This window comes from Aquarana catesbeiana, linkage group LG03, assembly GCF_042186555.1.
Source record: "Aquarana catesbeiana isolate 2022-GZ linkage group LG03, ASM4218655v1, whole genome shotgun sequence".
In the NCBI taxonomy this organism is placed as follows: Eukaryota; Metazoa; Chordata; class Amphibia; order Anura; family Ranidae; genus Aquarana; species Aquarana catesbeiana.
In genome coordinates, this window is record NC_133326.1 from 650,821,396 (window position 1) to 650,965,574 (window position 144,179).

At 45.3% G+C, this 144,179-nt stretch overlaps 3 protein-coding genes across 3 annotated transcripts; 2 read left to right on the forward strand and 1 right to left on the reverse strand.

Annotated features, from left to right (window-relative positions):
* The first annotated feature begins 20,160 nt into the window (after positions 1–20,160).
* Positions 20,161–99,369, forward strand: LOC141133334 (tetratricopeptide repeat protein 39A-like). Its single transcript, XM_073622641.1, has 18 exons — positions 20,161–20,263; positions 31,232–31,333; positions 32,337–32,468; positions 45,643–45,698; positions 47,830–47,897; positions 50,961–51,025; positions 55,652–55,751; positions 60,703–60,768; positions 70,326–70,434; positions 71,297–71,364; positions 73,760–73,819; positions 73,907–74,068; positions 74,743–74,834; positions 74,909–75,029; positions 77,338–77,449; positions 85,014–85,128; positions 85,221–85,337; positions 96,724–99,369. Exons 1-18 carry the CDS (start codon positions 20,235–20,237, stop codon positions 96,842–96,844), a joined length of 1,695 nt encoding a protein of 564 aa, XP_073478742.1. The 5' UTR covers positions 20,161–20,234; the 3' UTR covers positions 96,845–99,369.
* Positions 99,370–107,749: 8,380 nt separating this feature from the next.
* GADD45GIP1 (GADD45G interacting protein 1) lies at positions 107,750–111,428 on the reverse strand. Its single transcript, XM_073622642.1, has 2 exons — positions 111,025–111,428; positions 107,750–108,347 (listed from the first exon to the last, which is right to left on the reverse strand). The coding sequence occupies exons 1-2, from the start codon at positions 111,369–111,371 to the stop codon at positions 108,026–108,028; spliced, it is 669 nt and encodes a 222-aa protein (XP_073478743.1). The 5' UTR covers positions 111,372–111,428; the 3' UTR covers positions 107,750–108,025.
* A 9,591-nt stretch (positions 111,429–121,019) lies between these two features.
* Positions 121,020–124,673, forward strand: LOC141134051 (DAN domain family member 5-like). Its single transcript, XM_073623640.1, has 2 exons — positions 121,020–121,726; positions 124,401–124,673. Exons 1-2 carry the CDS (start codon positions 121,358–121,360, stop codon positions 124,671–124,673), a joined length of 642 nt encoding a protein of 213 aa, XP_073479741.1. The 5' UTR covers positions 121,020–121,357.
* Positions 124,674–144,179: the final 19,506 nt, after the last annotated feature.

The following is a 144,179-nucleotide window of genomic DNA, read 5'->3' on the forward strand; positions in this document are numbered from 1 at the left end:
GAGCAGAGGACGGTGTCAGTAGAGCAGAGGATGGTGTCAGTAGAGCAGAGGACGGTGTCAGTAGAGCAGAGGATGGTGTCAGTAGAGCAGTGGATGGTGTCAGTAAGGCAGTGGATAGCGTCAGTAGAGCAGAGGACAGGTGTCAGTAAGGCAGTGGACGTAGGGTGACCACATTTCCAAGCTGCCATTCAGGGACACACCCCCCCCCCCCGGCACCCGCCCCAAAAAGATGGTTTTTGATAAAGTTTTTTTTGCAAAATGTTTGGAAAAAAAAAGCAAATAGTGGTAACCATTTCAATCAGATGGTATGGGCTAGCAGAACGGAGGGGGACACGGAGGAAGAACGGAGGGGGACAGCAGCAGAACAGAGCGGGACAGCAGAACGGAGGGTGACATGGAGGAAGAACGGAGGGTGACACGGAGGAAAACTGGAGGGGGACGGCAGAACGGAGGGGGACAGCAGAACAGAGGAGGACAGCAGCAGAACGGAGGGGGACACTGAGGAAGAACGGAGGGGGACAGCAGGACGGAGGGGGGCAGCAGAACGGAGGGGGGCATAGAGGAAGAACGGAGGGGGACAGCAGGACGGAGGGGAACATGGAGGAAGAACGGAGGGGGACAGCAGGACGGAGGGGAACATGGAGGAAGAACGGAGGGGGACAGCAGGACGGAGGGGGACATGGAGGAAGAACGGAGGGGGACAGCAGGATGGAGGGGGACAGCAGCAGAACGGAGTGGGACACAGAGGAAAACTGGAGGGGGACAGCAGCAGAATGGAGGGGGAGTGGGGGGACAGCAGCAGAACGGAGGGGGAGTGGGGGACAGCAGCAGAATGGAGGGGGAGCATGCTCACTGTACCAAAGAAGTGTAACACTAACCTGAAAGTTTATCAATGGCATGCAGCAAACTCACGGACCTCGTGGGTGGGAGGGAGGACTCGGACGAGGCTCCGCTCAGGACAGAAGTTGAACTGTGAAGAAGTTGGGCAGCTCAGAGTTGGGCTGCGCTGCTGGCAATGTGCTGCTGCAGCGGCTGCTGGAGTAGTCGGCGGCAGCCCTGGGACGGCGGCACTGACTGGGCACAGGCATTATGTGTGTCTCTCTCTGGTGTCAGTGTGGTGTCTGTGGCTGCCTGGCTGGCGGCTGCTCTCTCTATCTCTCGGAGGTGCGCTACTCAGCCGTAGGGTGCGGGTGCCCACTACACTGACTGCCCACGTGACGGTGTCAGCTGACAGCACTGGTTGCTAGACGCGGGACGGCCCTAGCCTAGCAACCAGTTAGGCATATGATGTGTGTGTTACACAGTGTATAATGCTTATAAGGGTGGCGGCGGTGTGTAAATGTTTATATGGGTGACGGAGTCAGACTGGAGCCTGGCGGTGTGTTTTTTTTTTTTTTCATTCCGGGACACTGTATTGTCCCGGAATGAAGGTGCCCGGGACACGGGACAAAAATCAGAATTAAGGGACAATCCCGGGCAATCCGGGACACGTGGGCACCCTAAGTGGACGGCGTCAGCAGAGCAGAGGACGGTGTCAGTAGGGCAGTGGACAGTGTCAGTAGAGCAGAGGACAGGTGTCAGTAGAGCAGTGGATGGTGTCAGTAAGGCAGTGGATAGCGTCAGTAGAGCAGAGGACAGGTGTCAGTAAGGCAGTGGACGGCGTCAGCAGAGCAGAGGACGGTGTCAGTAGGGCAGTGGACAGTGTCAGTAGAGCAGAGGACAGGTGTCAGTAGGGCAGTGGACGGTGTCAGTAGAGCAGTGGATGGTGTCAGTAGAGCAGTGGACGGTGTCAGTAGAGCAGAGGACAGGTGTCAGTAGAGCAGAGGACAGGTGTCAGTAAGGCAGTGGACGGCGTCAGTAGAGAAGAGGACAGGTGTCAGTAGGGCAGTGGACGTTGTCAGTAGAGCAGAGGACAGGTGTCAGTAGGGCAGTGGACAGTATCAGTAGAGCAGAGGACACGTGTCAGTAGAGCAGTGGATGGTGTCAGTAGAGAAGAGGACAGGTGTCAGTAGGGCAGTGGACGGTGTCAGTAGAGAAGAGGACAGGTGTCAGTAGGGGGGAAGGGCGTTATCTACAATAGCCCGAAAACGTTCATTATGTATGCCTGATTTTATGGATGTCATGGTGATGTCCTTTTAAAAATTTCAAAATAAATACGGTTTGTGCAGCAATCCCCTGTTTTTGGATTTTTATATATATATATATATTCAAGGGCCATGCCCTTGAAAATGCAGTCGGACTGGCACGATTTCTTCAACTCGGATGCACCACTAGAGCTTAGTCACCCCGGATTGTCACAAACAATATATATATATACACATATAATTTTTTTACATCTTTTAACCGCTTGCTGACCAGCTGCCGCAGTTATACTGTGGCAGGTTGGCTCAGGCGGCGTGAATCGCCCTAGGTGTACGTCGGGCTCGTACATGGCGTTCTCTGGGCGTGTGCGCCCATTGGCCAGTGGGGAAGCCAATCAGCGGGTCCGGTGGGCTCAATGTCCGCCGGCCGCCCACGATCATTCCCTGCAGAGACAGAACGGAGATCTGCCTGTGTAAACAAGGCAGATCGCCGTTCTGACAGGGGATCACACAGAGATCCTGTCTTTCTGCTATGCAGGAAGACGGATCTGTGTGTTGTCCCAAGCAGCCCATCCCCCCACACAGTTAGAAACACACTGAGGGAACACAGTTAAACCTTTGATCGCTCTGATGTTAACCCCTTCCTGCCAGTGTCAGTGCCATAACAGTGCATATTTTTAGCACTGATCACTGTAATAATGTCACTGGTTCCCAAAAAAGTGTCAAAAATGGCAGTTAGGTGTCCGACCTGTCCCCTGCAATGTCGCAGCCCCGCTAAAAATCGCTGCTCACTGCCATTACTAGTAAAAAAATAAAAAAATAAATAAAATTCCCATAAATCTATCCCCTATTTTGTAGACGCTATAATTTTTGCGCAAACCAATAAATATACGCTTATTGTTTTTTTTTTTACCAAAAATATAGCAGAGAACATATTGGCCTAAATTGATGAAGAAATTAGATTTTTGAAATATTTTAATTGGGTGTGTTTTATAGCAGAAAGTAAAAAATATTGTTTTTTTTTTCAAAATTGTCGGTCTTTTTTTGTTTATAGCGAAAAAAATAAAAACCGCAGGGGTGATCAAATACCACCAAAAGAAAGCTCTATTGGGCAAGGCCTTCACAAAAAGACCCCCAGTTGAGCCACACATGTGCAAGAGAATCCCAATTCAGTTGGAAGATCCGTCCACCAGGCATTGACAGATTGGTGTTGGTTTTGGGTCGTAAAGGGATTTTGTTTACAGATAACTACTTTCTTTTTTCATACTTTTTTTTTAATGTAGCACAGCCCCCTAGAAGACTGCTTAGAATTACCTGCTCATCTGCATGGCCATGACCTGGTGAACATTCCAACCCACCTGACACTCTGGGTTCAGACATCCTTGTATCACTGTAGAGTAATAATCAGACAACTCTTCGTGTTTAGGTTCTATGAATATTTTACTTTAACCAATAAAGGGAAACGTTACCACAAAGAGGAGGTAATAGATCTGCTGAGTTCTAGACGACAGCGCAAACTCAGCAAAATATTTCCTCCAAAAGGCACAAGACAAATATTACAATGACAGAGTTTAGGGGTCGAGAGTGGGTAATGTAGAAAGTGCAGGGGTCAGGTGTATGTAATGTACATCATGGAAGGGTCATATGTGTTTAATGTAAAGAATGCACGGGTGAGTTATATGTTATGTGCATAGTGCAGGGTTCATGTGTGTGTAATAAAAAGAGTGCAGAGGTAAGGTATATGTAACGTACACAATGCAGGGTTTGATGTGTGTATGTGTGATGTACAGAGTGCAGGGTCAGGTGTGCATAATGTGAAGAGGGCAAGGGTCGGGTCTATGTAATGTACTATGCAATGTATAGAGTTCAACTGTAGCTGTGTGTAATGTAGAGAGTGCAGGGGTCAGGTGTATATAATGTACATCATGGAAGGGTCAGATGTGTGTAATATAAAGAATGCATGGGTGAGTTATATGTTATATGCATCGTGCAGGGTTCACATGTGTGTAATAGAAAGAGTGCAGAGGTAAGGTATATGTAACGTACACAATGCAGGGTTCAGATGTGTGTGTGACATACAGAGTGCAGGGTCAGGTGTATGTAATGTACATAGCGCAGGGGTCAGATGTACATAATGTGAAGAGAGCAAGGGTCGGGTCTATGTAATGTACTATGAAGTGTATAGAGTGCAACTGTAGCTGTGTGTCATGTATAGAGTGCAGGGGTCAGGAGTCGGTAACCCACTGAGTGCAGGGTCGGGTGTATGTAATGTACAAAGTTCAAAGAAATATATATACAGTCTAGCACACAGCACCCCTTATTAATTGTTATTTTTTAGCAATACACAAAATGTAAAGTGAGGGCACAGGAGAAAAATCTAAATCAATTCAACATTTGGTGTGACTACCCTTTGGCTTCAAACCAGCATAAATTCTTACACTTGCATACTTTGTACACTTGCACAAAGTCAGGGATTTTATAGGCTTGGAGTCAGGTGTACAATTAACCAATTATACCAAGCAGGTGCTAATGATCATCAATTTCATATGTAGGTTGAAACACAGTCATACACCATGGCAAGACTGAGCACAGCAACAAGACACAAGGTAGTTACACTGCATCAGTAAGGTCTCTGCCAGGCAAAGATTTCAAAGCAGACTGGGATTTCAAGATGTGGTGTTCAAGCTCTTTTGAAGAAGCACAAAGAAACGGTCAATGTTGAGGACCGTAATAGCAGGGGTTGGCCAAGGAAACTTAATGCAGCAGATGAAAGACACATCATGTTTACTTCCCTTTTACATCGGAAGATGTCCAACAATGCCATCAACCCAGACCTGGTGGAAACCAGTGGGACCCTGGTACACCCATCTACTGTCCAAAGAAGTCTGGCCAGAATGGGCCTTCATGGATGAATTGTGGCTGAAAAATCTCTGATGTAGAAACAAGGCTAAGCGACTCACCTTTGCACGAAAACATCTGAACTGGGATGCATAAAAATGGCAGCAGGTTCTCTGAACTGATGAGTCAAAATGTGACATTTTTGGCTGTAGCAGGAGACAGTTTGTTTGTCGATGGGCTGGAGAGCGATACAATAATGAGTGTCTGCAAGTGACTGTGAAGCATGGTGGAGGTTCCTTGCAAGTTTGGGGCTGCATTTCTGCAAATGGAGTTGGAGATTTGGTCAGGATCAATGGTGTCCTCAATGGTGAGAAATTCCATACCATCAGGGAGGCATGTGATTGGCCCCAAATTTATTCTGCAGCAGGACAACAACCCCAAACATACAGCCAATGTCATTGCGCCTGGGGCGCGTAATGCTTCTGCGACCGCTGTATCCACCAGACACAGAGGATTGCGGCTCCTGATACCCGGCTGCTTTGAGCAGCCTGGGGATCGTGTGATCACTATGCGATCACATGATCACAATGCCAACAAAGCTGTTATGAATAAATGTCTTCCTGTACAATGATGCTGTGATTGGCCCACAGCTATCACATGGTATCTGAGCCAATCACAGCACCCTGTACCATGTGATTAGCTGTAGCCAATCACAGATCACTAGTAATCACAGCTGTTATGAATTTAACCAATTCATGACAGTTCAAAACATCGCTGTTAGGCCCCTTTCACACATGCGGACAGTATGTCCGTATTTCATCCATCCGTTTTCGGATGAAATACGGACATACATGCATCCCTATGGGATAGCGGGTGTCAGCGGATGTACATCCACTAACACCCGATGTCGTCCGCCTCTGCTCTCATCCGATTCTGCGGACGGAAGAAAATCCTATTTTTCTATCCGTCTGCAGAGCGGATCGGAGGAACACGGACAGACGGTCCGTGTTCCTCCGATCCCCCATAGGGGAGAGCGGAGATCTGACAGGGCGGTCCCTGCACAGTGTGCGGGTCCCGCCCTGTCATCTGCGGATAAACACGGGGCGGATCAACACGGATCCCGTGTGAAAGGGGCCTTACAGTCATCATCATTGTGACAGCAATCAAAGTGTAAACAAATAATAAAATCTCTGATCACTTACCCAGAGTAGTACAGTGTCACTGAACTACTCTGATGAAAGTATGTAAAAAAATAAAGTTAACTACTTAAGGACCAGGCCTATTTTTCAAACTTGTTGTTTACAAGTTAAAATCTTCTTTTTTTTTTTGCTAGAAAATTACTTTGAACCCACAAACATTATATGCATATTTTTTCAGACACCATAGAGCATAAAATAGAGGTGATTGCAATACTTTATGTCACACCATATTTGAGCAGTGGTCTTACAAACGCAATTTTTTCAGAAAAAATACACTTCTTTGAATAAAAGAAAAAAAAGGAGCGTTTGATTCGCTTTCTTGGGACTACCTCCAATATGTCCTATCGTGGATCCAAGCCCTCTACTCCTCACCGTCAGCATCCGTAAAATATGCAGGCTTCTTATCCGACTCATTTCCTATATTTCGGGGGAACTAGGCAGGGCTGCCCCCTGTCCCCATCGCTTTTTATCTTGGCGCTGGAGCCATTGGCGGTGGCAATCAGGGCCAACGTTGACATTTCGGGAGTCCCTTATGCTGGAGCCCAGTATAAGACCAATTTTTTTGCAGATGATGAGCTTCTGATTCTGTCAAACCCACTCATCTCCCTTCCCAACCTGCAACTTGTGTTAGACCGATTTTCAGCCATCTCCGGCCTTCAAATGAACTCTCCCAAGACCACAGCACTGAACGTCAACCTCCCTATGGATGTGGTGCAGCGTCTTCAAAAACATTTCCTGTATGGTTGGGCATCTCACTCTTCTGTTCTCAGCCAACTACTACCCCTTGTTGCGTACCTTAACCACCCTCATGCATTCATGGCAATTTCCCCCCTATTTGTGGATAGGTAGGATCTCTGCAGCTAAAATGATGATCCTGCCTGTTCTCTACTACTTTTGCACTCTGCCAGTTAGTGTGCCCTTTTTCTTTCTTAGACTTTTGCTGGAAAATGGTGGCCAAATGCTCATTTAATACAAATACCCTAGAAGCAGCATATAAGGTCCTATTCCGATGGTACTGGGTCCTGGCCCGCACAGCTCAGGCCTTCCCAGGAAGTACTGATAGATGCTTCCGCAATTGTGGGCAGCGGGGTGATGTCATACACACCTGGTGGTCCTGCCCAAGACTGGTGGGGTTCTGGTCTAGGGTTGTGGCTTACTGCAGACACTTTTCCATCTAGGTCCGAAGGGACGCTAAGCTAGCCCTATTACATTGTCCAATACCTGGTTTGTTCGCCCAACAGCAGAAGCTGGCCACATACCTCTTTATAGTGGCTAAACGAACTATAGCTCAAGCCTGGAAGACCCAAAAAGTAGCTTTCCAAGGGGTGAGGACACGCATGACTTGTGAATGACTCACACACCAAATTTCTTAAAATTTGGGAACCATGGATCTCTTATGAGTTCCCCACACTTCAAACATTCTGTTTGGGCCTTGTCTGACTCCCTTATGTGAGGCTCTAATGTCCGAGTTCTCCCGTTCCCTCCCCCCCCCTCCTATCTATGACCCCTTCTCTCTGCCTTTTTGCTCTTCTCTCTTTCTTTCTGGTTTCTCACTATTCTGACTCCTACCGTTGCCTCCTATGGAGGGGGGTTGCTGGAGAAGAGCCTCCCCTTCGGCGACGAATTTGGGGACATGGCATTTTATGCAGTAGTCATTTTTTATACCATCCCCTATTTTCACTATGTCATAGGATAATTGTGAACGATATTGATCATTGGTAATTTTTACACGTCTCTAGCCCCTGCATGGGCGATCAACGAGCTTGTTATAATTCTCTTGTTTACCCAAAAAACTCAATAAACATATTGAAACAGAATAAAAAAAAACAGAAAAACGGTAAAGTTATCCCAATTTTTTTTATTGTTAAAGATGATGTTACACCGAGTAAATTGATACCCAACATGTCATGCTTCAAAATTGCGCCCGCTCGTTGAATAGCATACTAGCCCATTATGTGCCAATTATCTGCAAAAGAATCCAGCGATGTCCCCTGTGTAGGCAGCACCCATCTTCTGGCCCCTCTTCCTTCCGGGCTGCGGACTCAGGCTCTGTGATTCGCCGGAGCTGCGCGACGTCACTCCTGCGCATGCGCACGGAGCCGCGATTAAAGGCACAGGCTAGGGAAGAAACGGCACTTAGTTTCGTTTCTTCCCCGCGCATGTGCTGTTGAAATTTTCGGCAGACTACAAGTGAAATATCTCCTAAATGGCGCACGTTTAGGAGATATTTCCACTACCTACAGGTAAGCCTTTTTCTAAGCTTACTTATAGGTAGAAGTCCAAAAAGTGGGTTTACAACCACTTTAAGGTCATTGAGCAGAAGTGACATTTAACCACCATGCCTCTTACCAAATACCTTGGATTGTCTGCTTTCCAAAAAAAGGGTCATTTGGGGAGTATCTGTACTGTCCTGCATTTTAGGGCCTCAAGAAATGAGATAGGCAGTCAGTACACAGAACTGATGAATTTTCAGATATATATATATATATATATATATATATATATATATATATATATATATATATATATATATACCATGGTTTGTAAGTTTGTGGAGGCTATAACTTTCACACAAACCAATTAATATACACTTTCTTTTTTTTTTTTTTTACCAAAGACATTTAGCAGAATACACTTTGACCTACATTTATGAAGAAATTTGTTTTTTTAAATCTTTTAATTGGATGTGTTTTATAACAGAAAGTAGAAAATATTGTTTTTTTTTTTTTTTTTTTTTTTTTTTACAATTATTTAAAGCGGAGTTCCACACAAAAATGGAACTTCCGCTTTTCGGAACCTTCCCCCCCTCCGGTGTCACATTTGGCACCTTTCAGGGGGGTGCAGATACCTGTCTAAGACAGGTATTTGCACCCACTTCCGGCATAGACTCCCATGGGAGTCTATGCCTCTTCCCGTCCCTTCGCGCTGTCTCCTGGGAAACACACAGCTCCCAGGAGAGAGCGGGGACCAGTTACGATGCGCAGCGCGACTCGCGCATGCGCAGTAGGGAACCGGGAAGTGAAGCCGCAACGCTTCACTTCCTGATTCCCTCACCCAGGATGGCGGCGGCAGCTGCCGAGAACCGAGCGGGTTCTCGCCGTCGCCTGCCGACATCGCTGGACTCTGGGACAGGTAAGTACCCATTTATTAAAAGTCAGCAGCTGCAGTATTTGTAGCTGCTGGCTTTTAATATTTTTTTTTTTTTTTGGCGGTTTAGGTGGACTCCCTCTTTAACCACTTTAATACCGGGCACTTTCACCCCTTTCCTTCCCAGGCCAATTTTCAGCTTTCAGCGCTCTCACAGTTTCAATGAGAATTGCGCGACACTGTACCCAGATGAAATTTTTATCATTTTGCTCACACAAATAGAGCTTTATTTTGGTGGTATTTATTCACGACCCCGTTATTTATTTTTTGCGATATAGGCAAAAAAATGGCGAAAATTTAAAAAAAAAACAATATTTTCTACTTTCCATTTTAAAAGAAATCCAATAAAATCTAATTTTGTCATAAATTTAAGCCAAAATGTATTTTGCTACATGTCTTTGGTAAAGAAAAATCCCATTAAGTGTATATTAATTGGTTTATGTGATCACGGACATATGTACGCAGATGATCATTGGGACAGATGATTTTACCAGGACATATGTGGGGGACAGGTGTTTTTACTGTGTGGGGACATGTGTGTGGTGACACTGTTGTGGGGACATTGTGTGGGGACATGTGTGGGGACACTGGGCCGGTGATCAGTGTGTAAAAAGCTGTAAAAAACTCATATTCACTGATCTCCAGTCGGCTGCAACGATCCGCTCTCCCTCTACTCACTGACATCTTCCGTGTGAGGAGAAGAGAGCTGATCGCCTAGCAACCGGCTCTCTATTTACGTCACATGATGGCTGTCATTGGACACAGCCATCATGTGATCAGGAGATCCAGTCACAGAGCCCTCCTGCCGATCTGAGATGCGCTGTGTCCGGGTGACACGCGCGCATCGGAATCGCGCCGCTGCACAGGCACGCGCGATCCCTCTCCTTCTGAACGACATTCCTGAGGAAGTGCCCACCCGGCCGTATATGTGCAGTGGCTGGGTGGGGGGTGGATAATAAAAATAAAAAACCCAATGGTGATCAAATACCACCAAAAGAAAGCTATATTTGTCTGAAAAGATGGTATACATTTCATTTGGGTACAGTGTTGCATGACTGAGCAATTTCCAGTTAAAGTAGCACAGTGCAGAATAGCAAAAAATGGCCTGGTCATGAAGGGGGTAAAACCTTCCAGGGGTTAGAATATTTGAAAAGGTTGAGACGGGGACCACGGGACCATCTATTGCAACACATTAAAATCCGATGGAATAGACATTTAATGACTTAGAGACAGAGGTTTACAACCATATTCCCTCAGACCCTCCAAAGGGTTGACTTTACATCTTAAGAGTGGAATATTTGCTTGTCATGCCTCATTTACTTGTATCTAGAAAGTCTGTCTATGACACGGTATGTTGTGTTACCTCACCCGGTGCCAATGTTCCTCTTTCATGTAATTGAGGATGCTGTGTTTCGTGCTTTCATGTCTCTTTCAATAAAAAATTTGAAAAAAAATAACCTTGCGGAGGTCAAGTGGTTACAAACTTTCTTCAACATAAAGAAGAACAAGGAGTCCAACAAGTGATGGTTTGGCCACCACAGAGCCCTGATCTCAACATCTGTCTGGAATTACATTAGGAGACAGAAGGATTTGAGGCAGCCTACATCTGCCGATCTGTGGTTAGTTCTCCAAGATGTATGGAACAACCTACCTGCCGAGATCCTTCAAAAACTGTGTGCAAAGTGTACCTAGAAGAACTGATACTGTTTTGAAGTCAAAGGGTGATCACACCAAATATTTATTTGATTTGCATTTCTCCCCTGTTCATTTACTTTCCATTTTGTTAATTCATAAAAATAAACCATTAACACTTCTATTTCTGAAAGCATTCTTCATTTACAGCAGTTTTTCACACCAGTCTGAGACGTTTGCACAGTAGTGTATACTCGGTATCAATATACAGTATGGAGAGATCCCTATAATGCCTTTGCTTGCTCTGTATAGTAACATTATATATATATATATATAGATAGATAGATAGATAGATAGATAGATAGATAGATAGATAGATAGATAGATAGATAGATAGATAGATAGATATAGATATATAGATATAGATCTATAGATCTATAGATATATATATATATATATATATATATATCTATATATATATAGGTATATCTATATCTATATATATATAGATATATATAGATATATATATCTATATATATCTATATATATATATACACATGGATGGGAATAGGTGCAGGAACTCCCCCCTTCTGAGTCACCTTTCGCTCTGAGCACCGTCCCTTTCAGAGAATACAGAACCAAGTAACATTTTGTGCTACTCAGTAATTTTTATGGAATTTGTTAATAACAGGAAAGTTAGTAAAACAGATCTCTTGCAATGACTAACAATAGACCCCCCAGCAACAATAGATCCCCCACACAATAGACTTCCCCCCATTAACAATGGACCCCTAACAACATGCCACCCCAGCAACAATAGATCCCTAGCAGAAATAACAGATCTCTCAGCAGCCAGCAACAATAGACCTCTTGCTCAACAGTAGATCCCGCCCAGAAACAACTGACCCCCCCCCCAGCAAGATAAGACCCCCCACCAGCAACAGCAGACTAAGCCAACATTCACATCGGGCCCTTTTGACGTGTCAAATTGCCGGCTTTTGCCGGCAATTACATCATCTGAATTGGTGCGACGTCGACTTTGTGGCGCCAAACCAATTCCCAAAAGTAGTTCCTGTACTACTTTTGGTGACTTTGGGGGCGATTTGAATAGACATCTGTGCACGAACCCGCACAGATGTCTTTCAAATCGCCCCCGAAGTCAGACTGCATTGCCGGTTTGAACTTGCACAATTTCAAACCTGCCCTCAATGTGAACCTGTGCTAACCCAATAAAAACAGACCCCCACACAAAAATAGATCCCCACCAGCGACAATATATCCCCCAGCAGCCAGCATCAATAGACCCTCCAGCACACCCCAGCACCCCTTGCCATTGCATCTATTCAGTGCTGGCGGTGCCGAACTGCATTCCCCACGTTCCTGCTGAAAAAAAGCCCTGTTTTATATATATATATATATATAAATATATATATATATATATATATATATATATATATATATATATATATATATATATACAGTATCTCACAAAAGTGAGTACACCCCTCACATTTTTGTAAATAATTATTATTTCTATTCACGTTACAACACTGAAGAAATGACACTTTGCTACAATGTAAAGTAGTGAGTGTACAGCTTGTATAACAGTGTAAATTTGCTGTCCCCTCAAAATAACTCAACACACAGCCATTAATGTCTAAACCGCTGGCAACAAAAGTGAGTACACCCCTAAGTGAAAATGTCCAAATTGGGCCCAATTAGCCATTTTCCCTCCCCGGTGTCATGTGACTCATATGTGTTACAAGGTCTCAGGTGTGAATGGGGAGCAGGTGTATTAAATTTGGTGTTATCGCTCTCACTCTCTCATACTGGTCACTGGAAGTTCAACATGGCACCTCATGGCAAAGAACTCTCTGAGGATCTGAAAAAAAAGAATTGTTGCTCTACATAAAGATGGCCTAGGTTATAAGAAGATTGCCAAGACCCTGAAACTGAGCTGCAGCATGGTGGCCAAGACCATACAGCGGTTTAACAGGACAGGTTCCACTCAGAACAGACCTCGCCATGGTCGACCAAAGAAGTTGAGGTCACGTGCTCAGCAATCATATCCAGAGGTTGTCTTTGGGAAATAGATGTATGAGTGCTGCCAGCATTGCTGCAGAGGTTGAAAGGGTGGGGGGTCAGCCTGTCAGTGCTCAGACCATACACCGCACACTTCATCAAATTGGTCTGCATGGCTGTCATCCCAGAAGGAAGCCTCTTCTAAAGATGATGCACAAGAAAGCCCGCAAACAGTTTGCTGAAGACAAGCAGACTAAGGATATGGATTACTGGAACCATGTCCTGTGGTCTGATGAGACCAAGATAAACATATTTGGTTCAGATGGTGTCAAGCGTGTGTGATGGCAACCAGGTGAGGAGTACAAAGACAAGTGTGTCTTGCCTACAGTCAAGCATGGTGGTGGGAGTGTCATGGTTTGGGGCTGCATGAGTGCTGCCGGCACTGGAGAGCTACAGTTCATTGAGGGAACCATGAATGTCAACATGTACTGTGACATACTGAAGCAGAGCATAATCCCCTCCCTTCAGAGACTGGGCCGCAGGGAAGTATTCCAACATAATGACCCCCAAACACACCTTCAAGATGACCACTGCCTTTCTAAAGAAGCTGAGGGTAAGTCCCCTTTCACACGGGGCGGGTCCGCCAGATCAGTGGGAGATCGCTCCATTGATCTCCGCTGAGCCTACTGATGGCAGGTCCGTCTCTGCTCACTGAGCAGGAAGGGACCTGTCAGAGCCTCGCTGATCTCTATGGGGACAGCATGTCCATTTTCATCAGATCTAATCCTATTCGATAGGATGAATGGCAGATGTATCGCCATACATCTGTCTTGAGCCAATCGGATGGCAGAAGGGTGTCAGCAGACACACTTCCGCCATCTCCACTGATATCCACCTGCCCATATCGTGTCAATATGGTGATGGACTGGCCAAGCATGTCTCCAGACCTAAACCCTATTGAGCATCCTCAAATGGAAGGTGGAGGAGCGCAAGTTCTCTAACATCCAATCCAATCTTAGATGGCGACACATGAGGGCTATCCAATTAAATTCCAAGGGGTTACAGGCATTTAATCTTCTGCTAATATAACCTTTCTCCTTTCTCTTCTATTTTTGATTGTGTAAATTATATATAATCATAACACATAACTGTGAGAAGATGTATCATCATTGATATATGGAGTTGTGGGTGCTAATCTCAATGTAGTTAGCATGCTTTGACTATTTGAATAGATTATACATATATGATTAATTACTGCCATTTGTATAACTTTGTGTATGTTTGTATACATACCTTGTATTTATCATGGTTTATTCTATTGCTTATTCCTCTCTTTTTCTTTTCCCTCCTCTTTTTCCTGTATATATATATATATATATATATATATATATATATATATACAATTGTTGTGCTGAATTTATTTGTGTTTTTGTGAACATGTTGGCTGCTACTACTCAACTTGGCCATTAGATGGTGCTTCGCGCGTGGCTGGGTTTGCGCCTTGCTTCGTGCATGCTGGCAGGTGGGCTCCTCCTGTGCATGGCTCATGAGGTATGGAGGTCTTTGTGACCCCCACCTATGGCTTTGTGCAGGATCGAGCTCACGTATGTCCCCATCTAGCTGCATTGCATTGCACTGATGGGGACCTCTTCTTCTGCCGGTGACGCCACGTGCCCTTGCTTCAGGGAGACACTCTGAGTTCCTATTTCAGCTGCTCCTCCTTGCAGCTGATTATAATGGAACTACCAGCAACACATTACTAGTTTGCCTGACTGGTTTTCACACAGCTTTATACTATTTAAGATGCATGCTTACATCCACCGTTCTCTCAGTCTGAGGACTACTGCCTGACTGTCTGCACCATATTTTTTCCATCTGCTGTGAAAGGTAATACTTACTTTATTTTTGATTGGCACAGTGGTGTAGTGGATAGCACTTTCGCCTAGCAGTAAGAAGGGTCCCTGGTTCGAATCCCAACCACGACACTACCTGCCTGGTGTTTGCATGTTCTCCCTGTGCCTGCGTGGGTTTCCTCCGGGTACTCCGGTTTCCTCCCACACTCCAAAGACATGCTGGTAGGTTAATTGGATCCTCTCTAAATTGTCCCTAGTATGTATGAATGTGAGTTAGGGACCTTAGATTGTAAGCTCCTTGAGGGTAGGGACTGATGTGAATGTACAAAATATATATGTAAAGCGCTGCGTAAATTGATGGCGCTATATAAGTACCTGAAATAAATAAATCAAGCAATTCAGGATACATTATGCCTGCCTTGCTGAGTGATCATAGCATGATGTTTTCACTAAACATCATAATATTATACCTAATTGTAATAACTTAATCTGAGGTCTTTCTTCTATGACTTTTCAGATAAATGTGCTCTGCTGGGTATATACCAGGGAGTCTCTTGCATGTGCAAAGCACTTGGTTTCCTCCTGTCTGCGCAGCTGCACATCGCCAGGTCCTTGTTTGAGTTTTTTCCAGCCAACGTGGTGTACATGTCATGTTATCCTTTTTGTTTTTCCTATGTTGTCTTCATGAAATCCATATGTAAGTATCTTGACTCAAAATAATATGCAAAACATTTATATGATGTTAAGTATTGTTACACATATTATGTGTTATATTTGTGTTGCAGACAAAGATAAAGTCACCCCCAAGTCAATCTCCCCTGATGAAGGAAAATATGTACCAATAAAGATTTCCGAAACATGATGGGATACATGCTATATTCATGGACTGACCTCAGTTGAACTTTGGCAGTACCTTAACTATTTGCCTTGGGTTTGATATAATTTATGATATAAATGCATATTCATGTATTATGAATTCCATTGGTGTACTTTGTATACATATTTTTTAATGATTGTTGTCTGTTGGCAATATTTACTGTTATGTATTTAATAAAAGTGGTACATAGTTGCCTTTAATATATCTCTATACTCATATACTTTCTTCTGCCTAAAAAGTCCAAGGGGGCGGCTCTTCATGCACTAGTTGCATTACTCCCAAGATCTCTAACATCCACCAGCTCCGTGATGTCATCATGGAGGAGTGGAAGAGGACTCCAGTGTCAACCTGTGAAGCTCTGGTGAACTCCATGCCCAAGAGGTTTAAGGCAGTGCTGGAAAATAATGGTGGCCACCATAGGCGCGCGCACGGGGTGTGCCGGGTGTGCCTGGGCACACCCTAATCACCCCGTGCTGTGTCCAGAGATTTGCCCCAAAATGCTGCATCCAAGAGAGTGTGTGGCCCGCGCTGCCTGCGAAACGGTTTCACAGGCAGCAGAGCGTGAGAATTGCCAGAGCTGTTCAGTGTATGAAACTATCAGATAATGACACTGCATGCAGGGAGAGACACCAGCTGTCAAAATGTTGGGGTGATGTCGGGGGTGGGCGGGACAGAACGGCCATCAAACACCAGCCAATGGGATGGGGTCTGGGCGGGCCGCTACATTTATGTGGCCCCGCCCCCTCTCTGAAGCAGCTCAAACATTGGCTTGTGTTTATAGCGCCTGGTCCCGCCCACTCCCGACATCGTGGCTGAGTTGTAAGTCATCACAACTCAGCCGCGATGTCGGGGGTGGGCGGGACCAAGCGCCAACACCAGCCAATAATTGGGCTGCTTCAGAGAGGGGGCGGAGCCAGAGAAATGTAGCGGCCCGCCCAGACGCATCCTATTGGCTGGTGTTTGGTAACTGTTCAGTCCCGCCCACCACCAGCATCACCGCTGACTTTTAACAGCTGGTGTCTCTCCCTGCATGCAATGTCATTATCTGACAGTTTCATACACTGAACAGCTCTGGCAATTCTCACGATCTCCTGAATGTGAAACTCCCCCTCTCTCCTATCTGTGCCACCCAATGCTGCCAATCAGTGCCAACCAATGCTGCCTATCAGTGCCAACCAATGCTGTCAATCAGTGCCAACCAATGCTGCCAATCAGTGCCAACCAATGCTGCCAATCAGTGCCAACCAATGCTACCTCTCAGTGCCAACCAGTACTGCCTATCTGTGCCAGTGCTGCTTATCAGTGCCAACCAATTCTGCCTATCAGTGGCAACCATTGTAAACCAGTACTGCCTATCAGTGCCAACCAATGCTGTAAATCAGTGCCAACCAATGCTGCCTATCAGTGCTGCCTATCAGTACCCATAAGTGCTGCCCATCAGTGCTGCCTATCAGTGCCAATCAGTGCTGACAATTAGTGCCCATCAGTGCTGCCAGTCAGTGCTCATCAGTGCTGCCAATCAGTGCCAACCAATGCTGCCTATCAGTGCCAACAAATGCTGCCAATCAGTGCCAACCAATGCTGCCTATCAGTGCCAACCAGTACTGCCTATCCGTGCCAGTGCTGCTTATCAGTGCCAACCAATGCTGCCTATCAGTGCCAACCAATGCTGTAAATCAGTGCCAGCCAATGCTGCCTATCAGTGCTGCATATTAGTGCCCATCGGTGCTGCCTATCAGTGCCAATCAGTGCCCATAAGTGCTGCCCATCAGTGCTGCCAATCAGTGCACATCAGTGCTGCATATCAGTGCCCATCAGTGCTGCATATCAGTGCCCATCAGTGCTGCATATCAGTGCCCATCAGTGCTGCCTATCAGTGCCAACAATTAGTGCCCATCAGTGCTGCCTATCAGTGCCACCTACCAGTGCCCATCTGTGCTGCCAGTCAGTGCCCATCAGTGCTGCCTATCAGTGCAGCCTATCAGTGCCCATCAGTGCTTCCAATCAGTGCTGCCTATCAGTGCCAATCAGTGTCCATCAGTGCTGCCAATCAGTGCTGTGAATCAGAGCCTATCAGTGCCCATAAGTGCTACCAATAAGAGCCCATCAGTGATGCATATAAGTGCCCATCAGTGCCACCTATCAGTGCCAATCAGTGCCCATTAGTGCCAATCAGTGCTGCCTATCAGTGCCACCTATCAGTGCACATCAGTGCTACCAATTAGTGCCCATCAACGCTGCCAATCAGTGCAGCCTATTAGTGCCCATCAGTGCTGCCTATCAGTGCCCATCAGTGCTGCCTTAGCAGGGATGGTGGAAACCCCTCTACAGATAATTGCAATACAAATTACCTTCGAGTGCAACAACTTTTTAGTTGGGAGGTTCACACCATTATAGCACTTTGGATTTTTTATTTTTTAGAGTGTTACACTTAATTGTATATGTTTTAGTTACAGTTATAATGTGAATTCTTGCACTTGAAGTTAATTTCCCACCACCCCTGCTAAGTCCATGTCTTTATGGACCTTGCTTTGTGCACTGGTGCGCAGTCATGTTGGAAGGGGTCATCCCCAAACTGTTCCCTCAAAGTTGAGAGCATGAAATTGTCCAAAATGTCTTGGTATGCTGACGCCTTAAGAGTTCCCTTTACTGGAACTAAGGGGCCAAGCCCAACCCCTGAAAAACAACCCCACACCATAATCCCCCCTCCACCAAATGATTTGGACCAGTGCACAAAGCAAGGTCCATAAAGACATGTATAAGCGAGTTTGGGGTGGAGGAACTTGACTGGCCTGCACAGAGTCCTGACCTCAACCCGATAGAACACCTTTGGGATGAATTTGAGTGGAGACTGTGAGCCAGGCCTTCTTGTCCAACATCAGCGCCTGACCTCACAAATGCCCTTCTGGAAGAATGATCAAACATTCCCATAGACACACTCCTAAACCTTGTGGACAGCCTTCCCAGAAGAGTTGAAGCTGTTATAGCTGCAAAGGGTGGGCCAACTCAATATTGAACCCTACGGACTAAGATGGCATTAAAGTTCATATGCGTGTAAAGGCAGGCGTCCCAATACTTTTGACAATATATATATATGTATGTGTGCTTGAGCTTTCGGGTGCACACCCTAATGCAATAGGCTGCGCACGCCTATGGTGGCCACACAAAATATTAACACTTTGGGCACAATTTGGACATTTTCACTTAGGGGTGTACTCACTTTTGTTGGCAGCAGTTTAGACATTAACCGCTTGCCGACCAGCTGCCATCATTATACTGCGGCAGGTCGGCATGGCTGCGCGAATCGGTGTACGTTGGCTTTAAGAGCTCTAGGGGTTGCACGCATGACCACGCAATTGTCAGTTAAAGCGACACAGTGCCGTATTGCAAAAAACAGACTGGTCATTAAAGGGGGTAAATCCTTCCGGTTCTTTAAAGAGGTTAATGGCTGTGTGTTGAGTTATTTTGAGGGGACAGCAAATTTACACTGTTATACAAGCTGTACACTCACTACTTTATATATATATATATATATATATATATATATATATATATATATATATATATATATATAATTAGTATTTTTCAAATAGTTTGCGCACATTTATATTCCGTATATATATATATATATATATATATATATATATATATATATATATATATATATATATATATATAAATCTTTTTGAAGAATATATATATATGTATATGTTCTATACAACTTTTTGAAGAATATATATAAATATCTATCTATCTATATATATATCTATATAGATATATATATATAAAAACTTAGTTTAGAAAAGTGCAGAAACTCTTTGAAGAATATATATATATATATATATATATATATATATATATATATATATATTCTTCAAAAAGTTTCTGCACTTTTCTAAACTAAGTTTTATATATATATATATATATATATATATATATATATATATATATATATATATATATATATATATAATTTATATGTGTATATATATAAATCTTTTTGAAGAATATATATGTATATATTCTATACAACTTTTTGAAGAATATATATATATAGATATATCTATATATATAGATATATCTATATATATATATAGATATATATATCTATATATATATCTATATAAATCTATATATATATCTATATATATAGATATATATATAGATATATATCTATATATATAGATATATATATAGATATGTGCGGAATATAAATGTGTGGAAACTATTTGAAAAATACTAATACTATGTGTGTGTGTGTTATAATTTATATAGTTTTATTAAATATATATTATATACATATACTTATATATTTGTTATACTTCCTCGCTGCTCACCTATAGTACTATAGTACACTCTCATTATACTGTACATATACAGTTAAGCACAGGACAGAGCCGCACACACCTGGCTGTGTATGCTGTACTGGAGGGCGTGGCCGCCTCCTACCTGTTCTCTCCACGTGTCAGTGGGCGTGTTCTCCAGAAATAACAATGCTGTTCTTTGCATATGGGCGTGGCCAGCAGCGTCCCCTCTCCAGGACAGGTGTCGGTGGGCGTGGTCTGGCAGTCGGTGTAGGAGCAGCATGAGCAAGGTGTCGGGCCCCGGGGAGAGGTAAGGGGGATGTCTGGGGGGGGCGGCAATCACTTCCCTCTATCTGCCATACTGGTGTGGAGCTGCTCTAGTAGGGGGTCACACAGTGAGATGGAAACCCAGGGGCCACACCAGGATCAGGTGACAACGTTTCAGCAAAAGCAATCAGCAGGATCATTACATCCTTCCACTAAGACAGGCAGAGGAACAGGTTCTTTGCATTGCCCTTTCCCCCCTTTTCTTCTTATACTCACCTTCCATTTACTGCATTCAGTAAAGCTGTCCCAACCCCCCCCCCCCCCCCCCCCCAGTGTAATGTCCATTGTAATAAATACACTGATATCAGTGAAATAATACAATGTGCATTTGTTACATGTCTGCATTGAAGCCTGCAGAGGATTGCGACTGTGATCAAGGCATGGCAAGTGCAGTGTCCAGGTCCCCGCATTACTGACCCCCAGCACCGCGTCCGTATGGTGGTACAGGTCTTCCATCATGGGGCTGGAGGAAGCGAACCATACACTACAAGTACAGTGATGTCACAGCACGTGTGACAGCACTGTGAGTCCCTCTACCACGGTGCCAGATGGCACTTGCAGTCTATCCTCCAAACCCAGTGAATGGGCGGAGCCACGCACAGCTGCACTAAATTCAAATAGGATCAGGCAATATCTACTATGTGCGTTTGCGTTCACTTTTTATATGTGCATGTATCGAGGGGCATGGGGCTTTTAGAATATTTTAAATTTAGGGCCAGTTCACACCACATGAAGTCCCAGTTTTTTTTTTTGTTTTTTTTTCCTGCATCAAAAGACGCATGGAGAATAGGTTATATGGTTTCAAATGGCATAGTTTATACCAGTGCGGTCAGTTCCAGGAAAAAAAAAAGTAGAACATGCTGCATTTTTCCTGCACTGGAACGCAATAAAACACATAAAAAAAGGCACTGGAACGCATTAAAAATGCACCGGACCCCAGCACAGTGGGGAAAAAAAAAAATCTGGAATGCATCCGTAAATGCATCAAAAACACATTAAAAACCAACAGATGTGGAGTGCGTTTTTGTGGTGTGTGAACCAGCCCTTAATTCACTGAAATGTAATTTTGAAAACGTATATTTTTTTTTTTTTGTCTATTTGTACATAGTTACCTTGGTCCAGCTTGGACCAATGTAATTACAGATGTGCCATTCTGTACCTGTCCACCTCATCCAACCTTGCCATTCTCTGAATGGAGCCTGTGCCAAGCAAAGGAGCGACCTCTCGTGTTCACAATGCGGCAGGGCAGAATGGGACCCGGAAGCTAGTGGCATCACTTTAGTAGCGGTACCAACTACAGTGATCTCCAGCTTTCAGAGGGATCCCACAGGTATGGTATATACATATGTTACATTGGACCAATGTAACTATGGAAAATTTGCCATACCTCAACTTCAGCTTTAACATAATTGCTATCACAAGGCTGATTGGGCTGAACGCCGTGCAGGTGACAGGTTCTCTTTAAGACTGGGTTCACGTATGTGCGAATTGGATGCCGATTCCCCTGCATCCAATTTGCATGACATGCGACTGTGACCGGCTCTCAATGGAGCCATTTTACACATGTCCGGGGCAGTTGCGGTTCCGTGTTCCAAAAGGATCCTCTGTGTGTTTGGGTCTGGTTCAGGTACAGATTCAGTAAAAAATTTAGACCTGAACAGGAACGCACCGGACCACATGCTGGGAACCGCAGCCGCACATATGTGAACCCAGCCTTAGAAGCCATTAGGGGATTATTAGACCTTTTAAAATCACCTTTGACCCCTGTTAAAGCTGATCAAGCGTAGACTGTGCTGGATCAGCTTTTTCTTTGGCCAGCTTTGAACCCGGGAGTGCTCAGAGCTGAGCGCTTTTGGGTTCATTCCAAACCGGGGCGATCAGCGAGTTGACTTTTGCTGGTGTCCCTCCACTCTCCATCCGGACACCTGCCATGGAAGTCCTGCGCCCCCAGGAGGGACAGGTGGGCTCCTGGCACATGGTGTTAACCTATAGCTGCCCCAATCACTTCTATGTGAAAGTTTGACAGCTCGCTGTAAACATGTAAACAAACCCCCAGCTGCTGTAGTGGCCGATGGTTTGTGTCCATGCTGGTTCTGCCACTGACGTCATAGTTACGTCAGTGGTAGCAAAGGGGTTAAACAAGACTAGCTCCCGGCATTTTGTTGTGGTGATTGGCTGCTCATACCACCAGCATTGGCGGTAGGGGGAGTCAAATGTGCCCCTATACCTGTAATGATTGGGTGCTTCCCCTGTGGCAGGGGAGCAAACAATAAGTCAGTAAAAGCAGCGTGGAGTTGGGCCTTAAAGTGGAAATAAACCCATCGACTTGATCATTTCCTGAAACGCCTACGTCCAATGCCATAAATGATCACGTTCACAGTTGCTTGTGCGCTCAACCAAACTGTTCAGCTATAAAATGGCTGGTGTCATAACTAATCACACTGGCTGCACCATGCAGATCAGAGTTGAAGATGCCAGCTTCCTGTGATGTAAAGGATAAAAGTTGGTTTAGTTCCGCTTTAATTTTGAGCTGCCGCATATCCATGTCGATATTTTATTCTGCAGGTGCGTCCAATTGGTATCTCCGAAGCAGTGACGAGTTGTCACCGTCAAGTTCCAACGACTCAAAGCCAGTAGGTGGGGCTCCTAATAATGTCATCACTGCCCGCCAATCAGAATGAGCACTTAACCACTTCAGCCCTGGAAGATTTACACCCCTTCATGACCAGGTCATTTTTTGTGATACGGCACCGCGTTGTTTAAACTGACAATTGCGTGGTCGTGTGACACTGTACCCAAATATATTTGCTTATTCCCCACAAATATAGCTTTCTTTTGGTGGTATTTGATCACCTCTGCGGTTTTTATTTTTTGCACAATAAACAAAAAAAGACCGACAATTTAGAAAAAAAAAAAAAAATCTAATTTCAGATCTTCCCACCCCTTCTCCAAACGCTGAAATCAAATTTTGGGTTCATGTGGGCAGACATGGCTCTGAAATACCTAGGGACGTAAATCCCTGCTAACCTGTCTTGCACGTTTGAACTAAATCCCCCCCCCCCCTACTGACCTCCTAAAGATGTGCATCCTACCGAAATATCTTTACCTCTTTCAAGCTCTGACAATTGATACCGTCTCACTTTTTTAAACCATTCCCTTTTTCTGAAGTTTATATCGTATCCCCCGTGAACTCTCACTACCCAAACAATGTGGGGGGCCTTTGCAGTCCCGGATGTGTTGAAATACTATCAAGCTACTCATCTCAGTAGATTTATCGATTGGCGCCATCACTGTGCAGCCAAACTTTGGGTGCAGTTTGAGCAAGCTCAAACGAATATACCACTGCTGGGAGCCCCATGGTGTTATAACGCTATACCACGTACGTTAAAGTTGCATCCCATGATGGGACCCACCTTACGTATCTGTTCGCACTTTTTCTCACTAGCATCCCTATCCACACAAGATTCTTCCCTATTCCCAGTGTTGGGGGACCCCCAGTTTCTACCAGGATTACAAATACAGGCATTCCGGAACTTACACCAAACCGGTCTTCACCAAGCATCTTACTTTCTGCTGGACGGCAGATGGCCTTCCATTGCATCCTTGATGGCACCTACAGGCCTCTTTCGCCTTACCTTCTGGAACGCTCTTCATTTACGTTACTATCTACTTTCCCTACCAAACCCTAGAGGCTTCAGCTGCAATTTGACCAACTTTGAGGAATACTGCTCTAAGGAAGGAACCCTTACCAGGGCTGGGCTGGGGGACAGGGTGACAATTGACTCTAACTTATTTTTAAAACAGCCAGCGCCACGGCCTTTGACAATTTTTTTTTTTTTTTGTTCTTCTTGTGGACTCTAAGGTTTATGTGGAAGTTAGCCGGGGGAATGGCCGCCAGCTAACCGATGGGACGGCGCTGTAGTCTGCGGCTGCGCTCAAGCTCCCGGTGGGTGGAGAACTGAAAGCCGCGCAGCCAGCCAGGAAACTACAACTCCCAGATATTGTAGTTTACCCTGCCTCAGTGCCCACCCAGTAACTTCAAAACTTTGGGTCCTGCTAGGAGCTGGCCATGGCTTATGGGTCCTGCTGGCTGCTGGCCTGTAGGTCCTGCTGGGAGCTGGCTATGTCCTGTAGCCTTAGTAGAACAGCAGGACCCACAGTGATGGGCACTGGTGAGGCTGCACTGATGAGGCTGCGCTGATGGGTGCTGGTGAGGCTGTATTGATGGGCGCTAGTGAGGCTGCATTGATGGGCGCTAGTGAGGCTGCATTGATGGGCGCTGGTGAGGCTGCATTGATGGGCGCTGGTGAGGCTGCATTGATGGGCGCTGGTGAGGCTGCATTGATGGGCGCTGGTGAGGCTGCATTGATGGGCGCTGGTGAGGCTGCATTGATGGGCGCTGGTGAGGCTGCATTGATGGGCGCTGGTGAGGCTGCATTGATGGGCGCTGGTGAGGCTGCATTGATGGGCGCTGGTGAGGCTGCATTGATGGGCGCTGGTGAGGCTGCATTGATGGGCGCTGGTGAGGCTGCATTGATGGGCGCTGGTGAGGCTGCATTGATGGGCGCTGGTGAGGCTGCATTGATGGGCGCTGGTGAGGCTGCATTGATGGGCGCTGGTGAGGCTGCATTGATGGGCGCTGGTGAGGCTGCATTGATGGGCGCTGATGCGGCTGCATTGATGGGCGCTGGTGCGGCTGCATTGATGGGCACTAGTGAGGCTACATTGATGGGCACTTATCAGGCTGAGCTGATGAGCCTGCACTGGATGGGCACTGGTGAGGCTGAGCTGATGTGCACTGATCAGGCTGCATTGATGGATTATTTTGTTAAACCGTTGTTGCTTTTAACATTAATTTATGTTACCACATTGTATCATATTTGTCTTGCTTCATAACATCAATATCTGTTATAAAGCCAGGTGGGCATGAATGGTGAGCTGATTCAGTGGTTGAATGGGCCACTTGACTGGACTTGCCCCCAAGGCCTATGGCTGCCAGCCCTCCCCCTGAACCCTACCAAGGGTCCTCTGCAAAACCTACAACTTACTGATATCTCCTTACTGAACAACCGGCTCTGCCCTGTCTGAAGCACTGGGAGACAAATCTATGGCGCACTTTCACGATAAAACAAAAACGAAACATTATTAGGTTTTCTCTTACATCGTCCATTTGCATGAAAACCCAGGAAAACAATTTTAAAATTCTAATGAGGTGGTACCATACGCCATGCCTCTTACATAAATTCTACCCTAACACCACAGATCGCTGTTGGAGATGCTACTCCACATTTTTATTGTCATGCCCTAAACTGGAGCACTACTGGAAAGAAGTGCGGAGGATTACTCAGGAGTTCACTATTTTTGAGATCCCTGCTGACCCGGCTTTTTTCTTATTGCACGTGTCGTCCATTCCAGAGAAAGTCTATAAAGAAATCCATATTACGTCGCCTGTCAAATGCCGCCAAATCTTGTATACCTTTGAATTGGAAAAACCCGTACTCTACTACTATTAGTAGCTGGCTCAAAAAAGTGAAAGAAATCCATAAGATGAAAGATTTGATATTATCGGCACAACGTAAACCCGAAAAGTACTCCAAAATTTGGAGACACTGGAATATGTTCATCTTTTCTGACGAGGGGGGAAAGCCCTGCTGGGTCCATAACTGGCTCAATGGACAATGCCACCTACATATTGTGACGAGCCACCGCATTACTTCAGATCCCCTTACCTCCTGCCCCTATTCCTATTCTTCTTCCTTTTTTTTCCTTTCTCTCTCCTTCTTAGCTGTTTATTCTTTTACCTTTGTCTCCCTGCAAATTAGTATTAAAAAAATGGGGAATGGGTAGCGCCATACCTCTCTTCACAGGGCTGATTTTTTACAAATAACTACATGAAGACAAGTGCATACTATGGAATTGGTAAAGCTTTATTGACGTATATGTTCCCTTTAACACTGACTTCCTGTTTGGATTGGATATATGCCTTCCCTGTTTATGTAGATGCCTATACAATGTTGATGTGAGATTTTGGATCTGCCTGTTCCTGCTTTCCATAAATAAAATATTTGAGATAAAAAAATCAAATTTCTTGTTAAATTTAGACCAGTATGTATTCTGCTACATATTTTTGGTAAAAAAAAAATACCAATAAGTGTATATTGATTGGTTTGCACAAAAGTTATAGCGTCTACAAACTATGGCATATTATTTTTTATTTATTTTTACTAGTAATGGTGGCGATCAGTGACTTAATATTGCGGTGGACAAATTGGGACACTAACTGACACTTATGACGACCAGTGATACTAGTACAGTGATCGTTGCTTAAAAATATGCGCTGTCACTGTACTAATGACACTGGTAGGGAAGGATTTACCATTGGGGGCAATCAACAAAGGGTTGAGTGTGTTCCTAGGGAGTGCTTTCTAAATGTTGGGGGGAGGGGTGCTTTGACTGGGGGAAGGTAACACAAGATCAGTACATTCCCCTGTCGCAGAACTTGTTTGCTTAGGCAGAACGGCGGTTTGTCTGTCTCCCGAATGATTGGCGGGTTCCTGCGGACATCGCGTCTGCCAGACCCGCTGATTGGCTCCCGCTGTGTCCAATCACAGCGGGTGCGGGTCGCCGGCGACGTGCACGCACACCAGATCCAGAAGTTGTCAGATCATGTACTAGGTACGTGATCTGGCACAGAGCGGTCGCCCTGCCACATATGTGCGTGGGGCAATTTTGTATGGCAACATTTAAAATTTTTTTTGCTCTTTTTATGTAGAGGAGGGTTCAAACCCCTGTCAATCTCTCACTCTGTTGGCCCCGGTGACTATTGTGTCTGGTACAAAATGTGAAAGAAAATAGTTTTTGAGTTGTCACCAAAACAGGAGTTGAATTGAAATCTTCTAATGGGGATATATCTTCTGGTGGCAGGAGGTTATCTCCCCTTCCTTCCTTACACATGATCACACCAAAGTCCGACGGATTCGGATGACGTACAACCGGACTAAAATAAGGAAGCCAGTAGCCAATAGCTGCCCTAGCGTCGGTTTTTGGCCGTCGGACTAGCATACAGACGAGCGGCCTTTTCGACCGGACTCGAGTCCGTCGGAAAGATTTGAAACATATTTTATTTCTAGGTCCGTTGGACTTTTGGGGAAAAAAAGTCTGCTGGAGCCCACACACGATCGAATTGTCCGGAGTCCGGTCCGCCGGAAAGTCCGCTCGTGTGTGCGCGCGGCATTACCAGACAGGTTTTGGCTAATGGTTTTAAATGGACCAGACATTAGGAGACAGCAAACACAGACCATATGTTGAGCAGAGAACACGGAGCCTTGTGGATCCCACCACTGATCCGGGGCTCCGAGTGTCCTGACAGCTGAGACATCAATGGCAGTGCGATCAGCAGGGAGCTGTAGAGTGGAATGTCATTGTATGCTGCCAGTGACACTGTGCAAACATCCCCCACAATACTGATCAATGTATGTACACCTTACCACTCCCTGTATTTCAGAGAAATCTCTTCTCTCTCTGTTTATCTTTCCTCTCCTTCCTCTTCATCCTGACCTGCCCAACCAAATCATAAATGCTGCAGATAACCATTACCTCCGATAAACTCCGCACCACTCTGTTTACTCACGAGTCAGACATTAATGTATCGTGGGATTATAGTGTATATTCAACACCGTGTACACCATTCCTACTATCCTTTTACTACAGTGTCCCGGCTCCTGAGTGTCTTATCACCCCTGTAATATCTTATTACAGTAACCCGGCTCCTGAGTGTCTTATTACCCCTGTAATACATTATCTCACAAAAGTGAGTACACCCCTCACATTTTTGTAAATATTTTATTATATCTTTTCATGTGACAACACTGAAGAAATGACACTTTGCTACAATGTAAAGTAGTGAGTGTACAGCTTGTATAACAGTGTAAATTTGCTGCCCCCTCAAAATAACTCAACACACAGCCATTAATGTCTAAACCGCTGGCAACAAAAGTGGGTACATCCCTAAGTGAAAATGTCCAAATTGGGCCCAAAGTGTCAATATTTTGTGTGACCACCATTATTTTCCAGCACTGCCTTAACGCTCTTGGGCATGGAGTTCACCAGAGCTTCACAGGTTGTCACTGGAGTCCTCTTCCACTCCTCCATGACGACATCACGGAGCTGGTGGATGTTAGAGACCTTGCGCTCCTCCACCTTCCATTTGAGGATGCCCCACAGATGCTCAATAAGGTTTAGTTCTGGAGACTTGCTTGGCCAGTCCATCACCTTTACCCTCAGCTTTGCCTTCTTTAGCAAGGCAGTGGTCATCTTGGAGGTGTGTTTGGGGTCATTATCATATTGGAATACTGCCCTGTGGCCCAGTCTCTGAAGGGAGGGGATCATGCTCTGCTTCAGTATGTCATATTACATGTTGGCATTCATGGCTCCCTCGGTGAACTGTAGCTCCCCAGTGCCGGCAGCACTCATGCAGCCCCAGACCATGACACTCCCACCACCATGCTTGACTGTAGACAAGACACACTTGTCTTTGTACTCACCTGGTTGCCACCACACATGCTTGACACCATCTGAACCAAATACGTTTATCTTGGTCCCATTAGGCCACAGGATATGGTTCCAGTAATCCATGTCCTTAGTCTGCTTGTCTTCAGCAAACTGTTTGCAGGCTTTCTTGTGCATCATCTTCCTTCTGTGACTACAGCCATGCAAACCAATGTGATGCAGTGTGCGGTGTATTGTCTGAGCACTGACAGGCTGACCCCCCACCCCTTCAACCTCTGCAGCAATGCTGGCAGCACTCATATGTCTATTTCCTAAAGACAACTTCTGGATATGACACTGAACACGTGCACTCAACTTCTTTGGTCGACCATGGCAAGGCCTGTTCTGAGTGCAACCTGTCCTTTTAAACCGCTGTATGGTCTTGGCCACCTTGCTGCAGCTCAGTTTCAGGGTCTTGGCAATCTTTTTACAGCCTAGGCCATCTTTATGTAGAGCAACAATTCTATTTTTCATATCCTCAGTTCTTTACCATGAGGCACCATGTTGAACTTCCAGTGACCAGTATGAGAGAGTGAGAGCGATAACACTAAATTTAACACACCTGCTTCCCATTCACACCTGAGACCTTGTAACACTAACGAGTCACATGACATCGGGGAGGGAATTGGGCCCAATTTGGACATTTTCACTTAGGGGTGTACTCACATTTGTTGCCAGCAGTTTAGACATTAATGGCTGTGTGTTGAGTTATTTTGAGGGGACAGCAAATTTACACTGTTATACAAGCTGTACACTCACTACTTTACATTGTAGTGTAATTTCTTCAGTGTTGTCGCATGAAAAGATGTAATAAAATATTTACAAAAACATGAGGGGTGTACTCTACTTTTGTGAGATACTGTATCTTATTACAGTAACCCAGCTCCTGAGTGTCTTATCACTGTTACAAATTACATTGAGATCCTACAGGGGTACTTAGATACGGTACTTACATTAATAAGAGTCTTGTAACATTTCAAAAGGAGCAAGGTTATATTCCTTTATTTGCGCTCCTGTAAATAAAGTATTTTAACACACTCGAGAGCTGGGTTGCAGTAATGTGATGTTACAGGTGCAATCATTTATTTTTACTCATGCCACATCTTACTACGCTTTTTAAGCTAGCTTCTATTTTAATACTCCTGTAACATCTTAGTTTGTAGAGAGTTTTATTCATGTATTTAAATAAATTGTTGACCATTTATTAATGATTACAGTTTTGTAAAGAGTTATTATGCTCCACCAACAGCAAATATACTGCTACAAAGTACAGGGTGGCAACCAGTTTTGTGAATTTTCCAGCCACAGAATGAGTAATTGTGTCCTTAGAATTCATCATCATACAGTATACTACAGGATTTTAGATACAATTATGTTATTATAGGGGTAATAACCCGGAGCCGGATTACTGTAATAATAAGTTACAGGGGTGATAAGACACTTAGGTTCAGTGTTACTTTACTAAGATGTTATGGGGGTATTTGAACACTCAGGAGCTGGGTTACTGTAATAAGATATTACAGGGGTAATAAGGCACTCAGGAGCTGGGTTACTATAATAAGATACGATAGGGGTAATAAGACACCCAGGAGCCGGGTTACTGTAATAAGATATTAAAGGGGTAATAAGACACCCAGGAGCCGGGTTACTGTAATAAGATATTACAGGGGTAATAAGACACTCAGGAGCCGGGTTACTGTAATAAGATATTACAGGGGTAATAAGACACTCAGGAGATGGGTTTCTGTAATAAGATATTACAGGGGTAATAAGACACTTAGGAGCTGGGTTACTGTAATAAGATATTACAGGAGTAATAAGACACTCAGGAGCTGGGTTACTGTAATAAGATATTACAGGGGTAATAAGACACTCAGGAGCCGGGTTACTGTAATAAGATATTACAGGGGTAATAAGACACTCAGGAGATGGGTTTCTGTAATAAGATATTACAGGGGTAATAAGACACTCAGGAGCTTAGTTACTGTAATAAGATATTACAGGGGTAATAAGACACTCAGGAGCTGGGTTACTATAATAAGATATTATAGGGGTAATAAGACACTCAGGAGCTGGGTTACTGTAATAAGATATTACAGGGGTAATAAAACACTCAGGAGCTGGGTTACTGTAATAAGATATTACAGGGGTAATAAGACACTCAGGAGCTGGGTTACTATAATAAGATACGATAGGGGTAATAAAACACTCAGGAGCTGGGTTACTATAATAAGATATTATAGGGGTAATAAGACACTCAGGAGCTGGGTTACTGTAATAAGATATTACATATGTGCTTTTATTCTGAGATGTTTTACGCATTTTACCGTCTAGTGGATTACTTCTTTCACTCTTTCCCTTCCTTATTTCTACTTGTTTTTATGAAAATGTATTTTCTCTTTAGGTCCAATGTGGATCTTTTCCGGGATCTCAGTGATTGTATGGATGCACTGAATCTGTTTCTGAACAATCGTTTCGATGAGAGTCTAGACCTTCTGCGGCCAAGGTGAGAGTTGGCTGACTGAATCCAGTGTCATTGTGGTTATTTTTTTTATTATTTAAAGCTAGAGTTAAATTTGTTAATGTTTTATAGAAGAATTCCATGCATGGATATTTAGTTACACTTGTCCAGCTTGGACCAATGTAATTATGAATATCCCATATCTGTGGGATCTCTCTGGAAGCTGTAAATCTACTACTTCCAGTGATCTCCACTAGCTTCCAGGTCCCGTATTGTGCAGTGCCTTATGCCTTATTACCTTTGTGTTGAATGCTGTGCAGTCAGTTACTATAAATATTTAGAATATTGATATGCTTTATTTCAAAGCTTGTTACACACATTACAAACTACTGTTGGCGCTATATAAATCTCGTATAATAATAATAATAATAATAATACCATCTACCAAAGTAGGGTTTAAATAGACCTATAACGAAAAATATCTTCCAATCAAATGTATGAAATAACATGCTTACATGAGTCTTTAGTCTGGTAATCTGGGAACCCCTACTTGTGATGCATCAGAAGAAATTTGCAAACACACCCACTTCTGGCTCTTTACTACCGCTTAAGTAGAAAGCCTGATGTATGGAAAAAGTTTCTCAGCCAGATATCAGATTTAAGTCTACTTTAGAAGTTTAAATGGGATTGGTGATAAAGTACAGAGTGAGATGAAGTTACATAGCACAGTCTTCAAGAAATGTCCTCCTGGTGACCTGTGAGTTGCCTTCGGGATTATGGTTGCAGTAGATTACACAGAACTTGTATTATTGGTTAATTAAATGGATTGCTGTGTTTGCTTGCAAACTCTAGCAGTTCTCCGCTTGGTTTCACCTGTTGTCCTTAATTGCTGGTTAGCTAATCTTTACATGTCACTTGCTGTCTGCACTGAAAATGTGTACATTGTATCTGGGCCTTGTTTAGCCTGTAAGTAGTCTGGTCACATAACCATAGAATATATACCGTATCTGCATTCCTGGCTCAGTGCCTTGTGTTTTCTTTACCGCAGATCCCAGGAGAGCATGTATCATAGTCTGGTGTATGGCACTATTTTGGAGATGCAGGCTATGATGACATTTGAACCTGACGACATGATCAGTGCCGGGCAGACGATGAAACAAGCACAGGAAATATGTCAGCGGTAAGCAAGGACAGTACACGGGTCTTAAAGGGAATGTGTTGTGGTCTTTTTTTGTGTGTGTGTGTTTTTTTTTCCCTCAGCCAGGTAAATATAAACTATTATATACGAATATTTCTTATTTTCAACCAGCAGGTGACACTTTAGTCTGCTTTTTATGTTTTACCTGTCTATCAGTATCTGTTTTGTTTAAAAAAAAAAAAAAAAAATGTTTACAGAGCAAAATAGCTCAAGCTTAAGCTAATACACACGTGAACTACTGAGGACGGATAATTCTCCCCTTATTGCCTGCCGTTTTCAGACAGGGCCATGCAGAGTTTTAATCAGAGAGAGATGATCTGAAGATCAGCAGCTTCTGCAATGCTTAGTTACCCAATTGTCCTGGGTGTGCACTGTATTAAAGAGACCTTGTTAGGGTAAAAAAAATAATAAAGAATTCCAAAAAAGATGCCCTGCAATAGATGGGCTATTGTACTCCCCTTTCTTGCCACTTGTGCCGCCTGACTCCCTCCATTCCAGTGATTTCAGCCTCCATCAGTCTCTTTGGCATTCAACACTTCTGGGAATGTCAGATGCGTTTCCCCTGTAATGCTCCTTTGTTCATTCATCCAACCTTTATATCGAAACAGGTAGGAGTCACAGACCATTCTTGCAGGGCATCCTTAGTCTGATTATTTTTTTTATACTAACGGCTTCACCTGAAATGTTTAACTGTATGGGCATGTTTATGAAAACTTTACTTTACAAATAAAGCCCAACTCCAGCCAAAACTTTTTATTTGGGTGGAGCAAGGAAGGATTACAACATCTGTCAGGTTTTTAATGCCATCTGTGTTTTTTATAGGTGGGATTTCCTCTCACTTCCTGACAGGAATGGGGACACAGACAAAAAAAACTGTTAGTGGGATAACGTTAGGTTTTTACACTATCTGGAATTAAAGTTGATCTGAGGTCTAAAGGAACAGTAATTTAATTTGATCTGAGGTCTAAAGGTGTAGAAATTGGGGTTAAGCCATGGTTTGAAGGTACAGGAATTGTGACTAATCCATGGTCTTAGGGTGCAGGATTTGGGGCTCGTCTAAGGTCCGAAGGTGCAAGAAATGGAGCTTATCTGAGATCTGAAGGCCAAGGAATTAGGGCTAATCTGAGGTCTGAAGGTGTAAGAATTGTGGCTGATATGAGGTCTAAATGTACAGGAGTTGGAGCTGATATAAGGTATGAGGGTACACAAACTCAGGCTGATCAGAGAACTGAAGGTCCAGAAATTGGAGCTTGTCTGAGGGCCCAGGAATTGGGGCTAATCTGAGGTTTGAAGGTGCCGGAATTGGGGCTGGTCCGAGGGCCCAGGAATTGGGGCTGGTCCGAGGGCCCAGGAATTGGGACTGGTCCGAGGGCCCAGGAATTGGGGCTGGTCCGAGGGCCCAGGAATTGGGGCTGGTCCGAGGGCCCAGGAATTGGGGCTGGTCCGAGGGCCCAGGAATTGGGGCTGGTCCGAGGGCCCAGGAATTGGGGCTGGTCCGAGGGCCCAGGAATTGGGATTGGTCCGAGGGCCCCGGAATTGGGACTGGTCCGAGGGCCCGCGTATTTGGGACTGATGCGAGGGCCCGCGTATTTGGGACTGATGCGAGGGCCCGCGTATTTGGGACTGATGCGAGGGCCCGCGTATTTGGGACTGATGCGAGGGCCCGCGTATTTGGGACTGATGCGAGGGCCCGCGTATTTGGGACTGATGCGAGGGCCCGCGTATTTGGGACTGATGCGAGGGCCCGCGTATTTGGGACTGATGCGAGGGCCCGCGTATTTGGGACTGATGCGAGGGCCCGCGTATTTGGGACTGATGCGAGGGCCCGCGTATTTGGGACTGATGCGAGGGCCCGCGTATTTGGGACTGATGCGAGGGCCCGCGTATTTGGGACTGATGCGAGGGCCCGCGTATTTGGGACTGATGCGAGGGCCCGCGTATTTGGGACTGATGCGAGGGCCCGCGTATTTGGGACTGATGCGAGGGCCCGCGTATTTGGGACTGATGCGAGGGCCCGCGTATTTGGGACTGATGCGAGGGCCCGCGTATTTGGGACTGATGCGAGGGCCCGCGTATTTGGGACTGATGCGAGGGCCCGCGTATTTGGGACTGATGCGAGGGCCCGCGTATTTGGGACTGATGCGAGGGCCCGCGTATTTGGGACTGATGCGAGGGCCCGCGTATTTGGGACTGATGCGAGGGCCCGCGTATTTGGGACTGATGCGAGGGCCCGCGTATTTGGGACTGATGCGAGGGCCCGCGTATTTGGGACTGATGCGAGGGCCCGCGTATTTGGGACTGATGCGAGGGCCCGCGTATTTGGGACTGATGCGAGGGCCCGCGTATTTGGGACTGATGCGAGGGCCCGCGTATTTGGGACTGATGCGAGGGCCCGCGTATTTGGGACTGATGCGAGGGCCCGGGTATTTGGGACTGATGCGAGGGCCCGCGTATTTGGGACTGATGCGAGGGCCCGGGTATTTGGGACTGATGCGAGGGCCCGGGTATTTGGGACTGATGCGAGGGCCCGGGTATTTGGGACTGATGCGAGGGCCCGGGTATTTGGGATGGTCTGAGGGCCCCAAGTATTTGGGCTTATATGTGGTCTGATGGTACAGGAATTGGGGCTGATGCGAGTTCCGATGGTACAGGAATTGGGGCTGATGCGAGGTCTGAAGGTACAGGATTTGGGGCTGATCTGAGATCTGAAGGTACAGGAATTGGAGCTGATCTGAGATCTGAAGGTACAGGAATTGGAGCTGATCTGAGATCTGAAGGTACAGGAATTGGAGCTGATCTGAGATCTGAAGGTACAGGAATTGGAGCTGATCTGAGATCTGAAGGTACAGGAATTGGAGCTGATCTGAGATCTGAAGGTACAGGAATTGGGGTTGATGCGAGGTCTGAAGGTACAGGAATTGGAGCTGACCTGAGATCTGAAGGTACAGGATTTGGAGCTGATCTGAAGGTGTAGAAATTGGGGTTAAGCCGTGGTTTGAAGGTACAGGAATTGGGACTAATCCATGGTCTTAGGGTGCAGGATTTGGGGCTCGTCTAAGGTCCGAAGGTGCAAGAAATGGAGCTTATCTGAGATCTGAAGGCCAAGGAATTAGGGCTAATCTGAGGTCTGAAGGTGTAAGAATTGTGGCTGATATGAGGTCTAAATGTACAGGAGTTGGAGCTGATATAAGGGATGAGGGTACACAAACTCAGGCTGATCAGAGATCTGAAGGTCCAGAAATTGGAGCTTGTCTGAGGGCCCAGGAATTGGGGCTAATCTGAGGTTTGAAGGTGCCGGAATTGGGACTGGTCCGAGGGCCCAGGAATTGGGGCTGGTCCGAGGGCCCAGGAATTGGGGCTGGTCCGAGGGCCCAGGAATTGGGGCTGGTCCGAGGGCCCAGGAATTGGGGCTGGTCCGAGGGCCCAGGAATTGGGGCTGGTCCGAGGGCCCAGGAATTGGGGCTGGTCCGAGGGCCCAGGAATTGGGGCTGGTCCGAGGGCCCAGGAATTGGGGCTGGTCCGAGGGCCCAGGAATTGGGACTGGTCCGAGGGCCCAGGAATTGGGACTGGTCCGAGGGCCCAGGAATTGGGACTGGTCCGAGGGCCCAGGAATTGGGACTGGTCCGAGGGCCCAGGAATTGGGACTGGTCCGAGGGCCCAGGAATTGGGACTGGTCCGAGGGCCCAGGAATAGGGACTGGTCCGAGGGCCCGCGTATTTGGGACTGGTGCGAGGGCCCGCGTATTTAGGACTGGTGCGAGGGCCCGCGTATTTGGGACTGATGCGAGGGCCCGCGTATTTGGGACTGATGCGAGGGCCCGCGTATTTGGGACTGATGCGAGGGCCCGCGTATTTGGGACTGATGCGAGGGCCCGCGTATTTGGGACTGATGCGAGGGCCCGCGTATTTGGGACTGATGCGAGGGCCCGCGTATTTGGGACTGATGCGAGGGCCCGCGTATTTGGGACTGATGCGAGGGCCCGCGTATTTGGGACTGATGCGAGGGCCCGCGTATTTGGGACTGATGCGAGGGCCCGCGTATTTGGGACTGATGCGAGGGCCCGCGTATTTGGGACTGATCCGAGGGCCCGGGTATTTGGGATGGTCTGAGGACCCCAAGTATTTGGGCTTATATGTGGTCTGATGGTACAGGAATTGGGGCTGATGTGAGTTCCGATGGTACAGGAATTGGGGCTGATGTGAGGTCCGATGGTACAAGATTTGGGGTTGATGCGAGGTCTGAAGGTACAGGATTTGGGGCTGATCTGAGATCTGAAGGTACAGGAATTGGAGCTGATCTGAGATCTGAAGGTACAGGATTTGGAGCTGATCTGAGATCTGAAGGTACAGGAATTGGATCTGATCTGAAGGTATAGGAATTGTGGCTGATGCAAGGTGTGAAGATGCAGGAAATGTGTCAATGCATTTAGGGCCATGCCCTTTCAACACAGTCTTAAAGGAAAGAAAAGCTGTCAGAATTGTTTGCATAAGCAATGTGTATAGGCACAGGGTACAAAGGGATTCTTCCACAGCATTAACAAACACTGCGACCTTTTCTCCTGCTTGAGGACCAGCTCACGCTTCACCGCTCACCTTTTGTGTTTCCTCACGGTGGTGGCTCAGCTGTCAGTAGGGGCAAAACCTCCGCATTACACGTGTAAGACTATACAGGTTGGAGACATGTTTCTAGCGTTGAAGTCGGAAGCATTGCACCCAATTCATGAAAACCTGGAAACCTTTTCATTGTTAGTATCTTCAAGTAGTTCCTATTTGCAAAACTTTACTGTATGGCGTTATTACAACAAATTCATAAAGAAATACTGGCATATTGGTGATGAAGAAAGTGGAGGTAAAAAAGATATCTTCCATCTTGCCTTAAATTGTTTGTGTCGCATCTTTCAGACGATTCTGTGACAAAATTTGTCAACTTTGGAGCTGGTATTTATGTTTCTTTTATGATGGCCATGCATCTTTTGATTTCTTTCCTTTTTTTTTTTTATCCCATCGAAGTGTGATTTCAATCAAAATGATCAAATCTGCAAACAAATAGCCATAACATCCCTTAAAATCTATGTTAGACGTAACTTCCATCTGATTTGAGCAAACTGAGTTGATTGGCCATGGTGGAATGATGTCGCTGATTTAGCATCAGTCCATACCATTGACGCTTTGTTTGTGAATACGATCGTACCTTAATTGCATAGATTATGAAATGACATGATGGAAACAGAGATGCAATTGATAAAATGCGATTGGATTTTAACTAATCAGTCAAAAACCACGCCCCCAGTTAAATAGGTTGTCAGCTAGTGATTGACTATTCCTATCAGAAGCGATCAATCTGAAAAGAAGTCAGTCTTATGTCCAAGTGTGTATGGCTGCCATTACTCTGCAAATAACTTCTCTTCCTGTACAACTCCACCACTTCCTAGGAGAGATACTTTCGACAGTTGTGACAGATTGATATACACTATATTGTCAAAAGTATTGGGACACCTGCCTTTACATGAACTTTATTGGCGTCTTAGTCCGTAGGGGTTCAATATTGAGTTGGCCCACCCTTTGCAGCTATAACAGCTTCAACTCTTCTGGGAATGCTGTCCACAAGGTTTAGGAGTGTGTCTATGGGTATGTTTGACCATTCTTCCAGAAGCACATTTATGGTCAGGCACTGATGTGGACGAGAGACCCTGGATCGCAGTCTCTGCTCTAATTCATCCCAAAGGTGTTCTGTCGGGTTGAGGTCAGGACTCTGTGCAGTTCAGTCAAGTTCCTCCACTCCAAACTCGCTCACCCATGTCTTTATGGACCTTGCTTTGTGCACTGGTGCGCAGCCATGTTTTAACAGAAAGGGGCCGTCCCCAAACTGTTCCCACAAAGTTGGGAACATGAAATTGTCCAAAATGTCTTGGTATGCTGATGCCTTAAGCGTTCCCTTCACTGGAACTAAAGGGCCGAGCCGAACCTCTGAAAAATAACCCCACACCATAATCCCCCCTCCACCAAATGATGTGGACCAGTGCACAAAGCAAGGTCCATAAAGACGTGGATGAGCGAGTTTGGGGTAGAGGAACTTGACTGGCCTGCAGAGTCCTGACCCTCAACCTGATAGAACACCTTTGGGATGAATTAGAGTGGAGACTGCGAGCCAGACCTTCTCGTCCAACATCAGTGCCTGACCTCACAAATGCGCTTCTTGGAAGAATGGTCAAACCTTCCCATAGACACACTCCTAAACCTTGTGGACGGCCTTCCCAGAAGAGTTGAAGCTGTTATAGCTGCAAAGGGCGGAGCCAACTCAATATTGAACTCTACGGACTAAGACTGGGATGCCATTAAAGTTCATGTGCGTGTAAAGGCAGGCGTCCCAATACTTTTGACAACATAGTGTATATCTGTTGGACGTTCTGCTATCTGTCTCACTTTTCTCTAAAGTGTGGGGTGGGGGGGTTTGTGCCACGGAGCCATTGCAATGAATACATACCACAGCATGAACACCAACAGAATCTTGCTCTGACACAGCGTGTAGAAAAGCAAACCATGTTCAGATTGATTCCCTAGTGAGATAAATTCATCCTGAGGATCTCTTCACTCTTCACTGTGCTGGACCAGTTCTTCAACCCTGGTGATGATCGAAGGTTGATTTTGTGACATTCTTCATACATGGTTAAAGGATAAGTTCACCTTTCATAACACATTACGTGTTGCACCCATATTCGGGGTGTAATGTGTTATGAAAGGACCGGCCCACGCTCCCCCCGCTTTGACAGCTAGCCCCCCCCACCCCCCGCTAGCTGTCACAATTTAACAAATTGTGTTCTATGAATGGAAAACTACAACTCCCAACAGCCTTAGCGGTGGTCGGCTTGTAGATCATTGACTATTCTTGTCAGCGTGTATCAGCTTGCCCGTACGAGGTACGAACAAGCCTATACACTGACAGTGTGCATGAGACCTGCATGGCATCAGAGATTTGCTGATCACTGGTGCAATACTCTACAGGCTCTTGCAACAAAAAATGCATTTAAAAAAAAATAAATAAATAAAATTTGTCAAAAGGTGAACTTATCCTTTAAAGACGTATGCCAATAAACATCTATTGTGGTCCAAGATATGATATGATCGATAAATAGGTTTAAAATAATTTCATGGTTTCAACCAAGCAAATATGCAAATTTCATAACATTGGGAATGCTTTTATTTATGTGTATTAGTATTATTATTAGTATTATTATATTTAATATGCATTTGCCCTCTGGAAGATTTACCCCCCCTCCCCCTGCTGACCAGGCCATTTTTTGCGATGCGGCACTGCGAACTGACAATTGCGCGGTCGTGCGACGCTGTACCCAAATAAGATTTTTGTCCCCCCCCCCCTACAAATAGAGCTTTCTTTTGGTGGTATTTGATCTCTGCGGTTTTTATTTGCGCTATAAACAAACTTTTTTGAAGGAAAAAAAAAATTAAAAAAAAATTACGTTCTGCTATAAAACATATATCCAATTAAAAAAAAATGTAAAAAAACAAATTTCTTCAATTTTAGCCAGTCTGTATTCTGCTACAAATTTTTGGTAAAAAAAAATCCCAGTAAGCGTATATTGGTTTGGTTTGTGCAAAAGTTGTAGCGTCTACAAACTATGGAATAGTTTTTTATGGAATTTTTATTTATTTTTTTTAATAGTAATGGCAGCGATCAGTGACTTACAGCGGGACTGCGATATTGTGGTGGACAAATCGGACACTTTTGACACTTCTTTTGGGGGGAAACCAGTGACACCAATACAGTGATCGGTGCTAAAAATATGCACTGTCACTGTACTACTGGCAGGGGAGGGGTTAACATCAGGGGCAATCGAAGGGTTAAATGTGTGCCTGACCAGTGTTTTAATACAGTGGGGGAGTTGTTTTTACTAATGGAAGGCATTGATCCATGTTCCTGCTTTGCAGGAACACAGGATCAATGCCTTCCATACTGACAGAACTGCTGTTCTGCCTGTGTAATGAATGATCGTCTGACCCGCTGGTTGACTCCCGATGTGCTTGGGAGCGAGCCTCCGGCAGTACGCATGCGCACCTGATACCCGGAAATGCAAGATCACGCATATATATGTGATCCTGTGCAGCGCGGCTGCCCTGTAGCAGTAAATCTGCTATGGGGTGGTTGGCAAGTGGATATTCATATAGCATAAATATAGCAAAAATCACATAGCATAAATCCCCTGTTCTCTTTTTGGAATTTACATTTTTAGTAGAATTTTTACTACTACTACCAAATTTTAAGAAATTTAAGAAACAATAATTAGTGGTATTAAACCCCAAATTTAATATATTGCTACTTACCAATCATTAGATGTGGTGGCTGCATTCGTTTTTCGTGTTTTTTAGGCTTTTCTTCTTTTTTTTTTTTTTTTCTTATCGCCTGGTGATCCAGCCTGTAACACATGGAGCAATAGAGCCGCTCTTGGACAGCAGCATTGTCAGTCTGGGGAGAGGGGAATGTTGGATGTACTGGAAGATTTAAATGGACTTGACTATCAATATAAAGCAGAAATCTAGCTAACACTTTTCAAAGTGGTTTTAAACCCTTACACACCACCTTTACCTACAGGTAAGCCAAAAATAAGGCTTAACCTGCAGGTACTGGAAATGTCGCCTAAACCTGCGCGGTTCACCATATACGTTTGCGCCAACGTCAGTGGCGCATGCGCACTGAAGAAAGGGCACAATCTTGCCGTGATCGTTGGCTCCCACGCATGACTCTGGCCAGTCACAGAGCCGGAGTCCACGGCCCCGGAAGGAAGAGGTGTGAAGATGAACTCGGACCTCGGGGACATCTCGGGCTTTGTTTGCGGGTAATTATTATTGCATACTAGCCCATTATGCTTTTACTTTGCAGGGGAAAAGAGAGGAAGTAAAACCCATCAGGGTTTACTTCCTCTGTAAGCAGTTACAGCAACATTTTTTTTTTTTTTTTTTTTCCTTATGGGATAAAGATTTTACGTAAATAAAAGCTGAACATCGTAAGCATCCCTGTCAGTGGTAAATGGTTTGTCTCAACCGTCTAAGGGCTCATTCACACGTGTGCTGATTGTGAAGAATGAAGCAATGCTCAATAATGCATCTATAGCATTTATGACGTGTTTTCATTGTGTTTTTGAAGGATTGAACAAGCTTCAAGAATACTCAATAAATGCTCATGAAAGTGTTGCTTTTCTAGTGGTGGGAAGTGAACAAGCCCTAACTGCCACTTTGGACAGTCTGGACCCAGATATCTCAAGTCTCCCGCATTTCGGGGGCGGCTCCCGGACACCCGCAAGTGCTGCTCCATATCCCGGCTGCGGGGGCTGATCCTGGATGGTCCCCTGGTTCACAGTCGGGGATGATCGGTGCAGCAGGAGGGACAGCTGTGATCACCGATCTCCCTGTATAGCCGACATCCACTTCTCCTTCTCTCCCTTCCGCGGCTGGCGTGATCGTGATCACAGCTGTCCCTCCTGCTGCACCGATCATCCCCGACTGTTCCCTGTATCCTCCTCCTCCACCCCCATCTGTGTCCTTCTACCCCCCCCCCTTCTTCTTCGGCTCCCTGTCCTCCTCTTCCACCTCCCTCTGTGTCCTTCTACCCCCCCCCCCCTTCTTCTCCGGCTCCCTGTCCTCCTCCAGCCCCCTCTGTGTCCTTCTACCCCCCCCCCTTCTTCTCCGGCTCCCTGTCCTCCTCCTCCAGCCCCCTCTGTGTCCTTCTACCCCCCCCCTTCTTCTTCGGCTCCCTGTCCTCCTCTTCCACCTCCCTCTGTGTCCTTCTACCCCCCCCCCTTCTTCTCCGGCTCCCTGTCCTCCTCCAGCCCCCTCTGTGTCCTTCTACCCCCCCCCCTTCTTCTCCGGCTCCCTGTCCTCCTCCTCCAGCCCCCTCTGTGTCCTTCTACCCCCCCCCCTTCTTCTCCGGCTCCCTGTCCTCCTCCTCCACCCCCCTCTGTGTCCTTCTACCCCCCCCCTTCTTCTCCGGCTCCCTGTCCTCCTCCACCCCCCTCTGTGTCCTTCTACCCCCCCCCTTCTTCTCCGGCTCCCTGTCCTCCTCCTCCACCCCCCTCTGTGTACTTCTACCCCCCCTTCTTCTCCGGCTCCCTGTCCTCCTCCTCCACCCCCCTCTGTGTACTTCTACCCCCCCTTCTTCTCCGGCTCCCTGTCCTCCTCCTCCACCCCCCTCTGTGTCCTTCTACCCCCCCCTTCTTCTCGGGCTCCCTGTCCTCCTGCTCCAGCCCCCTCTGTGTCCTTCTACCCCCCCCTTCTTCTCCGGCTCCCTGTCCTCCTCCTCCACCCCCCTCTGTGTCCTTCTACCCCCCCCCCTTCTTCTCCGGCTCCCTGTCCTCCTCCTCCACCCCCCTCTGTGTACTTCTACCCCCCCCCCTTCTTCTCCGGCTCCCTGTCTTCCTGCTCCAGCCCCCTCTGTGTCCTTCTACCCCCCCCCCCTTCTTCTCCGGCTCCCTGTCCTCCTCCTCCACCCCCCTCTGTGTACTTCTACCCCCCCTTCTTCTCCGGCTCCCTGTCCTCCTCCTCCACCCCCCTCTGTGTCCTTCTACCCCCCCCCTTCTTCTCCGGCTCCCTGTCCTCCTCCTCCACCCCCCTCTGTGTACTTCTACCCCCCCCCCCTTCTTCTCCGGCTCCCTGTCCTCCTCTTCCACCTCCCTCTGTGTCCTTCTACCCCCCCCCTTCTTCTCCGGCTCCCTGTCTTCCTGCTCCAGCCCCCTCTGTGTCCTTCTACCCCCCCTTCTTCTCCGGCTCCCTGTCTTCCTGCTCCAGCCCCCTCTGTGTCCTTCTACCCCCCCCTTCTTCTCCGGCTCCCTGTCCTCCTCCTCCACCCCCCTCTGTGTCCTTCTACCCCCCCCTTCTTCTCCGGCTCCCTGTCCTCCTCCTCCACCCCCCTCGTCCCCCACAGCCGGCTTCCCTCCTCTCCTGCCAGCTGTGGGGATCTGTCAGGATGGCGAGCGGAGGAAGGGACCGGTCATTTACCGGCCCCTGCCTTTTCTGAATTGGACACGGTGAGCGAGATCCCGCCTGTGTCCTGTGATAACTGAGCAGAGTAACCTGTGTGTTTCTCAGTTTATGAACGGACAGGAGCCGCTGTCTTCTGTCCATTCATCTTCAATGCTGAGAAAAGGACTGGGGAATCTGTCCTCAGCCTCTTTCTCTGTCTCAAAGGGGAGATGTCAGGGGTCTAAAGCTGATATTTCACCAAAGCGCCCCCCCCACCCAAACAGGGTTGATTAAAAAAAAATTGCAAAAAATATAAAAAAAATGAAATTGTAAACAAAAATTATAAAGAATAAAATTATAAAAAAAAATATCCATCCCTAGCTGCACTGATTTAGAGTTGACTTCCCCTTCAAATGGGCCTCGTCCCACATTAAAGCGGGATTCCGTCCCTGAAAAAAAAATGTAAAAGTCAGCAGCTACTAACGCTGTAGCTGCTGACTTTAAATAAGTACTTACCTGTCCTGGGTGCCTGCGATGTTGGCCGCCCGAGGCCGACCCCTCCCTCGGCTCTCGGGTCCTGGCACCGCCATCCTAAATAAGGGAAACAGGCAGTGGAGCCTTGCGGCTTCACTGCCAGTTTTCTACCGCGCACGCGCGAGTGGCGCGGAGCTCTGTGAATGGCCCCGTGGTTTTCTTGGAACACACACAGTTCCCAGAAGGCAACGGGGCCGCTCACCGAGGAGCAGAACACGCCGCGGAATAGGAAGAGGCAGATTAGGAAGACTGCCTAGCAACAAGGGTTTAGGTAAGTTTAAAAATGTATTTTTTTTTTTTTTTCAAATTTTTTTTTTAGGATTTTTGGTGAAATTTTTTTTTTCAGGGTGGCCCTCCACTTTAAGTACCTAGGCATCCATCTACCCAGTAAAACTGAAGAAATGTTTCCTTTCAACTCCCCCCCCCCTTCTGAAAGCTATAAAAAAAGACCTGGAGAACTGGCAGAAGGGGATGTTCTCCTGTTTCAGACGAAGTGGCATAGTAAAAATGAACATCATGCCTAGGCTATTGTACCACTTTCAGGCACTCCCCATACGGATCCCCGCCCCTTTCCTCAAAGAAGTAAATAGAACCTTCATCACATTCGTGTGGGCCCAAAAACCTCCTCGCCTGGCCCAGACCATTCTGCGACTTCCCAAGTTGAGGGGAGGTATCGCTTTGCCGGATGTTAACCTTTATCTAACGGCATGCCATCTGACCCGGGTCCTGGACTCGTATCGACGTGGAGCCCTAAAGCAGTGGGTACAAATAGAACACATCCTAGCGGAGACCCGGTTGGAGTTCTTTACGTGAGGTTAAAGCGGAACTCCAGACAGATATAAAAGGTACAAATAATAAGCACATTATTAGGCCCCCGTTCATAGCGGTGCGGCTTTGAAATCGCGTTACTTCAGCACAATTTCAAAGCCGTACATCAGTGCGATTTGCCCTGCCGATTTCATTCAAGTCTATGCAAGTCACAATGGAATCGGTAAAAAGTAGTGCAGGGACCTTTTTCATAATGGCTACAACATGAACGGTTCCATTACCGCCTATGGGGAACTGTCAAATCGCACGACAGGTCACTCCGGTGGGAACGGGGGGCTAAATGTAGTGCAGGTGCTAAGATTTGACTTCTCAGCCTCTTCCAGTCTGATGTACTGCAAAACTCAGAGAGAGGGGGTCAGAGAAGCAGGGTAAGGAGTCATCAGGTCTACGGCAGTGTAAGGAGTATGCTGATAGGTGGCGAGAGCAGGGTGACAGAGAGATGAGCATATCAGTGCGCTGCTTCTCCTTTTACTGTCCACTCATTGGGTGGGGGTGGTGAGAGGACTTGTAAGTGAAAGTGAAAGTGAATTTGGAGCAATGATACTGTAGATCAGGTCCCCATCGCTTATAGACTGTGCTGCATGGCAGAGCTTTGTAAATCTCAGGATCGGATGGACAAAAATACAAGTAAAGCAGCGCTCATATGTGTATGTATTTAGCTGTTCCAGCTTTAAATCTATTGTGGGACCCTATTGGTGTGATTGTCACTATATCCTAGTCCTGTAACATTGGGCCTAATCATTGCACTGATCACTAAGTCACAGGTAAAGTGTTTTTCCTGTATGTTAGTATATGAATATGATTTCTTCATCTTATATTCTCAGGTTCAGAAAGAAAACATCACTTATTAATAAATCCGGAGCGGAATCCTATACAGAAGGTGAGATGTGCGCTGTGGCTTAACGCTAAACTTTGGGGAATTTTTAAGTACCTCCTGTACTGCGAGGGTTAAACGCTCATTTTTGCCTAGGATCCAAAGAAAAGGGTTTTTTACTTGCCTTATTCCATCTAATTTTTTTTTATAGAGTAGGGAAAGGTTCAAACCCCAGTCTATATATTTTTTGCTGTTTGAGATTTCCCTTCACTTCCCCTCTTAGGCCCCATTCATACCTGAGCTTGGCGTTTTCAGGCAGAAAATCGTGCAATTTTACGGCGTTTTCCCCCCGCGATTTGCTACGTTTTTTACCGCGATTTGCCGCAGGGCAAAAGGTCACCAATGTAAATAGCAGAAAAATGCCCAAATCTGCCCGATTCGACAAAAAAGGGTCCAGAACTTGTTTGAGCTTCAGGCGTTTTGGAGTGGGGATGTGAACCATCTCCATAGAGAATAATTGATTTTTTTCCCTTCCAGCGTTTTGTAGCTTCAGGCTTCAAGCTATAAAACTCTCAGGTGTGAATGGAGCCTTAGGGATGCAACAGGAAGTGAAAGGGAGTCCTTGATGGGCTTCTAACCCCTTCCTACACAAAACAAAAAAAAAAAAAAGAATTTGGCTTTGCATGTACTTTTAAATACAGGTTTGAAGGACCATTATTGTAAAAAAAAATGTTGTATTCTAAAAAATGTATATATTTATTGGGCTGTATTATTAAAATACAATTCCATAGCTGTTCGTCCTTGGAAACTGCGTGTAAATCTGATCTGTGTAAATGGGGGCAAAACTGAATATTCTCTGCAAATTGAGAATGTGTGACTGGGGAAAATACCCCATTTTGGCCAATAGATGGCACCAACTATCACAGGAAATAAGTATCCTCAGTTCCATATAGTGGCCATAGTGTGGTATTTTTCCCTATTCATGCATTTGATCTGCAGGGAATAAAGCCTGAGAGCATTCAATGTTGCCCAGTTTATTTATAGACCTCTTCATGTTCAGTATATGAAATTATTACAAAGTTGGACTCTAAAAACTTAAAGTGATATTAAAGTGTTTTTTTTTTTTTTTTTTTTTTAAATAACAAACATGTTATACTTACCTGCTCTGTGCAATGGTTTTGCACAAAGCAGCCCTAATCCTCCTCTTCTCGGATCCACTGTTGATGCTCCGGGCTCCTCCCTCCTGCTGGGTGCCCCCAGATCAAGCAGCTTGCTTTGGGGGCACCCGAACAGGCGCGCTCCCGAGCCGTGGCTCTGTGTTTCCATTCATACACGGAGCTGAGGCTTGGCCCCTCCCTCCGTCTCCCGATTGGCTCACTGGCTGTGATTGCTGCCAAAAGCCAATCAGGAGTGCAAGTCCCCGGCGAGCCAAAGCCCTCGTGGACATCACTGGATCAAGAGGGGGCTCAGGTAAGTATTTGGGGGGGCTGCGGCACACAGGTTTTTTACCTTCATGCATAGAATACATGAAGGTAAAAAACCTTGTGCCTTTACAACCACGTTAAGTTAAAATAGAACTAAAGGCAATTTTTTCCCCTTTTGAATAGAGTAAGGGAGGATTCTAACCCCCTGTGTCATTATTATTATTATTATAAAACATTTTTTTTTTTTGCTCTCATTGTGGATATTTTCTTTCACTTCTTATCCCATAGGCAAACAGGAAGTGAGAGGAAATCCCTCCAAAGTGAGGGAATCCCTGGCTGTCACCAGAACTAGTGTCCCCATTGGAAGATTTCCTCTTTTTTCCAGTTCTGGTGACAACCTAAATTTGGGGATTTTCTTTCAACTCTCGTTGATAATGGTAAACAGGACAACTAGGGTAAATCTCTCTAAATAACCTGAAAGGTGTTCTTATCCAAAACTTAAAAAACGGTTTGCCTTGCGTGCAGTTTTGTTTGCGCAATTCTCACAGGGAAATGCGTGTTGCGCATAGGGCAGCCCATGTGGATTTGGCACTCCAAAAAAGCTCAGGGACCAAATTTTGTCCCTGAGCCACAAGGACAAATTTTACACTTGCGTTTTGCTGTGATTCTTGGGTCGGCATGCTGAGACTTGTAGTTCAGATTTAGAACAAAGTTTGCCTGCCATGCAATTTATGTCTCCGTTTTATTACAATGTTGTCTTTTTGATGTTACAGTTGAAATGCACGCGGAGGTTTGTTATGCCGAGTGTTTATTACAGAGATCTGCTCTGATTTTCCTGCAGGTTTGTGGTGTTTTTCTTCTTCATAGAGTCAAGCATAGATTATCTTTTTTATGAGTGTAGCGTACAGTAATTGCTGTAAGTACATATTATAAGGTTTTTTTTTTTTCTAATGACTGTGCTTTTAAACAGAGTTGTTACAGCTACTATATTTATGGCTAGAGACCTGTGACAGGAGAGTGGGTGCAGTAAAGAGATTACAGCAATCTGTATTTATTACAGGTATTTATATTGTGCTGACAATTTACACAGTGCTTTACATATATATATTGTACATTCACATCAGTCCCTGCCCTCAAGGAGCTTACAATCTAAGGTCCCTAACTCACATTCATACATACTAGGGACAATTTAGACAGGAGCCAATCAACCTACCAGCATGTCTTTGGAGTGTGGAAGGAAAGCCACGCAGGCACAGGGAGAACATGCAAACTCCATGCAGGTATTGCCATGGTTGGGATTCAAACCAACAACCCTAGTCCTGCCAGGCAGAAATGTTAACCACTTAGCCCTTGTAGAGGAAACAATTAGCGTAGTGGCATACGTCATAATCATTGTTTGTTGCTGTCTTTTTGGGGTTTTTTTTTTCTTTTTTATATTTGTAAGTGTGGTGTGCATTTGTATTCACCCCCCCCCCCCCAACTCTGATACCCCTAACTAAAATCTAGTGGAACCAATTGCCTTCAGAAGTCACCTAATTAGTAAATAGAGTCCACCTGTGTGTAATTTAATCTCAGTATAAATACAGCTGTTCTATGAAGCCTTCAGAGGTTTGTTAGAGAACCTTAGTGAACAAACAGCATCATGAGGGCCAAGTAACGCACCAGACAGGTCAGGGATAAAGTTGTGGAGAAGTTTAAAGCAGAATTAGGTTATAAAAAAAATATTCCAAGCTTTGAACATCTCACGGAGCACTGGTAAATCCATCATGTGAAAATAGAGTATGGCACAACTGCAAACCTACCAAGACATGGCCGTTCACCTAAACTGACAGGCCGGGCAAGGAGAGCATTAATCAGAGAAGCAGCCAAGAGTCCCATGGTAACTCTGGAGGAGCTGCAGAGATCCACAGCTCAGGGGGGAGAATCTGTCCACAGGACAACTATTAGTCGTGCTCTCCACAAATCTGGCCTTTATGGAAGAGTGGCAAGAAGAAAGCCATTGTTGAAAGAAAGCCATAAGAATTCCTGTTTGCAGGAAGCCATGTGGGGGACACAGCAAACATGTAGAAGAAGGTGCTCTGGTCAAATGAGACCAAAATTGAACTTTTGGCCTAAAAGCAAAACGCTATGTGTGGCGGAAAACTAACACTGCACATCCCCCTGAACACACCATCCCCACCGTGAAACATGGTGGTGGCAGCATTGTGTCGTGGGGATGTTTTTCTTCAGCAGGGACAGGGAATCTGGTCACAGTTGATGGGAAGATGGATGGAGCCAAATACAGGGCAATCTGTTATGCCGCGTACACACGGTCGGACTTTTCGGCTACAAAAGTCCGACAACCTGTTCGACAGACTTTTGGCGGACTTGCAGCAGACTTTCTAACGAACGGACTTGCTTACATACGATCACACAAAAGTCCGACGGATTCGTATGTGATGGCATACGACCGGACTAAAATAAGGAAGTTGATAGCCAGTAGCCAATAGCTGCCCTAGCGTGGGTTTTTGCCCGTTGGACTAGCACACAGACGAGCGGATTTCTGGGTCCGGCGGAGTTACGACGTAAAGATTTGAAGCATGTTTCAAATCTAAAGTCTGTCAGATTTGCGGCTGGAAAAGTCCGCTGAAAGTCCGGGGAAGCCCACACACGATCGGATTGTCAGCCGTATTTTGTCCGTCGGACTTTTGTAGACGAAAAGTCCGACCGTGTGTACGCGGCATTAGAGTCTGCAAAAGACTTAAGACTGGGGCGGAGGTTCACCTTCCAGCAGGACAACAATCCTAAACATACAGCCAGAGCTACAATGGAATGGTTTAGATCAAAGCATATTCATGTTAGAATGGCCCAGTCAAAGTCCAGACCTAAATCCAATTGAGAATCTGTGGCAAGACTTGAAAATTGCTGTTCACAGACGCTCTCCATCCAATCTGACAGAGCTTGAGCTATTCTGCAAAGAAGAATGGGCAAAAATGTCACTTTCTAGATGTGCAAAGCTGATAGACATCCCCAAAAAGACTTGCAGCTGTAATTGCAGTGAAAGGTGGTTCTACAAAGTATTGACTCAGGGGTTGTGTGCAAATGGGAAAATCCGGACAGCCGCACTCCAGGAAATTATAATCCAAACTTCTTTATTTTAAATCAGGAACATGTCATACAGTACATCAAAGGCAGAGTGTACAGACAGGCATCTTACGCGTTTCGCACTATATCAAGTGCTTACTCATAGCCCTATGAGCTATGAGCTATGATATAAGTTTGGATTATAATTTCCTGGAGTGCGGCTGTCCGGATTTTCCCATTTGCACACAGCCTTTACTAGCATTAGCCAGCACCTGGGGCTCTTTGTTCCTGGAGACCAACAGCCAGTTCATACCTGGACAGATTCACCCTAGTGCGGGGACAACATCCACATTGACTCAGGGGGGCTGAATACAAATGCACCACACTTTTCACATTTATTTGTAAACAATTTTGAAAACCATGTAAAATTTTTACAATTATGTGCCACTTTGTGTTGGTCTATCCATCACATAAAATACATTTACATTTTTTTGTTGTCACATGACAAAATGTGGAAAATGTCAAGGGGTATGAATACTTTTTCAAGGCACTGTAACTATGTAAAAATTGCCATACCGGAAATTCCTCTTTAAGCCGGTCACAACATATCCACTATGAATAGACTATAGTTTCCTTTTAACTAATAAGTCATGAATGCAAGCCGCCACGGGCCATCTAAAACTTTATACAGCCTGGGCTGGTACTTCCACTTTTACTAGCAGATGAAGGGATCCAGAAAGTCCTCCGGTCACAAGTACAATTCTGGATTCTCTGTTACCTAGTAATGTATTGTGACCACACCGGTATGACCTGTCCTTTCTGTTTTTGTCTTTACATACAGGATGAGAACATGATCAACTTCATAAAAGGGGGGATGAAGGTTCGGAACAGCTTCCTGATATATCGGTGAGACCTGTGATGGTTTAGGGTGCAGAGCGGCATTTTCCCAACCTTCCCCAAAATAACACTAATAGGTTATGCTAGAAAGGCATGATCATTAGTAAAGCTGGCTATACACTAGTAGATTTTCTAATGAACATTTGTACATTTGTACAAACATTCTCATCAGTACATTCAATGACGAATGTCTTTTGAAAGAACTTCAAAAAGCATTCTTTTTTTTTTTTTTTGGTGAATGGATTTTCCTGACCAAAAACCACATTCTGTGTTAGAATTTTGTTCATTTGGAAAAAAAAATTCTCACTTCTTTGAATTTTCTCATTAATGCAGTCGAAAACCATCATGAACATTTTTGAGCAAAATTTTTACCGGTGTATTGCAAGCTTTAGGGATCACAAAAACTGCAATGATTGTTTTTCACCTACAATACTGTGAAGAGACTGAGGAGCCTAGCATTGTTTGGGAATGTGCTGGTAGAATTTACTCATTCAGGTCACACATGTATGGCTGTGTCCTCTGCATCCACATAGACCTAAATAGACCACCTGCACACATCCCCAACACACAGCCCTTTCATGGACTGTGCCCACCTCCCCCAAAAGGTAATCTAACGCTAACAGGGAGTTTTAGCATTTATGGTAAACTTATTGTCCAAGAGCATGGTGTGCTTTGTGTATTTCTTCCAGATCTGTGCAGCAAATCCTCTTTCCCTCTTAGTAGGAGCTTCCTGTAATAAAGACTGGTCACTGCTGCTCTGTCCCCTTGTGCAGGATGACTGGTCTTGTCTCCGCCCCCTCCTGTAGTTTTCTGCGGGCAGTCTGTAGTGGGTGGAGCCTGCTGGGTCCTTCCCACAGATCCTTGTGCAGGGTGACTGGTCTTGTCTCTCCACAGTTCTGCTCTCTGCACAGGCTATGTACAGTACAATGATGCCACTGCTACTTTTACAAGCTAATATCTGGTCTTGCAATGGAGTTTGATGATCACAAAGTGTATTTATGTCTTTTGTGGCTATTGAGAAATTAATTTTTTGTGCTTGAAGTTTGCAGCTTTAAAAGCATATCTAAACCCAAGAACACAACTGTAATATATTGCAGCTTACCTGTCCTCAGATGTGGTGGCTGTGTTAGTCTTCTTCTTTTTTAGGCTTTTTTCCTTTATTTTACCTAGTGATCCAGCAAGTAACACCCTTCCTGTACCAGGGTGACAACACTGACTGTACTGTATTTATGGATGAGCAGCATTGTCATCCTAGGACAGGACTAAAGACCACCACCCCCCAGCCGTCTCCATAACATAGGGGGATGTGTCCATTTGAGTCGATGAGCTAGGTATTATCGGGTCTCAAACTTGACTGATGTTCCTGATTTGAGAACTGTCAAACTGTCCTGGCATTCCATATTTTACTTGGTATCAAAGGGGTGTTGACAGAGGCCATCTGACCAATTAAGTGTCTGAGGGTTGGTCGCAGGGAGGTCACTGACCACGTCCCAAGTACAGTTTGTGATAAGTACTCACATCTTTTAGGATCTACTGTTTACAAACTAACATCTATATTATGGTCCAGAGTGAAAATTCGCTTTAACACAAATATAAATATGTCAGGTTTCCAATGTCTATTTTACCTAGGAGGATTAAGGGGTACCAATGGTTCCCCAAATGGTCTGACATACGGAGTGTCTGGACTTGAAACGTTTTCAAATTCTCTGAGGAAAGTAAATATGTCCATGTAACGAGACATCCCACACTCCGCTTGAGTGCTTTCGTCATATACCGCTTCCTCTCAGTCTGAATTTAGATATAAGATATTCCAACCGCTCACAAGCACAAAACAAGACTATACTTGTTTAGTTGCTGAACATGGACTCTTTTATTTGAGATGACACACAAATATATACAGCAGGCTTACAATACAAACTGTAACCAGAAACCTAATTAACATGAGCTAATTAACTAATTCCTTAAAGCAGCTGATGTGACTCCCTAACTACACTACACATTATCATACATCTCAACACAAAACTCCTTCATACAATTGCAGGGTTAATTAGCACAAACAACAATGGGTGAAAGACTCTTAGAAGCTATGGCAAGCCAGACTAGACACATTTACATTATAGAAGACAACAGACAGGTGGCTGGAGTTGATGATATTAGCACCTAACAGTATGTGTCCCAACAGTATGAATCAGTCACTATTTGTAATATGGCATATACAGGTATAGCAATAACTCTCGGTGGAACTGCTGGTTTAAACGGGTTTGTTACCTTCACTCTCCTTCCCTCTGTTTCACCGGCACCGGGTCTAGGGTTCCATTGAGTTTACCTCTGGACGGCACCAACACTTGAGTACGTTTTCAATGCTTTATTAAACCATCAACGAAGGAAGTAGCAGGAAAGAGGTAGAAGGAAAACTGCAGAGGAAAACTCAAATACCTTTTTAGTAAGATTCTTGACAAATGTCCTTCGGGGTTGAATATTTCAGTAGAATGCACTCCCTTGGTGGGACACACTCCTTGCACGCCTGGATAGGCCTCTCTCACTTGCCTAGCAGCCAGTATGTAGCACGAACAAAAGTCTCTGCCACAGACTTGTTTGGGATGAACCCATACGATCCTCCGCCACAGGATGTATTGTTTTTTTCTGCGATGTATGTCAGTCACAGTGCTTGAACCTTTAAGCCAAACCCGGCAACACTATGCTGTATAATTACTTTAGGGTACGTCCTCCAACCGAGTCACCAGGCCCCTCTCCAGACCAGCACGTTGCATGATCCTTCCATAACGAGTCCAGCTTCTTCACTCTGGATAGACAGCTCAGGACCATTCCTTGGCCGCTGTGGTAGGCCCCAGACAAGCTTCTGGGCCCACCCCTGCGCCGCAGCGACGTGGGCCTCCGGAACGGAGGACCACGAGATAGTTCTCTAATGCATACCTGTTGGTTAGGAGGGCCAGCAGGTGGCTGTAAAACGAACCCCAAAATATGGCGTCTGTTCCATAAATACCCTCACCCAGAATGCAACTCGGAGGACCACCTCCACCGAGTCATCTCCGGGACAGAAGAGCATCCATACGCTTAGACACGCTGCCTTTCCAACACTAGCCAGCGGTAACAGCGACACCCACGGCTCAGTATGGAAACACACACAACGTCAGCCAAGCTGGAACAGAGGCAAATCTAACCTTCCTAACGAACAAGTTACTAAATTTACCTATCAGATGGTAGATCACAAATCTACCAACGCTACACAGGGTTCCCGGAGTCTGTGTGTCTTGGGGGGATATGGACCTGAATCCAAAGTAACACCACCTCAAGGGTCCCCAGGCATACAGCTTATAAAGAGCACCGTTCCCCCAAATGCCACGGCCCATGATCGGTAGGGCAAGAGGCTAGCATTCAGTCCCCTCCAAAAGCCTCTGTCCTGGCTAGGTCTGTCACAGTCCATTTTATAGCTGTGCTATTGTTATTTCAGGAGTTATGAAACGTCCTGAAGTTTCAGAGTTATAACTGCTAAATTGTCTGCACTTATGTGGATTAAGCTATTAACCGGTATCTGTTAGTTCTTTGGATTGCTCAGCTTGCGAGAGGGTGACAGCTGTATTAAGGTTTCCAAGACTTAAATTGCGGATTGGGTAATGGAAAGATCTTGATAAGGTCCCGGTGTTCTGTCGAGAAGTGCCCCCCATCGAATAGTGCCTGGTATGTACTGCGCATGTGCCGTACGGAACAGCACAACAGCTGATTTGACGATCAGCTGGGCTGGCGTAACCAGGGCGCATGCGCACATCATAGGAGGTATCGCTCGATGGGAGATACCATTTCACAGGCACAATTTAAACCTATACAAACAGCGGGGGAGACAGTAGTTCTCAGATTGTGCATCGCTGCTGCTGGAGGGCGGCTAGTGGCTGTTGAAGAGCTGGTTTTGTCTGTGTTGCAACCCGCCCTTTCACAAAGGCCGTTCAACACAGCAAACCAGCCCTGCAACACAGACAAAACCGGACCATCAGCACACTGAAAAGCCGCCCCGCAACAGCGAGGCACAATGTGAGAACTACGGTCTCCCCCCCGCTGTTTGTATAGGATTCAATTGTGGCCGTGAAATGGTATCTCCCATCGAGAGATACCCACTACGATGTGCGCTTGCGCCCTGGTCACGTCACTCCAGCTGATCGGCAAATCAGCTGAAGTACGGCTCCGTCCTGCGTGGGCACTATTTGATGAGGGGGCACTTTTCGACAGAACACTGGCCTCGGTTAAGTTTATGTATTGTAAAACTAAAAGAAAAAGGTGGGGGGTGGGGCAAGGTCACACTGGTATGCCCTTCACATGACGACAAGGCTAAGATGAGCTGAGACATGACCAAATGGCTGCTACACGCACAGCTATGCGTTAGTCCAGTACTCATGACCATTACACTACTTTAGCCTTGGACTCCAGAAATTTTGAACTGAAAACTTTATAGAGCTAAGCCATTTTTTATTTATTTTTTGCTTTCTACTCCTGAGTTGGTAAATCTGTCAAATTGAAGCCTGTCTATCTATACATGTGTGTATCTCCTGTATTTTACCTATTTTAGTAAGAAAGGCCAGCGTGCGCGTGCCCAGTGTTAACCATATTCCTGTCTGGTTTCAGAGATCTGAACACAATCATGCAGTCAGAAGCCTTCCAGAAGGGCCAGTCTCATGCACACCTACAAGGTGGTGTATCTTTAGGTATTGGAGCATTTAACCTGGTGAGTTTATGCTGAGATTATTTCTATTAGTCCATCTATAGTCATACACTTTAAATTCTTAAGGGCTCCTCCCTGTATATGCATGCATAAAGTGCCTTCCTAAGCCCCCATAAATGTTGCTGGTCAGAGGCATCACACAGGATCTGAATAAAGAGGCCCCCTGGTTACATTTGGTGCCCATACCCCCTCCACCCAAAACCACATAAATTGGGTTGAGTGTAGGTTATATGCCACATTCAAGTGTTTTCTTTTTTTTTTTTCCCCCGCTGTGATCTTTAGTCCTGCATCTGATCTTAAAACTCTTTCTTTCTATGCTGCTTATGGACGTAGGATGTTTTTTAAGGTAAATCTCAATTCTGTGGGAATTTTTTATCAAGCCATAGATGTCTTGTGAGAATAATTTACTGTATACTTTATTGATATGTGTGTGTATGTATGTGTATATATGTATGTGTGTGTGTGTGTGTATATATATATATATATATATATATATATATATATTTATTATACTATTGCTGTCTGTGTCTTTGTGATTGACCCTAAGATAAAGTGAAAATAAAGACCAATGGGACGCAGGCAGCAAAAAATAACCCAACATGGGTTCTATTACTTCCATACTGTATCCAAAATGAAAAAAAAAGTTTGGGTTTTACATACATTTTAAAGGTGACCTTGTGGCTCTAGATAAAGTTTTAATATCTTATATATAATAGGAGAATTGACATACTTGCCTTTCCTGCTGCCACTCCGATGTGGTGTGAACTGATACTCCTGGGAGCATCACCTGTGGCTCTCATTGGTTCCTCCCTTCACAATCCACCCATTACAGGAAGCATAGATCAGCAGGAGTAACCAATGATGGCTACGGGGGGACCTAGTACTTCAGCAGAAGATTTCTTGGGATCGGAACAGATTTCTTGGGATCCCAACTGATGTGGTCAGCAGGAAAGATGAGTGTGTCCTGTCTTCTGCTAAAGGTATGACTTGCGTTTTTTTTTACTTTTTCTATAGTGACCAGGTCACTTTAGAGGGGTGTGTTTTTCTATGGATCCACACAGTGTAGGGAGACAAAACTCTAGTCTCTGCATGCAAGGGTGGCTCCATAGGATGCTGCAAGAGAAAGGAGCCACACTGAAACAGGAAACATGGGGCAGCAGTCATGACACCAGCTTAAACTGGAACATAGGCAAGGATTAAAAGCCACAGCAATAAAGTGTATGTACAGTGGGGAAAATAATTATTTGATCCCCTGCAGATTTTGTAAGTTTGCCCACTTACAAAGAATTGAAGGGTCTATAATTGTTGTCATAGGTGTATTTTAAATGATAGAGACAGAATATCAACCAAAAATCCAGAAAAAACACATGATACAAATGTTATAAATTGAGTTGCAGTCCAGTAAGTAAAATAAATATTTGATCCCCTACCAACCAGCAATAACTCTGGCTCCCACAGACTGGCTACAATATGTGCTTATGCGGTACACAGATTAGTCCTGTCAATTTTAGAAGCTGCTCCTAACGACAACTCGTCATTTGTATAAAAGACACCTCTACACAGAATCTTTCTTCCATTCAAAGCTCACCATAATGGGCAAGAGCAAAGAGCTGTCAAAGGATGTCAGGGACAAGATTGTAGAGCACAAGGCTGGAATGGGCTACAAGACCATCAGCAAGAAGCTTGGTGAGGAGACGACAACTGTTGGAGTGATTATTCGCAAATGGAAGAAATACAAAATATCCATCCAATCGCTCTTGGCCTGGAGCTCCATGCAAGATTTCGCCTCATAGGGTAAGGATTATCATGAGAAAAGTGAAGGATCAGCCCAGAACTACACAGGAGGAACTTGTGAATGGTCTCAAGGCAGTTTGGACCACAGTCGCCAAACAAGCCATTGGTAACACAATACGCCGCCATGGATTGAAATCCTGCAGTGCCCACAAGGTCCCCCTTCTCGAGAAGGCACATGTACAGGCCCGTCTGAAGTTTGCCAATGAACAGCTAAATGATTCCGAGAAGGATTGGGAGAATGTGCGGTGGACAGATGAGACCAAAATTGAGGCAGGCTGCGGATGACGGAGGAATGTAAACTGACCACGGTGTCAGGGCTCAGCAGCCATAATACACCGTGGTCCCTTTACAAAGGGGGGGTATAGCCAGGCAGGATCAGACAGGTATATTTAGGTGTTACAAGGGTCCAAATGACGCAGCACAAACACTGTGCTGTATAACATGCTTTAAGGGAACAGGATCTTTTTTTTGGGGGGGGGGGTTAACAAACGCTTTAACTCAACTCGCCGTGTTCGGAGGAACAAAAATGCTGACTATGACTCTAAGAACACCATCGCTAGAGTCAAGCATGGAGGTGGAAATATGCTTTGGGGCTGTTTCTCTGCTAAAGATACAGGCCGACTTGGCCGCATCGAGGGGCCAATGGACGGGCCATGTATAGTAAAATCTTGGATGAGAACCTTCTTCCCTCAGCCAGAACACCCAAGATGGGTTGTGGATGGGTCTTCCAGCATGACAGTGACCCAAAACATACCACCAAGGCAACAAAGAAGTGGTTTAAGAAGAAACACATGGAGTCATGGAGTGGACCTTAATCCTATAAAAAAAATATATGGAGGGAGCTGAAACTTCGAGTTTCCAAGTGACAGCCAAAAAACCCTAAAGGATTTAGAGAAGATCTGTAAAGAAGAGTGGACCAAAATCCCTCCTGAGATGTGTGCAAACCTGGTAACCAACTACAAGAAACGTCTTACCTCTGTGCTTGCCAACAAGGGTTTCTCCACCAAGTACTAAGTCATGTTTTGCTTGGGGATCAAGCTCTTTGCTCTTGCCCATGATGGTGAGCTTTGAATGGAAGAAAGAGATTCTGTGGAGAGGTGTCTTTTATACACATAACGAGTTGTCGTTAGGAGCACCTTCTTAAATTGACAGGACTAATTTATGTACCACATGAGCACATACTGTAGCCAATCTGTGGGAGCCAGAATTGTTCCTGGTTGGTAGGGGATCAAATACTTATTTTACTCACCGAACTGCAACTCAATTTATAACATTTGTATCATGTGATTTTTCTGGATTTGTGGTGTCTTTATCATTTAAAATACACCTATGATAAAAATTATAGACCCTTCATTTCTATGTAAGTGGGCAAACTTACACAATCTGCAGGGGATCAAATATTTTTTCCCACTGTAAATCCTAACTATGAACTTCTCTTTGTTTGTTTTTTGGTCTGAATATATATCTACCTTTTTGAAAGCGTTTTTGTGTTGTTGGGAATTTAAAAGTATTGTCACATTTGATACCTTTAAATGGCTAGCCCCTACTTAGGGTATTTTTTTTATATTTTATTTAGCAACTAAAAGCATCCCACAGCAATACTTTTTGCCTTCTTGATCTGTGTAATACATTGACTGGGAATAGAGGAAAGCAAAAATGCCGTGCGTTATAGTCAGTGCAATCTTTTATTTTATTTATATATATATATATATATATATATATATATATATATATATATATATATATATAATTTTTTTTTTTTTTTTTGGGTATATTTTACAAAATATCACACCTGATGATAATTTTCAGATTCACCCCCATTTCTCCCGTGTCCTCTCTGTATACCCCTGGACGCCCCATGCCCTGAGGAGCACAATACTGGGAATCCCCCCCCCCCCCCATATGCCTCTAGCAATGGTTTAGGATTCCCTGAAGTGTGTACTGGGCTTAGAGGCATTGAAAAGATAGAAAGTTACCAGCAGGCACCTTGTGAAGCCTGTTTCACAGGGATGAGGCAGGATAATGTGAGTGAAGTGAAATATTTGCTCTAAAATATTTGCACAAATACAAGCATGCTGAAGTACAGAGAATGGGTGGTTGAGCATTTCCATAGAGCAAACAGTGAGAATGCAACTGTCATTTTTTTTATGCTGGTTAGAAAATGAAAGTAAACACTTGACACTGCTGTGGCCCAAGGGTTGTATTTTGCATGTGGCCTTTATGACTTATTCGCACCATCCCACGTGCTAAAAACCATGTGGGCTGGCTTGAGTTGTGTAGGGGCAATGTGATGGTTAGTAAAACACATTTGTAGTGTTTCCTTTTTTTCTCTGAGGAAATCAACACAGCTCAACTGACATTTTGTGAACAAGCCATTTATATACTACAGTCAAATATAAAACATTTGCAGGACTCTGACCCTGAATGTGAGCCTATGAATATGCAGGATGAGTGTTTCCAGCTCCACCCTTTGCATTTTTCAGAGAAAATTAAACAAGTTCTCCTTACTACTAGTTCTTCTACTAGCCCTTGCTTTAACTACACACCACGGCCCTCCTGTCACCTCTTACAGCTCCAAAAAGAAAGCCCTGTGTAGTCTCTGTATCTGACTGTGCTGGCACTCACATATGGACCTACACCAGTGTGACTGTTTGGCTCAGGTGATTGGCTGCTCTGGCCATCATATGCTGCATAGTTGGGAGGAAGGGGTATGTTGCTCAATACCCACAAGTACTGATTATTTACAAGGACATAGGGCGATGGACGAGGACAGAAAAAAATTGAAGGTTTACTTTGATCTAAGAGAGGGGGCAGAACTAGATCTTTGATCAGTAAAGCTGGCACAATCATTAAGCCTGAATATTCAGAGTCTTGCATAACCCATTGTAACTGGTGCTCTTTAATGTTTACTGGAATTCTTCAACTTTGGATTGCCTTGACAGCTCACTGATTGTTTTTACGTAATTTAGTTGCAGAGTTAAGAAGATACTTTTTAAATGATTTTTCTGTAATATTGTCAGAGAAGGCATTTTATTTTTTCGCCAGCTTATGCCCAATTTCACACTGCCTGATTACCAGTTCTGTCACATCCATTGGCTTTCTAACCATACATTGTGGTGTTGGTTTGTATTCCCATGTAAACGTAATCTCTGTTCTGCAGACTTTGTCTCTCTTTCCTCCCCGGATACTGAAGATACTGGAATTTGCTGGCTTTTCAGGAGACAAGGTAGGTTGTTCAACTTCGTTGTGTATGCAAATACTGATTGTCTCTTGAACAAGAACTGTGGCAGAGAGGAATAGGGCCAGGACACCCTTAAGTAGATGCAATGACAATTGGCAGACTCCGAGACTTCTATTGGTAGACTGCTATACAGTAGAAGGCCTCCAGCCGAACACCATTTCTGTATAGGTAGGACGGCTGTCTCCAATAGCAACAAATCTTGTAACAGTCACTGACGGTAGTTGTATTTAACTACTGGCAACACAGATAGTTCTCCTCGCACTCTACAGTCTCTCACTGTAGGTCTTCACTCACCGAGCTCCCAGTCTCTCACTAGACTCTCAGACCCAATCACCACTGGATCCCCTGAGCTCTTCCATAACTCAGTATCTTCCTCAAGCGTCACCCCCGCTTCCCTGCTGAGTCCCTGGCCTGGCACTCAGATACTCCTCAAGCGTCACCCCTGCTGACCTGCTAGGTCCCTGGCTTGGCACTCACTGATGCTCCTCAAGTGTCACCTCTGCTGTCCTGCTGGGTTCCTGGCTTGGCACTTGCTGAAGTTTTCCCACTTCTTCACCATCCCTGGCTGGTGAGAAGACTGCTCTGGTACTGGCTCCAGCTCACTCATAGTGGTCTCCGGTAACAGGGTGGATGGTGCCTTAGTGGCAACAGCTTCCCCTCTACCTCCGACCACAACTGGTTCCCCGTCCGGCTGAACCGTTACTCTCGGTTGGACTCCTACAGTCCCAACCCTGTGCTGCTTCTCCTGCTTCTGGATAGGCCCTCAGACAGCCTAGCAGCCAGATGTCCCCCGACATAGGCCTCAGGCTTCCGGCCTAGCAGCCCAGGGCAGCATAACGCACGTCCACCCAGACAGCCGTCCTGGTGGCACAGAACCCCGATCACCTGACTCCACCCAAATAAATAGCCTCTCCCAGCAGGCCAAGGGGCTAAAGAAACCCCTGCCAATTGGCTGAGACACCCCATCCATTAATAACCTGACCTCGCTAAGCCCTTGTCTATCTAATGTCACCAGCATAACCCCACCTAGCCACAGAAGAGAGAAGGCGCAGCAAGTTCAGAATTAGAGAGGAATCGGTGGATCTACTAACAATTAACCAGGACAAATACCGCCTGGCAAACAAAATTTAATAGGAACCCTGCCCAAACACCAGGGTGCTACATCTATCTATCTATCTATGATATACAGATATATAAGATGGATAGGTATAGCGAACTATATATATATATATATATATATATATATATATATATATATATATATATATATATATATATATATATATATATATATATATATATATATAATGTGTGTGAGAGAGAGAGATCGTCTCTCTCTCTGTCTCTCTCTCTTTCTCTCTCTATTCATATATATATATATTATGGATTGTAAGTGAATTGCCTTTATCAAGTCCAGCCAAAAATTCTATATTGGACTGAATTTGATTTATGGTTAAATTGCTTTTATTGGGTTTTGATTTACACTTCATTACAAACCATGTAACATACAGATTAATAACAACAGTTGAAATGTATCACAGTTAAATATAAAAAAAAGTGTTTGACCCAAGTGTTGGGTCATATAAAACAAGGTAGAAGTCATAATATCAAGGTGAAGAAAAAAAACAGGACAAGAGGAAAAATGTCTTGTTGGCTGGTCAAACTATGTCTACCTGGAGATACTCTTAAAGCTGGGAAAAAGAGGAGGGGTTATACGATGGATACTTAGGGAAAGGGTAAATGCGGGGGAAGAGGAAGTTAGTAAATATACCTGCTGCCATACTGTATCTAAAGGCCTGGTAGACCAGTGTCAGTTCCAGAAGGGAGGTAATGTGTGAACCAGGGGTACAGTGCATCTGGAAAGTATTCACAGCGCTTCACTTTTTCCACATTTTATGTTACAGCCTTATTCAAAAATAGAAATAAAATTCATTATTTTCCTCCAAATTTTACAGACAATACCCCATAATGACAACGTTGAAAGAAATTTGAAATCTTTGCAAATTTATTAAAAATAAAAAAAAATCACATGTACATAAATTTCTTTTCTCGGACATCACGGGACACAGAGCCACAGTAATTACTGATGGGTTATAGGGTATCACTAGGTATTGGACACTGGTCACACCCTAATCAGGAAGTTCAACCCCCTATATAACCCCTCCCCTTCCAGGGATACCTCAGTTTTTTTACACCAGTGTCTTAGGTGTTGGACGTGTAAAGATGTCCTGTGCTGAAGCTCCAATAGGAATATTCTAAGATCCTATACTGGGGCAAGCCAGGCGACCGGATCCATTCAAAGTGTCTTTTCATGGCCGAATTGGATGGTACCCAGGCCTCGTGTCCGAAGAAACGAGGTTTTACCTGTAACGCTTCTCTTTTTAGAGAGCTGGACCCGCGGATCAGAAAATGGCTTTAAACTTCCTAATTTCTGGCGAGGTGCTTTACAGGCCCAGAACTGAAGGATCCCCCTACTGATGGGGGCCCCAGTCTCTGACGGTTTTTCCACAAACGGAGCCCACTGTGAGAGGCGAAGGCTGGGTCTGTGTAAACTGAACCCTGCGGCCTGGATAAGGTAAGAGGAGATTCCACAGAATTTTAATTCTAGTGGCTTTTCTCCTTTAAGGTGAATGCATGCTGTGCCTATTGTGACCACCGGGGGCTGCCAAGAGCACAAACCTTTTCATGTTTGATCTGTCTCAGCGTCCGCTGCATTAGCTCTTCCTCCAGCTCCAAAGGTAGATGGTGGGGGGTTTTCTCTGCTGGGATGGTCCCCCCAGGCTAGGGAAAGGCTCAGGTATGCTGTAAGGCGGGTGAGACCGCACTGTCACAGCCGCTGCCGCCACCGAAGCCGCATTGCGATGCAGGGCCCATCACTGCCGGCCTCCTCCTTATTCCCCCAACCCCAGCCTCCCTTCAGACTTGTCAGAAAGGGTCGGCTCGCGTGGGAAGCGCTCGTTTTTCAAAAACGAGGGGGGGAAGGGGGGCGGGGCGTCAGCACAGCGTCAGCGTGCCCAGACGCCCACAGTGCCAGAAAGCATGGCCATTTAAAGCACACTGTACAGGTGCTCTGAGCTTTGGAGAGACACAGAGCTGACAGTCGCATGTAAGGTGGGACACAGGCATTCCCCTAGGCTGCATTTACTAAAGAACACCGGACTGGGCATTTGGTAGCAAGGCTTTTAGCCAGACTACATCGCTCAGCAGTCAGTGTTCGCTTTTGATACCTCACACCTTGTTGCTTTGCACTATGGGTAGAAGAGGTTCAAGCACCCCAAGAACCAGAGGCACTAGGGGGTCTCGTTCAGGTTCTGAGGACCCCCTGTCTGCTACACCATCCCCTCCTGAGGGACCAGGGGCAGCTGGACAGGGAGAGCCATTGGGGTTAGGGGCTACATCTGCTGCCGGCACTTCAGCCCCTGTGTACATTACACAAGAAGTTTTTTCCTCAACCATTTCTGGATTAGAGAAAAAGCTAATGGCCGCGATTACATCTTCACGCAGTGAAAGAAAACGCACAAGGCCTTCCTCTGCTTCCCAAGGCCCTCAGTCAGAGGAGCTCTGGGATAAAGGAGATGAATCCCTTTCAGAGGATCGGGATGGGACAGATGATTCCTCTTCGGAGGATTCAGGTGGAGAGCGACCCTCTGCGACTTCCCAAGAGGAGAAAGTCTTAGTGCAGATCCTCACTGGTTTGGTCCGCTCCACATTTAAGTTGTCCCTACCTGAAACTACTACAGAAACCTCTTCTGCTTTGGGGTCACTGAAACCTTTCCAAGCAGCACATGCTTTTCCTGTTCATAATTTACTTGAAAAGCTGCTTTATTCTGAGTGGGATCACCCAGATAAGCGATTTCTTCCGCCGAAAAAGTTTTCTACACTTTATCCTATGGAAGAAAAGTTTATTAAGAGGTGGGGAATACCGGCCATTGATGCGGCCATTTCCTCTGTAAATAGTAATCTGACTTGTCCTGTAGACAACGCTCAGATGCTCAAAGATCCTGTGGATAAAAAGATGGACTTCTTATTGAAAGATGTGTTCTCTTTAGCAGGATCAGTGGCCCAACCTGCAGTAGCAGCGATTGGAGTCTGTCAATACTTAAGAGACCATGTTAAACAGGTCATCAAAGTATTACCTGAACAGCAGGCCCAGGGGTTTGCTAACCTTCCTGCGGCTTTATGTTATGCTGTTGATGCCATTAGAGATTCTATCGTGCAAACCTCTCGCCTCTTGCTTGGGTTGGTGCATATACGTAGAATCTTATGGTTGAAAAACTGGTCAGCCGAAGCACCATGTAAGAAGCTACTGGCTGGGTTTCCCTTCCGTGGTGAAAGGTTGTTTGGAGAGGACTTGGATAATTATATCAAGATGATCTCCTGTGGGAAAAGCACTCTCTTACCTGATAAGAAGAAGAGTAAGCGTCCCTCTTTTAAACGGACTCTTTCCCCAGCGCCAGGGGCATCAGCCTCCAGGCAGCCACGAGGGTCTCCTCCGTATGGGGCAAGAAACAAGAGTCAACCCCAGGGACACAAGAAATCCTGGGGGAAAAGGTCTTCTAAGCAAGACACTAAGACCTCTTCATGAAGGGGCGCCCCGCTTGCTCGAGTGGGGGGAAAGACTGCTGCAGCTCTCAGGGCCCTGGCAGAAGGACTTCCAGGACAGATGGGTGATCTCCACGGTAACCTTAGGGTACAGACTGGAGTTCCAAGAATGTCCCTCTCCTCGTTTCCTCAGATCAGGTGTTCCCAGAAAGCCAGAAGAGAAGCAGTCGCTCCTTCTAGCGATAAAGCGACTTTTGTCGCAAGAGGTCATTGTGGGGGTTCCCACAAAGGATCAAGGATTGAGACTTTGTTCCAATCTTTCTATGGTCCGAAAACCAAATGGGGACGACAGACCCATTTTGGATTTGAGAGATCTGAAACGATTCCCAAGGATGCAGTCCTTTCGTTTGGAATCAATTCAGACAGTAATCTCCGTCCTGCAGGGAGGAGAATTTCTGATATCAATAGGCATCAGAGATGCAGGCCTATATGTGCCCAGTTTTCCTGCTTAACTGAAGTGTCTGCAGGCAAAGATCACTGCTCTAAGGGAGCTGATTCTGACAGTCAGGGCCAAGAAGGGTCTTTCTGTCCGCCTTTGTATAAGGCTGCAGGGGAAGATGGTGGCTTCATTCGAAGCAGTTCCCTATGCGCAGTTCCAAGCAGAACTGTTGTAACACAGTATTCTGTTGACCTGGAACAGGAAGGTGCAGGCATTAAACTTTCCAATGCACCTATCGCATGCGATGCGTCAGAGCCTCAGTTGATGGCTCATACCCGGAAACCTACAGAAGGGGAAATCCTTCCTACCGGTTGCCTGGGATCCTCTTGCAGGCAGGACGGATGCGTTGGTGATTCCGTGGCATCGGCTCTCACCGATTTATGCATTCCCTCCCATTCTGCTACTGCCACGGCTCCTTCGCAGACTCAGGCAAGAAGGGAAGTCGGCACTTCTGGTGGCCCCCGTTTGGTCCAGAAGAACCTGATAAGCAGAAATAGCAGGGATGATGGTGGGTTCCCGGTGGACCCTACCGATACACCCAGACCTGTTAGCTCAAGGTCCGGTGTTCCAGCCTGCCTCACAAATGCTAGATTTGACGGGTGGGCTATTGAATCCCACGTTCTGAAAAATCGTGGGCTTTCAGGTCCTGTCATATCTACCTTGATCAAGGCAAGGAAGCCAGCTTCCAGAATGATTTATCATAGTGTCTGGAAAGCTTATGTATCCTGGTGTGAATCCAGGGGTTGGCATCCCAGGAAATATGTCATAGGTAGAAATCTGGATTTTCTACAATTAGGATTAGAGATGAAGCTGACCTTGAGTACCATCAAGGGCCAGGTGTCGGCCTTATCAGTGTTGTTTCAACGGCCGCTTGCTTCGCATTCTCTGATCCGAAACTTTATACAGGGGGTGATGCGTCTTAATCCTCCGGTTAAGGCGCCCCTAAACCCCTGGGACTTGAACTTGGTTCTATCGGTGTTACAAAAACAACCTTTTGAACCAATACGTCAGATTCCTTTGGTCTTACTGACGAGGAAACTAATTTTCCTGGTAGCTATCTCTTCTGCTAGAAGAGTATCAGAAATAGCAGCTCTTCCCTGTAAAGAGCCTTACTTGATTATACACAAGGATAGAGTGGTACTGCGCCCTCATCCTAGTTTTTTTACCGAAGGTGGTTTCAGATTTTCATCTAAACCAAGACATTGTGCTACCTTCCTTTTTTCCAAAACCTTGTTCTTCGGAAAAAAGGTCATTACATTCTTTGGATGTAGTAAGAGCAGTCAAGACCTATCTGGAGGCAACTGCTCAGATTCGCAAGACGGATGTCTTGTTCGTGCTGCCGGAGGGTCCCAATAGAGGACAGGCAGCGTCAAGAGCGACCATTTCTAAATGGATTCGACAGTTGATTATTCAAGCTTACGGTTTGAAACGGAAGGTTCCCCCGTTTCAGATCAAGGCACATTCCACAAGGGCTATTGGTGCTTCTTGGGCAGTGCATCACCGGGCCTCTATGGCTCAGATCTGCAAGGCCGCAACCTGGTCTTCAGTTCATACATTCACCAGATTCTATCAGGTGGATGTGAGAAGGCATGAGGATATCGCCTTTGGGCGTAGTGTGCTGCAGACAGCGGTACAAGGTCCTCAGGTCTGATAGCACCCTACTTGGTTGTGATTCCCCCCCCTCAGTTGGCATTGCTTTGGGACATCCCATCAGTAATTACTGTGGCTCTGTGTCCCGTGATGTCCGAGAAAAGAAAATAGGATTTTTTATTACAGCTTACCTGTAAAATCCTTTTCTTTCGACGGACATCACGGGACACAGAGGTCCCGCCCCTCTTCTAATACACCTATACTGCTTTGCTACAAAACTGAGGTATCCCTGGAAGGGGAGGGGTTATATAGGGGGTTGAACTTCCTGATTAGGGTGTGACCAGTGTCCAATACCTAGTGATACCCTATAACCCATCAGTAATTACTGTGGCTCTGTGTCCCGTGATGTCCGTCGAAAGAAAAGGATTTTACAGGTAAGCTGTAATAAAAAATCCTATTATTCGCAGCCCTTGCCCAATATTTTGTTGAAGCACCTTTGGCACCAATTGCAGCCTCAAGACTTTTTGATAATGATGCTACAAGCTTGGCACACCTATTTTTGGGCAGTTTCTCCCATTCTTCTTTGCAGGACCTCTCAAACTCTATCAGGTTGGATGGGGAGCATCGGTGCATAGCCATTTTCAGATTTCTCCAGAGATGTTCAATCAGGTTTAAGCCTGGGCTCTGGCTGGGCCACTCAAGGAGATTCGCAGAGTTGTCCCGTAGCCACTCCTTTGTTATCTTGGCTGTGTGCTTGGGGTCATTGTCCTTTTTGGAAGATGAACCTTTGCCACAGTCTGAGGCCCAGAGTGCTCTGGAGCAGGTTCTCATCAAGGATGTCTCTGTACATTCCTGCATTCATCTTTCCCTCTATCCTGACTAGTCTCCCAGTTCCTGCTGCTGAAAAACATCCCCACAGCATGATGATGCTGCTGCCACCACCATGCTTCACTGTAGGGATGGTATTGACCAGTTGATGAGTTGTGCCTGGTTTCTAAGAGTTCAATCTTTGTTTCATCAGACAAGAGAATTTTTTTTCTCATGGTCTGGGAGTCCTTCAGGTGCCTTTTGGCAAACTCCAGACGGGCTGTCATGTGCTTTTTACTGAGGAGTGGCTTCCGTCTGGCCACTCTACCATACAGGCCTGATTGGTAGAGTGCTGCAGATATGGCTGTTCTTCTGGAAGATTCTCCTCTCCCTCCACAGAGAGACGCTGGAGCTTTGTCAGAGTGTCCATTGGGTTCTTGGTCACCTCCCTGACTAAGGCCCTTCTCCCCCGATTGCTCAGTTTGGCCAGGTGGCCCGCTCTAGGAAGAGTCCTGGTGGTTCCAAACTTCTTCCATTTACGGATGATGGAGGCCACTGTGCTCATTGGACCTTCAAGGCTGCAGACATTTTTCTGTATCCTTCCCAAGACCTTTGCCCTCGATACAATCCTGTCTCTGAGGTCTACAGACAAGTCCATGGACTTCATAGCTTAGTTTGTGCTCTGACACACCCTGTTAACTGTGGGACCTTGTATAGACAGGTGTGTGCCCTTCCAAATCATGTCCAATCAACTGAATTTACCACAGGTGGACTCCAATCAAGTTTTAGAAACATCTCAAGAATGATCAGTGGAAACAGGATGCACCTGAGCTCAGTTTTGAGTCCTGGCAAAGGCTGTGAATACTTATGTACATGGGATTTTTTTGCTAGTGGGAGGAAAGATGCCACATCAGCGTCGGTGGAAGGAAGTGTGCCCCATCACTGGTGTCAGTGAGAGAGTACCACAACATTGGTGTCAGTGGGAAGAAGAGTGCCCCATCGTTGGTGTTAGTGGAAGTAAGAGTCGTCGCATCAGTGAAAAAAATAGTGCCCCAAGGGCCTGATAAAGGCAAGCAAAGGGCTGAATTTGAAGACCACTGATCTGGCCAATAGCTGACCAAGTGGATGTAACAACTCATTCTTTAAAATTACAATACTGCACCGATAAGTTGTGGGTACAAATCAGGAGGTAGTCATTTAGATCTTGATGTTCTGTCATCTACATACTTCTTTACCCTTTGTCATGTGATATTAATAATGTTTTCATAATAAAATGTATCCAAATGAAATTTCAAAAGATGTACTGTATGTTGGTTGATTTAATGTTTAATATCCAGTATTTCAGAAGTCCTGTCTTTCCTTTTTGGTACTTGGTACACTTTTTGGGGTGTTGGTATATTAATATAATTTCTGATATCCCCCTTATATTATCTCCTATAAGTTTCCAGAAGCAGAGTATACAGAACCTGGCTGTATTTTTTCACATGAAATTCTGACCAAAGCTGAACGCTAGGCAAACCGCTATACACAAAGGGAAAAAAAAGAATCAAATGAATGTACAAGGATTAAAAAAAAATATGAAATATCGACTACCTACCTGCGGTTAAGCAGTGCAGCCTGGTCTGGGACCCACCATGAAATTTGGTAATGGTGGAACAGCAGCACCTTCTGTTCCTCCTCTATTTTAAACCATTTTATTGATGGCACTGAATAAAGCATGAGAGCTCGGATTGCTCCATAGTGCTTCTGTTCCCTGTCCCAGTCTGTGTGCTGCATGCGGTACATCATGTACTGTTTTTTAGTTACTAAAAACTACATTAATTATTTAGGTTTCTTTTCTTTTTAGCTGCTTGGACAGTAAATTTAAAGGAAAACTCTACTGAGGGTAATGTAGAAGCAATCATTCCTGACCTTTTAGCACAGCTGAGGATTTTTTTTGGGGGGTAGCAGCATAGGTGTATTTGATTTAATTTTTTATTTTTGTAGTAATTTCAGCCCTGTGTGACATATTTGTGCATTCATCACCACAAATGGTATTCACATACATTAGAGCATTTGGTAAGACGTTTTCATGATGCCAGTTTGTTGTGATTTTACTCCTCAGGAATACGGCCTGAGCCAGCTACATGAAGGTGCCGCGTCCTATAACCTGCGCTCCCTGTTGTGCGCAATGCTGCTGCTCTGCTACTACACCTTTTTGAGTTTCATCCTAGGTAAGACATGCCACCACCTTATGGGAATAAGGGTCAGTATATACTGTGGAGGGAAGACAGATATACTTGTTCTGCCCCCAGTGAAGATTTTGTATTTTGGAAGCCTGGTTTGCCTTTTACCATGACAGTCCCAGGTTAGTCTTGCACATACAGTATCTGTGCCGTCTGTCTCATTCAGTCTTGGGTGTCGGGGGGCCAAACTCTCATTCAGCAGCTCAGAGCATTACCAAAAAATGTGCACATCCGAAGGGAACCAAAAGTTCATACCTTAAAAATGTAGCTTGTGGCGTGAACATGAATGTTAATCTCAGCTGAGCAAGCATGCCTTGGCTCATTAGAGTAAAAATCCAAACCAGGTAATAGATTCTTCCCTTAAGAAGGTGGGTTGGCCAGAGTGTTCAGAGATTGCTTTCTGAAGTTGTCACAATTGGCCATCAATAGTCATATCATCTCTGTGGGTTTCTTACATGACACCAAACTTATCAATAACCTAACCTGATAATATTCATATACAGAGTGGGTAGGGCTTAGAGATAAAGCAGGTGGGTCTTAATTGGCATAGGAGGTAGGGCTTTAAATCCTTCCAAAATACACTAAGTACTTCAAAAAGTTAGGGATGCAGTGCTCTCACCTTCCCTCCACCTTAGTAACTTAACATTTATTTCCATAATTTTATATACTTTAGTAGATTGTATTGACATAAAATGTATTCCAAAGAGCGTAGAATAAAAAATATGTATCTTATGATATAACAATCTCAGAACATTGTATATAGTCCAGAACTATAAAACACTTCAACCAATGACCATTGTGATATGAAGAACACAAAAAGATTTGTATCTTCTCTGTGTCATGTCTACAGGAACTGGAGAGGAAGACATCACAGAAGCTGATTCTCTTCTTCAGCCTTACCTCCGCCAATACCCCAAGGTAAGCAGAGATCTCCTTGTGTATATCAGATGTAAACTAGGTGAGGTTGGTGCACTGGAACAGAATATTTGCAGAAGTTGGGGCACTTTTTCTCAAGACAACCATTAGTGGTCTGCTAAACTGGAGGTAAAGTGTCTGAGTATCAGCAGGCTAATTCCCCCTTACTTATTCAAACCTGAAGTAGAAAAATTGCAAATAAAATCTAAATAACTATGAGTAATGTGGGACCCAATATCTTTATGAGCAACATTTTCCTCCAGTTTTATAGGGTAGAGCTCTTTGAGGAGTAAAAAAAGTGTGATTCAGCCTCAATTGACTGACCATTGTATGGTTCTACAGTTATTATTCTCTATAGTGGCCACAACGTAATAGTTTGGTTATTTATGAATACATTGAGTTGATCTGCTTATGTGGATTCTCTCCAGTGGTCTTTTGGTAGAAGGAACCACTTAACAGAAACAGGTGACTGCTATAAGAGTTGCAACTGGACCAGTAAAAATAGGATGTCTGGCTTCTAACTAATGCTGGTTGTTGTTATTATTTTTTTTTTTGGTCAGCCAGCAGGTTGGCTAAACAAATCCACAAAAATGTGCTTGGTCTGCAGCCGCCAATCATTGTAAAATTTTCCAACATGTATAGGAACATAAAAGATGGATCTCATACCAAGAAATAAAGGTTCCTATCACAATTGAATCAATTTGTCTCAATAGACGGGGTACCTCCACAACTATTCACTAGTCACAAACAGAAAAGGGGTGAAGGACAAGGGAGAGGACCATGAAGGTCATCCCATGGGAAAAGAGTTGTATATGGAGAACCAACAATGGTATATCATGTGATAGTATAGACTTTATTATACAAAATTTTACAAAAATTATGAGGTACGATGACCCACCCCTCCAGATACCAATTAAAAAATGGTTAAAAAGACAACGCACATACAACAGGCAACATACATATTTAGCACTACAGGACACGATTTGAATATGCAGGTATACCGCAGTGGACCTATATGTATACTTCCTAGTGTCTTTTGGGCCTAAGAGGTCTAGGTAGAGGGTCATTAGGTGCTAAGCGCTACTTGTCCCTTACAGGGCTAATTGTAGGCTAGACGCAGCACTGACTCCTCTATTACCTCCGACAATTCTGTGAACCATGGCTCTCGGCTTGAAAATACACATACTAGGAAGAATTTGATAGTATATTAAGGTTTGCCAGCTGCAGTCTGACATGAGACCTAAAACGCTAATTGGCGTCTCCCAAAGGGGTCCAGAAATACCCCCAATGAGGGTTGGTATGTGGACAGTCACAGAGTGGGGATGATGTCCAGAGATGTATGTTTTACCAAATTAAGGCAATATTTGTTGGTGCACTCCCCAAATCTCATGTAGACGATTCTCATAGTCCGTTTAAAGATTTTCCAATTGATCCAAACATATGGCAGGCATGTAAAATCATTCAATAACTGTTCCGTATAACAGACTGTTGATGACAACTCATCTACTTGACTCCATACCAATATGGACCCAGTGTATAGCTAGATGGAGCTAGCTTGAAGGAGACAGACAGACACAAAAAAAACGCTTCAATTATAAACCACTTCCTCACGTGGAGAAAAACAGCACTGTCATGTTGTTGCCAGCAAATTTGACTGAGTGTCGGAATGGACTGCAGGGTCCACCCCGGTGGACAGGGAAGGAACTAAAACAGCTGCCCAGAGGCTCTCGCCACTCCGTGATGCTGATGTCCTTTACCCAGCTGATCCTTCTGTCATTTCCCAGCTGGCGGTAACATAGCTCCAGACCCTTTCTCCAAAGATGGCTAGCTGATTCCCAGCTGCCTCGTGGTAGACGCTTTATGGTGTGTGCACTCCCGCTTGATGCCAGTGTGTAGCAGTTGTAATATGTCAGGACCGCATGTCAGACAATGCTTGTCAGATGGACCATAGAGTGTGGTTTGGCATCCTATTGCGACTGTTACTTCAATGCATTTTGCATACCCCTACGTATGCTTCGTATAACATAATCAAATTCTGTTGAGCAGGGGAAGCCACACACGGATCTGGACCAACCAATTTTAGATCAGTGTATGGCCAGCATAGCATATCCTAGCTTTTGTTGCCCTTAGGCTACCTTCCTTGACTGCCACCTTTTGCCTTCCCTGGTTGCCTCCCCTATTGTCTTTCCTGGTTGCCTCCCCTATTGTCTTTCCTGGTTGCCCTCCCTATTGACTTCCCTTGTTACCCATAGGCGGCCTTTCTTTGTTGCTTTCCCATTTTGCCTCCACGCTGCCTTCCCTGGTCTCACCCTGGTTGCCTTCCATTGTTGCCTCCAAGCTGCCTTTGCTGGTTGCCCCCACACTGTCTTAAATGATCTCATCTTGTCTTTCTTCACAGAGTGCAATCTTCTTGTTCTTTGCTGGAAGAATAGAGGAAATTAAAGGCAATATTGATGAGGTAAGAGACATGATAAAATATCCTAATCTTATACACACTGGTAATATGTTGTGTACAGCTCACTTTACTTCCCTTTCACTCTGACAGGCCATCCACTGGTTTGAAGATGGTTGTTCAGCTCAGCAGTCCTGGAAGCAGTTCCACCACATGTGTTACTGGGAGCTGATGTGGTGCTATGCCTATAAGGGGATGTGGAAGGTGGCATATTTCTATGCAGATCTTCTGAGTAAAGAAAACCGTTGGTCTAAGGTAATGACATCAACCTCTACATCTGTTCAACTGATGGGCTGAGCCAAGAGAGCCCAACTCTCACCTCTGTATTCTCCTGTGGGTTTAAAAAAAAAAATGACTTCTATTATTATAGTGTTGACCATACCACGTCGAAACAAATCATGAAATTGCAAAACTGTAAAGGAGAAAAAAATCTTAAAGTAACATCTAAAGGAAAAATATTTTTTTTACATTTTTTTGTTTAGAGGGGAGATAGATTAGAACACCTGTCAGGTTTTATTGCTGTCTGTGCCCCGTTCGGAAGACTCACCCTCTCTTTGTTCTGTTTACCAATATCATTGAAAGTAAAAGAAAATCCCAAATTTTGGGTTGTCCCCAAAATAAAAAGTAATAGAGGGGGGGATATTCCAATGGGGTCCTTGCAGGAATTACCTCTCAAATTCCAATGGGGTCCTTGCAAAAATTACCTCTCACTTCCTGTATTGGCTATGGGAAAGGAAATGAAGGGAAATCTTCCCAATGGGACACAGATGGCAAAAAATTGACAGGGGCTATAGCCCTCCCTTGCTCTATCCAAAATGAGAAAAAAGATTTGCCTATAGTTCTACTTCAATGAGGAAAATATTTAACAGATGTCCTTTCCTTCCCCTTTAACCACTGCCTATAACACGTGTCCTCCTGCTCTGCCCCAGGCTATGTATGTGTACATGAAGGCCGCTTTTCTCAGTATGCTGCCTGTGGATGAGCCTCGACCATTTGGAGAGAACGAGGTTGATTTGTTCAGGTAAGGAACTGTCAGTCCATTGTTAGTGGCAGTCTGAGTAGAATGATTGAACATCCTCTGACTCTTCTCTGCAGACTGGTACCTACATTGAAAAAGAAAATAGCAGGAAAATCGCCACCCACAGAAAAATTTGCCAACAGGAAAGCAAGAAGATTCCAGGCCAAGGACCCTGTCCTGTTACCGGTTCCTGCACTGGTATGTGACTGGTTTTTGTGCATTCCAATGGGCTTTTTGTGTAACTGACAGAAAGAAACGTAGATCTGTTGCCTAGACTTCCTGTTATGCAAGTGCCGAATATGCCTATTTTTTACAAGTTGTTTATTAGGTGCAGTAGACAACTTTTGGAATCCTAGAGACAACAAATGCAGCTCAACAGTATTCATGTTTAAATTTAGCCCTGGTTAGTGATGTATTGTGCAGACTTAGGTTGGGATATATATAGGGGGGAGTCCACACCCAACATAAAACTTTAGTTTTTAGTGGATACTGATGTGCTGAACCACATGGTTTTAAGGACTCATGAGGCAGGATCTCTGCCCTGGACTTGCCAGTTACACCCTTCACTCCTCAGATGTTCTAACCTCTCTGCTAGGTTTTTTACTTGATTTAGATTTAGGACCCATTCACATCAGCAGCTGCATTAGAACACAGCCCCTGGTGTGTAGTGAGAAGGTTGTGTTGCCGCTGGAAACAGCGCATCACATGGCAAACTGAACTTTACTGAAACATGCAGTGCATTGGATTACATAACACTACACTTCGTTAAACAAAAAAGTACTACATGCTATTTCAGAACACACCAGTGCAGTGTGAACTGAACCAATGGCAAATTGCCTTGCCTAAACTACTTGCCTACTGGGCATTTTCACCTCCTTCCTGCCCAGGCCTATTTTCAACTTTCATTGCTGTCACACTTTGAATGACAATTGCGCTGTTATGCAACGATGTACCCAAATGAAAATGTTATCGTGTTTTTTTTTTTTTTAGACGAATAGAGCTTTTTTTGGTGCCATTTAATCGCCACTGGGGTTTTTATTTTTGCTAAACAAGCGAGAAAAAAAACCTTAGTTTCTGTTTATAAAATTTTGGTAATTTTTTTCTTTTTCACTGATGGGCGCTGATGAGGTGATGTTGCACTGATGAGGTGACACTGCACTGATGGGCACTGATAAGGCATCACTGATGGGCACTGATTTGCACTATGGATCTGCACTGATCATCAGGGCACTCATGATCGGTTCCCTGATTCAGTATAAATGTCTCCCGTCACAGTATAGCAGGTTATCGGCTTTCCTTTCCTCACACAGTGACAGCACTGAGGAAAGGAAATGCCGATAACTGGCATTCATTTACATGATGAACAAGTAAAAAAAGCGCAATGCAAAGGTACCTCAATCAACTGTTCCTAATAGTCCAAGGGCAATATATATATATATATATATATATATATATATATATATATATATGTATATATATGTATATGTATGTATATATATATGTATGTATGTATATATATATGTATGTATGTGTAGAAAATCAGTCTATCAGGGCTGCCGCCATAAAGGACCGGAAGCCAGGTCCAATGTACTGGAGAAGGAAACAAGGAAAAGGACGCCACTGAGTATGTATCAATAACAATTTATTATAAAAAGCAATATCCACTCACATGTAAATCTGAAACGTTGAATTCAGGTACATCTCCAGGCTGGAGAGAGAGAGGAGAACTACAGGTAGCAAGTCCATATGTGCTAGCATCACAGGGATGGGTTGCAGCAAGCTCTCTTAGTAGTCCAGATGGAACACCAAAAAAAGATGGAGGGACAGAGTTCAGAGAGGACGTCAATAGACCCTCCCAGAACTGGACGACCATGCTGTTAGCTGTCTTTCAGCGACAGTGTGGTCAGCAAGTGGTTAAAGTGTAAGTTCACCTTTTTTACAAAAAATGAAAAGGTGAACTAATGTCCTACACCCTCCCCACCCTCTGGTTCCTGCTGTACTTGCCTCCATGGCTGAAGAGCTGTCAGTGCCCATGCAGCTGGTGCAGTAGTCCGGGGGATTTTAAATCCCCGCTCTTCTCCCCCTTCTTTCTGCAGTGCTTCTGGGATGGATGAGGGTGATTCCGATTGGCCAGCACTGACAAAGAGAATTGCACTGCTCCCAGAAGCCCTGCAGGTCAAGAAGAGCAGGGATTTCAAATCAAAATAATGATGTAATAATACTTTTTAGAACATTAGTTGGTTCCTTTTCTGTCTACCTGGAGTTCAGTCCCAAAGATTGTTCCTAGCTGCTAATAGGGCGAGGAAGTTTAGGTGCCCTAATTAGGATGCAAAGCTAGGAATAAATAACATTGGGTCAAAGAATAAGCTCAGCCTGAGAGATTGCGCCCCATACTTACAGCACACATTTTTGGTAAAAGATTGGACTGTTGGATGAGAGGCACCATGTATATCCATGACTTATCAGAGTTATAGAATCCTTTAAATGCTGATTTTTTGCTCTTTAGGAGATGATGTACCTATGGAATGGATTTTCCGTACTTGGAAAAGACGCCAAGCTTACAGAAGACACTCTGAATACACTTTGTGTGGCCGAGAGCCATCTTCTACAGGAGCCGGGTAACCTGAGAAATATGTCTTATCTTAACGGGGGGTCTAAGGTGGCCAAACACATTGGATGGCAATAAAACAGATGGGCTGGGTGAAGACCTAATGTCTATGGGGTACCTGCAGACACCACCAGCTTAGGGCTCCTCAAATAAACTGGTTACTTCTTGCAATCTCTATTTTCTCTGGAATAAGTCAACCCTGGAGATCTGTCCCCACCCTGCTTCATAGACCTGATCACAATCACTCAGTCTTGACAGCTTGTGTTTAGGAACATGCTAGATGCCTGAAGGCAGTTGCGATATATCTGCAATGCTGGGTTTTCCCGTTTCTGTTTGTTTCTGATATACAAATAACTGTAACAGATGACTTTGCCTTGTGAATATCCTAAGAAAATAAGTCAGATATGCTTAAGGTGATTGTAAACGATCACCTTGTAAAACAACCCATTGAATTTAAAATAGAAATGAAAGGCAAAACATTTATGTATAGGTATAAAAAACACTTTTCTTTTCTCGGACATCACGGGACACAGAGCCACAGTAATTACTGATGGGTTATAGGGTATCACTAGGTATTGGACACTGGTCACACCCTAATCAGGAAGTTCAACCCCCTATATAACCCCTCCCCTTCCAGGGATACCTCAGTTTTTACACCAGTGTCTTAGGTGTTGGACGTGTAAAGATGTCCTGTGCTGAAGCTCCAAAAGGAATATTCTAAGATCCTATACTGGGGCAAGCCAGGCGACCGGATCCATTCAAAGTGTCTTTTCATGGCCGAATTGGATGGTACCCGGGCCTCGTGTCCGAAGAAACGAGGTTTTACCTGTAACGCTTCTCTTTTTAGAGAGCTGGACCCGTGGATCAGAAAATGGCTTTAAACTTCCTAATTTCTGGCGAGGTGCTTTACAGGCCCAGAACTGAAGGATCCCCCTACTGATGGGGGCCCCAGTCTCTGACGGTTTTTCCACAAACGGAGCCCACCGTGAGAGGCGAAGGCTGGGTCTGTGTAAACTGAACCCTGCGGCCTGGATAAGGTAAGAGGAGATTCCACAGAATTTTAATTCTAGTGGCTTTTCTCCTTTAAGGTGAATGCATGCTGTGCCTATTGTGACCACCGGGGGCTGCCAAGAGCACAAACCTTCTCATGCTTGATCTGTCTCAGCGTCCGCTGCATTAGCTCTTCCTCCAGCTCCAAAGGTAGATGGTGGGGGGTTTTCTCTGCTGGGATGGTCCCCCCAGGCTAGGGAAAGGCTCAGGTATGCTGTAAGGCGGGTGAGACCGCACTGTCACAGCCGCCGCCGCCACCGAAGCCGCATTGCGATGCAGGGCCCATCACTGCCGGCCTCCTCCTTATTCCCCCAACCCCAGCCTCCCTTCAGGCTTGTCAGAAAGGGTCGGCTCGCGCGGGAAGCGCTCGTTTTTCAAAAACGAGGGGGGGGGAAGGGGGGGCGGGGCGTCAGCACAGCGTCAGCGTGCCCAGACGCCCACAGTGCCAGAAAGCATGGCCATTTAAAGCACACTGTACAGGTGCTCTGAGCTTTGGAGAGACACAGAGCTGACAGTCGCATGTAAGGTGGGACACAGGCATTCCCCTAGGCTGCATTTACTAAAGAACACCGGACTGGGCATTTGGTAGCAAGGCTTTTAGCCAGACTACATCGCTCAGCAGTCAGTGTTCGCTTTTGATACCTCACACCTTGTTGCTTTGCACTATGGGTAGAAGAGGTTCAAGCACCCCAAGAACCAGAGGCACTAGGGGGTCTCGTTCAGGTTCTGAGGACCCCCTGTCTGCTACACCATCCCCTCCTGAGGGACCCGGGGCAGCTGGACAGGGAGAGCCATTGGGGTTAGGGGCTACATCTGCTGCCGGCACTTCAGCCCCTGTGTATATTACACAAGAAGTTTTTTCCTCAACCATTTCTGGATTAGAGAAAAAGCTAATGGCCGCGATTACATCTTCACGCAGTGAAAGAAAACGCACAAGGCCTTCCTCTGCTTCCCAAGACCCTCAGTCAGATGAATCCCTTTCAGAGGATCGGGATGGGACAGATGATTCCTCTTCGGAGGATTCAGGTGGAGAGCGACCCTCTGCGACTTCCCAAGAGGAGAAAGTCTTAGTGCAGATCCTCACTGGTTTGGTCCGTTCCACATTTAAGTTGTCCCTACCTGAAACTACTACAGAAACCTCTTCTGCTTTGGGGTCACTGAAACCTTTCCAAGCAGCACATGCTTTTCCTGTTCATAATTTACTTGAAAAGCTGCTTTATTCTGAGTGGGATCACCCAGATAAGCGATTTCTTCCGCCGAAAAAGTTTTCTACACTTAATCCTATGGAAGAAAAGTTTATTAAGAGGTGGGGAATACCGGCCATTGATGCGGCCATTTCCTCTGTAAATAGTAATCTGACTTGTCCTGTAGACAACGCTCAGATGCTCAAAGATCCTGTGGATAAAAAGATGGACTTCTTATTGAAAGATGTGTTCTCTTTAGCAGGATCAGTGGCCCAACCTGCAGTAGCAGCGATTGGAGTCTGTCAATACTTAAGAGACCATGTTAAACAGGTCATCAAAGTATTACCTGAACAGCAGGCCCAGGGGTTTGCTAACCTTCCTGCGGCTTTATGTTATGCTGTTGATGCCATTAGAGATTCTATCGTGCAAACCTCTCGCCTCTTGCTTGGGTTGGTGCATATACGTAGAATCTTATGGTTGAAAAACTGGTCAGCCGAAGCACCATGTAAGAAGCTACTGGCTGGGTTTCCCTTCCGTGGTGAAAGGTTGTTTGGAGAGGACTTGGATAATTATATCAAGATGATCTCCTGTGGGAAAAGCACTCTCTTACCTGATAAGAAGAAGAGTAAGCGTCCCTCTTTTAAACGGACTCTTTCCCCAGCGCCAGGGGCATCAGCCTCCAGGCAGTCACGAGGGTCTCCTCCATATGGGGCAAGAAACAAGAGTCAACCCCAGGGACACAAGAAATCCTGGGGGAAAAGGTCTTCTAAGCAAGACACTAAGACCTCTTCATGAAGGGGCGCCCCGCTTGCTCGAGTGGGGGGAAAGACTGCTGCAGCTCTCAGGGCCCTGGCAGAAGGACTTCCAGGACAGATGGGTGATCTCCACGGTAACCTTAGGGTACAGACTGGAGTTCCAAGAATGTCCCTCTCCTCGTTTCCTCAGATCAGGTGTTCCCAGAAAGCCAGAAGAGAAGCAGTCGCTCCTTCTAGCGATAAAGCGACTTTTGTCGCAAGAGGTCATTGTGGGGGTTCCCACAAAGGATCAAGGATTGAGACTTTGTTCCAATCTTTCTATGGTCCGAAAACCAAATGGGGACAACAGACCCATTTTGGATTTGAGAGATCTGAAACGATTCCCAAGGATGCAGTCCTTTCGTTTGGAATCAATTCAGACAGTAATCTCCGTCCTGCAGGGAGGAGAATTTCTGATATCAAAAGGCATCAGAGATGCAGGCCTATATGTGCCCAGTTTTCCTGCTTAACTGAAGTGTCTGCAGGCAAAGATCACTGCTCTAAGGGAGCTGATTCTGACAGTCAGGGCCAAGAAGGGTCTTTCTGTCCGCCTTTGTATAAGGCTGCAGGGGAAGATGGTGGCTTCATTCGAAGCAGTTCCCTATGCGCAGTTCCAAGCAGAACTGTTGTAACACAGTATTCTGTTGACCTGGAACAGGAAGGTGCAGGCATTAAACTTTCCAATGCACCTATCGCATGCGATGCGTCAGAGCCTCAGTTGATGGCTCATACCCGAAAACCTACAGAAGGGGAAATCCTTCCTACCGGTTGCCTGGGATCCTCTTGCAGGCAGGACGGATGCATTGGTGATTCCGTGGCATCGGCTCTCACCGATTTATGCATTCCCTCCCATTCTGCTACTGCCACGGCTCCTTCGCAGACTCAGGCAAGAAGGGAAGTCGGCACTTCTGGTGGCCCCCGTTTGGTCCAGAAGAACCTGATAAGCAGAAATAGCAGGGATGATGGTGGGTTCCCGGTGGACCCTACCGATACACCCAGACCTGTTAGCTCAAGGTCCGGTGTTCCAGCCTGCCTCACAAATGCTAGATTTGACGGGTGGGCTATTGAATCCCACGTTCTGAAAAATCATGGGCTTTCAGGTCCTGTCATATCTACCTTGATCAAGGCAAGGAAGCCAGCTTCCAGAATGATTTATCATAGTGTCTGGAAAGCTTATGTATCCTGGTGTGAATCCAGGGGTTGGCATCCCAGGAAATATGTCATAGGTAGAATTCTGGATTTTCTACAATTAGGATTAGAGATGAAGCTGGCCTTGAGTACCATCAAGGGCCAGGTGTCGGCCTTATCAGTGTTGTTTCAACGGCCGCTTGCTTCGCATTCTCTGATCCGAAACTTTATACAGGGGGTGATGCGTCTTAATCCTCCGGTTAAGGCGCCCCTAAACCCCTGGGACTTGAACTTGGTTCTATCGGTGTTACAAAAACAACCTTTTGAACCAATACGTCAGATTCCTTTGGTCTTACTGACGAGGAAACTAATTTTCCTGGTAGCTATCTCTTCTGCTAGAAGAGTATCAGAAATAGCAGCTCTTCCCTGTAAAGAGCCTTACTTGACTATACACAAGGATAGAGTGGTACTGCGCCCTCATCCTAGTTTTTTTACCGAAGGTGGTTTCAGATTTTCATCTAAACCAAGACATTGTGCTACCTTCCTTTTTTCCAGAACCTTGTTCTTCGGAAGAAAGGTCATTACATTCTTTGGATGTAGTAAGAGCAGTCAAGACCTATCTGGAGGCAACTGCTCAGATTCGCAAGACGGATGTCTTGTGCGTGCTGCCGGAGGGTCCCAATAGAGGACAGGCAGCGTCAAAAGCGACCATTTCTAAATGGATTCGACAGTTGATTATTCAAGCTTACGGTTTGAAACGGAAGGTTCCCCCGTTTCAGATCAAGGCACATTCCACAAGGGCTATTGGTGCTTCTTGGGCAGTGCATCACCGGGCCTCTATGGCTCAGATCTGCAAGGCCGCAACCTGGTCTTCAGTTCATACATTCACCAGATTCTATCAGGTGGATGTGAGAAGGCATGAGGATATCGCCTTTGGGCGTAGTGTGCTGCAGACAGCGGTACAAGGTCCTCAGGTCTGATAGCACCCTACTTGGTTGTGATTCCCCCCCCTCAGTTGGCATTGCTTTGGGACATCCCATCAGTAATTACTGTGGCTCTGTGTCCCGTGATGTCCGAGAAAAGAAAAAAGAATTTTTGATTACAGCTTACCCGTAAAATCCTTTTCTTTCGACGGACATCACGGGACACAGAGGTCCCGCCCCTCTTCTAATACACCTATACTGCTTTGCTACAAAACTGAGGTATCCCTGGAAGGGGAGGGGTTATATAGGGGGTTGAACTTCCTGATTAGGGTGTGACCAGTGTCCAATACCTAGTGATACCCTATAACCCATCAGTAATTACTGTGGCTCTGTGTCCCATGATGTCCGTCGAAAGAAAAGGATTTTACAGGTAAGCTGTAATAAAAAATCCTATTTTTCCCTTTTTTATAAGTAATCATATTCCCTCTGTTCTCAGCTGCATAAGAGCTGGGAGGAGGAGTAGAAACAGCAGCACACCGATCTTCTCAGTGAAAGACTGTGCAAGGGAGGGCCTGTCAGGAGAAGTCTAATCATTGGAGGAGAGCAGGCTGAGTTCCCAGCACAGCTAGAGCACTGACCACAGTGCTTAGTGTGGTCAGTTATTAATGGGAAACTGGCTGGCAGGAACACCAGGGAATTCACATAAAGGAAGCAATACAAAGAGAACAGGATACTTTCTCATACAAGTACATGGTACAGCAGGAAGGAAGCAATAAAGGAAGCAATACAAAGAGAATAGGATACTTTCTCATACAAGTACATGGCACAGCAGGCACATATCAGGAATATGAAATGTTGGGTTTACATATTCTTTACGTTTTTCAAATGCTGAAAATACAACCTAAAAATTGTGCAGTGATGGCCAATGGCCAAAGTAGTAGTCAAAGATTTTAAAATACAAGACAGCCTAATGGGTGGTGATATCACAGGGAGTAATAAAAGCAGCTTTTTGCTATTGGGACAGGACAGGACAGGAAAAGGGACAAGGGAAAGGGAAAGAAAATCCCTGGACATAATTTAGAGGTCTGAATATAAAACTACGTTCTTCCTTTATTCAAATCCTATAACAGACATAAAGTGCATCAAATAAGTGCAGCACAATCAAAATCAAATACATTTTTTTAATAACAAACATGTTATACATACCTTCTCTGTGCAAGGGTTTTGCACAGAGTGGTCTTGATCACTCTTTTCTTGGGTCCCTCCTGGCTCCTCCTCTTCTCAAGTGCCCCCACGGAGAGCCGATTTCCCTTGGGGCACTCGTGCGGGCGCGCTCCCGAGTCCTGCTGCTGTGTCCATTTACACAGACAGCAGGACTCAGTCCCGCCCCCTGGCTCCGGTGTCACTGGATTTGATTGACAGCAGCTGGAGCTAATGGACAGCGGCTCGAGCTGCTGTACTCCTCCCCGTCGCTGGAACGATCGGGTTTAGGTAAGAAAAAGGGGAGGGGGGCCCTCTAGGGGGCAGCTGCAGCACAAAAGGATTTTCACCTTAATGCATAGAATGCATTAAGGTGAAAAACCGCTAGGGTTTACAACCCCTTTTAAATCATTATTGTGATAACAAAAATGTCAAATGAAGTTTATTAAATGGCCGAAACGCGTACGGGTGGGAGTAGCGTTGCAATTTCACCAATTTTGTATTAGTGTTGTGAGCTGATGATATGCGTTTTTTACCTATATTTTTGTGAGTGTTTTTACATATGTAGCAGAGAGCACTAGGGTGTCTCCATTTCTGTTTTCATGATATACCACATGATCATCGAGAGTTGGAGGACTAAGATTTTGGGGTGCTACCAAAGGGGAGTGTTCCAGTACAATTCAGTATCATTTTAAGTGGAGGACACGAAGGCTGATTTGACCCTGTGGTGGGGTCAGATATCGGAGGTAAGCAGGAATTTTGCCTAAAGGTGGTGGGCACCAAACACCTTGGATACAACTAGTGACTGTCACTATATTTACACTACGGTGGAATTTTATGAATGGGACTTTGATATTGACATTTTTGTTATCACAGTAATGATTTAACCTGATTTTGGATTTTGTCATTTATATGATTTTGATTGCGCTGCACTTATTTGATGCACTTTATTATTGTTTGGTGAGTGGACACACTTTGATGTTGTTAGCAGCAGTCATAGTTTTGTCTGATTTTAGCATAAGATATTAATTAGGATATCCACTACAGTTTAGAAATTGGTTTCGTGATTATATATATTTTTTTTTATACACTATAACAGACATAATCGTGCACATGAATGGCCATTGCATGCAACCAGCCATTCAGAGTGCTAGAAAACCTTAATGGATCATTCAGAGAACCACAGTAGTTTCACATATGCCAATGTGGTTTGTCGTGCAGTAAAATCTTCTACCCTGCTGACTGTTTTTTACATGGACTTTTTTTCTTGAACTTCCTTGCTTCCCTTCTGGCAGCCAACGAGTACACGGAGGACGACCACTGCTCCATCCTTCTCCTGAAAGGTTTGTGTCTGAGACATCGAGGGAGGTTGGCACAGGCTGAGCAGTGCTTCAATCACATCTGCCAGAGGTGAGCAATCTGGTATAGACACGGCATAGTGTGTCACAGATGTCCATGTATGAATTGATGAACCCCAATTGATTTCTGATCTCCTTTTGCAGCGAGAAGAAGATAAAATATGATCACCACTTGGTTCCTAACTCCTTGCTGGAGCTGAGCCTCCTCTACATACAGCAGCGCAGGGGGGAAGATGCCATTCCAGTTCTACGACGTGCCAAGTATGTAAAAAAACTGATAGCATTAAGGCTTATATCTTCAGTTTGGAGGTATATTTCTCTCCAACAAACAGTATTTGACTTTATACTGTAGGAGAAGTATGGCTAAAGCTCTTTTGGCCATAATTTTCCTGTGAATCAAAGGAGTGCACTTAGTTCTGCTCTCCTGTGATCTAATCCAGATTCCTACACTTTTCTTTTAACCACTTAAGGACCGAGCCTCTTTTTTGAGATTTGTTGTTTACAAGTTAAAAACAGTTTTTTTTTTCTAGAAAATTACTTAAAACCCCCAAATATTATACTTTTTTTTCTAACACCCTAGAGAATAAAATGGTGGCCATTGCAATACTTTCTGTCACACCGTATTTGCGCAGCGGTCTTGCAAGCACACTTTTTTTGGAAAAAATACACTTTTTTAAATTAAAAAAATAAGACAACAGTAAAGTTAGCCCAATTTTGTTTTATGCAAAAAATTGTAATTAAAGACCCATGCTGTGGAAATAAGTTTTTTTTTTTTATATTGTGAAAAATAATGTTACGCCGAGTAAATTGATACCCAACATGTCACGCTTTAAAATTGCGCCCGCTTGTGGAATGGCGACAGACTTTTACCCTTAAAAATCTCCATAGGTGACGATTAAAAAATTCTACAGGTTGCATGTTTTGAGTTAGAGGAGGTCTAGGGCTAGAATTATTGCTCTCGCTCTACCGATCGCGACGATACCTCACATGTGTGGTTTGAATGCCGTCTTCATATGTGAGCACTACTCACATATGCGTTCGCTTCTGCACACGAGATCGGCAGGACGGGGAACGTTTTTTTAAAAAAATTTTTTTTTTTCTAATTTATTTTACTTTTTATTTTTACACTGTTCTTTTTAAAAAAAAAAAGAAAAAATGTGTCACTTTTATTCCTATTACAAGGAATGTAAAAATCCCTCGTAATAGAAAAAAAAGCATAACGGGACCTCTTAAATATGAGATCTGGGGTCAAAAAGACCTCGGATCTCATATTTATACTAAAATGCTATAAAAATTTTTGTCATTTAAAAAAAAAATGTCCCTTTAAGAGCTATGGGCGGAAGTGAGGTTTTGATGTTGCTTCCGCCCTGCAATTATATGGAAACGGGTGGGGGCCATCTTCCCCTCACTCGTCTCCATACCCAGCATGAGAAAGGATCCAATCGCCTCCGCCACTGCCGACGGCTCCAGTAAGCGGCGGAGGGCACCGGAGCGGCGGGAGGGGGGGCCCTCTCCCACCGCCGATAAAAGTGATCTTGCGGCGAATCCGTCGCAGAGACCACCATTATCGTAAAGCAGACTGCCGGCCGAAGAAGAGGGTACCGGGGGTTATGGCAGCTAGCTGCTGCCATAACAATGATATTCCTCTTCAAACTTAGGACATATATCCGCGTGCGGCGGTCCGTAAGTGGTTACAGCTAAACTCCAGGCATATGGCAAAATACCTTTATGAAAATGCAGTATATGGGAGCTGTTTTACCTTCCAAAAGATTTGGAAGGAGCAGGCCAGGAGACCTGATTTTTCTCTGCTGTACAGCCGTGGCCAAAAGTTTTGAATGACACAAACATTAATTTTCACAAAGTCTGCTGCCTCAGTTTTTATGATTTTTATGACAATTTGCATATAGTCTAGAATGTTATGAAGAGTGATCAGATAAATTGCAATTAATTGCAAAGTCCCTCCTTTTTTTTTTTTTTTTGGAAAATTTATTTTTTTATTGTTTTCAATAACATATAGTATTCAATAAAACATTCAAGGACCGCTCACCACAATAAGAGCCGTCCCAATAAAATAAAACAAAACATATAGTACATAAAAAGGAAGTGCACAACCTTGGACATGTACATGAACATTGCCTGTGAAGCTTGCCAACCTGACCCACGCCGCTTTCTCAGAGACATAACCCCCCCCATCCCACAATCAACCAAAAGCACAAGGATCCATGTGAAAAAACGACCCACACTCTCCAGAGAGTATAATTTGTGTGTCCCACCATACAATTTTGCAGAAATCCCACCAACCCGTCTCATGGAACAGGATAACATTAACAAAAGGTTAAAACTAATCTGTTACATTAAGAGTCAAGGCCAACCATTCGCCCCAGACTTTATGAAATTTAAGAAGTGCCCCCCCCCCCCCCATTCAGATATGAAACCTTCCAGGACTCTACCGATGGAGGAGTAGAACTCTTTCAAGACAGAACTATGTGTTTCCTAGCATGAAAAAATGATAGAGTAAGTAAGGTCTGTATAGCTGTAGTAGAGGCCAGATATGCATACAGTCAGCCCTCCTTGCAGAACAACGCCAGCAAGAAGAGATGACTTTTCATGCTATCTTGGCCGGCGTCCAGTATATATAATGCAGAAATTTGTAGTGGATCAGTTGGTCACGGGCTGAAATTAGTCTGGTAAAGGGAGCATCCCAGACATCCTCCCAATCTTCCGTGTCCAAATCGGGGACCACAAACTCCTACTTGGCTCTACACACACTCATGAGCTGAACAGTCTCAGGGAAAAGGAACTTATAAATAGTAGATAGGGGCTTATGGAGATCATCCTCCCTCAGCATGGATCCAAGGGCAGACACTGGGAAGGAAACCCTTACATGTTTCAACTGTGTTTGGTATGCCTGTCTTCGCTGTATATGGCGAAAAACATGGGTATTTGGCAACTGATGTAGATGTTTCAGTTCATCAAAAGACTTCAGCTGCCCATTTGTGGCGACATCGCCAATCTTTTTAATCCTGAATTTCATCCAGACCACTGTATTTCAAAGGCAAAAAATTGGGGCAGATTGGGATTTCTCCACAAAGGGGCATGAGACGAGAGTGGGAAGGGACCCCCAAATTCCTCACCATGGGCAACCATCCAAGCATGTAATGCTGACCTCCATAGAAGTGGTTAAGACATAGGGTGATATGGGCCCAGGGGCGGGCTGGGCCGCCAGCTCAGAACTGCGCATGTCCTGTGCCATGCAATTTAGATCAATAGTGAGCCGGCAATGGACCCTGTTCTACAATACTGAGTCTGACTACCAGCCCAGATTTGCTCCCGAGTCCCGCGGACACTGCCTGATCACGCCGGATTGGGAGTCATGTGACCAGTGGTGGGCAGGACTGTTTGGAAGGTACACAGGGACAGGGCTCTTGGGAAGAAGGCTGCTTGACGCGTGTGACAGGCTGCAGTCTGACGGGGCTGGAAGATGGCAGCCTGCGGGAGAGACATGTGCTGTGTTGTTGCTGCTGTCGGGAGAGAGCGAGCTGCACCCTGAAGGAGCTGCTAAGTGTCACCAAGCCGCCACCACACCCCTCTATTGTGTACAGTCACATCTGATACCCTTCAGACCAATGTACACTCCATCATATCCCACCATACCCTTTGTGCACTCATCATACCCTGCACACGCCCATTACACCTGCTCAACTGGGTAAAGAGCTGCGTCATTGGCTCTTTATTGAGATCGGGGTCGCACCGTGTCATATTTGTCTTGCTTCATAACATCAATATCCGTTATAAAACCAGGTGGGCATGGATGGTGAGTTGATTTGGTGGTTCAATGGGCCACTTGACTGGACATGCCCAGGCCTAAGGCTGTCAGCCCCTCCCCTTTCTGGGCCCCCTAAATACCAAATGAGTCAATGTGTCATAGGAACCCACAAACGCTGCCTCAAGGGCAACCGCAGCATCGTCGTATGGACCAGTGAGCTACATACTGACTATCGCCAACTGTCCCGCCAAGAAGTATTTGTAAAAACTTGGCACAACTAGGCCCCCCTCTTTCCAAGGCTGTTGTAACACCCCAAGCTTAAGTCTAGCCACCCTCCCTTGCCATATAAATTCTGATACTAAACCATGAATAGATTTGTAAATAGCTTTAGGAATCCAAACAGGCGAATTCCGCAATGTATTTTGAAGGCACTTGTGACTCTCCTGCCTCCTCACAATGCAGTAACTGGGAACCTTAACCCCTAAATATAAAATGATAATAATACAATAATAAACACACAAACCTAACACAAAATAAATAAATTATTAATAATAATAATAATAATAATAATAATAAAAAATTATTTTATTTTTTGTTTGGGTTTGGGTGTTTATTATTATTTTGTTATTAAAAATAATTAGCAAAAGGGGTAGAAGCTTCATTTTAAGTAAGTTCACCCTTCCTATCAGGGAGAGAGGGAGATTTTGCCAAGCACTAATTTTTTGTTTAAAAATTGATATAATGGATGTCACATTTAACCTAATAAAGTCTGAGACTGAGTTGGTAATGGTAAGCCCCAAATATTTAACCTTCGACATCCTCTGTAGAGGTGTGGAGGTTATGGCAGACTGACAAACATCCTTACCCAGGGGGAGAATTGTAGATTTGTGCCAATTTACACGCAACCCAGAAAAAAGTGAAAATATGATCTAGAATGGACAAGGCCTGGGGCAGAGATGTGGCGGAATCTTCTAAAAATAAGAGCAAAGTGCCTCCTTGCCATGAAAATGAACTTAATCCCATAAAAAACATTTCTTTTCTCGGACATCACGGGACACAGAGCCACAGTAATTACTGATGGGTTATAGGGTATCACTAGGTATTGGACACTGGTCACACCCTAATCAGGAAGTTCAACCCCCTATATAACCCCTCCCCTTCCAGGGATACCTCAGTTTTTACACCAGTGTCTTAGGTGTTGGACGTGTAAAGATGTCCTGTGCTGAAGCTCCAAAAGGAATATTCTAAGATCCTATACTGGGGCAAGCCAGGCGACCGGATCCATTCAAAGTGTCTTTTCATGGCCGAATTGGATGGTACCCAGGCCTCGTGTCCGAAGAAACGAGGTTTTACCTGTAACGCTTCTCTTTTTAGAGAGCTGGACCCGCGGATCAGAAAATGGCTTTAAACTTCCTAATTTCTGGCGAGGTGCTTTACAGGCCCAGAACTGAAGGATCCCCCTACTGATGGGGGCCCCAGTCTCTGACGGTTTTTCCACAAACGGAGCCCACCGTGAGAGGCGAAGGCTGGGTCTGTGTAAACTGAACCCTGCGGCCTGGATAAGGTAAGAGGAGATTCCACAGAATTTTAATTCTAGTGGCTTTTCTCCTTTAAGGTGAATGCATGCTGTGCCTATTGTGACCACCGGGGGCTGCCAAGAGCACAAACCTTTTCATGTTTGATCTGTCTCAGCGTCCGCTGCATTAGCTCTTCCTCCAGCTCCAAAGGTAGATGGTGGGGGGTTTTCTCTGCTGGGATGGTCCCCCCAGGCTAGGGAAAGGCTCAGGTATGCTGTAAGGCGGGTGAGACCGCACTGTCACAGCCGCTGCCGCCACCGAAGCCGCATTGCGATGCAGGGCCCATCACTGCCGGCCTCCTCCTTATTCCCCCAACCCCAGCCTCCCTTCAGGCTTGTCAGAAAGGGTCGGGAAGCGCTCGTTTTTCAAAAACGAGGGGGGGAGAAGGGGGGGCGGGGCGTCAGCACAGCGTCAGCGTGCCCAGACGCCCACAGTGCCAGAAAGCATGGCCATTTAAAGCACACTGTACAGGTGCTCTGAGCTTTGGAGAGACACAGAGCTGACAGTCGCATGTAAGGTGGGACACAGGCATTCCCCTAGGCTGCATTTACTAAAGAACACCGGACTGGGCATTTGGTAGCAAGGCTTTTAGCCAGACTACATCGCTCAGCAGTCAGTGTTCGCTTTTGATACCTCACACCTTGTTGCTTTGCACTATGGGTAGAAGAGGTTCAAGCACCCCAAGAACCAGAGGCACTAGGGGGTCTCGTTCAGGTTCTGAGGACCCCCTGTCTGCTACACCATCCCCTCCTGAGGGACCAGGGGCAGCTGGACAGGGAGAGCCATTGGGGTTAGGGGCTACATCTGCTGCTGGCACTTCAGCCCCTGTGTACATTACACAAGAAGTTTTTTCCTCAACCATTTCTGGATTAGAGAAAAAGCTAATGGCCGCGATTACATCTTCACGCAGTGAAAGAAAACGCACAAGGCCTTCCTCTGCTTCCCAAGACCCTCAGTCAGAGGAGCTCTGGGATAAAGGAGATGAATCCCTTTCAGAGGATCGGGATGGGACAGATGATTCCTCTTCGGAGGATTCAGGTGGAGAGCGACCCTCTGCGACTTCCCAAGAGGAGAAAGTCTTAGTGCAGATCCTCACTGGTTTGGTCCGCTCCACATTTAAGTTGTCCCTACCTGAAACTACTACAGAAACCTCTTCTGCTTTGGGGTCACTGAAACCTTTCCAAGCAGCACATGCTTTTCCTGTTCATAATTTACTTGAAAAGCTGCTTTATTCTGAGTGGGATCACCCAGATAAGCGATTTCTTCCGCCGAAAAAGTTTTCTACACTTTATCCTATGGAAGAAAAGTTTATTAAGAGGTGGGGAATACCGGCCATTGATGCGGCCATTTCCTCTGTAAATAGTAATCTGACTTGTCCTGTAGACAACGCTCAGATGCTCAAAGATCCTGTGGATAAAAAGATGGACTTCTTATTGAAAGATGTGTTCTCTTTAGCAGGATCAGTGGCCCAACCTGCAGTAGCAGCGATTGGAGTCTGTCAATACTTAAGAGACCATGTTAAACAGGTCATCAAAGTATTACCTGAACAGCAGGCCCAGGGGTTTGCTAACCTTCCTGCGGCTTTATGTTATGCTGTTGATGCCATTAGAGATTCTATCGTGCAAACCTCTTGCTTGGGTTGGTGCATATACGTAGAATCTTATGGTTGAAAAACTGGTCAGCCGAAGCACCATGTAAGAAGCTACTGGCTGGGTTTCCCTTCCGTGGTGAAAGGTTGTTTGGAGAGGACTTGGATAATTATATCAAGATGATCTCCTGTGGGAAAAGCACTCTCTTACCTGATAAGAAGAAGAGTAAGCGTCCCTCTTTTAAACGGACTCTTTCCCCAGCGCCAGGGGCATCAGCCTCCAGGCAGTCACGAGGGTCTCCTCCGTATGGGGCAAGAAACAAGAGTCAACCCCAGGGACACAAGAAATCCTGGGGGAAAAGGTCTTCTAAGCAAGACACTAAGACCTCTTCATGAAGGGGCGCCCCGCTTGCTCGAGTGGGGGGAAAGACTGCTGCAGCTCTCAGGGCCCTGGCAGAAGGACTTCCAGGACAGATGGGTGATCTCCACGGTAACCTTAGGGTACAGACTGGAGTTCCAAGAATGTCCCTCTCCTCGTTTCCTCAGATCAGGTGTTCCCAGAAAGCCAGAAGAGAAGCAGTCGCTCCTTCTAGCGATAAAGCGACTTTTGTCGCAAGAGGTCATTGTGGGGGTTCCCACAAAGGATCAAGGATTGAGACTTTGTTCCAATCTTTCTATGGTCCGAAAACCAAATGGGGACGACAGACCCATTTTGGATTTGAGAGATCTGAAACGATTCCCAAGGATGCAGTCCTTTCGTTTGGAATCAATTCAGACAGTAATCTCCATCCTGCAGGGAGGAGAATTTCTGATATCAATAGGCATCAGAGATGCAGGCCTATATGTGCCCAGTTTTCCTGCTTAACTGAAGTGTCTGCAGGCAAAGATCACTGCTCTAAGGGAGCTGATTCTGACAGTCAGGGCCAAGAAGGGTCTTTCTGTCCGCCTTTGTATAAGGCTGCAGGGGAAGATGGTGGCTTCATTCGAAGCAGTTCCCTATGCGCAGTTCCAAGCAGAACTGTTGTAACACAGTATTCTGTTGACCTGGAACAGGAAGGTGCAGGCATTAAACTTTCCAATGCACCTATCGCATGCGATGCGTCAGAGCCTCAGTTGATGGCTCATACCCGAAAACCTACAGAAGGGGAAATCCTTCCTACCGGTTGCCTGGGATCCTCTTGCAGGCAGGACGGATGCGTTGGTGATTCCGTGGCATCGGCTCTCACCGATTTATGCATTCCCTCCCATTCTGCTACTGCCACGGCTCCTTCGCAGACTCAGGCAAGAAGGGAAGTCGGCACTTCTGGTGGCCCCCGTTTGGTCCAGAAGAACCTGATAAGCAGAAATAGCAGGGATGATGGTGGGTTCCCGGTGGACCCTACCGGTACACCCAGACCTGTTAGCTCAAGGTCCGGTGTTCCAGCCTGCCTCACAAATGCTAGATTTGACGGGTGGGCTATTGAATCCCACGTTCTGAAAAATCGTGGGCTTTCAGGTCCTGTCATATCTACCTTGATCAAGGCAAGGAAGCCAGCTTCCAGAATGATTTATCATAGTGTCTGGAAAGCTTATGTATCCTGGTGTGAATCCAGGGGTTGGCATCCCAGGAAATATGTCATAGGTAGAATTCTGGATTTTCTACAATTAGGATTAGAGATGAAGCTGGCCTTGAGTACCATCAAGGGCCAGGTGTCGGCCTTATCAGTGTTGTTTCAACGGCCGCTTGCTTCGCATTCTCTGATCCGAAACTTTATACAGGGGGTGATGCGTCTTAATCCTCCGGTTAAGGCGCCCCTAAACCCCTGGGACTTGAACTTGGTTCTATCGGTGTTACAAAAACAACCTTTTGAACCAATACGTCAGATTCCTTTGGTCTTACTGACGAGGAAACTAATTTTCCTGGTAGCTATCTCTTCTGCTAGAAGAGTATCAGAAATAGCAGCTCTTCCCTGTAAAGAGCCTTACTTGATTATACACAAGGATAGAGTGGTACTGCGCCCTCATCCTAGTTTTTTTACCGAAGGTGGTTTCAGATTTTCATCTAAACCAAGACATTGTGCTACCTTCCTTTTTTCCAGAACCTTGTTCTTCGGAAGAAAGGTCATTACATTCTTTGGATGTAGTAAGAGCAGTCAAGACCTATCTGGAGGCAACTGCTCAGATTCGCAAGACGGATGTCTTGTTCGTGCTGCCGGAGGGTCCCAATAGAGGACAGGCAGCGTCAAAAGCGACCATTTCTAAATGGATTCGACAGTTGATTATTCAAGCTTACGGTTTGAAACAGAAGGTTCCCCCGTTTCAGATCAAGGCACATTCCACAAGGGCTATTGGTGCTTCTTGGGCAGTGCATCACCGGGCCTCTATGGCTCAGATCTGCAAGGCCGCAACCTGGTCTTCAGTTCATACATTCACCAGATTCTATCAGGTGGATGTGAGAAGGCATGAGGATATCGCCTTTGGGCGTAGTGTGCTGCAGACAGCGGTACAAGGTCCTCAGGTCTGATAGCACCCTACTTATTTGTGATTCCCCCCCCTCAGTTGGCATTGCTTTGGGACATCCCATCAGTAATTACTGTGGCTCTGTGTCCCGTGATGTCCGAGAAAAGAAAATAGGATTTTTTATTACAGCTTACCTGTAAAATCCTTTTCTTTCGACGGACATCACGGGACACAGAGGTCCCGCCCCTCTTCTAATACACCTATACTGCTTTGCTACAAAACTGAGGTATCCCTGGAAGGGGAGGGGTTATATAGGGGGTTGAACTTCCTGATTAGGGTGTGACCAGTGTCCAATACCTAGTGATACCCTATAACCCATCAGTAATTACTGTGGCTCTGTGTCCCGTGATGTCCGTCGAAAGAAAAGGATTTTACAGGTAAGCTGTAATAAAAAATCCTATTTTCATATAGAAGGCTTCAGGGCACAGACTGATATTCTGCAAAAGGGATTGGACTGCTGAGGACTGGTGTAAAGTCCTTTTCTCTGATGATCCCCTTTCTGATTGTTTGGGGCAACCGGAAAAAACCTTGTCCAGAGAAGAAAAGGTGAGCGCTACCATCAGTCCTGTGTCATGCCAACTGTAAAGCATCTTGAGACCATTCATGTGTGGGGTTACTTCTCAGCCAAGGGAGTGGGCTCACTCACAATTTTACCTAAGAACACAACCATGAATAAATAATGGTACAAAAACATCCTCCGAGAGCAACTTCTCCCAACCATCCAAGAACAGTTTGGTGATGAACAATTCCTTTTCCAGCAGGATGGAGCACCTTGCCATACGGCAAAAGTCATAACGAAGTTATCACAGAAGTTGACTGACAGCATGCCAGGGTGAACTTCAGAGGTCTTGAAAAAGAAGGGTCAACACTGCAAATATTGACTCTTTGCATAAACTTAATGTCATTGTCAATAAAAGCCTTTGACACTTGTAAAATGCTTGTAATTATACTTCAGTATACCATAGTAACATCTGACAAAAAGATCTAAAAACATTGAGGCAGCAGACTTTGTAAAAATGAATATTGGTGTAATTCTCAAAACTTTTGGCCACGGCTGTATTTAAGCAACACTTACAGGTCTTTTCCCTCCCCCAGCCTGTGATTTGACAGTGAATGCAGAAACAGGAGACTGAAGAACTCCTCACTCTGCTCTCTCCTCCTGTCAGCAAGTTACTTGGTAGCACATGAGACTGATATGTGTTAGAGTATTGAAATGATGCGCTGGAAGCTTCTTGGATACAGCAAACGGCTTTACTTTTAGAATAGTAGATTAGATCTTTATCAGCATGGAGACAGGAACAGGAACTAAATACAAACAAGTGCACTGAACTTGGATAGACAGTACATCCTGTCATATCATAAAATACACATTATAACACTATAATACTACACCACCACCTGCTACATGGATGAGTATAATGCATACAGCATTTATTTCACAGTACTTTACATTACATGCTGTTGCTCTTCCAACAATATGAAGGAAAATTAAGGTTTGCAGGCATATGTGACTCCCCTGCCTTGCCACAATGCAGTAACCCGGGAACCTTAACCTCTAAAAATAAAATTACGATAATACAATCATAAACACACTAACCCTAACACAAAATTAAGAAATTATCAATAATATTTTTGTTGTTGTTTAGGTGTAAAAATAATAATTTAATATCATTTTTTAAGGTTTCATTATTTATTCATTTGTTACTACATAGTATTAATTTTGTATATTTATGATTTTTTGTTATTTGTGTATTTATTTTACATTTATTCATATATTACTATTTTTTGGTTTTTATTTTTACATTTGAGCAGAAAATAGTGCAAATTGCGCATTTACATTTTTATGGGACTAAAAATGCGCCAAGAATCTGCCCAATTTGAGCTAAAAAAAAAAAAAGCGGCATAACTTTTTTTTTTTTGAGCTTCAGGCGACTTGGAGTGGAGATGGGAACCACCTCCATAGAGAATATTTTGTTTTTTTTTCTCCTCCCGTGTTTTGGAGCTTCAAGCTACAAATTGCTGAGGTATGAATTAGGCCTTTAAAGGTTATCTTTTGTGCTTCAAGATACTGAAATATTACCACCATAGTACCCGCTACTAAATGTTGATGGTCTATTTCTTGTACATGTTGAGCCCACCGATGCCCATGCAAAAGTGAATTATCTATTTTTAGTGGAGGTGAACTTTAATTTTTGCCATAACTTTTCTTTCTTTTAGGAACAACTACAAGAATTACTCCATGGAATCCCGCACCCTCTTCAGGATACATGCAGCTTTGTCTAAGCTCAAAGCACCAGACTCCGAGGAGAACAGTGTAGATGGAGCCAGCCTCTCCTGACCAGTTGTTGGGGGACTCACTCTAAGCATTTAGAAATTATGATAAATTGTGTCCGCATAGTTTACCTGTGTAATATTTTAATGCCTACTGGCCGGTAAGGCAAACATTGCATTATTGTCACACTTCCTTCTGGCCATTCTGGGCAAAGTAAAGGGGTCACTTAAAGCTAAATTCCAGGTATGGCAATTTTTACATTGGTCCAACTTGGACCAATGAAGTATCTATGTGCCATACCTGTAGGATCCCCCATGGAAGCTGGAAATCAGTGTAGTAGGCACCTGTTCCGAGTTTTCAAAGCATTGGACGAGGTGGGGAGGGTGACGTCACAATCTCCACCTTGCCCAATCAGAGAAGAACTTGCATCCATTGAGAAAATGCAAAGTGTTCTCTAAATGCCCCCCCCCCCCCCATATTAAGTAAGAGACCTGTGTTCACAATGCAGCAGCAAGGCCGCTCGGCACAGGAGCTGGAAGGTAGCGGCAGTCATGGTAGTAGGGGTGCCTACTACAGTCAGTTCCAGCTTCTGTGGGGTATGGCACAAAAATTGCTATCATAGCCTTCAGCTATAAGATTTAATAAATGTCGTAATGTACATTGGCTTAACATGACACCTTCCTAAAAAGGAATCGAAGATGAACAGCACTGGATAACATGCCATAGGGGTCCTGACTGCACAAGAGCAGTTGTCTTACCTTAAACACCACAAATACCTGAACTTCCAGGTATGGAAAGAAACGACAACCACCACACTTTGCACAGTGCAATGTCCCGTGCCTGAGCAGCTGTCAGAGTTGTCAGGTGAGGGGTGTCTATGCTTATGCAAATACTGACTTAAAGAAAGCTGGTATGTGCATAGGACATTCTGAGGGGTGCAGTGACCAAGGCAGGGGGATTTGTCTGGTAAAAAAAAAGTTATAAATGGGCACCTTATGGTTCATGTCACTAGACATGTGCAATTCGTTTAGTCCCGAATTCGTTTTTTAACGAATTTTGACAAATTCGTTAACTCAAAAATTTCATATTTTGAAATTTCCGAATTTCCAGGAATTTGAAATTTTGAAAATTCAAAAATTCGAATTTGAAATCTCAGAATTTCGGAAATTTGAAAATTCGTAAATTTGAAAATCCGAAAATAAGAATGAAAATTCAAAAGAATGAAACTCCGAAAATTTGAAAACTTGAAAATCTGAAATAACTAACTAATAATAACTATTTAAATTATAGGTACTGGAACTTCCTTTCAAATTTGGCTGTTAGTGAACGTACGAAAGTGAAAAACGAATCTATCCAAAGTTACGAATTATCTGAAATAACGAATGCCGTATCTAAAAAAAAAAAAAAAATGAACGTAACAATCTAATAATAATAATCCTTTTTATTATTATTTATTATTAATTTGTTCCATTTGTTTTAGATGCGGCATTCGTTATTTCGGATAATTCGTAACTTCAGATAAATTTGTATTTGTTATGTTCACAAACAGCCAAATTTGAAAGGAAATTCCAATACCTATAATTTAATGGTTAGTTATTATTAGTTAGTTGTTATTTCGAATTTTACTGATTTTCTTTTTTCCGAATTTCCAAATGTTCAAATTTCGAATTTCCGAATTATGAATTTTTGGAATTCGGAAATTCAAAATTTGAACTTTTAAAAATCCGAGTTTCTGAAAAAAGCAAAAAAATCGAATGAAACTAAACGAACACATTTTTTTTGTCAGTACACATGTCTTACATGTCACCCAGCTCTTGTTTTCAGTTCTTTATTTCCAATGTGGGTTTCCTTCAGTGGCCTTCGAGGACAAAAAGTCTGTAACTAATGTAATAACCTGATAATTTAAATCCATTTGTAAAGCCAGTGCAGGCTGAAAACAGAGCAATTTCTGTGGGTTCAGTAAATGCAAAGGGGTTGATTTTCTAAAGGCAAATAGACTTTGCAAAGTGCAGTTGCTCCAGAGCTTAGTAAATGAGGTAAAGCTTCACTTTGCAAAGAGTGCCCAATCGCGTGCAAGGAAAATTTAAAAAAAAAAAAAAAAAAAATGCATTTATGCTTGCACATGATTGGATAATAAAAGTTGGCAGAGCTTCTGCTCATTTCTGGAGCAACTGCACTTGCAAATTGCACAGTCTATTTGCCTTTAGTAAATCAACCCCTTATTGTCACTAATCATTGACGTTAAAAAGGTACAGTTTTCAATATAAAAAATACACCCAAGTACAAGAACATGCTTGCATTCCGGTACAGGTTTATAAATGTTGCAATTTTTTTTTTTTTTGCCCTTTTTAATTCCGCTGTTTAAATCCAGTGTAATTTCTGTATTTATTTCAATTGTGTTTCTCAAAAAAAAAAATATATATATAATTGGTGGAAAGTATTTAAACTGAACATGGTCGGAAGTTTCCTGCCTGTCGGTACTAATCAATAGTGTGTTCGCCTGTAAATGTAATAAATTGTATAGTTTTTGATAAAGCTGTATTGTCTCTGTATTGTGACAAGAACAATGAAGTTGACTCGGCTTGTTCTGACTTTGGTGCATATTTGTCTGAACTCAGATTATAAAGGGTTTTCTAGTTTCCACCGCAGACAAGAGCCTGAGGGTCCAGCAGGTGTATAGGTGGCCCAGTTGCAACCTTCATCTTATTGCAGTAAACTAGGGGACAGAGCAGTTGCGCAATCTGTGCACATGTCTATGACCTCATTCACATGGCCACACTATAGCGCACACCCGTGCGTCTTTGCCCGCAGGGGGATGCACAGGTATTCCACGAATCCCCACGTAGGTAGTCCTATTCATGTCAATCGGACCGCTGCTCCCAATAGGACAGTCATGTGAGTGCGGACGCAGAGCCCCAAACGCAGACGGTGGGCATTCGGGGCTGCGCATCTGCACAGCTGTCCAAATTGAGATTGGCGGCTGTGTCCATGCACCCGCTGCAGCCCAATTGACATGAATGGGACTGCCCCCATAAGAATGCACGTAACACCTTTGCATCTCTGTATGGGCAAACACAGCCCTTAAAGTGTTACTAAACCCACAACAGTAAAATCAATCTGTATATGCAGTAAAGCATGCTTGGTATCGTCATTGTGGAACCTAAGGGGTTAATCCTCCACATTGTGTAAAAAGGCTGTTTGATCCTGTCTTCTCTGATCCTTCCCTTCTTCCACAGTCCCCAATCCATCAAAGGCAGAGCCTTTGGAGTCACTCTACACACGCTCAGTTTGGTGTATATTGTTAGAGAGTTTTCTTAGGAGAGTGCATGTGATCAGAACAGGGCCAATCAGCACTCTCCAGACAGAGGGTCAGGGGTCCTGCAGCCTTATAGGACAGTCAGAGCAGAATCAAAACTCCCCCCACAAGCTTAAACCAGACACTGATAGAAGTCACAAGACTGCTATATACTGCTGATGAGAAAAGGTATTTAGCCGTTTATAGTTACTGAAATAATTGCATTTCCATGTTCTGTGGGAAAACGGATCTGGTGAATGCAGGGTCCTGGGTTTATTAACACTTTAAGTATGCCAGTGTGAACAAGGCCTACGACTTTACTTGTAGTTAGTTGGGTCTGTGGGTGGGCCATGTGCAGATAGGGGCGCCTAACCTGTGCTAATTGGAGAGTAGGGGGCAAAGCTGCTTTCTTGCCTACGGCCCTTATTTTTACCTAACCTGTCTCTGTAAATATATAAAAGAAAAGGTATAGTCTACTACCCTGAAGCACACATTTTGGGTTGTTCAAGTGCTTTCTGTTTTGCTCATAGCATTGGAGGTAAACATACCTGTTGATCCTGCCAGTTTGTACACAGACCTTGCCTCCTATTAGAGTGATAACGCTGTAGGCAGCAATTTCAATTCACTCAACATTGTCACTTTTTTTTTTTCCCCTCAGTGCTGCTGCCGCTAGACTGCAGGGTTGTGCTAGCTGTGTGATGGTGCAGTCTTTTCCCCAAACCGTATATCATTTTACCCTTGAACAAAGATGTCATGCCCACACAACTATGTCACAGCGGGTCCCACCCCTCGTACTTGGTGATTGACATGATCTCCCTCAATCATGGCCAGTCCCGCCCCTCCTCTCCAGTGATTGGCATATTCTCTCTTCATCATGGCCAGTCCCATTCCTCCTCCTTGGTGGTTGCCATAACCTTCCTCCCAGTACATAGTTAGCCAGGTTGAAAAAAGACACAAGTCCATCCAGTACTTTATGGTGCTTGTAGGAGAATCCCTTCCACCAGAAAACTAATGCCGTGTACACACAAGCAGACTTTTCAACCGGACTGGTCCGACGGACAATCTGACCGTGTGTGGGCTTCATCAGACCTGCAGCGGACTTTTTCGGTCGAAAATCTGATGGACTTTAGATTTGGAACATGTTTCAAATCTTTCCGATGGACTCGAGTCCGGTCGAAAAGTCCACTCGTCTGTATGCTAGTCCGACAGATGAAAATCGATGCTAGGGCAGCTACTGGCTATCAACTTCCTTATTTTAGTCCGGTCGTACGTCATCACGTACGAATATGTCGGACTTTGGTGTGATCGTGTGTAGGCAAGTCTGTTCGTTCAGAAAGTCCGTCGGAAGTCCGCCGAAAGTCCGTCAGTCAGACCGCCGGACCAGTCCGGTCGAAAAGTCCTCTTGTGTGTACGCGGCATTACAGCTTGACAACTATACACGTAGTCTCAGCTACTGGGAGTGTGTTTAAATACCCCTGCTGCTGCCACCGATGTAAGTCTTACGTTAGTGGCAGTATAGAGGTTAAAAACCCTCTGATTTTTTTTTTTTAATATTTTTTCCTACTGGTTGTAGCTCCTTAGGGAGATTTTCTGCCACAGCAGGAAAAGACAGTGTCTTGCCGCGTACAGACGATCGGACATTCCGACAAAAAAATCCTGGATTTATTTCCAGATGTTGGCTCAAACTTGTCTTGCATACACGGTCCCACAAATGTTGTCGGAAATTCTGATCGCCAAGAACGTGGTGATGTACTATAAAGGGATAAAGTGTGCAGGGTGGGGATGGTCTCCGGGAATTGTGTCTGTAGGGCGTGGCATAACTGCAAGAATCTAAATAACATGAAAGTAGGGAGCTTAAAATCCTCTTTCAGGGATTGAAAGGGTCTCACTCCTGTGGGGGTGAGCACCTGATGGAGGTATATCACACCCTTGGAACCTCACAGGTCAATCAATACCTGAACAGAGGAGAGTTTCTGCAAGTGGGAGTTGTGCCATGGGGGAATATGTGCTTGGTAGGGTGGTGCGTTGAGTTTCTGAAGAGCTAATTCCCAAATGCGTCTGTGGTGTGCAGCAAACAAATTTAAAACATTTTTTCCTAGGGCACCCCCTGTGTTTATACGTTAACTCTTCTCTGTAAATTAATCATCACTGATTATAAGTGTATATTCTGAATGAGTTTACACAGGCTAAATATAGGGAACGTATCCACATTAAATGTATTTCAGCGGCAAGAATATTTTCAAGAATTATTCCCAAAATAGCAATTTTTGGATCTACGAGCACCTGTGTAAGACACAGGGAAATAAGGATTGAAAATCTGGACTCTCAATAACGATGGAGCTTGGGACAGGGCCACAGCGTGTGTAGGAGAGAACCCGAGGCCGTAGTACATCTGGGACATTGTGGAGATGTCGCCCCCCAAAGCATAACGCTTCAATGGGGTATAATGTACTCTATGAAGGATGAACAGCTGAGTCAGACGCTGCAAAGGGAATGAAGAGACCTTCGTTAAATTTTCCAGTGCCTGGGTCCATTCTTCATCATCCAGAGAATCAACATCCTGTTGCCATGACCAAAGGCTATTTACCTGTATGCGAGCACTGACAGCCGTTTATATAGTAAAGTATAAGTCTCCTATGAGTCCCTGCTTGGTGTAAGAGGTGGCGGTTGCCATAGTTAAAATTACAGAGGGATTATATTCAAGCTGATACGTAGATGCTTGGCTCTGTAAGGCGTGTCATATTTGAAGGTAATAGAAGAGAAATTATTAGGCAACTGATAACGTTCTGTCAGCCTGTTAAAAGTAGTATTATATGTTTGTGGTAGAGCTGATAAAGGAATCTAACACCAGCCTTTTTCCACAAGTCGAAACCCTCTGATTTATTCAGCTCCGGCAGCCCAGGATTATCCCAAATTGGCATATACTGTGTGTAACCTTTGTACATAGTAAGACTTGCACCGTTTTCCATATCTTGTGTATTAAATAAAAAGTGGGGATAGTATGTTGGCCCTACCCTATTACTGTCAGGGTAAGTGTACTCCAAGTTTTACCCAATTGTTTAAAATGTGCAAGTCCAAATTTCTCTCCACAGTCTTGGACTTGTGCTGTAACCACAACTCCCAAGTATTTAAAGATGTGACCACTGCTATTTGAGGTGTTATAGAAGGGAGTGTTGCAAGAATGGGATCTAGCGGCAATAAGACCGACGTGCACCATTCCGCCTACTGACATCATCAATGGGATACTATTATTGATATCAACTATGGGGGCATTATTCCTCCCATTAACACCAATGATGGGGCACTGATGCTGGGGCATTTTCTACTGCCACTGATCACAGTCTTGCCCCTTAAAGCCTGAAGGACAGTAAATTGGCCCTTTTAATAGAAAACTTGGAGACCCCTGATCTGCATCAAAAATCACAGGCATAAAGACAGATAAGACCTCTAATATGGAGGATTCACAAAAGCAAATATGAAACACTTGGGCAAAAGGCATTTAATTACCATGGATATTTCTCATCGACAGGGCCAACAAATGTCACTGTATAAATGGTAGGAGGAAGTTCGCAAGCACATAACACTTTAGGATGAGGTGGTTGAAGAGGAAAACAGAAGAATGAGAGAAAGGGAAAGAGGAATAGAGTGAACGATAGAGAGGAAAATCTGGGGCAGTGCAGAGGAGGAGGGAGAAAGGGGGTAGTTAAGGGAGATCCCAAGAGGCCCAACCAACCTGTCTAGCTCCATGTGGTCAATCACAGCAAAAGAAGGGAACGACCTAAAAGTAAGTGATCATTAACCATGTCCCCCAAACCTTAAAATATTTTGCATGGGTATCAGTAAGTATGGATATTAGCTTCTTGTGTATCATTGTGCCCATGAGTCTGACCTCAGCAAAATGTATTGATTGTTGTTTCCAAGCTTTAGCTAGTGTGTGCCAGGCTGCCATAAACACAGTTCCCACCAGCTTCCTCTGATGTTTATGAAGCGGTTGTACACGCTTATGTAATGGGGCTTCCCATAGGTGAGCTTAGTATGTAGAACCGACTAAAGCACATTATAGACTTGTATCCAAAAGCAGGAAGCCTTGGGGCAGGACCACCAGTTGAGCAGGGAGTACCGCAGTCATTGCAACCCCGAAAGCAGAGTGGAGAGGCTTTAGGGACAATTTTGGATATGCGGTCAGGGGTCATGTACCAATGCTAAACTAATTTATAAGGATTTTCTTGGGAGAGCATTTGAAGGCTCTACTCATGTATTTGAGGAACACAAAGTATTCTTGCTGCAATTAAAATCAAGCTCTTTTTTTTTTTTTTTATTCTTTATTTTAAAAGGTCAAGGAATTTCACAAAATTTCATTGCATAAGCACATATCAGATACAAAATGAAACCAAGATACTTCGTAGCACAGTGTACACATAACTACTAAGCGAAAAGCATATTCAACGTGGATCCCCATCGTATCATTGCGGATGGGTATTACCGGATTTTGGCAAATTCCATGAACAGTTTTTTTGTTTTTACTATAACAAAGCAAGGTAACAGTCAAAGCGACCGATCCCAAAGAGAGGAAAATGGAAAACAAAGTTCAAGAGAAATTAAGATAGAGAGAGAAGAGCGGGAAAAAAAGGGGAGCAGGGAAAAGAGGAGGGTTGAGTAGCAAGAAGGGTGAGGGTTAGCAAGCCCTTGTGACTAGATCACTCCACCAGGTGCTCCATTGGCTGGGAGGCCAACAGCGTCTGGTCTCTATAGATAAAATAAGGAGTCCAGATCTTCCAGTATCTTTCGGTTTGCTCTTTTATGGTCATGGTAAGATTCTCCATCACCTAGATGTCTGCGACTCTTGTCTTCCAATGAAAGATTGTAGGGGGGGGGGGGGGCTCGTATTTTTCCACAAGGCCAGAATGCAGGCCCTATCGGCCATCAGCAGATGTCTCAGCAGAGTTCTTAAATTTCTTGTTGGACATTGGGGTGTCATTCAATAAGTAAGCCGCTGGGTTCTTACAAAGGGAGACTCAGAGTTTTAATAGTAGATTCCATCGCAGTCCAAAAACCAATAAAGTTTGGGCATTCCCAAAAAATATGTAGAAGGGTCCCCGCAGCGCCAACACGTGTTCGGAACCTGCGGGCACATTCTATGCAATTTGGCTGCCGTTCTATACCATCTTGCGAGAAGGTTATAATCTCCCTCTTGGTATCAACTAGCCAAAGAGACCTTGTGAGCAAAGAGTATTATCCTGTCTTTCTGAGGCTTGTAGAACGTAGCTTGAAGGTCAATTTCCCATTGTTGTAAAAAGGCAAGATCAGAAATCTCTACTTGGTTCGTTAAGAGAGCATAAAAGTGTGAAAGTGAATGGGGGAGCCGCTCTCCACCCATGCACATCTGTTCAAGCGGAATGAGCTGGTTTAAGGTTTGGTGATCTGTTGGTAGTGACCGTAGGTGAGCATTCAGTTGTTTTGAAAGTAGCACGATTTCAAAGCCACAGAACTGTTCTTTATAATCATTTTTCAAAACTGTCACGACATTAAAAATGGGTATCGGTAATTGATATCAGAGGTACTTGAGAAAGTATCACTACTCATACTTCCACTTCTGAGGTGCCCTGTCTGCGCTTCTTGCTCCTTCTGTCTTCAGAGTACCCCTATAGCAAGCTGCAAAGTATAATATAAGGTTCCCTTATAGCAGTGATGGAGAAACTTGGCACCCCGGATGTTTTGGAACTACATTTCCCATTATGCTCCACTACACTGCAGAGTGCATGAGCATCATGGGAAATGTAGTTCCGAAACTGGGATGACAAGGTTCGCCATCACTGCCCTATAGCAAGACAAAAAACAAAACAAAAAACAAAACACCTTCTGCCTTTACAATCACTTCCTTTTCCTTACCAGGACTACATGTCCCATGAGGCATTCATATAAAATATGCAGCACTGTAGCACTGAGAAAGAAAAAAAGTGCAAAACCGTGCAAGAAATGTAAAAAATGAAACAATGTTAATTAAACGTCCTCTTAAGTATTTCCGATTGCAATACAAAAAATATCTCCAATAGTTCAACTTAATCAATGCCAAAAACCTTTCAGCCACTGATGTGAATGGAGGCTTACCAAAATGAATGACTACACAATTAAGTGCAGCAGACTCACATTAGGGCACTTTCTATTTTTAGCAGCGCATTACTGTTGTTTTTGCTGCGCTTTTCGGCTGTCCTGCCAGCGCACCGCTCCAGTGTGAAAGCCCTCAGGCTTTCACATGGGAGTAAAAGGAGAGGCGCTTTACAGGAGCTATTTTTAGTGCTGTAGCGCCTGTAAAGCGCCTCAGTGTGAAAGGGGTCTAAGTATCATAGGGAATTGCTGTGTCTTTCTCCTTTTATTCTTGCTGGTAACACTCCAGATAATGATGTTGTGAGGTTCTTTAACCTGTTCCCATCCGCGCTATAGCCGAATGACGGCTACAGCGTGGACCTACAATGGCGCACGCTGTGATCACCGAGTCAATGAGACTCGGGTGATCGGAGTAAGGGGCCGATCCTGGCCCCTTACCACGTGATCAGCTGTCAGCCAATGACAGCTGATCACGTGATGTAAACAGAAGATCGGTAATCTTTTTTTTTTTTCCTCCTCACGCTGTCAAAAGCCGGCTTCTGTGTAAGGGACATCGGTCCCGAAGAGGAAGAGGCACAGCCGCCTCATCAGTACCAACTGCCAGTGCCCACACACTGCATATCAGTGCCAACTATCAATGCCCAGGAGTGTCACCTATCAATCCCCACCAGTGGTGCCAATCAATGCCTCATCAGTACCACCTAGCAGTGCTGCCCATCACTGTCCCTCACTGCCACCCAATAGTGCCAGCTATCAGTGGCACCTATTAGTGCCACCCCTCAGTGCCGCCTCATCAGTGCAGCCTATTGGTGCCCATCAGTGCAGTCTCATCAGCGTACATTAATGAAGGAGAAAAAAATACCTTTTTGCTAAATTTTATAACAAAATATAATATATAAAATATATAATATAAACGGTTTTGTATTTTTTTTTTAATTTCTGTCTTTTTTCATTTTGTTTAACAAAAAAGAAAAAAACCCAGAGGTGATCAAATACCACCAAAAAAAGCTCTATTCGTGGGAAAAAAAAAATGATAAAAATTTCATTTGGGTACAGTGTAGCATGACCGCGCAATTGTAATTCAAAGTGTAACAGAGCTGAAAGCTGAAAATTGGTCTGGGCGGGGGGGGGGGGGGGTTAAGTGCCCTGTAAACAAGTGGTTAAAACAGCTTGGGTGAGATGGGGGATGTCCACCAGCTTCAATGTCAGGGAACCTTCTCACTCACGCAGGGTAGAACTCCAACCATATGTCCCCAAAATATTAAAGGCAATCAGACAAAAAATGTCCCATGAGGCATTGCTCCTCATACATTCAGAAATACTCGGGCACTTACTGAAACGTATGGACGGTGTACTGAGCTGTATGTGTGCTGCACTGTATTTTCTGACATGTAAATCAAATAGTGCATTCTGTATGCAGTTCACCTAATCGGCTGCCCAACTAATCGATTATGAAAACAGTTGTTTCAGCCCTACAAATCAATGTTTCATTGCAACATTTAAGAAGTGCTTAGAGAAATGTGAATCTACAAAACAGGCATATCACCATGAATAAGGCAACAAAGGAAAAAGCCAGCTGAAAACCATTTTATTAGAAACTCTCTGTATAGGAATTATTGCATCCATACACTTTAAAAATGCACAAAAATGTCAACCTATACACATTCAGCTCTTGTGTTCCATTAAGTTATAATAGATCCAGTCTATAAGTACTAGAAGAGCCTGCATGAAGCAGCTGACGTGCTTCCAGAGCAGTATAGAAGATGGAAGGTAATGGGACAGCTATGAGCACATCCATCTTTTCCTTTGTACCAGTCTATCAGTGCATGCGGATAGCATCGCATTCATTATACAGGACTGCCAGTGTCTGAGTCTGCAGCTGGTTTTACAGCGAAGGCTGCCGCAATGGCCGCTCTCTCTTCCTCACGCTGCATTCTCTTCACAGCCTTTAGCTTCCTCTTCTCGTCCTTCTCTAGATCTTTCATCATCTCCAGAAACTTAGGGCTGCGGGGATCCACGGTGACACCAAACTTCTCACGGGCGATCAATAACAGACGCTGCTTTTTGGCTTTTTCCTCCTTCTCCTTCTGCCGCGCCTCACGCTTTCCTCTGCGCCAATCTTCCACCATCTTGGGCATCTTTGCCATGTTGGCAGCAATCAGATGTTCCCTGTTAGAAATAAAAAGTTGCTGGAAATTAGTTCAGTCTTTAGGCCTCTTCCAAAGTCACATGCACAGTGCAAATAAAAAAAGAAATAAAAATTTTAGCTGCTGACTTTTATTTTATTATTATTATTTTTTTTTTAAGATGACTAAAGAACCACTTTAAAATGTCAAAAGATTTTGAGAAACTACAGTACTACAGTTTTTTTATTCACTATAGCATGTAATACACTAATATTCATCACACCGAGTAAAATAAATCCGTATTTTAGTACCTTAAAGTGAAACGTTGCCCATAACAACTTGATAAAAAAACCAGCAAGGAACATACATTCCACATTAATAATGATGCTACCAAAATTAGTGTGCTGTAAATTGCCTCCAGCACTGCTCCCATTTCTACCTGCTGGAGGCTGCTATTATAGTGAAGCCCAGAGCCCCTGAGCAGCAGAAAATCATAAAACAGAACTAAACCCATCGATTTAACAGTTTCAAAAAAATAAGATACATTCCTGGAATGCATGCCGGGATTGCCAACTGTCACATTTGTTTGTGTCCTCAACCAAACTGTCAAACCATCAAATAACTGATCATATGTGCAGCCCCCATGGCAGTTGAAGATCAAACAGAAGCAGCTTCCTTCGCTGTAGGATAAAGGAGGGTTTCATTCTGCTTTAAGCCTGTCAGCAGATCGGCCTCTACAAATTCAGCAGTGCCTAAAATTGGGAGCAACTGAGCATGTGCAGAGCAGGGTGAGAATGTATTACTGGATTTTAAACAGTATAGACACTTATTTTTAATGTTTTCAATAGCTATACCTGCAAAAGGGGCCAGCCTGAACTCATCTATCGGGCCAATTCTGACACTTTTCTCCTACATGAAAAAATCAGTAGTTTTCTTGCTAAGTTCCACCCAAAAATGGAACTTCCGCTTTAAGGGAAGGTGACCTCCTGACATGCCACATTTGGAGGAGGGGAGCGGATACCCTCTTTTTAGAGGGATCCAGCTCCCACTTCCTCGCGGCGCACCGCGGCACCGGAAGGGAGATCACCTCTCCCCCCTCCCTCTCGGCAATCATCTGGGTCACAGGTCTCAGATGATTGCCCGGCCAGTCACGGTGTGCGGCGCGGCTCGCGCATGTGCAGAGGGTGCCCGGCTGTGAAGCCACAGCCAGGCGCCCACAGTAACAATGCCGGCGCTGCAGAGAGGAGGGGGAGACGAGCAGGGCTTCGTTCCCCGGCATCGCTGGACCCTGAGATAGATAAGTGTCCAATTATTAAAAGTATTTGTAGCTGCTGACTTTTACATTTTTTTTTTTTCTTTAAGCAGAACTCCGCTTTAAATTGAATGGGGTGCCCTACCTGCGATGTGTGCGTGTGTCAGATCACAATCTCACTCTTACATCAACATCCTCGGTCCCTGCCCCCCCCCCCCCCCCCCTTATATTACAGTTCCCTCTCCATGTTACTGTTCTCAGCCCATCCCCATTACTGTCCTCAGCCCCCCCATTACTAAGCTCAAGGTCTATCCCTCAGTTCCCCCTAATACTATTCTCAGATCCACCCCCCATTATTGTCCTCCTCCCCTCCATTACTGTCCTCAGCTCCCCCTTTTACTATTCCCCCCCGCTGTCCTCCGCTCCTCTACCCAATACTGTTCTTAGCACACCACCCCACCCCCCCAACTGTCCTTAGCGCTCCAGCCCCCATATTACAATTCTCGGCTCCAACCCTCCATTATTGCCCCCCCCATTACGGTCCTCAAAACCCCCCTCCCCCAGCTCTCTCTTCCCCCCCATATTACTGTCCTTGACTGACATCTCCCCTCCCCTTTCCTGTCCTACCTTACACAGACAGGGCGGAGGACGAGAGGCACAGCAGGTCCAGACAGAGGGCGGGACCCCCATTATTGCCCCCCGCCCTCTCTTCCCGCCATTACAGTCCTCAATGCCCCCCCCCGCCCTCAGCTCTCCCCCCCCCCCATATTACTGTCCTTGACTGACACCCCCCCCTTCCTTACACAGACAGGGTGGAGGACGGGAGGCACAGCAGGTCTGGACGGAGGGCGGGAGCTGCGAGCTAGCGATTGGTTGATAGGACCGCCCTGCATTCTAGCAACCAATCACCTGCTTGTTAACAGCCCCCACCCTCCCGCCGTTGGCTCTGTGAGAATGACAGCAGCGGCAGCGATGGCAGAGGGGCTCCTAAGCGGCTGGACTGTGACGGTCCGACTGGGACAATGGCTCTCTCCAGATCTGGACCACGATCCGCCAATTATCGATGCCCGCTATATACCATTTATACAGAGCCCCCCCGCAATACTACACATCGGTCTGACAAAGTTATCTGCTCATCCAGCTGCAAGTCCTGGGAGCCAACGCCGGTCTGCTGAACAAGAGAGACAAGGGGAAGTGATCCGGCAGCATTGCTCCCATTGGCTACAATACACCTCCCTGCGTTACAGCAAGGTGGAGGGGTCTTATAGCCCCAACCTACGCCTATCATTGGGTGACAACGCTACACACACAGTACAGTGGTCACTCTGGGTTGTCACTTCCTATTTTGGCTACGGGACAGGAAGTGAGAGAAAATCCCCTCTAAGGGGGACACAGGTGGCAGAAATAAACCCCGGCAGGGGGTATAACCCTCCATCCCTCTATAGAAAGGCCCGCATGTCTCACTCACCTCTCCTGCTTCTTCTTCAGCTCTTCCTTCTCCTTGGCCTCCAGTCTGCTCAGCATCTCCCCCAGACTCGGGTACCATTCCTTCTCCTCCTCCTCTATCCTCTGCAGCTCCTCGGGGCTCGGCCACAGCCGCTCGGGGCTCACCCCGGAGGCGCTGCCATACCGGCCGTACAGCTTGGCTTCATAGGCCGGGCCCTTCTGCCACGCCTTCGTCTTGGGGTCGGCGGGATCCGGGATGTAGACGCCGCTCAGGTTCAGAGGCAACGGCTTGGCGTGATAACCCGCCGCCGGCCACTGTAAGGTCACAGCCCGCAGCCTGCCCCAGCACCGCTGTATGGGCAGCGCCATGTTGGAAACCCTCCTCTGACAGGACAGAGGGCCCTCAGAGTGTGGCGGAAGTGTAGAGACAGCGCTAAACTCTATGTGGGACTTAATTGAGGCGTCCTGTGCGGTGCCTGCTTTGGCCAGGGAGAAGGGTGTCCTCAGCTTTGCCTGTTGTGCACACCTGTGATTGGTGCTGATGACACTGATTGGCTATATAAGGGGAGACAGGTGTGAGCAGGTAGAGTGTGTGCTGAACAGCCTGGGATCACATTGTGTGAGTACTATGGGGAGGAGGACACATGTCTCTATGCACCAGCAGGAATTCTGAAGTTGATCAGAAAACTAAAACTTTCTTTTTTTTTTTTGTTTTTATTAGCTCATTTTATGTATGTGCTATGGATGGTGAGGTTTAAAAAAAAAATAGCATCCTCTAAATCCAGAGTCTGAAAACTATGGCCTGTGGGATTTTAAGTGTTTAGCTGGTACTATTGGGGCCCTGATGTGGTGGAGAGCCTATTGTAAGGAGAGTCTCTAATGGGGCCACTGATAGAGAGGGGTGGGGGGTATTGTAATGGAGGGGGAGGGAGACGCTGCACCCCGCTAGTGGCCAACCCCCCCCCCCGCAAAAATGATGGTAAAGTGCCGCTAAAAATGGCAGCACTTTACCGGCGACGCCCCAGTGTGAAAGGGACCAAACTAAAATCTAGTGGAACCAATTGCCTTCAGAAGTCACCTGATTAGTAAAGAGTCCACCTGTGTAATTTAATCTCCATATAAATACAGCTGTTTTGCGAAGCCCTCAGAGCCCTTTCACACTGGGGTGGGGGTCGGCGGTAAAACGCTGCTATTAGCGGCATTTTACTGTCATTCGGCCGCTAGCGGGACGGTTTTACCCCCCTGCTAGCGGCCGAGAAAGGGTTAATACCACCGCAAAGCGCCTCTGCAGAGGCGCTTTGCCGGCGGTCTAGCCGCGCCGTCCCATTGATTTCAATGGGCAGGAGCAGTAAAGGAGCGGTATACACGCCGCTTCACCGATCCGAAGATGCTGCTGGCAGGACTTTTTTTTTTTTACCGTCCTGCCAGCGCATCGCTCCAGTGTGAAAGCCCTCGGGGCTTTCACACTGGATACACAGCAGCGGCTCTTTCAGGTCGGTTTACAGGCGCTATTAGTGCAATAGCGCCTGCAAACCGCCCCAATGTGAAAGGGCTCTCAGAGGTTTGTTAGAGCGCTTTAGTGACCAAACAGCATGAAGGCCAAGGAACACACCAGACAGGTCAGGGATAAAGTTGTGAAGTTCAAAGCGGGGATAGTGTGTGTGTGTGTGTGTGTGTGTGTGTGTGTTCCACCTAAACTGACAGGCCTGGTAAGGAAAGCATTCAGAGAAGCAGCCAATGGTAACTGGAGGAGCTGCATAGATCAGGTGGGAGAATCTGTCCACAGGACAACTATTAGTCGTGCAAATCTGGCCTTTACGAAAGAGTAAACAGAAAAGGAGGGCGCACCAACCTAGTGCATTACCACAAATCAACTTTAATGCAGCATAAAAACAGCAGAAATAATACTCACAAACGAGCTTGTAAAACCAGCTTTAAAAAAAGGCGCAACAGCGCTGATTCTGTAAATCGACACACCAGGACCTATTGCCAAGAGGGTCAAACCGGTGCAAACGGCTAACGCGTTTGAAGAAAGGGGTGCTCCCCCGAAACGCGTTAGCCGTTTGCACCGGTTTGACCCTCTTGGCAATAGGTCCTGGTGTGTCGATTTACAGAATCAGCGCTGTTGCGCTTTTTTTTTTTTTTTTTTTTTAGCTTGAATACCCATTGTTCAAAGGAGGGCTGCAAGACAGTAGGCATTACCTTCTTAGGCAGTCACACCACATGTTTGGTTCATGGATACCTGAGCGCAGGAGAGATTTTTACTGTGTTTGCTTTATGGAAGAGTGGCAAGAAGAAAGCCATTGTTGACAGTCTTAAGAAGTCCCGTTTGCAAGAAGACATGTGGGGATATGTGGAAGAAGGTAATCTGGTCAGATGAGACAAACTTTTGCTTTTTGGCCTAAAAGCAAAACGCTGTGGTGGAAAACGAACACACCATCCCCACTGTGAAACATGGTGGTGGCAGCATCATGTTGTGGGGTTGCTTTTCTTCAGCAGGGTCAAGGAAGCTGGTCAGTTGATGGAGCCAAATACAGGGCAATCTTAGAAAACCAGTTAGTCTGCAAAAGACTTTAAGGGGTTGTAAAGGTTTGCGTTTTTTCACCTTAATGCATCCTATGCATTAAGGTGAAAAACATCCAACAATACCGCCCCCCCCCACCCCGGCCACCCTGTTCTACTTACCTGAGCCCGTTCACCTACTGCACTTGCCCCCGATGTCCTCTTCGCCACTCAGTCTGGCCATTGATTGGCTAGAGTGGATGGATTGAAAGCAGCGCAGCCATTGGCTCGCGCTGCTGTCAATCACCTCCAATGATGCGGTGAGCCGGAGGGCGGGGCCGAGTGATAGTGAGCGGCTATAGCCGCCAGCTGTATCATGGGAGCGCGCCTGCAAGAACTAACCACCATGCGAGAGCTCGCATGAAGGTGGTTAGTTCTTGCGGGGAGGAGCTGAGACAGCCGCCAAGGGATCCCAGAAGATCAGGTTCAGGGCCACTCTGTGCAAAACGGGCTGCACAGTAGAGGTAAGTATAACGTGTGTTTTCTTTCTTACCCCTTTAAGACGGGGCGGAGGTTCACCTTCCAGCAGGACAACTACCCTAAACATACAGCCAGAGCTACAATGGAATGGTTTAGATCAAAGCATATTCATCTGTTAGAGTGGCCCAGTCGAAGTCTAGACCTAAATCCAATTGAAAATCTGTGACAAGACTTGAAAATTGCTGTTCAGACGCTCTCCATCCAATCTGACAGAGCATGACCTATTTTGCAAAGAATAATGGACAAAAATGTCACTCTAGATGTGCAAAGCTGGTAGAGACATCCCCAAAAAGACTTGCAGCTGTAATTGCAGTGAAAGGTGGTTCTACAAAGTATTGACTCAGGGGGGCTGAATACAAATGTACACCACACTTTTCACATATTTTAGAAAATTTAGAAAACCATTTATCATTTTCCTTCCACTTCACAATTATGTGCCACTTTGTGTTGGTCTATCACATAAAATACATTTATATTTTTGGTTGTAACATGACAAAATGTGGAAAATTTCAAGGGGTATGAATACTTTTTCAAGGCACTGTACCGTAATGCTTTAAAGAGTATAATTTAATATGGTATAATAACTTTTTATGGGGAGAGTGAAGATATCACTCCTGTAAAATAGGGGTGGAAAGCAGTGTTGTAATTTGCTATAAAAATATATTTTCTCTATCAACATACCTTTTGCCATGCATACATGTCCCCTATTGGGTAATAAAAAATATACTCATTGGAACACGTTGCACATTTCTATGTTCTGTATAGTAATCAGTCATGTCATTATCTATCCTGCCCTGGATAATGGGGAGCTGAGTTGTTGCAGTAATCTCCATGGACAGACAGTTGTTCCCTCCACCCACTGCAGATGAAACTGTCACCTACTTGTCTATGGGCTGTGTATACATTACCACAGGCCGGAGTGTCACTTCTCTGCACACTTGTGTTTATTGTCCTCTGATCTTCTCTATACAGATCACCTCACAGGCATCAGAATTAGATTGTCAGTTTTTTTTCTGAGTATCTACCAGCTGACATGCTTATGGGGGAATGGAACAATAAAGGATCTTCATCACTATGAAATAAAACCTACAGGGTAATCCTATCAAAGTAATTTAAACAGGCCATACATGGATCGCGATTCAGCAGGGACCAGCCAAATTTTAGATCCATGTATGGACTAGTTGGTCAAGCGATTGACCTGTGTATGTGTGAATTTTTTTTCTTCTGCATGATGGAATGATCAGTGCTAGCAGCATTGATCATTGTATTCTGAAAGGTTCCCTGCTGCTGGAATACAATGGCACAGCAGGGAATCTGTTTTTGTGTGGGGTGTTTTGATTTAAAAAAAAAAAAAAAATGGTTTAAAAAAATGAATAATGTACGGCCACCCTTAGGGCTCATTCACAGTATCGGTGGTGACCTGCGTTTTTCTGCACTTGATAAACACAGGGCACCACTAGCTAAGGTTGCCACCGGTCTGGGATTCACTCCGACAGTCCGGGTTTTAAATCATGTGTTAGTTTCAGACCACCTGAAACCCGGACACAATATTCAGAATGGACTGTGGCTCCCCAAGTACCACAACCACCCAGTGCATAGCTGTGTACATGGGCCCCATACACTGAGGACTTCTCCTCTTGCCCCTACCCTTCTGTCTGTCCACCCACACTCCCCAATGCCTGGCATTCTGGGCCTCGAAAGGGATGTGTGGGCTGGAAGGTTGAAGCTCGGCAACCGGCAAATAAATCATGGAAGAACGGTGTCGATGCCTGAGCCTCCATCCTCGGGTGAGGGAGCTCACCATCCAATATCTAAAGTCTCCCCCCCCCCCCTCGCTTCTGTCTCCAAGAGTACACTAAGGTATGGGGTACTCTGATGGAAGGGGGGCTTTGGGAACATCAGAGTTCCCCTTTTACACCAGAGTCCACAGCGTCCTCTCTTTCAAAATTAAAATTTTGCAGTGCGCTGCTAAAGGGTTTTGCTTTAAGTATAGTTGGCAACCCTAACACTAGCGCACGTATGTGTGCACCTTTTACACCGCAAAGCTGGTATGAGCTGCAGCATGGGGCTACATTCAGTGGCCTGCACAGTAAACGGCATTTTACCAAACTGGGTTTTGCATGCACTTCGCTGCACACCACTGCTGCTATCAATCTATCCAATAAGGACCCAAGACAACGGCTGGAGCTGCAGGGGTCTTCCCTGTCGCTGGAACGATCGGGTTCAGGTAAGTAAAAATTTGGGGGGTCCTCTGGGAAGGCTGCACTACAGAAGGTTTTTTTATTGGCTCTGTCCCAATAGGGACGCCTGGCGCTTTGGCCAATCAGGAAACGGGTCTCACTGACCTGCCTCCAGATTGGCGGGGAGGCAATGCGGTGTGAAAATAGCAAATATTCGCTATGGTCACACAATTGGGTGGGATCAATGTGCACTCTGCTCCCCAAGTCCACCCTTTTTTGAAGCCTATTGGAGCCTCTGGCTCTAATCGGGTGCTTAAAAAAAAAAAAAAAAAACCACCTCCTCCATAGGAGTCCATGCGTCTGGCATCCTGAAAGGGGCTGGGTGCATGGATAGGGGGGGCGACGCCCACAATGCATGGGCCACCACCGCTGTACACCCGTGGAGGGCCATGTTTACCCACATAGGGATGCACAGGTGTTCCATGTATCTGTGTAGGCAGTCCCACCAATGTCTATTGAGATGCAACAGTTGCATGGACAGACTCTGCTCCCCATATGACATCCATGGGAGTGCAGGTGTCCATGAATTCTCACTGTGTGCATTCAGGGGACGCACACCCTCACAGATTTCATATTGAGACCTAAGGGACTGTCCCTGCAGCTGCTGCATATTATTGATTTCAATGGGACTGCCTGCATGGAGATGCACAGGACACGATGGTACACCCTGTATGAATCGGGCCTTATGCTTTCCAGATCACTTATCTGCAGTTTGGATGGCCCTGCTTTAGGCTGGGTTCACAGTGGTGCGATGCCAGACATTGCATGTGATTCGCACCGCATTGCTGTGCAAGTCGCATGCAATATGTGCAATGCAAACTATAGCTGAAATCTCATCATTTTGCACCAAAATGGTGCAGGACTTTTTATTTCGGTCCTCACTGGAATCGGATTGCTTGGGTGCGCACACCCATGCGATCCGATTCCTGTACCATTTCAGTTTGCTCTGTGAACCGATTTGGGGGGTGTCATTGACTCCTGCAGCGGTTCGCAGATGTCAGTGTGAACCGCCAGCGATTCGAGTGGGATGGGGAACCCACACAAATCGCAAGGTTTCTCGCATTGCACCAGTGTGAACTGAGCCTTAAAGCTGGTTTAGCTGTGTTTACAGCGTCTATACAGCCTGGATGTACAGAATTCTTTTTGGACTAAACGGACTACACCTCCTAAACAGTGAGAATGGCAGTTGAAGAATGTTCTCCACGCATAGAAGTCACATTGAGCTAATGAGGCGTCCCTTATGTGTTATCCAACAAACTAGAGCGGGGGTCTCCAAACTTTCTAATCTGAGGGCAAGTGTTCAGTCCTTCTGTAAAAACAGGCAGTTGAGCTGCAGTTTTTTTTACCATCCACCAAAAGTCTAAGGGCACCACCTGAGCAGGAGGTCCGGCTGTACTGTCTTATTGCAGACACCAATCCTCTCCTGCCTCCCCCTTGCAGCGCTGCCAGCTTCGCCTTTCTTCCTCCGGCTGCACTGCAGGGTGATTGGTTCTAGCACATGTGCCCCTTCCTTCTGCTGTCTGGACTTTCCCCCGCAGCGCTGCCAACTTCCCTCTCCTGCCGTCAGCTTCTGCTGGCAAGCAGGGGGATGTTTCAGGATGGGGCCAGTAAATGTCATTTACTGGCCCCTTCCATTCCTAAATGAACAGTGAGTAATCTGTACCATTCGCTCCTGTGTCCATTCATCACTGAAGCATAGCAAACAGTTTACTATGCTTCAGTTTGGGAATGAGCAGGAAGCTTCGGAGTGTTTTGTAGTCCTTCATCTGCAGCTACAGAGAAAAGGACTGATTAAAGCCATGTCCTCAGTCACTTTTGGCCGGGGGAAGGGGGCCCTGTCAGGTAGGCTGTATGGGGCCCAGTGATTTCTAACGGCAGCCCTGCCCATGACCAGTTTGATTGGCGAGGGGCTGGGAAGCACTGCTCAGTCTCAGTAATGAAGAGTCTGTATGTACCATGCCTGATTCCCCATCTGCTGCACCACATAATTTGTTTCCATGTGAAGGGGGATCCCTGGTGTGATGGAGGGGTCTGATATAATGGGGGAACTGTGTAGGGAGATCGAAGCGCATCACTTTGATCTGCAGATGAATGGAACAGAGTACATAACAAAAGCAACATGTTTCTTTTGGTATCTCTCACCTTTGAACAATGTTTATAAATCATGTTGCTTTGTTCAGATGGAGAGATAAATATAGCACTGTTTATAAACATTGTTCATAGAGCTACAAATTAACATTGTCTCCAACTCTCTCTAGCTCTCCTATGAGCAACGTTTACAAACGGTGCTATTTTGTATCTCTCACCTATGATAAATGTTTATAGAAGCATCCATGGTGAAGATTTGAAGGTAGGACTATTTGTGAGCTTCAGATTTGGGAGGGGGGTGTACTGTGACAGTGTTTTTTGGTCATTAATCTATGCCTTATGCACATGTTTCCATGCAAATTCGCACAGGTTTGTCCATTGATGTGGTCAATGTGAGAACAAGCTACCACGTGTGCGCGGAAATGTGCATGAAAATGCCTAAAAAAAAAAAAAAATAGTCTGGAAAAAGTAGATGCTCAAACAGATGTGTGCAAGAGGCCTTATTTGATCAGTTCTAGACTGGTCCATGCATGGCCATCCCACCTGAGCATCGGTGCAGATCTAGGCCTGCCTACAGCCAAATGATGAGAATGGTTAGGCTGGCCATATACCAGTATTTTTGTTAGAAAAGTTTAAATTTTTTTTTTTTTTTTCTGAATTTGTTTAATTTTCTTGGTCAAGGAGGTCACATTTTTGACTATAAGAATTCAAAGGAGGGTTTTTTTTAAGAATTTCCATATGAACATTCAAATGATACTTCTAACAGTGTATGGCCCACATATATGATCACACATGGGGGTTGTGTCTCTAAAACTGGAGAGAGCAAAATTTGGTGCAGATCTTCATAAAAACCAATCGGGTTCCAGGTTTTATTGTTTGAGCATCTGTTACCCCAACACTTCATATTCCTGATCTGTGCCTGCTGTACCATGTACTTTATTATAAAAGTATCCTGTCAGTCCCTCTGCTTTCCTATTAAAAAAAACTGACCGCCAAGCAGAGCACACTGTGGTCAGTTCTCTAGCTATGCTGGGAACGCTGCCTATTCTCCTCCAATGATCAGACTTGTCCTCACCCCCCCCTCCCCCCTCCCCACAGCCATTCACTGGGAAGATCAGCGTTCTGTTTCTCCTTCTCCAGCTCTTGTGCAGCAGAGGGAATGATCACTTATAACAAAAAGGTGTGGGGGGGGGGGGGGCAAAAAAAAACCCACAATCACTTTGACTGAACAAGCTAAAGTTAGAAGCTGATTGGCCACCATGCACAGCTGCACCAGATTTTCCACTCTCCAGTTTTAGTAAATCAACCCCACGGCATCTTGAGTATGGCCCCTTTCACACGATCGGACTGTTCAGGTCCGCCTGTCAGTTTTGACGGCGGACCTGAACGGGCGCTCCATGTTAGTCTATGGAGCGTCGGATGTCAGCGGAGACATGTCCGCTGACATCTGACCCGGTCCGATTTGCTAAAAGCAGATGGATGGCCCTAAGTCCAGGTCCGTCGCTATCAGATCGGGTGAGATCTGATGAAAACGGGCATGCTGTCCGTTTTCATCCGATCCCTCCTTAGGCGGCAGCGGCGCCTGACAAGCCCCTCCCCATTCAGTAAGCAGAGAGGGACCTGTCATCCGCTGGCTCAGCGGAGATCAACGGACTGATCTGCTGAGCCGGTGGACCGAGATGGGCTCTGTAGAAATGGAGTCCGCCTCGTGTGAAAGGGGCCTACAACTTGAAAATTGCCAGACTTCTCTTGAATCCTAGTCTGTTGTGGAATAAAGGAAGGATGTTTAGTGGTCACCAGTGTGCAGTTCAATTTGGGTGTTTTGTGCTTGCGAAGGATGGAAAGGATAATTTTACTTAACTGGTTGTCTTGAGGTAGATATAGATATCTTATATTTTTGGTAATCCACTTCCCCTAGCAAGCTTGTCTAGGGCACACTGATGACAGACCTACAAATGCACCTTGATCTGACAATAACATTCTCTGTAGACTTAGTAGGACCTCATGCACACTGTGTGCTTGGCCCATGTGCATCCTAACCTGGAATTTGCGTGAGCCTGGGGGGGGTGCAGAATCAGAGTCCAGCCTGACTTCCAGCAGCCTGCACACTTTACCAAGCCCTACTTGTGTTTAAGAGCTGTATGTGTTCAGGGACATATGCCTATAATGCAGGGATTCTGCCTCACTGAACATATGCAGCTCTATACAGGGTTTGCTTATTTCAGATGGTCGTAGATTTTGACAGACTGCTGGCAGCAGGCCTGGACACTGCACTTGTGCCTCCTGGGTAACCCAAAAACACCAGGAATGGACATTGACTATATGCACCCTGTGCATTTATTTAATCAGACTGCTTGGCTGTACAAAGCATCAGAACACTCTGCAGTTGGCACAAGCATCTGGTAGAAACCTGTATCTACTTATGCTTCTGTAGGCCATTCTGGGTTCACATCTTAGACATGTGTTTGTGTGCAGACACTGGTGTTGACTTACTAAAACTGGAGAGTGCAAAATCTGGTGCAGCTCTGCATAGAAACCCATTTAACTTTTTTTTTTTTTTTTTTTTTTTTTTTTTTGTCAAAGCCTAATTGCAGCTGAAGTTAGAACCTGATTGGCTACCATACACAGCTGCTTCCAGATTTTTGCACACATTTTAAAAAATCAACCCCGCTGTGTCACCTGTCATTCATGAAACTCAAACAGGGACTTGTTGTCTGAAACCATCCAGCAGACCTCAGTAAAAACCTTTTTCTCTTGCTCCTTTTTGTAACAGGTGTGACAAAGGTGGCAATTTTCTCTCTACGTCAAGTCTTGTTTCTCTTCAGATTCTTGGTTCATCTGGGTATATAAAGCAGAGCCTCCATAGTATCTGAGGAAAGAACTTGAACCTACGACCGTGGGGCTCTTCAGGCCCTTGATCCAGCTAGACGAAAGGGGCTTGATCCCCAGATTGAACAATCTTAAACCTTCCATACCCCAAGAAAGATGTCTTTGCTACAGTTTGTAATACTCCTGCTTCCTGCCATAGTTACTTCCACTCCATTCAACAAAGGCGTGCCAACTTTGATCCAATTGGATGCCTACCATGGTAGATCTCGCTTTAATTCCGTGGCTGAGCCACATGGTGTCTCCCCTTTTGTCAGGAAAGGTAAGACAGATTCCGAGAAGCCCTTGTTCCAAGGAATGCCAGGTATGGGGTCCAAGGACAACATGGACGAAGCAGCCTTACGGAGAAAAATGGTGTGGGAGAACCATATCAAGAAAGAGAGGCCCAGAAAGTATCCAGACCAGGTGCTGCCACTGGCACAGGAAGTACTGAAGAGAGCAAGGTGTAATGCTATGCCTTTTGTCCAGGTAAAAATTGTCTGTGTGGGTTACATTGTGGTCTCTGATATGTAGAATTAGTTCATCATTACAATATATGATTAGTCTGTAATGTGATTTGGTCACAAACCTTTTCTGAAGATTGCAGAGCTGGGATATCTTCTCTGCTTGGGACAGCGGTCTCTGTAAAATGTCCATCTCCATGCTGGTTCTGAAGCAGTGGTGTTTTGTCTATGCTGTATTCAGTGCTCCAGAACTGTGCAGTCCAGGTGGTTGGTTTAGTTGACCATTTTTAAATTGTGATAAGAGCTGTTCTTTTAATCTGACAGGTCTCTGGTTTATGAGACATGGGGGCTGCCATTGTTCCTTATTCTGCAAGTGCAGATTAGCCTCTTAACTAAATTTACTGATACTTGTTCCAGGTCACTGATGCAAACCTAAAAGCGTATCTAAACCCAAAAACAAAAAAAGGCATATATTGCAGTTTACCAGTTCCTGAATGTGGTGGCTGCATTCGTAGTTGTGGGGTGTGTGTGTGTGTGTGTGTATATATATATTTTACACTGGGTATACTATATACCAATGCAGGGCTGTGTTTACATGGGCATGCAGAGGTATTCTATCCATCCTCATGCAGGCAGTCCCATTTGAAGTCTAATGGGACTGCTGTGTTCCAATAGAACACTGGGGACCCAGACTCTCCCCCCACACATGTTGTCATTGGTACCATAGGCATGTGCACAGTGGGGGGTGGGTTCACCAGGTGTACCTAATAATAATCCCCCCTGCCTGGCTTCAGAGGAAGGGACTGGGAATCTGTCTATATTTATTTATTTCCCCCCCCCCCCCTCAGCCTCAAAGTTCTGTCAGGGGTCTGTTTAGACCCCTGCTGTTTCACTTAAGCCCCCAACACCCCCCGCCCCCCCAAAAAAAGGCCCTACAATATAGTGCATGCTTTGTGAATGAAGCCTTAAAGACCAAGCTGTCCAGAAAAAGTATCTGTTATAGGGTTGAAAGAAACCATTTAAAGAAGAACCAAAGTCAGGTATGCTTGCCTCTGGTCCAATGCTTGAAAGGTGCTGTGCTGGCAATACCCCCCTTTTTTATTTATTTTTTGTGATATCAAGAATTTGTTTTTTTATTTGTGCAAGTTACCACAACACCATTATCCCCTAATTTTTAAGATCAAAGATACAACTATGTTGGTGTCCCTTGTCAAATTTACATTTTTATTTTTTTTTAAATATAACTGCCTACTCCCAAACTGTCATTTGAAGTAAAACACAGCCAAGTATTCTCCACAATTTTTTTTTTTTTTTTTTTTTTTTTTTTTTTTTTTGCATTAAAAAAAAACCAAATAAAACTAGACATGCTATCTGCCAATAGAACTTAACCAAAGTGCATTCTATGCAACCAAAATATAGAAAATATACCAAATCATTATTCAACCAAAATGTTAAAGCAATAACTCCAAGGCCAATAATTAACATGTTCTCTCCTCCGTCAACCAGCCATGTTGCAGAATCGAACGGCCATTCAGAAACTAACAATGCTAAATGAAAAACAAGAAAAGACAAGCACCAACTTTCGCCAAACTTTTACTAACCTGAAATTCGCAGAAGGAGCCCAAAGGATGGAGCTAAAGAGCTGAAAAACCACGTAGTAGGTCACTACGTTCGTGGTTGTTGGCCACCATTTGTGTGACCATGTGTATGCAAGACAAGTTTGAGCCAACACCCTTCAGACAAAATTCCGCTTGTGTGTACAAGTCTTAAGGCTAGCCATACACTATATTTTTTTTGTTGTAAAATTTTCCTTTAGATTTGGCAACCATATAATACGAGGTCAATCCTAAACTTTCAATTGGCTTTTCTGTTAAAAAAACAAAACAAAACTTTCAATTGGGGCCAGAGGCTCTAATGGGTTTCAAAATGAAGGGGCGGCTCGGGTTGCAGAGAATGCACTCCGATCCCACCCAGGTGTTACAACCGCAAGGTAATATTTGCTGTTGAAACTCTGATCCTTGATCTGGCCAATCAGAAGCGGGTGTGCCTGTCTTCCAATTGGCTGAAAAGACTCCTGATTGGCCAAGGGGGATGGTAAATGTGACCGGGGTGCAGGGGCACACTGTTTGCTGCCCCACAAAAAAAATGTTTCCACCAGCTGCCACTGAGTACACTATATTGAACCTGGTTGGTCAGTGTACTAGCCATAGAGCTAGCATGTTCAGAAGGGGACTGGCAATGGAAGCCCCATGTCTTTTAGGAAAAGTTCCAGTTCCCTTTTTTAAAGTAGAACTATAAGGCGCCCCCCCCCCCCCCCAATCTATGTCTCATAGTCTTTTGGATGTGTATGCAAGGGAGGATTTTACAGATAAATATGCATAAAATATATTGCCTGCACATAGCTTTTTGGAATAAAAGTGCTGACGGGGTCTCTTTATTCACTAAACCATTCATCAAGCCAAGATTCATTGTGGTAAAGGAAACATATCTTTGTGGGTTCCACTTAAGATGGCTCCTCCCAAATCTTTTTTTTTTTTTTTTTCTCTCTAGTATGGCCCTAGTTGTTGATGCATTTTGCACCCCCTTACTAAATGAGCCCCTATTTCAGATTTCCTGGCCCTCCAAGAACTGGTATGCAGAGATGGCTTGTATTCTAATGGTTTGCTCTTTTTTTTTTTTTTTTTTTTTTCTTTTTCCAGAACATCTTCAGGGAAAACTGCCCCCCACTGCGGATCCCCAACAAATTCTGCTTCGGCCAGTGCAACTCCTTCTATGTCCCTGGCTGGCCAGCCAAACTGACCCAGCCTTGCACTTCCTGCTCCCCTATACAGTCCAGACGCATCTCTGTTCCCATGCAGTGCCGTGGGGGCAAACTTTTCTGGGAGGAGGTGGTCCTGGTGGAGAAATGTGGCTGCGAGACCCGGTATGACCGTGACTTTGGCAGCGGTGAAGGCTTCCTGCCCGTACCCTAAGATGGATGGCGGCCTTGTAGACTGAGAAACTCCGTCTGACACAGGGCCTTGGTGATGGCCTCTGAAAAGAATCCTTTGCCACAGGAAAAGTGGACTACTTAACGACCCCAAAAAGGCGACCTTTTTTAGAATGTGTTAGACACAATTTTTTTTTTTTTTAATTTTTTTTTTTTTACTGAAATTTGTACATGGGATTCGACGTAGCCCTCTTTATGGATGGGGGCAAAATTAGTGTAAAATCTGGAACTGATGACCTTTTTTGCAATGGCGTTTTTGCACATTCCCTCTTGAAACCAGACTTCTCAGAACGGACGCTGGGCCCTCTAGTGTCCAATTTGGGTAACATGCTTTCAGAGGCTCGCTCTGTATGTTTGAGAAGTCTGAAATTTTTATAATTTAAGAATTTTATTTTTTATAAAGTTTGTTTTTGTTTTTTTGTTCTGTGTATTGTGTGCAGAACTCTAGGTTGTTGCTGCTTAGACTTTTTTTTTTTAAACTTTATCAGCCCTAGTTCCTATGCTGCGCAGATACCAGCTATCCTGTCTTGCTACAGAGGGAGCTAAATCAGGGGCCCACTTGAGTGGAAACTTCTTAAAATAAAACTGTTCTCCCCATGCAGGGCAGATAACGGGTTTGGTTTGTATGTTCATCCAAAACTTTTTTTTTTTTTTTTTTTTTTTTCTTCCTTGGTTCTCATCCTGAGCATCGATCTAAGCAGATGATTGCTGAGGGCATGAGAAGCACAAGGAGAACCTTTTTTTAGTGAACAGAAGTTTGTAGTTTCAAGGGTGTCACATGGGGATTGTGTGATATTGTGCTGGGGTATCCTTTGGTAGCCAATCAGATCATTCCTTCTGTTCTCTAACATGGGCTGTTAAAGTATCAAACTTCTGATTGGTTAGCGTCCTTGTTTCTTACCCCCTTATACTTGAAGCCTGTTGACCCTGACAACTCCATTGTGTGTTGACGGCTTGGAACCCTCTGGTAGGGTCTAGCTAACTTCTCTTGGGAGATTTCCACTTGCCTTCCTTTCTGGTGACCTATTTATACTATTTTCTTAGATTTCCCTTCATTCCCTGTCCTCTTGACAATGGTGACCAGGATTGCAAGTGAGAACTAATCTTCTAAACTGGGGCACAGACAGCAGTGCAACCCCAAGAGGTTCTAACCCCTCAAAAAATAAAAAAATGGAAAAGGTTTTAAAAACTGTCATGAGTTCCATGAATTTACCTATGTTAAATTATCACTTTATTGTGCTCATCTTGACATATTCATTTGGGTATATTGGGGAGGGGGTGATTTGTCACTTTATTTTTATTTTTTAACCAGTCTTGAGTTTAATAAGCAGCCTAATGACCAAATGTCTGACTTTTATCTGAATGTTTTATTGACAATAAATCTTTTATTCAAACCTCATTCAATGATGACTCTAGGTAATTTTTCTTTTGTACATGTCATACTAAACATCTTGGGGTTCTTTCCAGCCAGGGGGCAGTGATCTCACGTGGCTGAGCCATCATTTTACCTCCTTCCCCAGCCTTGCACCTGAATTTGACACCCCAACCTGGTGGGGGGGGGGGGGGGGGGGTTTGTTTTATGGTTCGTATCCCACTGGTGGGTATTGTACTGCTGTGCTGAAGGTGAAATCTAGTAAGAGATCCCATCTTAGACAGTTGGACTGTAATGGGCATGCCTGTAAAATTTTGACCTGGTACATTCTCTTCAGTGCCAATGGTTACCTGACTACAGAGTTGATCCCAGCATGGACAGATGGCAAAAACTTAAGGTGCCCCACCTCCAGTGTGGCTGTATTTCACTACCTTGTGCATCTGGGGATGGGTATGTTTGATTAGGGCCTATCCATATAGTAACACCACAGGGGTCTTCAACCATTTTCTAATACATAATGGGAACTTCACTCTCTGCTGCCTACACTAACTGAATTGGAAACTGGCCAGTGGTGTGTGTGTGTGTGTGTGTGTGTGTGTTATTGCAATACCGCATTTCACCAGGATGTGGTGCTGCCATTAAACTTTTATTTGTATGGCTCTAATATTCTAAGGCAGTAATGGCAAACTGGGCACTCCCATATGTTTTGAAACCTAATTTCCATTATGCTCATGCACGCTGCAGTGTAGTTGAGCATCATGGGAAATGTAGTGCCAAAACATCTGGGGGTTCCAAGGTTCACAATCACTGCTCTAATGGGTCACAAACCAGATTTTCCTGAGCAAGGGGGTTCTCATTTCGCAAAACTTTAAAGCTTGGAAAGCAGAGAAATAAAGTGTAAACAATTGACAAACGTTTGAACTGAACTCAAGGCAAACTGCAGATACACAGTGGATGTTTGTGTACTCTTCCTATCAAACAGTCATGATATTATCATTCTGTTAGCCTAGGAATGCCTGCCAGAAAATTTACACAGGTATGTTGTGTGGGAGTTTTTATAAAAAAAAAAAAAAAAAAAAAAAAAAAAAAAGCCTTTCACCCAGGTATCAGGAGTTCAGTTACTTTTTTGCAATGAGAAAAAATATAAAATGCTAAACTAATTCAGGTTACATCAGTATGTACATACATCTTCAGTTCACATCTGCTTTTTGTTTTTTGTTTTTTTCTGGAAAGCAGTCACAGCCTGAGTAGAAAAGCCTGTCCCTTACCAGCATGTTGCGGAGAAGGAGCCTTGCTTTCTGTCTGGGAGCGGCAGTCTTTGCAAAGGTTGGCACATCCCCCTACTGGTAGCATAAGGCGATACCTGGACCCTTTTGAGATTGCACAGGCAGTCCAACTTCTCCAGGATGGCACCTCAATACCTGCCATTGCCAGAAGCTTTGCTGTGTCCCAGCATGGTCTCGAGAGCATGGAAGAGATTCCAGGAGAGAGTTACTGTAGGAGAGCTGGACAGGGCCATAGAACGTCCTTAACAAATCAGGACCAGTATCTGCTCCTCTTATGCAAGAAGGAACAGGGTGAGCACTGCCAGAGGCCTACAAAATGACCTCCAGCAGGCCAGTGGTTAGCAATTTTTTTTTATGGTTGAACTGGATGGACTTGTGTCTTTTTTTTCAACCTGACTAACTATGTACAGGGGGTCCCCGGGTTATAAACAAGTTGAGGACTATAGGTTTGTTCTTAAGTCGAATCATCTAAGTCGGAACAGGTACTTTTTTTTTTTTTTTTTTTTTGGATAGCATAGAAAAGGGTTAACACTGCTGTAACATTTGTTTTGCTGTGTCCCTGTTCAGAAGATTTCACCTCACTTTCTGTCCCAATGACAATTGGGTTTTGAAAATTTTGGGTTCTTGTGGAAACAAGCCTTGGTGATAAGGCATCAGTGGAGGTACCTTTTCCCCATAATAGCTCTTACAGGAGAGAATTTCCCATCCTAGGGGTAGATTTCCTCTCACTTCCTGTTGTCTGCCTCCATTTGTAAGTCGGATGTTTGTAACTAGGGGACCCCCTGTATGTAACTAGCAGCAATAGGGTCGCTCATTCAAATCCCGACCACGACACCATCTGCCTGGAGTTTGCATGATTTCCCTGTGTGGGTTTCTGCCAGGTACTCCAGTTTCCTCCCACACAAGACATGCTGGTAGGTTAATCAGATCCGGTCTATAAATTGGCCCTAGTATCTATAAGCATGTCGGGACCCTACGGGGTAAGACCATGCTATATCAAGAGTCAACTCATGTCTGACCAAATGATCAGAAACCAACTTCACGAGGGTGTCCCGACATCCTCTTGTAGGCTCTGTGCTCAATGCCTGGCACTGTGGAGCTTGATTGGCATTTGTCTTTGAGCACCAGATTTGGCAGGTCTGCCACTGGTGCCCTGTGCTTTTCACAGATGAGAGCAGGTTCAACCTGAGAACATATGACAGACGTGAAAGGGTCTGGAGAGGCTGTGGAGAACGTTGCCTGTAACATTGTTCAGCATGACCGGTTTGGTGGTGGGTCAATAATGGTCTGGGGGAGGCAAATCCATTGAGAGACGCACAGACGTTTACAGGCTAGACAATGGCATCCTGACTGTCATTAGGTATCGGGATGAAATTCTCATTCATTGTCAGACCCTACGCTGGTGCAATGGGTTCCTCCTGGTGCATGACAATGCCTGGCCTAATGTTGTGAGTATGCAGCCAGTTCCTGGAGGATGAAGTAATTGATACCATTGAAGTGGTCCCTATGCTCGCCTGACCTAAATCCAATAGAACACCTCTGCGAAAATTAGGTTTCGGTCCAGCTGACACCGCTAGGTTGCACATCAGTCTGTTTGGGAGCTCCAGTGATGCTCTGGTCCAGATCTGAGACCAAATACCAGGACACCATCTTTCGTTTCATTAGGAGCATGTCCCAACGTATGGCTCCCACATGCTTGTATGCATGCCTGAAACTGAGTATCATTTTTAGTTGCTGAAATGAAATTTCAGCAAAATGGACAAGCCTGCTGCATAATTTTTCACTTTGATTTTTGGGGTGTCTTTGAATTGAGCCCTCTAAGTTGATCATTTTCATTTCCATCAAACGATGTGGCCATCCTTTCGTTCCTAACACATTACCCAGTCCATATCAGTATAGATCTCCAGCATGAAATTTTTCCCTATTGAGATCTGATGTGTTTTCAAATTGTTCCTCTTCATTTTTTGTGAGCAGTGTATAATGGGGGAGATCTACCAAAACTGGAGCACTCAGAATCAGGTGCAGCTGTGCATGGTAGCCAATCGGCTTCAGCTTGTTCAATTAAGCTTAGACAATAAAATCTGAAAGATGATTGGTTTCTTTGCAGAGCTGCACCAGATTCTGTATTCTAGTTTTAGTAAATCAACCTAATTTTTTTTTTTTTTTTTTTTTTTTTTGTAAATTGATTTATTACAGGTATTTAGCAACAACAGTTTGCACAAGGCTTTTACATATTATATATTCGCATCAGTCTCTGCCCTCAGAGCTTACAATCTACGGCCCATACAAAGGGCCAATTAACCTACTGCCATGTCTTTTGAGTGTGGCAGGAAACCCACACAAGCACAGGGAGACCATGCAAACGCCATGCAGATAGTGTTCTGAACAGGATTCAAACCAAGGACCCTTGTGCTGTCGGTCAGAAGTGCCAACCCCTAAGCTACCCTGCTGCTTATAAAGATCCTGGGTGAGAGCATATTAAATTGGAGAGGTGATTTTAATAATTTGCAGGTTTGTATTGTGGGTGAATTGCCCTACACTGTAACCCTGCTAGAAGTGGGATCCCGCAGATGATTGCCATGCTCCAATGATGCTTTTAAAAGGCCTGCACTCAAATGCTTATATAATGTGCACATGGGGTTGCCACCTTTTCTTTAAGCCAAACCTATACATTTTAGGGTTGTGCAGCATTTTATTTTTGTTGTAGTATACAATGCAAATGAAAAACAAGATGTAATACCAAGGGAGGTAAAACCGTCAAAACCTTTTTAAAAATCGTGCTGCACCAAAACGCATGGTACTTTGTTATACTTTTGCTGCAGGTGTGTAGTTGTGCCATTAAGACTTCATGGCACCACTGCACACCTGCAAAAGGGATGTGTGTTTTTGTGCATTGCAGGAATGCACACAATTCTGTGCACATTCCTGCAAAGCAAAAATGTCTATCTAAGGCAGGGGTAATTGAAATTCAAGGAGGTCCCGCTGCTGAAATTTTCTTCCAGCCGAGGTCCGTATTGCTCTCTAATATAACATAAAAGTAGGCTAATCACATCCATATTTCAAGTAAAAGAAAATAAAACCACCTTACGTGCAGTGTCCCCAGTAGAGTGCCCCGCCATTGTGCCCCCTTACATCTGTGTCCCTGCCAGAGTGTCCCTTTCTTTCTGGTGCCCCATCACAGTCCCCACATAGTAAGGTTGAATAAAGACACCAGTTCAACCTGAGTGAGTGTCTACAATTGTCCCTAGCCCTGTACATTGTGTCTCATTAAGATACTCATCTATTGTATCATTATTTATTTAAGGTACCCATATAGCGCCATCAATTTATGCAGCACTCCACACATCATGCCCTACCCTCAAGGAGCCCACATCCAAGGTCCCCAAACTCACAATTACCCTGTTTCCCCTAAAATAAGACCTAACGTGATTGCTGCAATAAAAGCCCTACCCCCCAAATAAGCCCTAGTTAAAGTCCTTGTAGGTCTTATTTTTAGGGTAGGGCTTATTTTCGGGGAAACAGGGTAGGGCTTATTTGGGGGGGGATAGGGCTTATATTGTAGCCGACAATCACGCTAGGTCTTATTTTTGGGGAAACAGGGTATATACTTGGGCCAATTTTTGAACAGAAGCCAATTAACCTACCAGCATGTCTTTGGAGTGTGGGAGGAAAACGGAGTACCCGGAGGACACCCACGCAGGTACAGGGAGAACATGCAAACTCCAGGCAGGTAGTGTCGTGGTTGGGATTTGAACCAGCAACCCTTTTTAGTGCTAGGAGAGAGTGCTATCCACTACACCACTGCGCCGCCCACACATCTGTATAACCATCAGAGTTCCCCCTTACATCAGGTGCCCCCATCAGAGTCCCCCTTACATTTGGTGCCCCCCATCAGAGTCCCCCTTACATTTGGTGCCCCCCATCAGAGTCCCCCTTACATTTGGTGCCCCCATCAGAGTCCCCCTTACATCTGGGTCCCACTGACATTTGGTGCCCCCCATCAGAGTCCCCCTTACATCTGGTGCCCCCCATCAGAGTCCCCCATACATCTGGTCCCCCTTACATCTGGTGCCCCCCATCAGAGTCCCCCTTACATCTGGTGCCCCCCTATCAGAGTCCCCCTTACATCTGGTGCCCCCCATCAGAGTCCCCCTTACATCTGGTGCCCCCCATCAGAGTCCCCCTTACATAAGGTGTCCTCAATGGAGTTCCCCCTTACATCTGGTGCCCCCCATCAGAGTCCCCCATACATCTGGTCCCCCTTACATCTGGTGCCCCCCATCAGAGTCCCCCTTACATCTGGTGCCCCCCTATCAGAGTCCCCCTTACATCTGGTGCCCCCCATCAGAGTCCCCCTTACATCAGGTGCCCCCACCAGAGCCCCGCTTTACATCAGGTGTGCCCATCAGAGTCCCTCCACACATCGCAGTCCCCCTTACATCTGGTGCCATCAGGTGTCCCTCCACACATTTCCTTGTGCTCACAGATCACAAACTGCAAAGAAGCTCCTTATTCCTCTATTCAGGCGGTCTGTCTTCATTCCTCAGCCGTGCCACGTGCTGAAACTCAGGTGAGTTCTGTGTCAGCTCTTTATCGCCCCCCCCTGCAGGCTGGAGGGAGGAGAACGCCTTATCCTCTCTCCAGTTATAAGCCATAGTTCGGTATGAATAATGTGTACGGTTTTCAGGTGGACTGACCAGGTGAATCCTGGACAGGTGGCAACCCTAAGTGCACATAACTAAAAGCATTTCATCACATGATCCCCACTGGGGGTAGGAGGGAATAGCCCAATTGAACCCTGATCCTCCACTTGCAACGATCACATGACTTAGGTGGCTAGCCCTAGTCTTTGTCCAGGTAATGTGAGCAGTACTGGAGGAACATCGCAGCATTTTTTTTTTGCCTCCCCCAGAAAACTAAAGTATTCCAGCCTATCTCTTACTCTTTGGCCTCATTTACACGGCCTTACCTATCTGTGTACCTGACCAAAGGGCTGTCTTTCCTTATTCCATGCATCCGCATGCAGGCCATTTATGTCTATTGGGATGCAGCAGCTCAACAGACACAGATACTGGTCCTAATTTGCCAGCCATGTGGGTGCATGTCCCCCGAATGCACACTGTGTTTGGGGGTAGGTTTGCCACCTCATCTCTTTAAACCCAAACGCATATGAATTACACAGGTTCTGGGGCTAATTTAATGCAGGTAAGGCACCAAGTGAGTTTAATTACTCAATTAGCCTCAGAACCTGTGTAATTCACATGTCTTCGGGTTTAAAGGGATGAGGTGGCAACCCTAGTTTGGGGACATGTGCCAGCGCAACTGTCAGATTGGGACCACTGAATATGTCCGTTCAGCTACTGTATGCAACCTTAGCGATTGTATACAGGTCTACCTTAACCACCTGCCAACCGCTGCACGCTGATATATGTTGGCACAATGGCAGCGGTGGGCAAATGGGTGTACCTGTACCTTTAATTAGCGGGGCTAGCGCGTGTGCGCCTACGGCATGACCGTGCCCGCAGGACCTGTAAACAAGGCATTTCCCCATTCTGCCTTGTGACATGACAGAGATCACCGCTCCCTGTTATTGGGAGCAGTAATCGCTGTCATGTCAGTGGTAGCCCATCCCCCCCCCCACAGTTAGAATCACTCCCTAGGACACACTTAACTCCACCCACTTTTACAACTCTTTAGCATCCCTCACTAAACTGTGCACTGTAAACGAATTGGATATTTTTAATTTTTTTTTTCTCAGCACCTACTGTATATCTGCTGTATTCATTTTTCACTTCCTCCTCCCTGGCCATGGCCCATCGCATCATTTCCTGTTTGCAATGCCTTCTGGGAAGGGGCGGCAACTTCCTCTGACACTGCCGTTGCTATGGAAACCTGACCTGAAACCTATTACACTGCTTCTGCTGCACTGAGCATGGGCGAGATCTGCAAGGATGAGATCCAGGAAGAAATACACTCTGGCTTCAGATGCCCACACTTAAGATGGCCGCGGACTGCTGTAAGTTTATAAAATAACAAACTACTGCTATAAACTAACAAAACAGACCTTAGTTTACAGACTAACTTTACTAGAATACATTAAGCTTGTGTATTATAGGGGTATTTTTATTTTAAAAGTATAACACCACTTTAACTGCTTGATCGCCCCTTAGTGTTTAACCCCTTCCCTGCCAGTGTCAATTACACAGTAATCAGTGCATTTTTCTAGCACTGATTGCTGTATAAATGACAATGGTCCCAAAATAGTGTCAAAAGTGTCTGATGTGTCTGCCGTAATGTCGCAGTCACGATAAAAATTGCAGATCGCCGCCATTACTAATAAAAAAAAATTAATAATAAAAATGCCATAAAACTATCCCCTATTTGGTTTGCGCAAAAGTTATAGCGTCTACAAATCAATATACGCTTATTGCGATTTTTTCTTCTTTTTTTTTTTTACCGATAATATGTAGAATACATATCGGCCTAAACTGAGGGAAAATTTTTTTTTATATATATTTTTGGGGGATATTTATTATAGCAAAAAGTAAAAATATAGCTTTTTTTCAAAATTGTCGTTCTTTTTTTGTTTATAGCGCAAAAAATAAAAACCGCAGAGGTGATCAAATACCACCAAACAAAAGCTCTATTTGTGGGAAAAAAAGGGCATCAATTTTGTTTGGGTGTAACGTCGCACGGCCATGCAATTGTCATTTAAAGCGACGCAGTGCCGAATCTCAAAAAGTGCTCTGCTCAGGAAGGGGGTAAAGTGGTTAACCTATAAGCTACATTATATGAACTTGTATTGTAGTTCCCTTCTTGATTTCTTGTTTGGACATTGTATAATATTCTGACAGTGTTGTCTTTTTTTTAATGGCAGACATTGCTCATGTAGCACCTTTTGGACTTATTAAAAAACTGTACCTATACTTTCCACAGGGTGGCGCCAAGGCACCACAAAACTCTTCGCTGACCTCACACCGGCATTGCTTGTCCCATTAGGAATGACAGACTTCCTAGCTGCAGGGTCACTGTAATGCTTGGAAACTGGAGGCAGCTCTGTGTGTGTTTTGTATGCGTGTTAGTGATGGGGTTCCCATGTGTGTTGGTGGGATATCACACATAATTGCAATCTTTTGGGGAGTTTTTCATTTTTTGTCTTAAAAAAAAAAGAAAAAAAAAGTTTTCATATTGCCATTGTTTGGATGTCTTACACTGTTTTCTGCATTCTTTTTTAATTCCTATAAGCCTAATAACACATTACATTGGAAAAATGTTGCATATCTCCTTGTGCTGATAATAGCTGTGTTGGCTGCCTAGTCTGAATCCATTCAGAGTCCATTCTTCTTCCCTTTTTTTTTTTTTTTTGCATTTATAGTTTTTATTTCGCTCTTCAGCAAAGCAAGTAGTACAGTACAGAAAGTAGTGTGCCAAACATGGGGAATCAATAACAGTCATAAGGTACATAACAGTAATAGAAATGAAAAACATCAATACACATTCGGAACCGTGTCATCTTGTACGTCTCTTAAACCATTAGAAAATGGTTACGTGGAAAAAAAAAAGTGCAAAACGGGCTCCTAGAACATATAATTCGTGACCACACCATATAAGTGCATAAGGGGGATGTTCGACCCATGTATCGGTACTCATACTTACCGATAAAAAAAATGGCATCGGTGCGACCCTACTTTAGAACCACTTTAAAGGATGAGTTCACCTTTCCCTAACCTTTCATATTTAGGGTGTAACGTGGTAAGAATGGACCAGCCCCTGCACCCCCCCCCCCACTCCTCGATCAGACAGCTTGTGGGGGATCTTCTCCCCCTGCTAGATGTCTCAATTTTAAAAAAAAGTGGGCAATCGGGCCAGCCACAGTACTCATTCACAGTGTCCTGTGAGTGGAAAACTACAAGGTCCAGCAGCCTTTGAGGCTGTCGGCCTGTAGTTTTAAATACTCTACCATGGTGCTGTGAGCACTGTGGTAGTTCATTCATTCTTCCTGTCAGCATGTATCGGCTTTCTTGTACGAGGTACGAGCAAGCCTATACACTGACAGTCTGCAGGAGATCTACATGGCACCAGCAAGGTGTAATGCTTTACAGGCTCCTGCAGCAAAAAATAATATAGCGAGGTCCCGGACCTCTTGAGGGACCTAATGGTGACCTCCAGAGTCAGGGAGAGCTGACATCCCTCTTGATAGAGTGGGTTACAAGGCATGGTGGGTGTAATACAAGCTTAAGTGATGGGCGCCAGACACTTTTTGAATGCAAAGAGATTTATTGTCTCTTGAACAAGAACTGTGGGAGGGAGGGTTGGGGCCAGGACACCCTTAAGTAGATGCAATGACTCCGAGACGTCTATAGGTAGAAAGCTATACAGTGGAAGGCCTCCAGCCGGACACCACTTCTGTAGAGGCAGGAACGCTGTCTCCTATGGCAACAAATCTTGTAACAGTCACTAATGTTAATGGTACTTAACTATTGGTAACACAGAATAGTTCTCCTTGCACACTACAGTCTCTCAATGTAGATCTTCACTCACTGAGCTCCCAGTCTCTCATTAGACTCTCAGACCCAATCGCCACTGGATCCCTTGAGATCTTCCACTTCCATTACTCAGTATCTTCCTCAAGCGTCACCCCCGCTTCCCTGCTGGGTCCCTGGCTTGGCACTCACAGATACTCCTTAAGCGTCACCCCTTCTGACCCACTAGGTCCCTGGCTTCTCACTCACTGATGCTCCTCAAGCGTCACCTCTGCTGTCCAGTTGGGTCCCTGACTTGGCACTTGCTGAAATTTTCCCACTTCTTCACCGTCCCCGGTTGGGGAGAAAACTGCTCTGGTACTGGCTCCAGCTTACTCACAGTGGTCTCCGGGAATAACGTGGATGGTCCCTTAGTGGCAACAGCTTCCCCTCTACCTCCAACCACAACTGGTTCCCTGTCCGGCAGAACTGTTACTCTCGGTTGGACTCCAATCCTGCAGTTCCAACCCTGCACTGCTTCTGGATAGGCCTCAGACAGCCTAGCAGCCAGATGACCCTAGGATAGGCCTCAGGCTTCCAGCCCAGCAGCCTGGGGCAGCATAATACACGTCCTCCCAGCTGGCCGTCCAGGTGGCACAGAACCCTGATCACCTGACTCCACCCAAATAAATAGGCTCTCCCAGCAGGCCAAGGGACTAAAGAAACCCCCACCAATTGGCTGAGACACCCCATCCATTCATAACCTGACCTTGCTTAGCCCTCGTCTATCTAATGTCATCAGCATAACGCCACCTAGCGACAGAAGAGAGAAGGTGCAGCAAGTCCAGAACTAGAGAGGAATCAGTGGATCTACCAACAATTAACCAGGGCAACTATTGCCTGGCAAACTAAATTTACTTAGCAACCCTGCCTAAAAAAACAGGGTGCTACATCAATAAATGCATATTTTGTTAGCTGAAAAAAAATGTGCATTTATTTATTTATTTTTAAGTGGTTCTAAAGGCTGAAGGTTTTTTAACCTTCAGCTCTCTGGATGCTGTGTCAACCACAAAAAGCAGAATCTTTTCCCAGGTAAACAGACCTCAGAATGTCCTCTATACTTAGCAGAGGATACCTGCAGCAGAAAGCTAGAGTGGTCCACCTGATGACAAGCCAGGGAGGCTTAGGACTCCCCAGTGCCAAAATTCAGCTCACCGCTTAGCATCTGAAGTACACCTAAGTGCGCAAACCTCTCTTCTCAAAGTGGAGGCTACCAGTTAGAGAGTTCCCTTAATGCCCCTATGTTCTGGCAATGAAGTAGAAGAGGTTAGCTTCCTGCCTGATGCTAAGGGATCTAAGGGCACTCTGGGTGTGATCCATAAGAAGTAAAAAGCATAAGAACATTTTTATTATTATTTTTATTATTATTATTCAGGATTTATATAGCGCCAACAGTTTACGCAGCGCTTTACAACAGCAGCACTTCACACAGCAATGAGGATATGAAAGCATAGGTTTGCATAGGGAATGGAACCCCACTCTCTACAGATTTCTACAGAGTACAGTATGTCACCTCCAGTACGTGATGACACCAAGCATTGATACACCCTACATGTTTTGTCACTGATTGACTTCGTCAGAAGCAGTGACACACATTCAGGTAAGGCCCAGGACCTTTCGGGTACCCTCAGTCCACATAGAGGTGACGGCAGGAGACTGTGGTGCCTGTCTACAGTCTCTTTTGGAATAAACAGTTGGGACTCAGAATCAAAGATAGTTACAGGGACCTGTGGCCCAGCCTGATCTAAGGGTTTAGGAGGAACAAAGATAGACTCTGCAGCGAAAGGTGCTGTAGAATGTGTTTGGAGCCTTTGCATTCAGTGTTTACAGATAAAAGATCACCAGGTAGGAGACTCTGTCTGACATAAAGACTGATGTGGACCCTATAACTATTGGGGTACCAGGTTCTAGTTTGCAGGCGCTGGTTCCATCAAAGGATACCAAGCAGAGGCGTAGCTAGAACCTTCAGGGCCCTGGTGCAAGAAATCATGAAGGGCCCCCCGACCTCCGACCTGAGTCATTCCCTCCGAGCCCAAAGCCCTTCCAACTGATCCCATGACCCTTTACGGCCCACAGCGGATCCCTTTTACATGTTGTGCAGTCCTTCAATCTTGGGCTTCGCCATGGTGGCGGAAGGCCAGGGCCCAGTCACATGTGCGACCTTTGCAACCCTAGTTCGGCCAGTGATGTCAGTGTGGACTGGGAATGATGTCAGTCAGTAGGGCAGTGGACGTGGTCAGTAGGGTAGTGGATATGATCAGTAGGGCAGTGGATGTGGTCAGTAGGGCAGTGAACATAGTCGGTAGGGCAGTGGACGTGGTCAGTAGGGCAGTGGACGTGGTCAGTACAGCAGTGGATGTGGTCAGTAGGGTAGTGGACATGATCAGTAGGGCAGTGGACGTGGTCAGTAGAGCAGTGGACGTGGTCAGTAGGGCAGTGGACATGGTCAGTAGAGCAGTGGACGTGGTCAGTAGAGCAGTGGACGTGGTCAGTAGGGCAGTGGACGTGGTCAGTAGGGCAGTGGATGGGCTCAGTAGGGCAGTGGACGGGCTCAGTAGGGCAGTGGATGGGCTCAGTAGGGCAGTGGACGTGGTCAGTAGGGAAGTGGACGTGGTCAGTAGGGCAGTGGACGTGGTCAGTAGGGCGGTGGACAGGGTCAGTTGGGCGGTGGACTTGGTCAGTAGGGCGGTGGATGGGGTCAGTAGGGCAGTGAACGGGGTCAGTAGGGCAGAGAATGGGGTCAGTAGTTTTTTAATTTTTTTTTACATTTTATTTTATAATTTTATTTTTTATAGTTTTTTTTTTTTTTTTTTTACAGTTTTTGATGGGAGGGAGGCAGTGGAGGGCAGTGTGGGGGGACAGCATAATGGAAAGAGGGTAGTATGGGAGGGAGCAGAGTGATAGCAGCACACCTGGAACACTATACTCGCTGGGCAGTGCATTCTTTTACTCTCTGCTGTGATAGAGAGTTTGTGGCGTACTAGGAGCGGCCTCGGGCAGGGAGCTTTTCTCCTACCATTCTGGCGGCAGGAACAGCCTTGAGACAGGAAGTGGGAGACAAGAAGCGGGAGCCAGGGTGGGGGGGCGGAGTTGGGAGGCGGAGCTGGCGGTCTTTGGCACATATGACTGCTTGCCTCTTGGCTGGATAGGAGGGTGGGCGGGGCGGCATATAGGAGAACCAATCCTGCTGCTGCAGCCATTGAAAGACCTGCAGGAGACAGGAGGAGAACATAGGAGATCGGTTCTCCTATATGCCGCCCCGCCGGCCCTCCTATCCAGCCTGGTGCTAGCTGCATCCAGAGTGTAAAGTCAAGAGGCAAGCAGTTATCCGTACCTACGACCACTCTGGCTCACACAAGTGTATACAAAACTGACAGGGGAGCCTCACGGACCCCCGCAGCCTGGGTCCGAGTCGCGATCGTGACTCTTGCACCAATACACCCCTGATACCAAGTAGATACCGCCATAGCCACTAGGAGAACATGGGCTGGGGTCACCTGTGGCATTTGGACAGACATGTTGCATCCACATAGCGGTGATGCAACTAGGCCCAAAGTGCACGACAAGGCCTCAGGTACTCACAAACACATTTTGTTAGGGAGTGGGAATGGACTGGAGTTCCACATAGTGCTTATAAAGCAGGAGCAGCAACAATGCTTCACTGTTGGGACTGTATTGGACAGGTGATGAGCAGTGCCTGGTTTTCTCCACACATACTGCTTAGAATTAAGGCCAAAAAGTTCTATCTTGGTCTCATCAGACCAGAGAATCTTATTTCTCACCATCTTGGAGTCCTTCGGGTTTTTTTTTTAGCAAACTCCATGCAGACTTTCATGTGTCTTGCACTGAGGAGAGGCTTCCATCGGGCCACTCTGCCATAAAGCCCCGACTGGTGGAGGGCTGCAGTGATGGTTGACTTTCTACAATTCTCCCATCTCCCAACTGCATCTCTGGAGCTCAGCCACAGTGATCTTTGAGTTCTTCTTTACCTCTCTCACCAAGGCTCTTCTCCCCCGATAGCTCAGTTTGGACGGACGGCCGGCCAGCTCTAGGAAGGGTTCTGGTCGTCCCTAACCTCTTCCATTTAAGGATTATGGAGGCCACTGTGCTCTTGTTCAGATCTGTGCCTTGCCACAATTCTGTCTCTGAGCTCTTCAGGCAGTTCCTTTGACCTCACGATTCTCATTTGCTCTGACATGCACTGTGAGCTGTAAGGTCTTATATAGACAGGTGTGTGGCTTTCCTAATCAAGTCCAATCAGTATAATCAAACACAGCTGGACTCAAATGAAGGTGTAGAACCATCTCAAGGATGATCAAAAGAAATGGACAGCACCTGAGTTAAATATATGAGTGTCACAGCAAAGGGTCTGAATACTTAGGACCATGTGATATTTCAGTTTTTCTTTTTTAATAAATCTGAAAAAATGTCAACAATTCTGTGTTTTTCTGTCAATATGGGGTGCTGTGTGTACATTAATGAGGAAAAAAATGAACTTAAATGATTTTAGCAAATGGCTGCAATATAACAAAGAGTGAAAAATTTAAGGGGGTCTGAATACTTTCCGTCCCCACTGTAAGTAGAAAAATAGATATTTTGTTTGTATAGTCATCTATGTCAGTTTTCTCAACTCCAGTCCTCAAAGCGCCCCAACAGGTCATGTTTTCAGGTCTTCCATTATTTTGCACAGGTGATTTGATCAGTTTCACTGTCTTAGTAATTACCGCAGCCATTTCATCTGAGGGAAATCCTAAAAACATGACATGTTGGGGTGCCTTGAGGACTGCAGTTGAGAAACACTGATCTATGTACATCACACTATACACAAGCCTGACTACAAGTCCCTGTAGCTAACACAAACAAAATCAACACTGTACATAATAAGCCAGAGCACCCCCCCCCCTTCAAGGGCGACCCTCTGCCCGCAAGAATTCTTGAATCCGTCCAGAGAGAGATGGACAGCTGTCCATGCTAAAAAAACCTGCAATGAAAGACATAACGAACACCATACTACCACTACCTGTACATCATTTCTGTCAGGATGGGATTATTATCCTGCAGACAGAAAGAAATCAACATCAAAATCTCACACATTATTTCTTCCTATTTTTATCTTGTCAGGGAGTTATTATCCCGCTGACAGAAAAAAAAACAACAACAAATGAACAATTCTCTTTGGAGTTCCTGGTGGGAGGGGCCCCTTCCCGGACTATCAGGCTCTTTGGAGAGTTTAAGGCAGAACTCAGACATCACCCAGAGTTCATTAGTGGAAATATCCATCCAACTGGCACAGGTAAGGGTAGCAGGCTGACCTAGTCCTGCAAATGATCAGAGAAACAACACAAGCTGCAATCCTCCCAGCAGTCCATGTAACGATTTCCAGTGGTGAGCTGCACACTCCAGCAGTTCTTCACGCATATAAATGCGAATCAGGCAGTCTCCTCCTACCGCCCTCAGCTTCTCTGATGGAGACAGAGTGGCTCCCGGTAGGCTGTCCTGCTCTCACGACCACCACTCTGTCCTCGTAGATTGCTCTCCCCAACCTTAATCTCTCTGAATGTTCTGAAATCAGGCCCAGGTCTCCTCACAGTCTGGCACCCGCAAAGGCTTGGGGATGTGCATATACTCCCACACCAGGTCATCCTTCTACTTTCCCCAGGAGTTCTCAATGACATCCATGGTGTCAGGAGGGACATAGAGGTAGTCCAGACCCCACTCCAGAGCATCTCTGCGCTGAATCTCCTGCTGGAATCTGGAAAACCTGGGCAGTTCTCTTGGCTTCCCTTTTCCTGGCAGGACACAAACATCTTGACCCACTGCTTGAACTCAGCTGCTCTGGTCTGGGTGGTGGAGGGTCTGTTATAAAAGAGTTTTCTGATGCAGATGGGGGTTCCTGCAGCTTCTTCAGTTCCCATAGCAAGATCTGGCATGTTTGACACCTGCGACTGGACCTCTTCCTGGACCTGAGAGCCTCCTATATCCCATTCCTCCTCCAAACTACTGTGCGATGACCAATCTGCTATCTCCTCCAGGGACCCGAAATCTGCTTGCAGTCTGGGGGAACCCCAATCTATGGCCCTGTCCTTGCATTCCCCTCCTGGCTCACCTGAGGGCACATCTCTTCCTGCACTGGCTTCTTACAGGTGGGGTCAGCAGAGGACATAGAAGCAGCCGGCATTTCAGGGACATTTTCTGGTTCCTGCTGGGCAGCACTTACAGTTACCAGGTTCCTGACCAGGCCGCAGGCCACCGCAGATCTCTCTTCCCCTATGTCGCTGGTTTTCACAGGGGAGTCGCCAGGCTCAGACTTGATCCCGCCTTTCGCAGATGATTCAAGGCCCGTTCCGGCCTTCCAGGGCTTCCGTGGCTGTAGTAGGCACAGTCCTGACTGTGGGTCCATGCTGTAGTTCTGTGGCCCCTGCTGGCTGGATACTGGCCGGGTGAGTGGCCCACCGCAATACCCGCATCGGATCCAGGCACTGACCACTGTGGTCGGTATCCAGTATTCTGGGCACAGCAGGCACATTCGTTCCGTCCCCTCGATCATCCCAAGGGTAAATCATCTGCAATGCTCCAACCAAAAACAGGTGTCCACCAGTGTCTGCTCCTGCAGATCAGGCAACCAGGTCAGCGCTGGAAACACATGAGCACACTCCGCCATCTTGCTCCTCTCTCTCTCTGCTAGCAGGAAACACTGTGTCTCCTCTAGGGTGAGGCTCTGCCCCCAGACAGGCTGGCGTCTGCAAAGCTGATAAGCAGGCCTTTTCCTGCGTGCACTGCTGTAACACCTTGTTGGCTGTACTGGAGTTTGCAGGCACGCTGATGCTAGCAGGACTTGTCTGGACATGCCGCTCCGCACCGACAGTGCCCAAGCAACTCTGAGCAGATGGCCGCTGACTTTTACGGTGGTTGTCGGTAGCAACAATAAAGTTTTTAGCCCATGCCTCACTAAAAGGAACACATTTAGAACAGTCTGCCCACAGGCACCCACTGGCTTACCCAGATCACCCTGAGCAACAGTAGACATCTCCAGGCACACTTTACTGAATGGAGTAGGAGTTTGGTGTATAAAGTCACAATGTTCAGCCTTAGCAGATCGCTGGACATATATTTGTAATCCATGGGCACAGTCGCCCGCTGTGGTTGCCACAGGTGACAACACATGGAAAAGTTCACTGAATTGCAGGTTTAGCACAAGTGTCCATCCCAGCCACGGTTGGGGCAAATTGGGTAAGCAGAGCAGCAATAACTTGAAATTTGAAGGCAGCTCCCGCTGGTTGCTATGGACAAGGCACTTGGGTATTGCAGTTACAAGCAGGCACAGCACATAAGCCCTTCCCTGGTTCAATCCCTCTATGGTCTCTGGAACAAAGCACAGTTCCCTGGCTCGATCAACTTCTGGTTGCTAGGGGCAACAGTTGGCAGGTTACCTGTGGGCAGACGTCCCGGAACGAGCCCCCATATGTAGCGGTACCTCCGTAGGGGCTGCTGGTGATTGTGGTTTCCCACCCTACACAGACAGGCACACAAATTTCTAGACACACTAAGTCAGCAAACAGTTCTTGTACTTTGTTTTTGTTTTATTAGGGGAATAGAACTTGGATAGGCATAGGGTGCATATGGGATGCCTACTTGATTGAAGAAATATATAGGGTCTGAACTATATACACTCTTCTCTTTCACCTCCAGCACATACATTTGCTTTAAGACTATCACTCCAAGGACCAGCTAGCACTGTTATTGAGGGTCTGACACTGGCTCAGCCAGACCCAAAGCAAATGCCTTTTGCAGGCAGGGACCACGGCCCCTATGGTGTAGCAAAAATAGGTAGTCCTTAGTGCTAGTTGTCCCACATGTGGCTACTGCTCCCAGTACAACCTCTTCAGGCCCTGCCAGCCCTCCTGGCTGCAGCCACCTCTTTCCACTACCCGTGCCACCACAGTTCTCTGCACTGGCTCTGCGCCTATCCCAGACTGCTCAATCCCAGTCCTCTCAGGTGTGCCTCCCAGTCCTTCTGACTGTGTGTCACAAAACAGCCCTCCTGGCTGTTCCTGTTGCTCCTGGAGACTTGCCCGGCAGTGTTCTCCCTCTGTCCTCTCCTTGCTTACCGTGCTTCCTGGCCAGGACACTTCCATGGTTTTGGGAAGGTCCCATCAGCACCTGAGCCCAGGCCAAAATTCACCCCCCCCGACTGGGGAACTCCCTCAAAGGCCGCAACAGCATAACACTCCATCTCCAGCTTCTACCGAACAACTCCTCCCCAGCTGTGCTGACCCTAAGTATTTAAGGGGGTTTGCCCAATTTAGGGA

Excerpts from the sequence above, each read along its gene's own strand:
- LOC141133334 (XM_073622641.1), top strand. The coding sequence starts at position 20,235 with ATGAGCAAGGTGTCGGGCCCCGGGGAGAG. Across the intron at positions 47,898-50,960 it reads CTGCTCTGATTTTCCTGCAG|GATGAGAACATGATCAACTT; the intron begins GTTTGTGGTGTT and ends CTTTACATACAG. Across the intron at positions 70,435-71,296 it reads CTTTTTGAGTTTCATCCTAG|GAACTGGAGAGGAAGACATC; the intron begins GTAAGACATGCC and ends TCATGTCTACAG.
- GADD45GIP1 (XM_073622642.1), bottom strand. The coding sequence starts at position 111,371 with ATGGCGCTGCCCATACAGCGGTGCTGGGGCAGGCTGCGGGCTGTGACC. Across the intron at positions 108,348-111,024 it reads CTGAAGAAGAAGCAGGAGAG|GGAACATCTGATTGCTGCCA; the intron begins GTGAGTGAGACA and ends TATTTCTAACAG.
- LOC141134051 (XM_073623640.1), top strand. The coding sequence starts at position 121,358 with ATGTCTTTGCTACAGTTTGTAATACTCCTGCTTCCTGCCATAGTTACT. Across the intron at positions 121,727-124,400 it reads ATGCTATGCCTTTTGTCCAG|AACATCTTCAGGGAAAACTG; the intron begins GTAAAAATTGTC and ends TTCTTTTTCCAG.